The sequence below is a fragment of the Pseudophryne corroboree genome, chromosome 1 (genome assembly GCF_028390025.1).
Source record: "Pseudophryne corroboree isolate aPseCor3 chromosome 1, aPseCor3.hap2, whole genome shotgun sequence".
Taxonomy (NCBI): Eukaryota; Metazoa; Chordata; class Amphibia; order Anura; family Myobatrachidae; genus Pseudophryne; species Pseudophryne corroboree.
The window spans coordinates 59,016,527-59,160,705 of NC_086444.1; the positions used below are offsets into that span (position 1 = coordinate 59,016,527).

General features: G+C 47.6%; 1 protein-coding gene across 4 annotated transcripts; it reads right to left on the reverse strand.

The window, feature by feature from the left end:
- Positions 1 to 36,122: 36,122 nt before the first annotated feature.
- C1H18orf54 (chromosome 1 C18orf54 homolog) lies at positions 36,123 to 96,191 on the reverse strand. 4 transcript variants are annotated; one of them, XM_063959944.1, is made up of 8 exons: positions 96,011 to 96,190; positions 82,151 to 82,441; positions 66,390 to 67,184; positions 65,322 to 65,472; positions 49,283 to 49,382; positions 48,102 to 48,227; positions 37,782 to 37,855; positions 36,123 to 36,413 (listed from the first exon to the last, which is right to left on the reverse strand). In XM_063959944.1, the coding sequence occupies exons 2-8, from the start codon at positions 82,401 to 82,403 to the stop codon at positions 36,323 to 36,325; spliced, it is 1,590 nt and encodes a 529-aa protein (XP_063816014.1). In that variant the 5' UTR covers positions 82,404 to 82,441; positions 96,011 to 96,190; the 3' UTR covers positions 36,123 to 36,322. The 4 variants fall into 4 exon arrangements, with proteins under 4 accessions (XP_063816014.1, XP_063816023.1, XP_063816033.1 ...); XM_063959953.1 differs by lacking the exon at positions 96,011 to 96,190 and adding an exon at positions 95,002 to 95,253; XM_063959963.1 differs by lacking the exon at positions 37,782 to 37,855 and having other exon boundaries at positions 96,011 to 96,191.
- Positions 96,192 to 144,179: the final 47,988 nt, after the last annotated feature.

Here is a 144,179-nt window from a genome sequence, read left to right on the forward strand (position 1 = left end):
ATTTGGCATTCAACCGCCATGCCGTCAAACGCAGCCGCGGTAAGTCTTGATACACGCACGGTCCTTGCTGTAACAGGTCCTCTCGTAGAGGAAGAGGCCAGGGATCTTCTATGAGTAATTCTTGAAGATCTGGATACCAAGCCCTCCTTGGCCACTCCGGAACAATGAGGATCGCCTGAACCTTTGTTCTTCTTATGATCTTTATCACCTTCGGAATGAGTGGAAGTGGAGGGAACACATAGACCGACTGAAACACCCACGGTGTCACCAGGGCGTCCACCGCTATTACTTGAGGGTCCCTCGACCTGGAACAATATCTCTGAAGTTTCTTGTTGAGGCGAGACGCCATCATGTCTATTTGAGGAATTCCTCAACGACTTGTCACTTCTGCAAAGACGTCCTGATGAAGACCCCACTCTCCTGGATGGAGATCGTGTCTGCTGAGGAAGTCTGCTTCCCAGTTGTCTACTCCCGGAATGAAGACTGCTGACAGAGCGCTTGCATGTTTTTCCGCCCAGCGTAGAACTTTTGTGGCCTCCGCCATCACCGCTCTGTTCTTTGTTCCGCCCTGGCGGTTTATGTACGCCACTGCTGTTACGTTGTCTGACTGAATCAAGACGGGCAGACCGCGAAGAAGATGTTCCGCTTACCGAAGGCCGTTGTCAATGGCCCTTAATTCCAGAATGTTTATGTGCAGACAAGCTTCCTGGCTTGACCATTTTCCCTGGAAATTTTCCCCCTGTGTGACTGCTCCCCAGCCTCGGAGACTTGCATCCGTGGTCACCAGGATCCAATCCTGGATCCCGAATCTGCATCCCTCTAGGAGGTGAGAACTGTGCAGCCACCACAGGAGAGAGATTCTGGTCCTGGAAGACAGGATTATTTTCTGGTGCATGTGGAGGTGAGACCCGGACCACTTGTCCAACAGTTCCCACTGAAACACCCTGGCATGGAACCTGCCAAACTGAATGGCCTCGTAGGCCACCGCCACCATCTTCCCCAGCAACCGATTGAAGAATCGACACTCTTGCCGGTTTCAGTATCTGTTTTATCATGTTCTGTATTTCCAGAGCCTTTTCCACTGGAAGAAAAATAAGAATTTACTCACCGGTAATTCTATTTCTCGTAGTCCATAGTGGATGCTGGGAACTCCGTAAGGACCATGGGGAATAGACGGGCTCCGCAGGAGACTGGGCACTCTAAAGAAAATATTAGGTACTATCTGGTGTGCACTGGCTCCTCCCTCTATGCCCCTCCTCCAGACCTCAGTTAGGGAAACTGTGCCCGGAAGAGCTGACATTACAAGGAAAGGATTTTTGGAATCCAGGTTAAGACTCATACCAGCACATACAACTTGTACACACCGTACAACTTGTGATAACCTTACCCAGTTAACAGTACGAACAACAACTGAGCCTCACTCAACGGATGGCTCATAACAATAACCCTTATTTAAGCAATAACTATATACACGTATTGCAGAAAGTCCGCACTTGGGACGGGCGCCCAGCATCCACTACGGACTACGAGAAATAGAATTACCGGTGAGTAAATTCTTATTTTCTCTGACGTCCTAGTGGATGCTGGGAACTCCGTAAGGACCATGGGGATTATACCAAAGCTCCCAAACGGGCGGGAGAGTGCGGATGACTCTGCAGCACCGAATGAGCAAACACAAGGTCCTCCTCAGCCAGGGTATCAAACTTGTAGAACTTTGCAAAGGTGTTTGAACCCGACCAAGTAGCCGCTCGGCAAAGCTGTAAAGCCGAGACCCCTCGGGCAGCCGCCCAAGAAGAGCCCACCTTCCTTGTGGAATGGGCTTTTACTGATTTTGGATGCGGCAATCCAGCCGCAGAATGATCCAGCTGAATCGTGCTACAGATCCAGCGAGCAATAGTTTGCTTTGAAGCAGGAGCACCCAACTTGTTGGGTGCATGCAGGATAAACAGCGAGTCAGTCTTCCTGACTCCAGCCGTTCTGGAAACATATATTTTCAAAGCCCTGACTACGTCCAGCAACTTGGAGTCCTCCAAGTCCCGAGTAGCCGCAGGCACCACAATAGGTTGGTTCAAATGAAACGATGATACCATCTTTGGGAGAAATTGAGGACGAGTCCTCAATTCTGCCCTGTCCATATGGAAGATCAGATATGGGCTTTTGCATGACAAAGCCGCCAATTCCGACACACGCCTAGCCGATGCTAAGGCCAACAGCATGACCACTTTCCACGTGAGATACTTAAGTTCCACGGTCTTAAGTGGCTCAAACTAGTGGGATTTCAGGAAATCCAACACAACGTTAAGATCTCAGGGTGCCACTGATGGCACAAAAGGGGGCTGAATATGCAGCACTCCCTTAACAAACGTCTGAACCTCAGGCAGTGAAGCCAGTTCTTTTTGAAAGAAAATGGATAGGGCCGAAATCTGGACCTTTATGGACCCCAATTTTAGGCCCATAGTCACCCCTGACTGTAGGAAGTGCAGGAATCGACCCAGCTGGAATTCCTCTGTAGGGGCCGTCCTGGCCTCACACCAAGCAACATATTTTCGCCATATACGGTGATAATGCTTTGCTGTCACGTCCTTCCTAGCCTTTATCAGCGTAGGAATAACTTCATCCGGAATGCCTTTTTCCGCTAGGATCCGGCGTTCAACCGCCATGCCGTCAAACGCAGCCGCGGTAAGTCTTGGAACAGACAGGGCCCTTGTTGCAGCAGGTCCTGTCTGAGAGGCAGAGGCCATGGGTCCTCTGTGCGCATTTCTTGCAGTTCCGGGTACCAAGTCCTTCTTGGCCAATCCGGAACAATGAGTATTGTTCTTATTCCTCTCTTTCTTACTATTCTCAGTACCTTGGGTATGAGCGGAAGAGGAGGAAACACATATACCGACTGGTACACCCACGGTGTCACTAGGGCGTCCACAGCTATCGCCTGAGGGTCCCTTGACCTGGCGCAATATCTTTTTAGCTTTTTGTTGAGGCGGGACGCCATCATGTCCACCTGTGGCAGTTCCCATCGCTTTGCAATCTGTGTGAAGACTTCTTGATGAAGTCCCCACTCTCCCGGGTGGAGGTCGTGTCTGCTGAGGAAGTCTGCTTCCCAGTTGTCCACTCCCGGAATGAACACTGCTGACAGTGCTTGCACATGATTCTCTGCCCACCGAAGAATCTTTGTGGCTTCCGCCATTGCCATCCTGCTTCTTGTGCCGCCCTGGCGGTTTACATGGGCGACCGCCGTGATGTTGTCTGACTGAATCAGCACTGGCCGGTTTCGAAGCAGGGGCTCTGCTTGACTCAGGGCGTTGTAAATGGCCCTTAGTTCCAGTATATTTATGTGTAGAGAAGTCTCCAGACTTGACCACAGCCCTTGGAAGTTTCTTCCCTGAGTGACTGCCCCCCATCCTCGGAGGCTTGCATCCGTGGTCACCAGGACCCAGTCCTGTATGCCGAACCTGCGGCCCTCGAGAAGGTGAGCACTCTGCAGCCACCACAGAAGAGACACCCTGGCCCTTGGGGACAGGGTGATCAGCCGATGCATCTGAAGATGTGATCCGGACCACTTGTCCAACAGATCCCACTGAAAGATCCTTGCATGGAACCTGCCGAAGGGAATGGCTTCGTATGAAGCCACCATCTTTCCCAGGACTCGCGTGCAGTGATACACCGATACCTGTTTTGGTTTCAGGAGGTCCCTGACCAGAGATGCTAATTCCTGGGCCTTCTCCACCGGGAGAAACACCTTCTTCTGTTCTGTGTCCAGAATCATGCCCAGGAAAAGCAGACGCGTCGTAGGAATCAGTTGCGACTTTGGAACATTCAGAATCCAGCCGTGCTGTTGCAACACTTCCTGAGAGAGTGCTACGCTGATCAACAACTGCTCTCTGGACCTCGCCTTTATGAGGAGATCGTCCAAGTACGGGATAACTATAACTCCCTTCTTCCGAAGGAGTATCATCATTTCGGCCATTACTTTGGTAAATATCCTCGGTGCCGTGGACAGGCCAAACGGCAACGTCTGGAACTGGTAATGACAGTCCTGTACCACAAACCTGAGGTACTCCTGGTGAAGTGGGTAAATGGGGACATGCAAGTAAGCATCCTTGATGTCCAGCGACACCATAAAATCCCCCTCTTCCAGGCTTGCAATAACCGCTCTGAGCGATTCCATTTTGAACTTGAATTTCTTTATATAAGTGTTCAAGGATTTTAAATTCAGAATGGGTCTCACCGAACCGTCCGGTTTCGGTACCACAAACATTGTGGAATAGTAACCCCTTCCCTGTTGAAGGAGGGGGACCCTGATAATCACTTGCTGGAGGTACAGCTTGTGAATTGCCGCCAGTACTACCTCCCTTTCCATAGGGGAAGTTGGCAAGGCTGATTTGATGTAACGGCGGGGGGGAGTCTCTTCGAATTCCAGCTTGTATCCCTGAGATACAATTTGTACAGCCCAGAGATCCACCTGTGAGCGAACCCACTGGTTGCTGAAGTTTCGGAGAAGCGCCCCCACCGCACCTGGCTCCGCCTGTGGAGCCCCAACGTCATGCGGTGGACTTAGTGGAAGCAGGGGAGGACTTTTGTTCCTGGGAACTGGCTGCATGGTGCAGCTTCTTACCTCTACCCCTGCCTCTGGCAAGAAAGGATGCGCCCCTGACCCTCTTGCCTTTCTGAGAACGAAAGGACTGCATTTGATAATACGGTGCTTTCTTAGGCTGTGAGGAAACCTGAGGCAAGAAAGTCGACTTTCCAGCTGTCGCTGTGGACACTAGGTCCGATAGACCGTCCCCAAACAATTCCTCACCCTTATAAGGCAAAACCTCCATGTGTTTTTTAGAATCAGCATCTCCTGTCCATTGCCGAGTCCATAAGACCCTCCTGGCAGAAATGGACATAGCATTAATTCTAGAGCCCAGCAGGCAAATGTCCCTCTGAGCATCCCGCATATATAAGACGACGTCTTTTATATGGCCCAGGGTTAGCAAAACAGTATCCCTGTCGAGGGAATCTATGTCGTCTGACAGAGTATCTGTCCATGCTGATACAGCACTACACATCCAGGCTGAAGCAATAGCAGGTCTCAGTAGAGTACCAGAGTGTGTATACACTGACTTCAGGATAGCTTCCTGCTTTCTATCCGCAGGCTCCTTTAGGGCGGCCGTATCCTGAGACGGCAGGGCCACCTTTTTAGATAAGCGTGTCAGTGCCTTGTCCTCCCTAGGGGATGTTTCCCAACGTAACCTGTCCGTTGGCGGGAAAGGGTACGCCATCAGTAACCTCTTAGAAATCACTAGTTTCTTATCAGGGGAACTCCACGCTTCTTCACATAATTCATTTAATTCATCAGATGGGGGAAAAGTCACTGGCTGCTTTTTCTCCCCAAACATATAAACCCTCTTGGTATTAACAAGGTTAATCTCAGAAATGTGTAATACATCTTTCATTGCAATAATCATGTATCGGATGGCCCTGGTCATTTTAGACTGTAAATGTGCCTCATCATCGTCGACACTTGAGTCGGACTCCGTGTCGACATCTGTGTCAACCATCTGAGATAGAGGGCGTTTATGAGCCCCTGACGGTTTCTGAGTCGCCTGGGCAGGCGCGGGCTGAGACCCCGGCTGTCCCAAGGCTGCAGCGTCATCAAACCTTTTATGTAAGGAGCTTACATTGTCGTTTAAGACCTTCCACATATCCAATTAGGTGTCGGCCCCGACGGGAGCGACACCACACTTATCTGCCCTTGCTCCGCCTCCACGTAACCCTCCTCATCAGACATGTCGACACAGCCGTACCGACACACCGCACACACACAGGGAATGCTCAGACTGAGGACAGGACCCCACAAAGTCCTTTGGGGAGACAGAGAGAGAGTATGTCAGCACACACTACAGCGCTATATAACACAGGGATTTTCACTTATAATAAGTGATTACCCAATAGCTGCCTTATATGTTTTATTTGCGCCTAAATTTATGTGCCCCCCCTCTCTTTTTTACCCTTCTTGTACCTGGATACTGCAGGGGAGAGCCTGGGGAGCTGCTTCCAGCGGAGCTGTGAAGAGAAAATGGCGCTGGTGTGCTGAGGAAGAAGGCCCCGCCCCCTCAGTGGTGGGCTTCTGTCCCGCTTTCTGTGTAAAAAAATGGCGGAGGTTTTTACATATATACAGTGCCAGACTGTATATATGTATTTTTATTGCCAAAAGGTACTTAAATTGCTGCCCAGGGCGCCCCCCCCCCCCCCCAGCGCCCTGCACCCTGCAGTGACCGGAGTGTGTAAGTGTGCTGGGAGCAATGGCGCACAGCTGCGGTGCTGTGCGCTACCTTAAATGAAGACAGGAGTCTTCTGCCGCCGATTTCGTCGTCTTCAAGCTTCTGTTCTTCTGGCTCTGCGAGGGGGATGGCGGCGCGGCTCTGGGAACGGACGATCGAGGACAGGTGCCTGTGTTCGAACCCTCTGGAGCTAATGGTGTCCAGTAGCCTACGAAGCACAAGCTAGCTGCAAGCAGGTAGGTTTGCTTCTCTCCCCTTAGTCCCACGTAGCAGTGAGTCTGTTGCCAGCAGAAGCTCACTGAAAATAAAAAACCTAATAAATACTTTCTTTACTAGTAAGCTCAGGAGAGCCCACTAGGAGCACCCAGCTCTGGCCGGGCACAGATTATAACTGAGGTCTGGAGGAGGGGCATAGAGGGAGGAGCCAGTGCACACCAGATAGTACCTAATCTTTTCTTTAGAGTGCCAAGTCTCCTGCGGAGCCCGTCTATTCCCCATGGTCCTTACGGAGTTCCCAGCATCCACTAGGACGTCAGAGAAAACTCTCTGTAATTCTGTATCCAGAATCATACCCAAGAACGACAGCCGTGTTGTCGGAACCAACTGTGATTTTGGCAAGTTTAGGAGCTAACCATGTTGTTGCAGAATTGTCAGGGAGAGCGTAACGTTGTTCAGTAATTGCTCCTTGGATCTCGCCTTTATCAGAAGATCGTCCAAGTACGGGATAATTGTGATTCCCTGCTTGCGCAGGAGAACCATCATTTCCGCCATAACCTTTGTGAAAATCCTCAGAGCCGTGGACAGACCAAACGGCAACGTCTGAAATTGGTAATGACAATCCAGAACAGCAAACCTCAGATAAGCCTGATGTGGAGGATATATGGGGACGTGCAAGTATGCATCCTTTATGTCGACCGACACCATAAAATCCCCCTCCTCCAGACTGGAGATCACTGCTCGGAGAGATTCCATCTTGAATTTTAATTTTTTTTTAGATAGAAGTTGAGGGATTTTAGGTTCAGAATCGGTCTGACTGAGCCATCCGGCTTCGGAACCACGAACAGGCTCGAATAAAAACCTTCCCCCTGTTGTGACGGGGGTACCGTGACAACGACTTGATTTTGACACAGCTTTAGTATTGCAGCGCATACTACCTCCCTTTCGGGAAGAGAAGCTGGCAAGGCCGATTTGAAAAATCAGTGAGGGGGCACGTCTTGAAACTCCAATTTGTACCCTTGGGCTACTATTTCTAATACCCAAGGATCCAGGGCCGAGCGAACCCAGACCTGACTGAAGAGTTGAAGACGTGCCCCCACCGGTGCAGACTCCCGCAGAGATCCCCAGCGTCATGCGGTGGATTTGGTAGAAGCCGGGGAGGACTTCTGCTCTTGGGAACTTGCCACAGCCTGTAACCTTTTTCCCCTTCCTCTCGTAGCAAGGAAGGAAGACCCTCGTCCTTTTTTGTATTTATTAGGCCGAAAGGACTGCATCTGATAGTGGGGCGTTTTCTTTTGTTGTGCAGGAACATAAGGTAGGAACAATGACTTACCCGCGGTAGCCGTAGATATCAGGTCAGTGAGGCCGTCACCAAACAAGACACTACCGTTAAACGGCAGAGACTCCATAGTCTTCTTAGAGTCAGCATCAGCATTACATTGAAGAATCCACAATGCCCTCCTAGCCGAGACTGCCATGGCATTGGCCCTTGATCCCAAAAGGCCAATATCCCTCGCAGCTTCCTTTAGATAGGCTGCAGCATCCCTGATATGATCCAGTGTCAAAAGCACGCTATCCCTGTCCAGGGAATCCATATCAGATGACAAGTTATCTGCCCACTTTTCAATGGCGCTACTCACCCATGCCAATGCCACGGCAGGCCTGAGCAGCGTACCTGTAGTGACATAAATGGATTTTAGTCTATTTTCCTGCTTACGATCCGCAGGATCTTTTAGGGCTGCCGTGTCAGGAGACGGGATCTCCACCTTTTTGGACAGACGCGATAGAGCTTTGTCCACCCTGGGGGTTGACTCCCACCTTTCCCTGTCCCCAGAAGGGAATGGATATGCCACCGGAATTCTCTTGGGAACCTGTAACTTCTTGTCAGGATTTTCCCAAGCTTTTTCAAAAAGAGCGTTCAGTTCATGAGAGGGAGGAAACGTCCCCTCAGGTTTCTTTCCTTTAAACATGCAGACCCTAGTATCAGGAACAGCGGGGTCTTCCGTGATATGTAAAACGTCTTTTATCGCCACACTCATGTACTGAATGCTCTTAGCCAGTTTAGGATTCAATCTGGCATCACTATAGTCGACACTGGAATCAGAGTCTGTGTCGGTATCTGTATCCGTTATTTGGGTACATGAACGCTTCTGTGACCCCAAAGGGGTCTGAACTTGTGACAGTGCATCCTTCATGGACTTTCTTCATGTCTGGTTCTGAGACTCAGATTTATTTAATCTCTTATTCAACCGAGCCACAATTTGCATTCAAAACACTCAACATATTTACCCAATCAGCCGTCGGCGGTGCCGACACAGTCACTCTCACAGTCTTTTCTGTGCCCACTCCAGCCTCTTCCTGGGAAGAGCACTCAGCCTCAGACATGTCGACACACGTGTACCAAGTACCAACACCCACGACGGGCTATAGGGGACAGACACCAAAATACTGGAGGCCACACACACACTACTGAACCTCATTTTGACTTGTTTTAAGGACATTACATCAAAGTTGGATCAGCCTGTAGTGTGTTTTTCCACTTTAATTTTGAGGGTGACTTCAAATCCAGACCTCCATGGGTTAATAAATTTGATTTCCATTGATCATTTTTGTGTGATTTTGTTGTCAGCACATTCAACTATGTAAAGAACAAAGTATTTAAATAAGATTTTACTCACCGGTAAATCTATTTCTCGTAGTCCGTAGTGGATGCTGGGACTCCGTAAGGACCATGGGGATTAGCGGCTCCGCAGGAGACTGGGCACAACTAAAGAAAGCTTTAGGACTACCTAGTGTGCACTGGCTCCTCCCACTAAGACCCGCCTCCAGACCTCAGTTAGAATACTGTGCCCGGAAGAGCTGACACAACTAGGAAGGATTTTGAATCCCGGGTAAGACTCATACCAGCCACACCTATCACACCGTATAACTCGTGATACTATACCCAGTTAACAGTATGAAATATAACTGAGCCTCTCAACAGATGGCTCAACAATAACCCTTTAGTTAGGCAATAACTATAAACAAGTATTGCAGATAATCCGCACTTGGGATGGGCGCCCAGCATCCACTACGGACTACGAGAAATAGATTTACCGGTGAGTAAAATCTTATTTTCTCTGACGTCCTAAGTGGATGCTGGGACTCCGTAAGGACCATGGGGATTATACCAAAGCTCCCAAACGGGCGGGAGAGTGCGGATGACTCTGCAGCACCGAATGAGCAAACTCTAGGTCCTCCTCAGCCAGGGTATCAAACTTGTAGACTGTTGCAAAAATGTTTGAACCCGACCAAGTAACAGCTCGGCAAAGTTGTAAAGCCGAGACCCCTTGGGCAGCCGCCCAAGAAGAGCCCACTTTCCTCGTGGAATGGGCTTTTACAGATTTAGGGTGCGGCAGTCCAGCCGCAGCATGTGCAAGTTTAATCGTGCTACAGATCCAGCGAGCAATAGTCTGCTTAGAAGCAGGAGCACCCAGCTTGTTGGGTGCATACAGGATAAATAGCGAGTCAGTTTTCCTGACTCCAGCCATCCTGGAAACATATACTTTTCAGGGCCCTGACTACGTCCAGTAACTTGGAATCCTCCAAGTCCCAAGTAGCCGCAGGCACCACAATAGTTTGGTTCACATGAAAAACTGATACCACCTTAGGAAGGAATTGGGAACGAGTCCTCAATTCCGCCTTATCCATATAAAATACAGATAAGGGCTTATGTATGACAAAGCCGCCAAATCTGATACACGCCTGGCAGACGCCACGGCCCACAGCATGACCACTTTCCACGTGAGGTATTGTAGCTCCACGGATTTAAGTGGCTCAACCCAATGCGACTTCAGGAAATCCAACACCACGTTGAGATCCCACGGTGCCACTTGAGGCACAAACGGGGGCTGAGTATGCAGCACTCCCTTAACAAAAGTCCGAACTTCAGGCAGTGAAGCCAGTTCTATTTTGGAAGAAAATCGATAGAGCCGAAATCTGGACCTTCATGGAACCCAATATTAGGCCCATAGTCACCTCTGACTGTAGGATGTGCAGAAATCGACCTAGCTGAAATTTCTCCTTTGGGGCCTTCCTGGCCTCACAGCACGCAACATATTTCCACCATATGCGGTGATAATGGTTTGCGTTCACTTCTTTCCTAGCTTTAAATAGCGTAGGGATAACTTCCTCCGGAATGCCCTTTTCCTTCAGAATCCGGCTTTCAACCGCCATGCCGTCAAACGCAGCCGCGGTACGTCTCGGAACAGACAGGCCCCCTGCTGCAGCAGGTCCTGTCTGAGCGGCAGAGGCCATGGGTCCTCTGAGATCATGTCTTGGAGTTCTGGTTACCAAGCTCTTCTTGGCCAACCCGGAACAATGAGTATAGTTCTTACTCCTCTCCTTCTTATTATTCTCATTACCCTGGGTGAGAGGCAGAGAAGGGAACACATACACCGACTGGTACACCCACGGTGTTACCAGAGCGTCCACAGCTATCGCCTGAGGGTCCCTTGACCTGGCGCAATATCTTTGTAGCTTTTTGTTGAGGCGGGACGCCATCATGTCCACCTGTGGCCTTTCCCAACGGTGTACAATCATTTGGAAAACTTCTGGATGAAGTCCCCATTCTCCCGGGTGGAGGTCGTGTCTTCTGAGAAAGTCTGCTTCTCAGTTGTCCACTCCGGGAATGAACACTGCTGACAGTGCTAACCCATGATTTTCCACCCATCGGAGAATCCTTGTGGCTTCTGCCATCGCCATCCTGCTTCTTGTGCCGCCCTGTCGGTTTACATGAGCGACCGCCGTGATGTTGTCTGACTGGATCAGCACCGGCCGGTGTTGAAGCAGGGGGCTAGCCTGACTTAGGGCATTGTAAATGGCCCTTAGTTCCAGAATATTTATGTGTAGGGAAGTCTCCTGACTTTTCCATAGCCTTGGAAGTTTCTTCCCTGTGTGACTGCCCCCCAGCCTCGAAGGCTGGCATCCGTGGTCACCAGGACCCAGTCCTGTATGCCGAATCTGCGGCCCCCTAGAAGATGAGCACTCTGCAGCCACCACAACAGCGACACCCTGGCCCTTGGAGACAGGGTTATCCGCCGATGCATCTGGAGATGCGACCCGGACCACTTGTCCAACAGATCCCACTGGAAAATCCTTGCATGGGACCTGGCAAATGGAATTTCTTCGTAAGAAGCTACCATCCTTCCCAGGGCTCGCGTGCACTGATGCACCGACACCTGTATACGTATTAGGAGGTCTCTGTCTAGAGACGACAACTCCTTGGACTTCTCCTCCGGGAGAAACCCCTTTTATCCTGTTCTGTGTCCAGAACCATACCCAGGAACAGTAGACGCGTCGTAGGAACCAGCTGCGACTTTGGAATATTCAGAATCCAGCCGTGCTGTTGTAGCACTTCCCGAGATAGTGCTACTCCGCCGAACAACTGCTCCCTGGACCTCGCCTTTATAAGGAGATCGTCCAAGTACGGGATAATTATTTCGGCCATTACCTTGGTAAATACCTCGGTGCCGGGGACAGACCAACGGCAACGTCTGGAATTGGTAATGACAATCCTGTACCACAATTTTGAGGTACTCCTGGTGAAGAGGGTAAATAGGGACATGCAGGTAAGCATCCTTGATGTCCAGTGAAACCATGAAATTCTCCAGGCTTACAATAATCGCCCTGAGCGATTCCATTTTGAACTTGAACCTTCGTATATAAGTGTTCAAGGCTTTCAATTTTAGAATGGGTCTCACCGAACCGTCTGGTTTCGGTACCACAACATTTTGGAATAGTAACCCCGGCCTTGTTGAAGGAGGGGTACCTTGATTTCACCTGCTGGAAGTACAGCTTGTGAATTGCCGCCAGTACTACCTTTCTCCGAGGGCAGCAGGCAAGGCTGATGTGAGGTAACGGCGAGGGGGAGTCGCCTCGAACTCCAGCCTGTATCCCTGTGATACTATTTGCAGAACCTAGGGATCCACCTGTGGGCAAGCCCACTGGTCCCTGAAGTTCCCGAGACGCGCCCCTACCGCACCTGTCTCCACCTGTGGAGCCCCAACGTCATGCGGTGGACTCAGAGGAAGCGGGGGAAGATTTTTGATCCTGGGAACTGGCTGCTGGTGCAGCTTTTTCCTTCTTCCCTTGTCTCTGTGCAGAAAGGAAGCGCCTTTGACCTGCTTGCTTTTCTGAAGCCGAAAGGACTGTACCTGAAAATACAGTGCTTTCTTTGGCTGTGAGGAAACCAGAGGTAAAAATTTTTCTTCCCAGCTGTTGCTGTGGATACGAGGTCCCAGAGACCATCCCCAAACAATTCCTCACCCTTATAAGGCAGAATCTCCATGTGCCTTTTATAGGCAGCATCACCTGTCCACTGCCGGGTTTCTAATACCCTCCTGGCAGAATGGACATTGCATTAATTCTGGATGCCAGCCGGCAAATATCCCTCTGTGCATCCTTTATATCTAAGACGACGTCTTTAATATGCTCTATGTTAGCAAACTATTATCCCTGTCTTAGAGTATTATTATTATCTGACTGGGTATCAGACCACGCTGCAGCAGCACTATTTATGCTGAGACAATTGCAGGTCTCAGTATATAACCTGAGTGTGTATATACAGACTTCAGGATAGCCTCCTGCTTTTTATCAGCAGGCTCCTTCAAGGTGGCCGTATCCTAAGACGGCAGTGCCACCTTTTTTGACAAACGTGTGAGCGCCTTATCCACCCTAAGGGATATCTCCCAACGTGACCTATCCTCTGGCGGGAAAGGGGGAACCCACGCTACTTTACACACTTCATTCATTCATCTGATGGGGGAACAAAACACTGGCTGCTTTTTCTCCCCAAAAATAAAACCCCTTTTATGTGGTACTTGGGTTCATGTCAGAAATGCGTAACACATTGTTCCTAGTGGATTGTGTATATGTCTCAACCTCGTCGACACTGGAGTCAGACTCCGTGTCGACATCTGTGTCTGCCATCTGAGGTAACGGGCGCTTTTTTGAGCCCCTGATGGCCTTTGAGACGCCTGGGCAGGCGCGGGCTGAGAAGCTGGCTGTCCCACAGCTGTTTTACGTCATCCAGCCTTCTATGTAAGGAAAAGTAAAAAGATGTGTAAGTGCGCAGCCAGCAGCAGCTGGTATGGGGATGGTCAAATCCCAGAATATATTGGAATAAAAAGCACAAGGTACCAGCGCTGGCTGTAAGAATTATATAAGGACGGTTTGCTGAATAAAATGTCAATTTATTAAACCATTTAAAAAGACAGGTGTAAAATCCCGTTATTAATCTAAATAACACTTAAAATATATAGTATAATAATTCCCCCTGGGTATAATCACTTTTACATCCACTCTCCTCTGGGACAAGTATAGATTTTGTACGGCTAGGACAGTCTCCAGGTAGCATTCACTGTAGCAGTAGATAATTACCGGTTTCCACAGAAGAGATGTTTGATGGCATCAGCTTTAGGAAGAGTCCATTGCTAGCTGTTTATGTGGATCCGGTTCTTTATCCTTGTGGAATGGATTCCCAGTGATAGGAGCAAAGTCCAAATAAGTGCCGAGAGTGTCAGAGTCCCAATGTGTCGTGGAGTGGTGCCCAGGTGGGGTAAAAGGCTCAACGCGTTTCGCTGGCAACAAGGTGATCCAGCTTCCTGGATATACAGCTACACTGTATATTGGGTCTCTATTTATACCCTGCTTCATGAGTTGATCAACAACACCTGTCTGGTGCTTAATTAGAAAATGCAGCAAACCGTCACAAAATATAACTTTAATAATATCCTTATTTACACAAAGATCTGCTCTTATATACAGAGCAAATCCCACCTCAAAACGAGTATTTATACTTAACTTATACATGAAATTAGATTTGAATGAAACCGGTCACGTGACATGAGAGAACACGTGATCGGGAATCTAAACAATCCCATTGGTCCAGTATAACATGTGATCTTAGTCACATGATCGGAGACTCAGTCATCCCCTTCTCAGAAGGTACTGTTCATAGTTTCTATGCTCAGAAGGATCTTTTTGGTGCACGTGACCCCGAGTCTCCGATCACGTGACTGTCTAATCATTGGTTCACAGTAGTCACATGATTTCAGTGACGTCATAGGAGGAAAATCCCCTTCATAGAGGGTACTAGCTGGTCTTTTCGATACCTGTGATTTAGTTACATATCTCACAAATAGCATGACTATAGTTAACAAAGGAGATACATTGTATACAAGTCAGATAGGGAGAGATATAAGTATATATAGAGAGGAAAAACGTATTGGGCCTATTATATAATATATTTGTCAGGTTTTTCTCGCAATTCACTCGGTCCAGGACGTTTCTTATTTACAACTAACCACTATAGCTATTAGTACATATAAACAGGATTTCTTTATATATTTCTCAATACATTATGTGTTACAGATAAAGAAAACAAATAGAACACAGAGATATGAAAATAAAAAAAATGAAAAAATGAATAATGAATGTGAAGCACATTTTAAAATGTGATTATAATTCTATAAGATTTGATTTCTACTAATATACACATATATATGTATATATACACACATGACTGCATGTACATACACACCTGCACATTGAGACATAATATACACACCTAAATAGGTGTACCCACAGATAATTTAAATAATTTAAACCACTGGTTACATGTGAAGGTACTCGGTTGTTAATTGAACCTTTATAGTACACGTTTTCGTAAGGGATTTATTATTTAGTATTAAATAAACGTATACACATGTGTATATAATCTCCAAAACAGGAGTTGATATCACCAATCGGGCAATTAGATAGATAAATAAAATAAAAATATATAAATAAATAAAAAACATCATTTGTACTGACAGTCATCTCAAAAATGGGATTTTAACCCATTTTATTTCATCAAACGGCTGTATGTAAATTTAAGTTTTTAGATTTAAGTTTTTAGATTCTCCCAAGAAAACCTATAGAGCCTATAAATTCTGATGGTGTGCATAAAGAGAGGAGATGGAAGGTGTTGGAACAAGAGTTCTAGAACAGGGGTAAGCATAAACCTCCAACTAGAGGACCGAATTTAATTCAATTGCTTCATTCAGTCCATCTGGATGTAAAGAGTTAAACTTTAACATCCAGAAGACTTCCCTCCGACAGAGTTTATTAAATCGGTCTCCTCCCCTATCCGTAGGGGCAATATGTTCAAGACATATTACCGAGAGACAAGCAGGATTGTTATTATGTTCATTGTAATAATGTCGTGATACACTGTGAGCCATGTATTTGCGTATTATATTCCGTCGGTGTTCCATAAATCGCGTGTGTAATGGTCTTGTGGTTCGTCCCACATAATTTAAACCGCATCCACATGTCAACAAGTATATCACGAATTTTGAATTACAATTTAAAAAGGATCTCAACTGGTATTTTTCATTAGAAGATGGAATGAGAATAAAGGTAGTTTTACGTTCCATATGTTGACACATTGTGCATCCACTTTTGCCGCACCTATGGAAACCCGAAGGTTTCTTGGTCAACCAATTTGAGTCGTTTTTATTTTTCTCTACTATTGGGATTTTGAAAAAACTAGGAGCCAGTATAGTATTTAAAGCCCTATTTTTCCTATAAATCACTTGTGGTTTATTTGGCAGAAGGTTCCCAAGAATGTTGTCATGTTTCAATACTCTATAATTTCTTTCAATTATTGTTTTGATCTCTTTCGCACAGTTATTATATTTGCAGATAAAGGCCATCTCTCTCTCTTTTCTGTCATATTTTTCCATCTTATTTGAGGAGGAGGGACGTAACAGGTCTTGTCTGTTCATGTCTAGGACCTCTTCTAAAGCCTTTTTCAAAAGATTTGGTGGGGTAGTCTCTATTTCTAAAAGATTCCAGAAGTTCATCAGCTTGTATTTTGAACGTCTCTATATCGGAACAATTGCGTCTCAGACGCATTAGTTGTCCCTTGGGTATGTTATCTTTCCAAGGTGTGTGGTGGGCACTTCTATAATGTAGGTATGAGTTTGTGTTAACTGGTTTGACAAAATTAGATGTGGTTATTTGATTGTCTTTGATCTGGAGGGTCACATCCAGGAAATTCATACGGCTCCTATCATAGGAGTGAGTGAAAGTGAGATTATGTGAATTGGATTGGAGACTGGTGACAAAAGAGGAGGCAGAAATGGAATCCCCATCCCAAATGATAAATAGGTCGTCTATATACCGACCATAGAAAACCAGGTTCGCTACCCAGTCAGTGCACCACACATGGGTGTCCTCAAGGTCACCCATGTATAAATTAGCATAACTGGGAGCGAACCTGGTCCCCATGGCGGTGCCGGTGAGCTGTAAATAATATTTGTGATTGAAGATAAAATAGTTATGTGACAAAATAAAGGTGATACATTGTGTAAGGAAATCCTGGTGTTGTTTATCAAGTGTAGAAGTCCTATTGAGTAATTTAGAGATGACTTTGACGCCCAGATTGTGAGGGATATTGGTGTATAGTGCTTGTACATCCAGTGTCAGGAACGCATATGTATCCTTCCACTGGATGTTCTGTACTTTGTTTAGAAAATCTTTTGTGTCTGATAGGTGTGATTTTAATGACGTGACATGTGGTTGAAGAAAAGAATCGATGTAAAAGGAAAAATTGGAAGTGAGGGAATTGATCCCAGAGATGATGGGACGGCCAGGAGGTGCAGTGAAAGACTTGTGTATCTTGGGAAGAAAATAAAAAGTGGGAGTGGTGGGGAAGTGTGGGAATAGGAATCGTAATTCTTCTCTGGATATGACCCCCAGACCAAGACCATGATCTAATAAGATCTTAAGCTCCTGTGTAAATTTTAAAGTGGGATCTTGAGTGAGAGTGGTATAAAATTGTTTGTTTTCTAGCTGACTCAAGGATTCCTGCAAATAATAAGACGTATTCATAATAACTAGGCCTCCACCTTTATCTGCCTCTTTAATTGTTATAGATGTGTCTTGTGTTAATTCTTTAATAGCTCGTTTCTCCTGTCTGGTAAGGTTTGATGCAGATTTAGATGAGAATCTGGAATCATTTTGTCCCACTAGTTCTTTGAAGTCTTCCAGTGTGATCTTATAAAATGATTCTATACAACTACTCTTAGCCGAAATGGGAAAAAATTCCGACTTTACTTTAAATTTTGACTCCTCTTTTTTTATATCATAAAGTTTTTATCTCATTCCCTCCTGAATCAGTGGGTACATGGTTCTCCTCCCATAGTTCTTCTAATGTTGTGAGTAGAGGATAATCAGAACTATCCAAGATAATGGGTATCGATTCATCTTTCTTAAGTGTTAAACTTATTTGGCAAAATACCTTTTTCTGCAAAGGGTACGAATAATAAGAATTTACTTACCGATAATTCTATTTCTCGTAGTCCGTAGTGGATGCTGGGGACTCCGTCAGGACCATGGGGAATAGCGGCTCCGCAGGAGACAGGGCACAAAAATAAAGCTTTAGGATTAGGTGGTGTGTACTGGCTCCTCCCCCTATGACCCTCCTCCAAGCCTCAGTTAGGATACTGTGCCCGGACGAGCGTACACAATAAGGAAGGATATTGAATCCCGGGTAAGACTCATACCAGCCACACCAATCACACCGTATAACTTGTGATCTGAACCCAGTTAACAGTATGACAAACGTAGGAGCCTCTGAACAGACGGCTCACAACAATAACAACCCGAATTTGTTTGTAACAATAACTATGTACAAGTATTGCAGACAATCCGCACTTGGGATGGGCGCCCAGCATCCACTACGGACTACGAGAAATAGAATTATCGGTAAGTAAATTCTTATTTTCTCTAACGTCCTAAGTGGATGCTGGGGACTCCGTCAGGACCATGGGGATTATACCAAAGCTCCCAAACGGGCGGGAGAGTGCGGATGACTCTGCAGCACCGAATGAGAGAACTCAAGGTCCTCCTCAGCCAGGGTATCAAATTTGTAGAATTTTGCAAATGTGTTTGCCCCTGACCAAGTAGCAGCTCGGCAGAGTTGTAATGCCGAGACCCCCCGGGCAGCCGCCCAGGATGAGCCCACTTTCCTTGTGGAATGGGCCTTGACAGATTTAGGTTGTGGCAAGCCTGCCACAGAATGTGCAAGTTGAATTGTGCTACAAATCCAACGAGCAATCGTCTGCTTAGAAGCAGGAGCACCCATCTTGTTGGGTGCATACAATATAAACAGTGAGTCAGACTTTCTGACTCCCGCCGTTCTTGAAATATGTATTTTCAATGCCCGGACCACGTCCAACAACTTGGAATCCTCCAAATCGTTAGTAGCCGCAGGCACCACAATAGGCTGGTTCAGGTGAAACGCTGACACCACCTTAGGCAGAAAATGAGGACGTGTCCGCAGTTCTGCCCTGTCCGTATGGAAAATCAGATATGGGCTCTTATATGATAAAACCGCCAATTCTGATACTCTCCTGGCTGAAGCCAGGGCCAGTAGCATGGTTACTTTCCATGTAAGATACTTCAACTCCACCGATTTGAGCGGCTCAAACCAATGGGATTTGAGAAAATCCAAGACTACATTTAGATCCCACGGTGCCACTGGGGGCACAACCGGGGGCTGTATATGTAGTACTCCTTTTACAAAAGTCTGGACTTCAGGAACTGAAGCCAATTCTTTCTGGAAGAAAATCGACAGGGCCGAAATTTGAACCTTAATGGACCCCAATTTGAGGCCCATAGACAATCCTGTTTGCAGGAAATGTAGGAATCGACCCAGTTGAAATTCCTCCGTGGGGGCCTTCCTGGCCTCACACCACGCAACATATTTTCTCCAAATGCGGTGATAATGTTGTGCAGTCACCTCCTTCCTGGCTTTTACCAGTGTAGGAATGACCTCTTCCGGAATGCCTTTTTCCCTTAGAATTCGGCGTTCAACCGCCATGCCGTCAAACGCAGCCGCGGTAAGTCTTGGAATAGACACGGTCCCTGCTGAAGCAGGTCCGGTCTTAGAGGTAGAGGCCACGGATCCTCCGTGAGCATCTCTTGAAGTTCCGGGTACCAAGTTCTTCTTGGCCAATCCGGAGCCACTAGTATCGTTCTTACTCCCTTTTGCCGTATAATTCTCAGTACCTTTGGTATGAGAGGCAGAGGAGGGAACACATACACTGACTGGAACACCCACGGTGTTACCAGAGCGTCCACAGCTATTGCCTGAGGGTCTCTTGACCTGGCGCAATACCTGTCCAGTTTTTTGTTGAGGCGGGACGCCATCATATCCACCATTGGTTTTTCCCAACGGTTCACAATCATGTGGAAGACTTCTGGATGAAGTCCCCACTCTCCCGGGTGTAGATCGTGTCTGCTGAGGAAGTCTGCTTCCCAGTTGTCCACTCCCGGAATGAATACTGCTGACAGTGCTATCACATGATCTTCCGCCCAGCGAAGAATCCTTGCAGCTTCTGCCATTGCTGTCCTGCTTCTTGTGCCGCCCTGTCTGTTTACGTGGGCGACTGCCGTGATGTTGTCCGACTGGATCAACACCGGCTGACCCTGAAGCAGGGGTTTTGCCAGACTTAGAGCATTGTAAATCGCTCTTAGCTCCAGTATATTTATGTGAAGAGACATCTCCAGGCTTGACCATACTCCCTGGATGTTTCTTCCCTGTGTGACCGCTCCCCAGCCTCTCAGACTGGCATCCGTGGTCACCAGGACCCAGTCCTGTATGCCGAATCTGCGGCCCTCTAACAGATGAGCACTCTGCAACCACCACAGAAGAGACACCCTTGTCCGTGGCGATAAGGTTATCCGCTGATGCATCTGCAGATGCGATCCGGACCATTTGTCCAGCAGATCCCACTGAAAAGTTCGTGCGTGGAATCTGCCGAATGGAATCGCTTCGTAAGAAGCCACCATCTTTCCCAGGACTCTTGTGCATTGATGCACAGACACTTTCCCTGGTTTTAGGAGGTTCCTGACAAGTTCGGATAACTCCCTGGCTTTCTCCTCCGGAAGAAACACCTTTTTCTGAACCGTGTCCAGAATCATTCCCAGGAACAGCAGACGTGTCGTCGGGGTCAACTGAGATTTTGGAAAATTCAGAATCCACCCGTGTTGTTGCAGCACTAGTTGGGTTAGTGCTACTCCGTCCTCCAGCTGTTCTCTGGACCTTGCCCTTATCAGGAGATCGTCCAAGTAAGGGATAATTAATACGCCTCTTCTTCGCAGAAGAATCATCATTTCGGCCATTACCTTGGTAAAGACCCGAGGTGCCGTGGACAATCCAAACGGCAGCGTCTGAAACTGATAATGACAGTTTTGCACCACGAACCTGAGGTACCCTTGATGTGAAGGGCAAATTGGGACATGTAGGTAAGCATCCTTTATGTCCAGGGACACCATAAAGTCCCCTTCTTCCAGATTCGCTATCACTGCTCTGAGTGACTCCATCTTGAACTTGAATTTTTGTATGTACAGGTTCAAAGATTTCAGATTTAGAATAGGTCTTACCGAGCCGTCCGGCTTCGGTACCACAAATAGCGTGGAGTAATACCCCTTTCCCTGTTGTAGGAGGGGTACCTTGACTATCACCTGCTGAGAAAACAGCTTGTGAATGGCTTCCAATACCGTCGCCCTGTCTGAGGGAGATGTTGGCAAAGCAGACTTTAGGAACCGGCGAGGGGGAGACTTCTCGAATTCCAACCTGTAACCCTGAGATACTACCTGCAGAATCCAGGGGTCCACCTGTGAGCAAGCCCACTGTGCGCTGAAATTCTTGAGTCGACCCCCCACCGCTCCTGAGTCCGCTTGTAAGGCCCCAGCGTCATGCTGAGGGCTTTGCAGAACCCTGGGAGGGCTTCTGTTCCTGGGCAGGGGCTGCTTGCTGCCCTCTCTTACCCCTTCCTCTGCCCCGAGGCAGATATGACTGTCCTTTTGTCCGCTTGTTCTTATAGGACCGAAAGGACTGCAGCTGAAAAGACGGTGTCTTTTTCTGTTGGGAGGGGGTCTGAGGTAAAAAGGTGGATTTTCCGGCAGTTGCCGTGGCCACCAGATCCGATAGACCGACGCCAAATAATTCCTCCCCTTTATACGGCAATACTTCCATATGTCGTTTGGAATCCGCATCACCTGACCACTGTCGCGTCCATAAACTCCTTCTGGCAGATATGGACATCGCATTTACTCTCGATGCCAGAGTGCAAATATCTCTCTGAGCATCTCGCATATAAAGGAAAGCATCCTTTAATTGCTCTATAGTCAATAAAATACTGTCCCTATCCAGGGTATCAATATTTTCAGTCAGGGAATCCAACCAGACGACCCCAGCACTGCACATCCAGGCTGAGGCGATGGCTGGTCGCAGTATAACACCAGTATGTGTGTATATACTTTTTAGGGTAGTTTCCAGTCTCCTATCAGCTGGATCCCTGAGGGCGGCCGTATCAGGAGACGGTAACGCCACTTGTTTTGATAAGCGTGTGAGCGCCTTATCCACCCTAGGGGGTGTTTCCCAGCGCGCCCTAACCTCTGGCGGGAAAGGGTATAATGCTAATAACTTTTTTGAAATTAGCATTTTTCTATCTGGGTTAACCCACGCTTCATCACATACATCATTTAATTCCTCTGATTCAGGAAAAACTACAGGTAGTTTTTTCACCCCCCACATAATACCCCTTTTTGTGGTACTTGCAGTATCAGAGATATGCAAAGCCTCCTTCATTGCCGTGATCATATAACGTGTGGCCCTACTTGAAAATACGTTTGTTTCATCACCGTCGACACTAGATTCAGTGTCTGTGTCGACCGACTGAGGTAAAGGGCGCTTTACAGCCCCTGACGGTGTCTGAGACGCCTGGGCAGGTACTAACTGGTTTGCCGGCCGTCTCATGTCGTCAACTGATTTTTGTAATGTGCTGACATTATCACGTAATTCCATAAACAAAGCCATCCATTCCGGTGTCGACTCCCTGGGGGGTGACATCACCATTATCGGCAATTGCTCTGCCTCCACACCAACATCGTCCTCATACATGTCGACACACACGTACCGACACACAGCAGACACACAGGGAATGCTCTTATCGAAGACAGGACCCCACTAGCCCTTTGGGGAGACAGAGGGAGAGTTTGCCAGCACACACCCAAGCGCTATAATATATATGGGAACAACCTTATATAAGTGTTGTTCTTTATAGCAGCTTAAATATATCAAAATATCGCCAAAAAAGTGCCCCCCCTCTCTGTTTTACCCTGTTTCTGTAGTGCAGTGCAGGGGAGAGTCCTGGGAGCCTTCCTCACAGCGGAGCTGAGCAGGAAAATGGCGCTGTGTGCTGAGGAGAATAAGCCCCGCCCCCTATTTCGGCGGGCTTTTCTCCCGTAGTTTTAGATAACTGGCATGGGTTAAATACATACATATAGCCTCAATGGCTATATGTGATGTATTCTTTTGCCATAAAGGTATTCAATATTGCTGCCCAGGGCGCCCCCAGCAGCGCCCTGCACCCTCCGTGACCGCTTGGTGTGAAGTGTGTGACAACAATGGCGCACAGCTGCAGTGCTGTGCGCTACCTTCATGAAGACTGAAGAGCCTTCTGCCGCCTGTTTCCGGACCTTCAATCTTCAGCATCTGTAAGGGGGGTCGGCGGCGCGGCTCCGGGACGAACCCCAGGGTGAGACCTGTGTTCCGACTCCCTCTGGAGCTAATGGGGTCCAGTAGCCTAAGAATCCAATCCATCCTGCACGCAGGTGAGTTGAAATTCTCTCCCCTAAGTCCCTCGATGCAGTGAGCCTGTTGCCAGCAGGACTCACTGAAAATAAAAAACCTAAAAACTTTTTCTAAGCAGCTCTTTAGGAGAGCCACCTAGATTGCACCCTGCTCGGACGGGCACAAAAACCTAACTGAGGCTTGGAGGAGGGTCATAGGGGGAGGAGCCAGTACACACCACCTAATCCTAAAGCTTTATTTTTGTGCCCTGTCTCCTGCGGAGCCGCTATTCCCCATGGTCCTGACGGAGTCCCCAGCATCCACTTAGGACGTTAGAGAAATACCTATTAAGGTCCACATAAAGGTCAAAAATATTGGGACCGCTTGTTGGTGAAAATTTGAGTCCCTTTTCTAATAAGGAAAGTTCTGATTTCGACAATACTTTATCTGATAAATTAAAAACGGTGGGTTTGGATCTAGATATTGGATTGATTAGAACCTCCTTGGATTTTTGCGACCTCCCTCCTCCTCCTCTGCATCCTCTGTGCTTAGATCTCTGTTTCTTTTGGGAGTGCCTCGTTGTTCGGTGTCTGTTATCCACCTGACATAGGTTTTTGGTCGTGCTCCTAAAAAAGCACCCTTTTGTTCATAGTTCTCAGTGGTTCTAGGGGTTTGTCTTTCACTACCTTTCCCCATCTCTGATCTAGGATTCCTATATCTATTCACATTTGATCTTAATGGTGAATCTATATCACTATCTTGTATATCCATTAATGGCTGGAATCTATTGTGATTTATAAAATCTCGTTGTCTAGAAGTATATTGATCTCGTCTTTGTGTTCTATAAGTACCCCAGTAAGTATTTTGTTTATATTGAGTGGGATTTTCTGTGGATTTTTGTTTCTGTCTATACGTACGTACTGAATCATTCTCGTAATCATACAGATCACGTTTGAACTTTTTCTGTTTTGTCTCCATGAGACTCTGCTCAAATTTTATGACTCTCTCATTTACAGCTCTATCTTTCCTTTCAAACTGTTCATCATTTTTATATTTATCCATAGTTCTATTAAGTTCTTCAATCTCCTTTTCAATCAAAGATACCTTATCATTCCTGTACCTGATAATCAGTTTCATTAGTTCCAGGGAACAATTATCTAATAATTGGTCCCATTCTTTCTGATAATTAGGATTATCATGAAAAATAGATGATTTGAAAAGTCGAAGACCTCTGGGGATCATTTTCTTATTTACATACTGTTGTAAGTTAACACTGTCCAACCAATTTTTGGATTCAGTTTTAAGAAGATTTTCTAATCTATTGAAATCTCTGATCAAATCTGGTTTATCAGGTACAGCTGATTTAACATTAGAGTTCCCTAAATCGGACCAATAGGATTGTCTTCTATCATTACGTTCTTTAACATTAGAGAAACAGCTCATGGCTGCAGCACTTACGGACCAAACAATATAGAAAAGTAAAAAGATGTGTAAGTGCGCAGCCAGCAGCAGCTGGTATGGGGATGGTCAAATCCCAGAATATATTGGAATAAAAAGCACAAGGTACCAGCGCTGGCTGTAAGAATTATATAAGGACGGTTTGCTGAATAAAATGTCAATTTATTAAACCATTTAAAAAGACAGGTGTAAAATCCCGTTATTAATCTAAATAACACTTAAAATATATAGTATAATAATTCCCCCTGGGTATAATCACTTTTACATCCACTCTCCTCTGGGACAAGTATAGATTTTGTACGGCTAGGACAGTCTCCAGGTAGCATTCACTGTAGCAGCAGATAATTACCGGTTTCCACAGAAGAGATGTTTGATGGCATCAGCTTTAGGAAGAGTCCATTGCTAGCTGTTTATGTGGATCCGGTTCTTTATCCTTGTGGAATGGATTCCCAGTGATAGGAGCAAAGTCCAAATAAGTGCCGAGAGTGTCAGAGTCCCAATGTGTCGTGGAGTGGTGCCCAGGTGGGGTAAAAGGCTCAACGCGTTTCGCTGGCAACAAGGTGATCCAGCTTCCTCAGGAGCATAAATACACTGTATATTGGGTCTCTATTTATACCCTGCTTCATGAGTTGATCAACAACACCTGTCTGGTGCTTAATTAGAAAATGCAGCAAACCGTCACAAAATATAACTTTAATAATATCCTTATTTACACAAAGATCTGCTCTTATATACAGAGCAAATCCCACCTCAAAACGAGTATTTATACTTAACTTATACATGAAATTAGATTTGAATGAAACCGGTCACGTGACATGAGAGAACACGTGATCGGGAATCTAAACAATCCCATTGGTCCAGTATAACATGTGATCTTAGTCACATGATCAGAGACTCAGTCATCCCCTTCTCAGAAGGTACTGTTCATAGTTTCTATGCTCAGAAGGATCTTTTTGGTGCACGTGACCCCGAGTCTCCGATCACGTGACTGTCTAATCATTGGTTCACAGTAGTCACATGATTTCAGTGACGTCATAGGAGGAAAATCCCCTTCATAGAGGGTACTAGCTGGTCTTTTCGATACCTGTGATTTAGTTACATATCTCACAAATAGCATGACTATAGTTAACAAAGGAGATACATTGTATACAAGTCAGATAGGGAGAGATATAAGTATATATAGAGAGGAAAAACGTATTGGGCCTATTATATAATATATTTGTCAGGTTTTTCTCGCAATTCACTCGGTCCAGGACGTTTCTTATTTACAACTAACCACTATAGCTATTAGTACATATAAACAAGATTTCTTTATATATTTCTCAATACATTATGTGTTACAGATAAAGAAAACAAATAGAACACAGAGATATGAAAATAAAAAAAATGAAAAAATGAATAATGAATGTGAAGCACATTTTAAAATGTGATTATAATTCTATAAGATTTGATTTCTACTAATATACACATATATATGTATATATACACACATGACTGCATGTACATACACACCTGCACATTGAGACATAATATACACACCTAAATAGGTGTACCCACAGATAATTTAAATAATTTAAACCACTGGTTACATGTGAAGGTACTCGGTTGTTAATTGAACCTTTATAGTACACGTTTTCGTAAGGGATTTATTATTTAGTATTAAATAAACGTATACACGTGTATATAATCTCCAAAACAGGAGTTGATATCACCAATCGGGCAATTAGATAGATAAATAAAATAAAAATATATAAATAAATAAAAAACATCATTTGTACTGACAGTCATCTCAAAAATGGGATTTTAACCCATTTTATTTCATCAAACGGCTGTATGTAAATTTAAGTTTTTAGATTTAAGTTTTTAGATTCTCCCAAGAAAACCTATAGAGCCTATAGAACCTATAAATTCTGATGGTGTGCATAAAGAGAGGAGATGGAAGGTGTTGGAACAAGAGTTCTAGAACAGGGGTAAGCATAAACCTCCAACTAGAGGACCGAATTTAATTCAATTGCTTCATTCAGTCCATCTGGATGTAAAGAGTTAAACTTTAACATCCAGAAGACTTCCCTCCGACAGAGTTTATTAAATCGGTCTCCTCCCATATCTCTGTGTTCTATTTGTTTTCTTTATCTGTAACACATAATGTATTGAGAAATATATAAAGAAATCCTGTTTATATGTACTAATAGCTATAGTGGTTAGTTGTAAATAAGAAACGTCCTGGACCGAGTGAATTGCGAGAAAAACCTGACAAATATATTATATAATAGGCCCAATACGTTTTTCCTCTCTATATATACTTATATCTCTCCCTATCTGACTTGTATACAATGTATCTCCTTTGTTAACTATAGTCATGCTATTTGTGAGATATGTAACTAAATCACAGGTATCGAAAAGACCAGCTAGTACCTTCTATGAAGGGGATTTTCCTCCTATGACGTCACTGAAATCATGTGACTACTGTGAACCAATGATTAGACAGTCACGTGATCGGAGACTCGGGGTCACGTGCACCAAAAAGATCCTTCTGAGCATAGAAACTATGAACAGTACCTTCTGAGAAGGGGATGACTGAGTCTCTGATCATGTGACTAAGATCACATGTTATACTGGACCAATGGGATTGTTTAGATTCCCGATCACGTGTTCTCTCATGTCACGTGACCGGTTTCATTCAAATCTAATTTCATGTATAAGTTAAGTATAAATACTCGTTTTGAGGTGGGATTTGCTCTGTATATAAGAGCAGATCTTTGTGTAAATAAGGATATTATTAAAGTTATATTTTGTGACGGTTTGCTGCATTTTCTAATTAAGCACCAGACAGGTGTTGTTGATCAACTCATGAAGCAGGGTATAAATAGAGACCCAATATACAGTGTATTTATGCTCCTGAGGAAGCTGGATCACCTTGTTGCCAGCGAAACGCGTTGAGCCTTTTACCCCACCTGGGCACCACTCCACGACACATTGGGACTCTGACACTCTCGGCACTTATTTGGACTTTGCTCCTATCACTGGGAATCCATTCCACAAGGATAAAGAACCGGATCCACATAAACAGCTAGCAATGGACTCTTCCTAAAGCTGATGCCATCAAACATCTCTTCTGTGGAAACCGGTAATTATCTGCTGCTACAGTGAATGCTACCTGGAGACTGTCCTAGCCGTACAAAATCTATACTTGTCCCAGAGGAGAGTGGATGTAAAAGTGATTATACCCAGGGGGAATTATTATACTATATATTTTAAGTGTTATTTAGATTAATAACGGGATTTTACACCTGTCTTTTTAAATGGTTTAATAAACTGACATTTTATTCAGCAAACCGTCCTTATATAATTCTTACAGCCAGCGCTGGTACCTTGTGCTTTTTATTCCTTCTATGTAAGGAGTTGACATTGTCGGTTAATACCTTCCACCTATCCATCCACTCTGGTGTCGGCCCCACAGGGGGCGACATCCCATTTATCGGCCTCTGCTCCACCTCCACGTAACCTTCCTCATCCCACATGTCGACACAGCCGTACCGACACACAGCACACACACAGGGAATGCTCTGACTGAGGACAGGACCCCACAAAGTCCTTTGGGGAGACAGAGAGAGAGAGTATGCCAGCACACACCAGAGCGCTATATAATGCAGGGATTAACACTATAACTGAGTGATTTTTCCCCCAATAGCTGCTTATATAAACAATATTGCGCCTAAATTTAGTGCCCCCCCTCTCTTTTTAACCCTTTGAGCCTGAAAACTACAGGGGAGAGCCTGGGGAGCTGTCTTCCAGCTGCACTGTGAAGAGAAAATGGCGCCAGTGTGCTGAGGGAGATAGCTCCGCCCCTTTTTCACTGACTTTTCTCCCGCTTTTTTATGGATTCTGGCAGGGGTATTTATCACATATATAGCCTCTGGGGCTATATATTGTGATTATTTTGCCAGGCAAGGTGTTTATATTGCTGCTCAGGGCGCCCCCCCCAGCGCCTTGCACCCATCAGTGACCGGAGTGTGAGGTGTGCATGAGGAGCAATGGCGCACAGCTGCAGTGCTGTGCACTACCTTGGTGAAGACTGAAGTCTTCTGCCGCCGATTTTCCGGAACACTTCTTGCTTCTGGCTCTGTAAGGGGGCCGGCGGCGCAGCTCCGGGACCGAACATCAATGGCCGGTTCCATGCGGTCGATCCCTCTGGAGCTAATGGTGTCCAGTAGCCTAAGAAGCCCAAGCTACCACCAGTTAGGTAGGTTCGCTTCTTCTCCCCTTAGTCCCTCGCTGCAGTGAGTCTGTTGCCAGCAGATCTCACTGTAAAATAAAAAACCTAAAATATACTTTCTTTCTAGGAGCTCAGGAGAGCCCCTAGTGTGCATCCAGCTCAGCCGGGCACAAGAATCTAACTGAGGTCTGGAGGAGGGTCTTAGTGGGAGGAGCCAGTGCACACCAGGTAGTCCTAAAGCTTTCTTTAGTTGTGCCCAGTCTCCTGCGGAGCCGCTAATCCCCATGGTCCTTACGGAGTCCCAGCATCCACTTAGGACGTCAGAGAAATAAGAATATTTCATTCATTCAGATCTAGGATGTGTTATTTAAGTGTTCCCTTTATTTTTTTGAGCAGTGTATTTCTGCGCCCTGTAGTGCCACTGTGTGTGTGGGAGCATGGCGCGCTGCGGGGTACATCAAAGACACTGAAGTCTTCTGATCTTCTTTTACTCACCCGTCTTCTGACTTCTGGCTCTGCAAGGGGGTGACGGCGCGGCTCCGGGAACGAGCATCTAGGCGTACCTAGCGATCAGACCCTCTGGAGCTAATGGTGTCCAGTAGCCTAAGAAGCAGAGCATTGAAACTCACAGAAGTAGGTCTGCTTCTCTCCCCGGAGTCCCATGATGCAGGGAGCCTGTTGCCAGCAGTTCTCCCTGAAAATAATAAACCTAACAAAGTATTTTTCTGAGAAACTCTGAAGAGCTCCTCAGTGTGCATCCAGTCTCACTGGGCACAGAATCTAACTGGAGTCTGGAGGAGGGGCATAGAGGGAGGAGCCAGTTCACACCCATTTAAAGTCTTAAAGTGCCCATGTCTCCTGCAGATCCCGTCTATACCCCATGGTTCTTGAAGCATCCCCAGCATCCCCTAGGACATATGAGAAAAATTAGTGTTAGGCTGAGATATGAAGTTTTTTTAGATGCTTTTATAATGCTCTCTCTAGTTATTACACTTATACTGTGTGCATCTGTGTAGTTTGTAATATAACTGCATACACAGTAATTTACAGAACTTGATCGTAATAGCTTTCCATATTCCAACATACTCCATACACTGTAATGGGTTTACTGTATATTTGACAGTGCAGAAACCAGGCTTAGAGGTCCCCTATTCTATATTGGAAGGGTACGGATTTTCCCTTTATGGTTCTTTTTAATGACAGACATGACGAGCCTGAAAAACGAGTTTTATGGTAAGAACTTACCATTGTTAAAACTCTTTCTGCGAGGTACACTGGGCTCCACAAGGATGGACAATGGGGTGTAGAGTAGGATCTTGAGCCGAGGCACCAACAGGCTCAAAGCTTTGACTGTTCCCAGAATGCACTGCGCCGCCTCCTCTATAACACCCCGCCTCCCTGCACAGGAGCTCAGTTTTTAGTTAACCAGCTCAATGCAGTAGCAGTAAAAGAGACGACAACGGTTAGTAGCCACATACACCACATTCTCACGACAAGAGAAGTGTCAGCAGCTAATGCCATACCAACCCGAAGAAGCTACGTGCGTCAGGGTGGGCGCCTTGTGGAGCCCAGTGTACCTTGCAAAAAGAGTTTTAACAACGGTAAGTTCTTACCATAAAACTCGTTTTCTGCTGCGGGGTACACTGGGCTCCACAAGGATGGACAATGGGGATGTTCTAAAGCAGTTCCTTATGGGAGGGGACGCACTGTAGCGGGCACAAGAACCCAGCATCCTGGGAAGCGGCAGTATCGAAGGCATAGAACCTAATGAACGTGTTCCCGGAGGACCACGTAGCCGCTTTGCACAATTGGTCAAGGGTCGCAGCACGTTGGGCCGCCCAAGAAGGTCCAACTGACCGAATAGAATGGGCCGCAATGTGAGCAGGAGCAGACAGACCAGCCTTCACATAAGCATGTGCAATCACCATTCTAATACACCTGGCCAGGGTCTGCTTGTGAGCAGGCCAGCCACGTTTGTGAAATGCAAACAAAACAAAGAGAATCAGACTTTTGAATAGAAGCAGTTCTCTTCACATAGATACGGAGAGCCCGTACCACATCCAAATTCCGCTCTTTGGGAGACAAATCAGGAGAGACAAAGGCCGGAGCCACAATCTCCTGATTAAGGTGGACTGAGGACACCACCTTCGGTAAATAACCGGGACGAGTCCGAAGTACCGCCCGGTCACGGTGAAAAATCAGATATGGGGATCTACAGGAAAGGGCACCCTAATCAGACACTCTTCTAGCAGAGGCAATAGCCAGCAAGAACACCACCTTAAGAGAAAGCCACTTAAGATCAGCTGAACCAAGGGGTTCAAACGGAGGCTCCTGCAACGCCTCCAAAACCACCGACAAGTCCCAAGGAACCACAGGCGGGACATAGGGAGGTTGGATACGCAACACACCCTGAGTGAAAGTATGAACATCAGGAAAATTCGCAATTTTTCTCTGAAATCACACCGACAAGGCAGAAATATGAACCTTGAGGGTGGCCAGACGCAGGCCTAAATCCAGGCCCTGTTGCAGAATAGCCAAAAGTTTGGCTGTACAAAACTTGGAAGCGTCATAATTGTTAGATGCGCACCAAACAAAGTAGGAATACCAGACCCTATGGTAAATCCGGGCAGAAGCAGATTTCCGAGACCGCAACATAGTTTTAATGACCTCTTCAGAAAAACCCTTAGCCCTCAACACAGAAGCTTCAAGAGCCACGCCGTCAAAGACAGCCGGGCTACGTCCAGGTAGACACGGGCCCTGAATGAGGAGATCTGGGCGTTGTGGAAGTAGAATTGGACGCTCTGACGATAGGCTCTGCAGGTCTGAGAACCAGTGCCGTCTGGGCCACGCTGGAGCTATGAGAAGCAGATTTCCTTTTTCTTGCTTGAACTTCTGAATTACCCTGGGCAGAAGTGACACCGGAGGGAAAACATACGGCACCCGAAACCTCCACGGCACCGCCAGCGCATCCACAAATGCTGCTTGAGGATCCCTTGTCCTTGCTCCGAAGACCGGAACCTTGTGATTGTGTCGAGACGCCATCAGATCTACATCTGGAAGACCCCACTTTTCCACTAGGAGTTGAAACACTTCTGGATGGAGGCCCCACTCACCGGCATGCATGTCCTGACGACTGAGAAAGTCTGCTTCCCAATTCAGGACTCCCGGAATGAATATTGCCGATATGGCCGGTAGATGGCGTTCCGCCCAATGTAGAATCCGTGAGACTTCCTTCATTGACAAACGGCTTCGAGTGCCGCCTTGATTTATGTAAGCCACTGTGGTGGCGTTGTCCGACTGTACTTGAACAGGACGGTTCTGAATTAAATGCTGGGCCAGGTTCAATGCATTGAAGACCGCCCGCAATTCCAGAATTGTGATCGAGAGGAGAGATTCCTCCTTAGTCCACCAACCCTGAAGGGAGTGTTACTCCAGCACCGCGCCCCAACCTCTTAGACTGGCATCTGTCGTTAACAGGACCTAGTTGGATATCCAGAAGGGACGGCCCCTGCACAATTCTTGGTCCTGGAGCCACCAGAGCAGCGACAGACGGACATCCGGAGTCAATGAGATCATTTGAGACCTGATCCGGTGAGGCAGGCCGTCCCACTTGGCTAGAATCAGCCTCTGGAGGGGGCGAGAATGGAATTGAGCATACTCCACCATGTCGAATGCTGACACAAGAGGCCCAGCACCTGCATAGCCGAATGTATCGACACTTGCGGACGAGAAAGGAAGCAACGAATCCTGTCCTGAAGTCCTGTCCTGTCCTGGACCTTCTCCTGACACAAGAACAACCTCTGGTTGTGAGTGTCCAATAGCGCTCCCAGATGCACCATACTCTGAGCAGGGACCAGGGAGGATTTCTTCCAGTTGATGAGCCACCCGTGGGCGTGTAGAAACCGGACCGTCATATCCAGATGACGTAGGGGAAGTTCTGGGGAATTTGCCAGGATTAACAAGTCGTCCAGATACGGCAGTATCCTGACCCCTTGACGGCGGAGTACCACCGTCATCACCGCCATTACTTTGGTGAAGACTCGCGGAGCCGTTGTTAAACCAAAAGGTAACACCCGAAACAGGTAGTGGAGGTTGCCAATAGCAAACCTCCTGTACTGCTGATGTGACACTGCTATAGGAATATGCAGGTAAGCATCCTGTATGTCCAAGGAGACCATGTAGTCCCCAGGTTCCAAGGCTAGAACTATAGAGCGAAGGGTTTCCATGTGGAACTTGGAAACCTTCACAAACATGTTCAATGCATTGAGGTTAAGAATGGGCCGGGAGGAACCATTCGGTTTCGGGACTAGAAACAGCAGAGAATAGTACCCCCGGCCCCTTTGCGCAAGAGGCACCTGTACTACGACTCCTGTATTCAGGAGGGTCTGTACCACTGAATGCAGAGTGTTTGCCTTTGTCTGGTCTGACGGGACGTCAGTCTGGCAAAATCGATGAGGGGGCCGTGTTTTGAAGGCTACGGCGTAACCTCGAGTGACGACTTTCCGTACCCAGGCATCTGAAGTTTTCAACCATTCCTGGGTATACCCTAGAAGCCAACCCCCCACCCTGGGATCCCCCAGGGGGAGGCCCGCCCCGTCATGCAGCAGGCTTATTGGCCTTGGAAGCTGGCTGACGGGCCGTCCAGGCTCTTTTTGGCTTCAGCTTACCCGGTGTGGAAGTGCGGGCCTGCTTGTTGTACGCCTGACCTTTTGCTTTACCTGAAGGACGAAAGGCGCGAAAGGACGTACCTTTAGCCATCGACACAGAAGGAGCGGTACTTGGCAGACAGGCAGTTTTGGCAGTAGCCAAGTCAGCCACTATCTTATTTAAGTCCTCCCCAAACAGAATATCTCCCTTGAAAGGGAGTACCTCCAGGGTTTTTCTAGAGTCCAGATCCACAGACAAGGATCTCAGCCACAATATCCGGCGAGCCAGGACTGATGTAGTAGAGGCCTTGGCTGCTAGGATACTGGCATCAGAAGCCGCCTCTTTAATGTAGCGAGAAGCTGTGACAATATATGACAAGCATTGTCTAGCATGGTCAGAGGAGATTTCAGCTTCTAACTCCAAGGCCCATGCTTCAATAGCCTCTGCAGCCGATGTTGCTGCAATAGTGGGCCTTTGTGCAGCACCCGTGAGGGTGTAAATCGCTTTAAGACAACCCTCCACACGTTTATCCGTAGGCTCTTTTAGAGACATGACAGTAGTGACAGGCAGAGCTGAGGAAACCACCATCCTAGCCACATGCGAATCCACTGGAGGAGGCGTTTCCCAATTCTTAGACCGCTCTGGCGCAAGGGGATAGCGAGCCAGAATCTTCTTTTGAGGCACAAACTTCGTACCCGGGTTTTCCCAGGGTTCCTGACATATATCCACTAGGTGATCAGAGTGAGGTAAAACTTGTTTAACCACCTTCTGACGCTTGAACCTATCAGGTTTCTTAGGAGGGACGGATGGCTCGGGATCATCCGTAATCTGTAGAATGAACTTAATAGCCTCCAATAGATCAGGAACATCCACATGTGAACTACCCTCCCCATGAGCCGTATCCGAGTCAGAACCTGTGGAGTCAGTGTAAGTGCCGTCTTCATCAGACGAGGTGTCAGTGACAGCAGTGGATTGTGAGGAGACAAGCGCTCGCTTAGAGGACCCCTTGGACTTAGGCGAGCGATGGCCAGACTTTTTAGTAGTCAGGGACTTGTTCAACTTCTTCAATTGAGCAGATAAATCGTCCGTCCACTGCGGGTTAGCTGCAGGGACCACATACGGTTGTACCGGCATTGGGGGTCCCATAGGGGGTGTTAGTTTATGAACTAGCGTATGCAGAAGCATGGAAAAAGCGGCCCACGGTGGGTCATTATGTGCCTCCGTTGCCACAGTCCCACTGGGGGGCAAGGAGCCCCCAGAACCAGAGCCCACAGCTACTTTATTCCCCTCATAGGAATCTGTGGCTTCAGCAACACCGGCAGTGTGTTCCGCCCCAGAACCGTTACCCTCAGACGCAGACATGATATAACTTGCAGTATCAGGTAACAGTACAATTGGCAGCAGCACAATACCTCTAGCCCAAACCCCTGCGCAGTGTAGTCAGCACTAGCAGAGAAAGGAGAGATATGGTGACTAAATCACAGAGAAAAATACGTAATAAAGTATATCTTTGTGAAAATCCTATATCAGATAAAACCTGACGCACCAAGCCCCCTCAGGTTATAGAATATAGGGATAGCAGGTTGAGTGAAAGACACGAAATGGACACCACTCAGCTATCAATGCACACACAAATAGTCACAGTTTGTACAATGCAGAGGTTATTACTAACAATAATACTGCACTGGACTAGCTTATATAGCTATATAGTCAATAGATATAACACTACTAAATGCACTCTTTCTTAACTAGCACTGTCTAAAAAGGCAGGTAGAATACTTAAGTGTCATGTAAAGTCACAGCACTGACAACCAGGCGGCTTTACACAGGAGGATTTGCCGAAGCAGTCCCAGGAACAGTAAAGCTGAGGGATAATGGCGCCCAGACACTGACAGGGAGTGAGGGAGAGACAGATATGCAGCTCAAGGGCGGGAACATTTGCGGGAAATGGCGCCCTGGGGCTTCAGGTCTAAGCCTTATCCCCCTGCTGGCAAAACCACCGGGTACTGTGGGCTCTTATTAAACTGGTTTAGAGAGAAAACCTGACCTGCGCCCATGCCCTGGTGATCTAGTGGGATCGCCTGTACTGCCACAGTGTCCACCGCCAGCACGAGCGGCCCGCCTCCCACTGACCGCGCCGGATCACGATAAAGACCTTGTCCCGCAAGCGGAACCCACTCACCACCTCCCGAAGCACGGCCACGCGATCCCGGAGAGCCCCCTTCGTGTGTGCCTGACGTGAAGAAAACCAGAGCCTCCTGCTGTAGTTACCCGGCAACCAGGGCTCGGGAGTGTACAGCGCCGCTGGGGAAAGCTGGAGCTGCAGCAGTGAATGTCTTCTGACATTTACCACCGCTGCTGCCCTTGAAGTCTTCCCTTTTTTTTTCTTCATAAAAAATCTGTTAGGGCTGCCTGGAGCAGCCTCTCTGTTAAATGCCTGCTTACTGCAGCACCAACTACAAAACTGAGGCGCTGTGCATTCTGGAAACAGTCAAAGCTTTGAGACTGTTGGTGCCTCGGATCAAGATCCTATTCTACACCCCATTGTCCATCCTTGTGGAGCCCAGTGTACCCCACAGCAGAAATGAATACTGTGGGCTAATCCAAGAGTAACTGGACATAACCGGAGTATAAACAATACAAACATTGATTGTCCGTTTTATCCGGGCTGGTAAAACACTGTTTAATATGGCACTTGACATAATATATATACATTTATGAATATAAAGATTAATACATACATTTCATTAATATTAAAGCTCAGGACTTTTGCACAAACACTGTGAAAATATTTAAAACCTCTGTAACAAATATAAAAATGTGATTAAAAAAAAATTTTCATCATTAAAACTAAACTTCTATCTCTTGATTATTTTCCTGATTTGGCTTCACGTTTTGGTCTCCTACCAGCTCTTTGAGTCTTGACAAATGGTGGAGAGCTCTGCAATAAAGAACACAAATATAGATAAGTAGATGACATTTTACAGCTGGCAGCAATTTGACAGTAGAACCAGTAAGATAAAAATGTAGCATTTATAGGACGTAAATATCTTCAGAAACAGGACAACCAATCAAAACAAATCCCAAAAACTGACGAAAACAAGACTATTTTCTACTTTAGATAGGACAATATTATGAGTATTAATTTAATGTAAATTTGTATCAATTTAAACTATGGTGGCCAATTACAGGATCGGGATCAGCGGGATCCCAGGATTCGGGCCTAAAGTTGTGGACTGGGCGGGGCTATCCCGGGATTGATAATTTTTCAATCCCGATCCCCGGGATTGGAAAAATGGCCCAGGATTTGCCACCCTAATTTAAACAATGAACAACGGCCTGTAAGAGTGTTACATTTTACACAACAATGCTAGATTTAAACAAATGACATTTCTGGTTACAATGGACCTATCAGCTGGCCAGGTTGTAACTAGACCTTTCAGGAGGACAGTAATGGGGACTATCCAATTAGCTGTGAGATTTTGCTGCATGAAAAATGAACTCGCCTATTGCGTCCAGTTTCTAATTAACGCAGCCACAGCTACCAAACAGGCATGGATTAAGTTATACGCAATGACTTAAACAAATGCTCCAAACAACCAAGTGTGTGTACAATGGGATGTAATAAAAAAAAGCAGATTTCATAATGTTGACGAGAGAATGTTGACAGAACTACTTAAAGCATGTTACTTATGCTTTATGATCGTGTTTAAAGTTCTAATGCTGACGCTTAGTATGCGTCAGCATCTTCTGCTGACATTTCACTGCTAACAGCATAAGTGTTGGGCAAGTGTATGTACCCCGTTAAATATAGCACAAATTCGGAACCTCCATTGATTCATTGGTCTGGCTGAATGAATGATTGACAAAAGACCAAATTACATCTTTGGACAATGACCACACAATATACAGTTTGTTGTCTGCGGCCGATAATTCTTCCAGGAAGGAAGGGTAAAAATCTTGATGAGACTAAGGAGGAGATGCATCAAACCTCCGATAAAGTGGAGATATAAAAGTATCAACCAATCAGCTTCTAACTGTAATTTTAAAGGCTGTGTTTGAAAAAATGAATCTGATTGGTTAATACTTACTCTCTTTCAAAAGGTATGATACATCTCTATACATCAATCTGGATGGAGCCAAAATGTGTAGTGATATAAAGACAATTTGGTATAAATCTGCACATTAGCCCAGCGGACGCTCATCTCGGGAAATCAGATAGCTTTTGAAATTTGCACGACTGGTTTCCGATAACGTTAAATGCTCACTTACCAGGATAAGCTGCGACTGCCAACAGTCACATACTTACTTTTTTAAAGACTTATTCACTGGAAATGTCTCTTGGTCAACCAACTGTATTTCAGTTTTGACTTCAGTAGAAACCTTGAAAAACAAATGATGTAAAATAAAATAGATTGATGCTATATAAATGAGGATTTTTTTCATATTCACTATTCAGGGCTGTCTTAACAGCAGTGTAGGCCCCTGGGCACAGCAATGCGCTGGGGCCCCTACCCATGCTCCAGTGGAAAGGGTGGGGGGAGCTATCAGCGACAGCTTTGATGTCCCGCAGGTGGTAGGGGGTGTTCTATCTTCTGCTCAGCATGAAGGACCTGGAGCAGTAATTTCTGCTAAATACTCCTTTACTGCACAGATGGGGCTTGACCACAGATATCTCAAGCTCCTGGATATAAATTTCTTAGCTTTGAATTGGATAAAAAAAAAAAAAACTAGAGAGTCTCACCTTTCAAAAGGTACTGGGGACTTGGGGATCAGAGTTCAGGAGCCAAAGCAATCCACCGACGAAAATATAAAACTGCATATTAGGCATGTGGAGCTGGAGCAAGGATCAGCTGCTTGAAGGCGGATATCTCTGGTTCTGGCAATAGTAGAGCTTTTGGAGTATACCCCCAGAAAAACTCTATGTCAGACAGAACCCGAGATATCTGGCTGGGAAAAGCAATGAACAGGCTTAAATGGGGACCACTGCTTTGATGTCCGATATCTCTGGTTCCCCAGGGCCTATTTTCAAAAATCTGGTACCCCTGGAAAGAGGGGACCCTCAGCTATCAGTCTAGGGCCCTTATACTCCTGGGGCCCTTGGGCAAGTGCCCATTGAGCCCATACGAAAAGACAGCCCTGTCACTATTAGAACCATTTCCAAGTGTCTGTCTGGTGGAAGAACTACCATGGGGCTGTTTTGAAGGCCAGAAACTGGGCACATAGGGGAAGATATGTTAAAGCTTTTGAGATAAAAGTGGAGAGAGATAAAGTACCCGTCAATCCTCTCCTAACTGCCGTGTTACAGGCAAGGTTTAAAAAAAAAAGTCAGGAGCTGGGTGGTTGGTAGTTTCTCTCTCTCCAACCTTTGATAAATCTCACCCTTAAAAAGTTACATTTACTTTGATGGCTGAAGTCTTTCCATTCTACAAACTCGGAATTTACACCGCAAATATCATTGGCACAAAGCGCTCTGCACGTGTCGGAACCTGGAAGGACGCACTTATTGCTAGGGAATTTCTCACCATCCTTAATCATTTATAAATTTCAAACTCAGGACAGTGCTTAGCTGCAGAACACTGATGGGAAACTTTACGACAGTGATCGCCAACCCGTCGCTCGCAAGCTACCGGTAGCTCGCCATAGTATTTTCAGTAGCTTGCAGAGCACACAGGCTTGGCCAGTCACTGGTACTCCTCTCATCATTTCTAATATGGTGCCAGCCATCAGCCAATCAGAGCTGGCGGACCGGCAGCGGCAGCACCTGATTGGCTGCTGGACCGCTTTGATTGGCTCACTTACTGGCGCCATATTTCAAATGCACGAAGGAGACTGCGTCACCCTCACCGGCACCGCTCTCTGGACTCCACAGAAGAGGTGCGCGCTGCGCTCTCCTCACATTCCGTCTCTCATACAAGAGGAGCAGCACCGGCAGCGGTAGTAGAAGTGGTAAGCACTGTGTGGGGCACTGCATCTGACTCTGCGAGAGGCACCGCATCTGACTCTGCGAGAGGCACCGCATCTGACTCTGCGAGAGGCACCGCATCTGACTCTGCGAGAGGCACCGCATCCGACTCTGCGAGAGGCACCGCATCAGGCACTGCGTGGGGCATTTTACTGTGTCCGGCACTGCCTGGAGCACTGCTGTGGGAATTACGTGTATCTGGCACTGTACTGGGGGCATTACTTGTACGGAGCACTATTGTGGGCATTACGTGTAACTAATATATAGCTGCGAGGCCACACTCAGTTTCACAGGAGTGCACATTGGGGAGGTAAGGGGGGGCACTTCAAGAAATCTCAATCAGGGTACAAGTAGACTTGGGGTTGGCCCTGGGCATTATGTGTGGCACTACTGTGGGCATTATGTACTACTGTAGCCGTTCTATAAACACATTCCACACATAGGGATTACCTGGAATCCGGTCTGAAGATCGACACTGTCTAGGTCGACAATGTTTAGGTTGACAGTCACTAGGTCGACAGGGTTTCTAGGTCGACATGTGCTAGGTCGACAGGTCAAAAGGTCGACATGAGTTTTTCAAACATTTTTCCTTTTTTTGAACTTTTTCATACTTAACGATCCACGTGGACTACGATTGGAACGGTAATCTGTGCCGAACGCAGCGCTAGCTGAGCGAGGCACCTTGCCCGAAGCCGCGAGCCATGAGAGGGGACACGGTGCAGTAATTCGGCTTCCCGGTCACTGTACGCAGAAAACAACACAAAAAACCCCCAAACATGTCGACCTTTTGACCTAGCACATGTCGACTTAGAAACCCTGTCGACCTAGTGACTGTTGACTTAAACATTGTCGACCTAGACACTGTCGATCTAATGATCCACACCCGGATTATCTACCCTATGCAACAAGCAAGCAGCAGAAATTTTTATTTTTCAAAATTGTTAGCACAGGTCGAGTATCCCATATCCAAATATTCCGAAATACAGAATATTCCGAAATACGGAATGTTTTGAGTGAGATAGTGAAACCTTTGTTTTCTGATGGCTTAATGTACACAATATAAAAAATATTGTATTAAATGACCTTCAGGCTGTTTGAACAAGGCGTATATGAAACATACAGTAAATGCATTCTGTGCTTAGACTTAGGTCCCATCGCCATGATATCTCATTATGGTATTCAATTATTCCAAAATACGGAAAAATCAGATATCCCAAATACTTCTGGTCCCAAGCATTTTGGATAAGGCATACTCAACCTGTAGCCCTTTCAGAGGTTTCATTTTTCTCAAGTAGCTCACACCCCAATTAAGGTAGGAGACCACTGCTTTGCGATGTCCCTGGACCAAAGACCCTGAAGGGTGAAGTTGTAAACTGCCTCTTTAGTAACAATGATATAGTGAAAGATGGAAAATCTGCAGCCTTTGGTCAAGTTGCCCTTCCTTAAACCACAAAATGAGACAGAGAAGCGTATCCGAGGTCAGAGTGATGAGTTTAGAAGCCGAACAATGACTGGACCATGACCATTTTATCTAGATGTCTAACTAGTACCTACAACAGCGACACCTTGTGTAATGAATCCATTCAAAAGAGAAAGATGCATCTTCCCATCAACTTCATACAGATGAGAAGTGATGGACTCTGGAAATCCAGAACCCTTATTAGCCAACACCTGGATGATCTAGAGCAGTGGTTCCCAACCTCGGTCCTCAAGTACCCCCAACAGTTTGTGTTTTCCAGGTCACTAAGCAGTTGAACAGGTGTATTCATTACTCGCGGACACATTATAAAAGATCCACAGGTGGAGCCAATTATTTCACTTGCAATCCTGTGAGGAGACCTGGAAAATAAGAACTGTTGGGGGTACTTGAGGACTGCGGTGGGGAACCACTGATCTAGAGTCACGTCTGGAAGGAAGACACACTGTATCCTGGAAACAAAAACTCGGCCAAGAAGGAGCATACTCTGAGTGGGAACCAAGTTGAATTTTAGAAAACGTAGAATCCACACACTCACTTTGCGCACACAGTCCTCAAGGCACCCTAAAAGTCCAGGTTTTAATCCATGCTTAGGCACAGGTGTCTTAATTCGTACCTCTGTCAGTCTGTGAACAAGCAGGGATATCCCTAAAACATGGACTGTTGGGGTGCTCTGAGCACCGCGCTTGGGAAGAATACAGGCAGTCACGAGAAGGGCTGGCTGACCACAGCACAATACCCTAAGTGCACCCTTTTCCATAGGTTGGTCCCTGCTATCCACTTGTTCATAATGACATCAAAGCCTTGAGAGGGGTACCACCTTGCAATAATAAAAGTCCGGACATGCCACCTCAAACAGCACCCATTGAAGGAGCAGGGGCGTGAGTAGTAATACAGTTCCATACGTGGCACTGGCTGCCATCTTGGAATACTGACTGAAACTGGTCCTGCCACTGCAAAAACGATTTTAGCAGTAAAGAATTCCCATGCTGAAACACAGTCCCACCAGTGTGGGACCAATGAGGGAGCTGGCCGCCGGAACGGCACTACCTCCTCTTCTGCACCGCACACTCCGGCAGAAGACGGCTGAAGCAGCAGTCTGTCTAAATAAAACAATAAAATAAAGAAAAAAAAAAATCCTGAAAAATAGGATTTTGGTACCTAACGGTAAATCCTTTTCTCTTAGTCCGTAGAGGATGCTGGAGACTCCAAAAGGACCATGGGTATAGACGGATCCGCAGAGCCTGGGCACACTATAAATACTGAAACTGGGTGTGAACTGGCTCTTCCCTCTATGCCCCTCCTCCAGACCTCAGTTAGAAAACTGTGCCCAGGAGAGATGAACAATTTCGAGGAAAGCATTTATTGTTATAACACAGCGAGTGTCATACCAGCTCACACCGAAAACACACCGTAGAACGTGGCATTCAGTAGAATACCAGCCAACGGCATGCACAAAACACAGCCACATGCTGAGAGAATATGCAACACAACCATTGTATCCACATAAGCAAAAATACAACCCCGCATGCCATGTCTTGAACGACGGTATCAACCACCAGACAGAGAAGACGCACCACCAGTGTGTAACCAAAAGCAATAACTGCAGCCACAGTACGCACTGTACGGACTAAGAGAAAAGGATTTACCGGTAGGTACCAAAATCCTATTTTCTCCTATGTCCTAGAGGATGCTGGGGACTCCAAAAGGACCATGGGGTTTATACCAAAGCTCCAACACGGGCGGGAGAGTGCGGACGACTCTGCAGCACCGAATGAGCAACATAAGGTCCCCAAAAATCAGGGTATCAAACTTGTAGAGCCTTACAAAGGCGTTTGACAACGACCAAGAATCCGTTCGGCAAAGTTGAACTGCCGAGACTCCTCAGGCATCCGCCCAAGCGAAACCCATCTTCCCAAAAGAATGGAGTCCACCTACTTCGGCGACTGCAATTCAGCCATAGAATAAACATGCCAAACCGCATCACAGATTGATTGTGTAACAGACTGGATAGCGCAGTCTCCCAAACCATGCTGGGAACCTCCCAGACAAACAAAACCTCTGTTTCTCCAAACTGGGCCAAATTTGAATACCTACATACTCAAAAACCCTTGGCCAGAACTAGGGAATTTAAATTAGCTAAAGCCTAAGTAACCACTGGGATCAAAATAAACCGATTTCAGCTAATCCCAGAAACCACTCTTGGTAGAAATACCAACCGAGTACTCAATTCCTCTCTATCCACCTGAAAGTTCAACAAGTCTCTTGTGAGACAAAACCACCACTTTCGACACCCGCCTCGCGGACGTCAAAGTCAATAGCCTGACCACATTTCAAGAGAGAAATTTTGTAAAGAAACTTATTAGGCTTGCCTCCACACCGGCTTGTAACGTATGGATAAGCACAACCTAGCTGAAAGTCCTCCATAGAAGTCTTCCTGGATACACACCGAGACACATAATTACTCGAACTACGGTAGTAACGCTTTGCCATTAGTTCTTTCCTAGCCCGAAGAATCGAGGAAACGACTTCCCTGGGAACACCCGTTCGGCTTAGGATATGGCATTCAACCACCCCGCCGTCAGACGCAGCCGCTGTAAGTCCCGATACACGCCCTGATCTTATTTCAACATTACCTCACGTAGAGGAAGATGGCCGTAATCTTCTTATGAGTAAGCCATGAAAACTGGATAGCCAACCCTCGCTGGCTAGACCGGATTCAAGAGGATCACCGTAACCTTTGATCATCTTGCGCTTACCACTGTCAGAAAAGTGAAAGCGGAGAGGCCACAAAGACCAACTAAAAACAAGTGTTACGAGGATATCCACTGCTATATCTTGAATGTCCCTTGACCTGGACCAATCTCCTTGAGGACCTTCGTTGAGGAGAGACGCCAACATGTCCAATCGTGACACTCCTCAAAACTTGTCATGTCTGGGAAAACTTCTCGATGATGACTGAATTTTTCCTGGCTGGATATCGTGTCAGCAGAGGAAATCTATTTCTCCGTCGTTTACCTCCGGAACGAAGACTGCTAATATAGTGTTTACCAGACTTTCCACTCAACTGCAAGCTGTGCATCTTCTGCCATTGCCGCTTTGCTCCTTGTTCCACCATAGCGGCATACATACGCCCCTGTTGACAAGTCGTCTGGCAGAACTAACACAGGCAGAACACGAAGAATACGTTCACCTAAAATAGCTCTTAATTCAAGAAGCTGACAGCCGACAAGGTACCCAACTTGACCTTATCCTCTGGAAATACGTCCCTTGCAACGGACTGCTCCCCAGTTCGGATATCTGCATGCACGGACACCAGGATCTAAACCTGGATCCCTAACCTTCATTCCTCTAGACGAAATGAACCGAGCAGACCCCCTGGCCGTTTGGATTATATTCCGGTTCATGCGCAGGTGAAAACCAGACCTCATTTCCAACCGGTCTCATGAAAACCACTCTGGTATTAGACCCGCTCACAGAAGAAGTCCTCTTAGGCCGCACCCATCTGTCCTATTAACGTAACATATTAATGAGGTGTCACCTCAAATCCGATCCAATTCTGGATCCTCATACATCCTTCCACAGGAAAAACGCTGAACCTTAACCGATCAGCGTCTACTCTGAAACTCACTTTTGACGTCTACGTCGATGGGAACAGCCAATACCTGTGCCGAAGAACAATCAGAGAAAACCAACGATTTGCACCTTCATACAGGGACAACCAGAAAAAATCCTGACCTGACGCACCTCTGTATGGCGTCACGCACTACCTCCCCTTCCAGAGGGGAAAAGCGAGACCTATTAGAAATGTAAAGGGAAACCACCGTAGCACAGAATGTTCCCCTTTGGCTTCTATAAATTACTCACAGGTCCTAGTCTATCCCTGGACTAATCGAAAATTAGTAGACAAGTGGTCACCACACCAGCCAGGTATACTCAGCGACGTGAGGTGGATGTAGTGGAAACCGAAGCCGACCTCCACTTCTGCGAACCTAACAAGGCTTCAGAACACTTACCTTTCCACCTTCCACCGTCTGCACAGAGAAGAGATAAAGACCGGTATCGAACCGGTTAAAACAACTGCATCCCACAAATGAATGCGTTAACAACCGTTGTGAAGGAGGCTAACTCACGAAGTTAGACTTACCAGTGGAAACCGAGAATGACTTAAGAGAGGCCACACCAAACAGCTGTGTACCTGCCACCAGCATCTCCCGGAGACCTCCTCCGCATTTTTTTCCCGGTCACACCACCTGACATCACGCGGCAGCCTACTGTAATGTTATAAGGAGAAAAAACATAGGCAAGACAACCCACTCTGGGTAGGATAATTCTATCGGATGCTTACCCGACTACAACACTGCCTCAAGTGCCTATATTGCAAATAAGGTCAAAGTATAGAAAGAAAATTCCACTTAGCTGCCTGTGTATGATCCTTTGTCATCGACCAGGGGTTTATTATCACAATTTTCTCTCCGCGTCATGAAGAGACAAAAATTCGGACTCTTTGCGAGGATCGAAACCAACTCGTCCCGGCCAATCTAGAGCTTAATCAACAGAGCGGTCAGCACATGAGAAGAATACAATTATTTCAGCATTCATGGATATACATAATGTAATATACAAAAACAACACCCATATCGTAATCATGCATATATAAAGTCATATCTACACCTATATACATATAGACATAACCTATACGCAAGCGGATTGTCCAGACCCGTCAGGTCCGTAGTGACCGTAGTGTTGTTGTGAATGTGCATGACCATGTACTGACGTGCCCCCGATGTGAATCTACCAGAAACCTTATGGGCAACAGAAACTGAGTAAATGTCGACAGCACGTAATAGTAAGCGGGCAATAATAATAATAATAATATTAGTCTTGTAACCCCAAGGGGTCTGAGGGAAGCATACCTCTACAATTGCAATAACACTCACCCTACTTATATATATTTTAAATAAATATATATATACCCATACAGGTACAATGCAACAGCCTGTGAATTCTTTTGCCCAGGAATTACCGTTGATGCCGACAGGGCATCGACCGACCGCCATGTCTTCCCTAAGGTGTTTACTTGTTTTTAAGCACACAAAAACAACCTAATACTTAGTTGTTTGAATCAAGTACCGGCAAGTGTCGGTGAAACCGACAGTTATCTCCACAGGAGCTTTTGACAAAGCCCTCACACCGTCGACACATGTCGACTAACCAATAGTGGGAAAATGAAAAGGGAAACCATGGCCTTATGTTAACACCACCAGGAATATGCGCCCATTAAGTAACGTAATGTTATATTAACCCCATATAGCATTTACACTGTGTCCTCCCTCCTTTAGTAAATTTTGGCGGGGACCTGATGGAAAATGGCGCGGACTCCTGTGCAGGGCTAAGTTCCGCCCCCTCCCGGCGCGCTCAAGCCCACTCCCTATCTCTGAAATTGTACTAGGGATTTATATACTGGGATTAAACCCTTCTGTATATCCCTATATACCAACCCCGCAGCCCAGGGCGACCCCCCCGCCCCGCACCCACTGATACCGTTGGTGTGTGTGTGTGAGCGATGGAGCGGAGTGCCCACGCTGCTATGCCCCTGGCGGGGTGAAGACACCCGGAGACCGGGTATGCTCCCCCGCCCGGGATGTTTACCTGCCCAGGACGCTCCTCATGTGGCCAGTGGCGGGGAATAGGAGGCGCACCGCGCTCCAGCACGCTGGCGGGGTCCGAGAGACGGAGCCCCGGCCCCGCCAGCTTACACGTGTAAGATGCACTATACCGCGCTGGCGGGGTCCGAGACAAGGATGCCCCGGCCCCGCCAGCTTACCTGTGGAAAAAGCGCTATACCGCGCTGGCGGGGTCTGAGACACAGAGCCCCGCCAACTTCCTCCTGCGCCCTGCACCCCTGGCTGCCCCGGGAAACCACTGTACTTGCGCTGCCGGGGGCTCCATATACAGACCCCCGCAGGCACGTTGTAAGAAAACCAGTAACCGACTTGCTGCCCAGGGCGCTCCCCCCCCCCCTCCGCGCCCTGCACCCGTATAAGCAGTGGCGGGGAAAACTTCAACGTATGCTGGCGGGGGATAACTAGGGTGCCGAAATACTTTCTTGCCAGATCTTTTTTACCTAAAGAAGACTAGTAACATGCTGCCCAGGGCGCTCCCCCCCCCAGCTCCCTGCACCCTGTGAGTGCCGTTGGTGTGTGGGAGCACGGAGCGCAGCACTCTCACTGTACCTCCGTTACTGAAGTCTTCTGCCGTCACTGAAGTCTTCTTTTCTTCCAATACTCACCCGACTTCTTTCTTCTGTCTTCTGTGAGGGGGGTGACGGCGCGGCTCCGGGAACAAGCAGCTAGGCGCACCAAGTGATCGAACCCTCTGCAGCTAATGGTGTCCAGTAGCCGAGAAGCAGAGCCTTGAAACTCACAGAAGTAGGTCCTGCTTCTCCCCCCTCACTCCCACGCTGCAGGGAGCCTGTAGCCAGCAGGTCTCCCTGAAAATAAAAAACCTAACAAAAGTCTTTCAGAGAAACTCAGTAGAGCTCCCCTAGTGTGTGACCCATCACTCCTGGGCACAAAGTCTAACTGAGGTCTGGAGGAGGGGCATAGAGGGAGGAGCCAGTTCACACCCAGTTTAAGTCTTTATAGTGTGCCCAGGCTCTGCGGATCCGTCTATACCCCATGGTCCTTTTGGAGTCCCCAGCATCCTCTAGGACGTAGGAGAAACAAAGCTGTCAAAAGCAGCCCCCATAGGAAAACCCACCCAACTTTTTAGACACTTAAACTACACTGGACAGAGAGAAGCTTCCACTCTCAAAGAAAACATTTTTTGTGCACAGCATCCTCAAAGTAGACCCACGGTAGCAGATTGGATGAAGTAGAATAAAAGTTTTATCATTACTCATCATAAAACAATGACAAACTGTAGCTCATCTGCTTGTAATTTAGTCAATGAATGTTGGCGTAACATGCATCCGATTTACTAGCTGGTACCACAAGCACATCTCATGGAGCAATTGGGAAGTGTCACTTAAATCCTCACTCACTTTTCTCATCACCTATGTACGAAGTACTTTGAGAATGAGCAACAAGAATTTCTTCACGCACTGGCGAGGTGTCTGGATTTCCAGGAATACACGCTGTCACCGCTGTGTGTAGACGGCTGGCGCACGTTAAACATTAACTTACTTTCTCGTCCATCTTCTCTGGGGTTTTCTCCTGGTTGAAGTTTTGGTGGAAGGCTTGCAGATTGAATAGCATGTGTTTCAGCGCCTCTACTGGTCCGTGATGATTTCCTCCAGAGAAAGTAGTTGCCTGGAAAAATAAAAGTGAAAAAGTAGAGCGGCATCCAAGTTTAATCAGGCAAACAATACAATTTAGCAAAAAAAAGAAAAAAAAACTTCAGCTGCTCTTATCACCAGTTTTGTTGAATTACTGGGAGAACAACAACTAATGGGGGTCATTCCGAGTTGGTCGCTCACTGGCTAGGTTTTAGCAGCCGTGCAAACGCTCTGCCGCCGCCCACTGGGGAGTGTATTTTAGCTTAGCAGAAGTGCGAACGCATGTGCAGCCGAGCTCTGCAAAAACAGTTTGTGCAGTTTCTGAGTAGCTCTGAACCTACTCAGCGCTTGTGATCACTTCAGCCTATTCCTGTCCGGATTTGACGTCATACACCCGCCCAGCGAACGCCCAGCCACGCCTGCGTTTTTTTCAGACACGCCTGCGTTTTTGCAAACACTCCCTGAAAACGGTCAGTTGACACCCAGAAACGCCCACTTCCTGTCAATCTTCTTGCGGCCGCCAGTGCGAAGGAAACCTTTGCTAGAACCTGAGCACAACCACAAAGAGCTTTGTACCGGTTCGTTGCGCTTGCGTACTGCGGGGCATACGCATTTGCAGAAATTCTATTTTTTCACCTGATCGCTGCGCAAATTGGCAGCGAGCGATCAACTCGGAATGACCCCCAATAAGTAGTGCCCTCCTTCCCCGTCAATGGCTCTCACTCAAGAGATGAAGAGGGGTCAAACCAGCAAAGGAGAACCCTACACCTGCCCTGTAGGCAAGTACAGTATTGCAGGGGCGTCTGGGTGGAGCAGGGGAGGGCTGTGCTGACCCGGCATAGGGCAGTCCATGTTACTAGTTATAGAAAAGATAATTTAAGAAAAGACCCTCTCCTAAAACCCTGATCAGTCATTGCGGTTCTGTATAGAGGAAACCGAGGCTCAGATCAGTGCAAATATTCTGCACAGTTGATCCAGAAATCACCTTCAGCACAGCAGCGCCACCAAGGGGTGAGAAAGTGACACTTCTCAGCCATACATAAAAAGTAGGTAGGAAATAAAAAAAAAAAAAAAAAAAAAAAAACTTACTTTATTCTCTTTTTTAGCACAATCATTAAGGAAATCTTCCACGAGACTTGATTTTAAGGGTGCTCTATTTTCTTCATCAAGTACAGGAACGGGAGATTTGCTGTTAAAAAAAAAAATAACATTTTCTTTAATTCTTCAGTGCCTGATAACCGGATAAAGCGACAAGACCAACCAGGAAATTCTTATGCTCTTATCTTTCAGTAGCTGTGATGTTAGAAGGATTCTTACTGTATGTATTAAAAGAGACTTAACTGAAACACATGTAGAACAGCATGCAATAATAAAAACGCATTCAGTTAAAATGCAATACCTGGTTAATCTTAAATAAAAGGCTGACGCTGCTCCTCATCTCTATTGGGGGAATGCAAGTGTTTTTGCGCGCCGGCAGCCATCAGATGGCGCTCGACGGAGCAATTCAAGTGTTGGTCCTTTCAGTAGCGCACAGCACTGGTAATGACATTACCGTTATGTTGTTCCGTCATTTTGACGGGTGGTAACTAGTATTACATAAGAGGACAAAGCCATTATAAGTAATAGAAACCTGATGGCCTTAAATAAGCCAAAGTGCATTTTGTAAAAGCCCATGTGTATGTCTGCAACACAGGAATAAGGTATAAAATAAGCAGTTACACTCCGCTAATTCCCCATACCCTTTCACCCGTTTTTCTCCTCACCCCGGCTCGCTCTCCGCTCTTTCTTTCTGTCTTCTCCCCTTCCTTCTTATCTCTACTTCTTCCCCTCCCTTCTCTTACTTCTTTTCCCCTACCCCTCTCTCTGTTCTCCACTTGTTTTCCATATCCTTTTTTCAAGCTCTCTCAGGAGTTCCACTGGTTGGCCCTTAGAGATGTACTTTTTCTATACCCCCTTTGTTTTTTGCTGAATACTTAATGTATATAACTTTTTAGCTTACACAATTCATTGATTCATGTTTGTTTTCGCCTAGATCTCAGATTGTGTTAATATGTACTTTTCTATTCTTATTTTACTCCAATCTGACTGTATCCATGTTCTTTATTTGTCTTAGATGATTTCCTATCAATAAAAACTTATGATTGAAAAAAAAAAAAAAAAAAAAAGGGCTGCTACAGTAACATACGTAAATCACCGGTCCTGTAGCAGTGATTGCAAGATACGCGTTATAGTGCAATTTTACGCGATACAGGCATTTTGATACCCAATTTAAAATAAGAATTTACTTACCGATAATTCTATTTCTCGTAGTCCGTAGTGGATGCTGGGGACTCCGTAAGGACCATGGGGAACAGCGGCTCCGCAGGAGACTGGGCACATCCAAGAGAAAGCCTTAGGACTATCTGGTGTGCACTGGCCCCTCCCCCCACGACCCTCCTCCAAGCCTCAGTTAGGATACTGTGCCCGGACGAGCGTACACAATAAGGAAGGATTTTGAATCCCGGGTAAGACTCATACCAGCCACACCAATCACACCGTACAACTTGTGATCTGAACCCAGTTAACAGCATGATAACAGAGGAGCCTCTAGAAAAGATGGCTCACTACAGCAATAACCCGATTTTTTTGGTAACAATAACTATGTACAAGTATTGCAGACAATCCGCACTTGGGATGGGCGCCCAGCATCCACTACGGACTACAAGAAATAGAATTATCGGTAAGTAAATTCTTATTTTCTCTAACGTCCTAAGTGGATGCTGGGGACTCCGTAAGGACCATGAGGATTATACCAAAGCTCCCAAACGGGCGGGAGAGTGCGGATGACTCTGCAGCACCGAATGAGAGAACTCCAGGTCCTCCTCAGCCAGGGTATCAATTTTGTAGAATTTACAAACGTATTTGCTCCTGACCAAGTAGCTGCTCGGCAAAGTTGTAAAGCCGAGACCCCTCGGGCAGCCGCCCAAGATGAGCCCACCTTCCTTGTGGAGTGGGCATTTACAGATTTTTGGCTGTGGCAGGCCTGCCACAGAATGTGCAAGCTGAATTGTACTACAAATCCAACGAGCAATAGTCTGCTTAGAAGCAGGAGCACCCAGCTTGTTGGGTGCATACAAGATAACAGCGAGTCAGATTTCCTGACTCCAGCCGTCCTGGAAACATATATTTTCAGGGCCCTGACAACGTCTAGCAACTTGGAGTCCTCCAAGTCCCTAGTAGCCGCAGGCACCACAATAGGTTGGTTCAGGTGAAACGCTGAAACCACCTTAGGGAGAAACTGAGGACGAGTCCTCAATTCCGCCCTGTCCGAATGGAAAATCAGAAAAGGACTTTTACAGGATAAAGCCGCCAATTCTGACACGTGCCTGGCCCAGGCCAGGGCCAACAGCATGACCACTTTCCATGTGAGATATTTTAACTCCACAGATTTAAGTGGTTCAAACCAATGTGACTTTTGGAACCCAAAAACTACATTGAGATCCCAAAGTGCCACTGGAGGCACAAAAGGAGGCTGCATATGCAGTACCCCTTTTACAAACGTCTGAACTTCAGGGACTGAAGCTAGTTCTTTTTGGAAGAAAACTGACAGGGCCGAAATGTGAACCTTAATGGACCCCAATTTCAGGCCCATAGACACTCCTGTTTGCAGGAAATGTAGGAATCGACCCAGTTGAATTTCCTCAGTCGGGCCTTACTGGCCTCGCACCACGCAACATATTTTCGCCAAATGCGGTGATAATGTTTTGCGGTTACATCCTTCCTGGCTTTGATCAGGATAGGGATGACTTCATCCGGAATGCCTTTTTTCCTTCAGGATCCGGCGTTCAACCGCCCTGCTGTCAAACGCAGCCGCGGTAAGTCTTGGAACAGACAGGGTCCTTGCTGGAGCAGGTCCCTTCTTAGAGGTAGAGGCCACGGATCCTCCGTGAGCATCTCTTGAAGTTCCGGTTACCAAGTCCTTCTTGGCCAATCCGGAGCCACAAATATAGTGCTTACTCCTCTCCATCTTATCAATCTCAGGCCCTCATTCCGAGTTGATCGCTCGCAAGGCGATTTTAGCAGAGTTACACACGCTAAGCCGCCGCCTACTGGGAGTGAATCTTAGCTTCTTAAAATTGCGACCGATGTATTCGCAATATTGCGATTACTAACTACTTAGGAGTTTCAGAGTAGCTTCAGACTTACTCTGCCTGTGCGATCAGTTCAGTGCTTGTCGTTCCTGTTTTGACGTCACAAACACACCCAGCGTTCGCCCAGACACTCCCCCGTTTCCCCGGCCACTCCTGCGTTTTTTCCGGAAACGGTAGCGTTTTTTCCCGCACGCCCATAAAACGGCCTGTTTCCGCCCAGTAACACCCATTTCCTGTCAATCACATTACGATCGCCGGAGCGATGAAAAAGCCGTGAGTAAAAATACTATCTCCATTGTAAAATTACTTGGCGCAGTCGCAGTGCGAATATTGCGCATGCGTACTAAGCGGAATTTCACTGCGATGCGATGAAAAATACCGAGCGATCAACTCGGAATGAGGGCCTCAGTACCTTGGGTATGAGAGGCAGAGGAGGGAACACATACACTGACTGGTACACCCATGGTGTTACCAGAGCGTCTACAGCTATTGCCTGTTGGTCCCTTGACCTGGCGCAATACCTGTCGAGTTTTTCCCAACGGTTTATAATTATGTGGAAGACTTCTGGGTGAAGTCCCCACTCTCCCGGGTGGAGGTCGTGCTGAGGAAGTCTGCTTCCCAGTTGTCCACTCCCGGAATGAATACTGCTGACAGTGCTATCACATGATTTTCCGCCCCGCGAAGAATCCTTGCAGCTTCTGCCATTGCCCCCCTGCTTCTTGTGCCACCCTGTCTGTTTACGTGGGTGACTGCCGTGATGTTGTCCGACTGGATCAACACCGGCTGACCTTGAAGCAGAGGTCTTGCTAAGCTTAGAGCATTGTAAATGTCCCTTAGCTTCAGGATATTTATGTGAAGTGATGTCTCCAGGCTTGACCATAAGCCCTGGATATTCCTTCCCTGTGTGACTGCTCCCCAGCCTCGCAGGCTGGCATCCGTGGTCACCAGGACCCAGTCCTGAATGCCGAATCTGAGGCCCTCTAGAAGATGAGCACTCTGCAACCACCACAGGAGGGACACCCTTGTCCTTGGTGACAGGGTTATCCGCTGATGCATCTGAAGATGCGACCCGGACCATTTGTCCAGCAGGTCCCACTGGAAAGTTCTTGCGTGGAATCTGCCGAATGGGATTGCTTCGTAGGAAGCCACCATTTTACCCAGAACCCTTGTGCATTGATGCACTGAGACTTGGCTCGGTTTTAGGAGGTTCCTGACTAGCTCGGATAACTCCCTGGCTTTCTCCTCCGGGAGAAACACCTTTTTCTGGACTGTGTCCAGGATCATCCCTAGGAACAGAAGACAAATCGTCGGAACCAGCTGCGATTTTGGAATATTGAGAATCCAATCGTGCTGCCGCAACACTACCTGAGATAGTGCTACACCGACCTCCAACTGTTCCCTGGATCTTACCCTTATCAGGGAATCGTCCAAGTAAGGGATAACTAAAATTCCCTTCCTTCGAAGGAATATCATAATTTCGGCCATTACCTTGGTAAAGACCCGGGGTGCCGTGGACCATCCATACGGCAGCGTCTGAACTGATAGTGACAGTTCTGTACCATAAACCTGATGTACCCTTGGTGAGAAGGGTAAATTTTGACATGAAGGTAAGCATCCTTGATGTCCCGAGACATCATGTAGTCCCCTTCTTCCAGGTTCGCAATCACTGCTCTGAGTGACTCAATCTTGAATTTGAACCTCTGTATGTAAGTGTTCAAAGATTTTAGATTTAGAATCGGTCTCACCGAGCCGTCCGGCTTCGGTACCACAACAGTGTGGAATAATACCCCGTTCCCTGTTGCAGGAGGGGTACCTTGATTATCACCTGCTGGGAATTCAGCTTGTGAATGGCTTCCAAAACTGTCTCCCTGTCAGAAGGAGACATCGGTAAAGCCGACTTTAGGAAACGGCGAGGGGGAGACGTCTCGAATTCTAATTTGTACCCCTGAGATATCACCTGAAGGATCCAGGGGTCTACTTGCGAGTGAGCCCACTGCGCGCTGAAATTCCTTGAGACGGGCCCCCCACCGTGCCTGATTCTGCTTGTAAAGCCCCAGCGTCATACTGAGGGCTTGGCAGAGGCGGGAGAGGGTTTCTGTTCCCGGGAACTGGCTGATTTCTGCAGCCTTTTTCCTCTCCCTCTGTCACGGGGCAGAAATGAGGAATCTTTTGCCCGCTTGTCACGAAAAGACTGCGCCTGATAATACGGCGTCTTCTCATGTTGAGAGGCGACCTGGGGTACAAACGTGGATTTCCCAGCTGTTGCCGTGGCCACCAGGTCTGAAGACCGACCCCAAATAACTCCTCCCTTTAATAAGGCAATACTTCCAAATGCCGTTTGGAATACGCATCACCTGACCACTGACGTGTCCATAACCCTCTACTGGTAGAAATGGACAACGCACTTAGACTTGATGCCAGTCGGCAAATATTCCGCTGTGCATCACGCATATATAGAAATGCATCTTTTAAATGCTCTATAGGCAAAAATATACTGTCCCTATCTAGGGTATCAATATTTTCAGTCAGGGAATCCGACCACGCCAACCCAGCACTGCACATCCAGGCTGAGGCGATTGCTGGTCGCAGTATAACACCAGTATGTGTGTAAATACATTTTAGGATACCCTCCTGCTTTCTATCAGCAGGATCCTTAAGGGCGGCCATCTCAAGAGAGGGTAGAGCCCTTACAAGCGTGTGAGCGCTTTATCCCCCCTAGGGGGTGTTTCCCAACGCACCCTAACCTCTGGCGGGAAAGGATATAATGCCAATAACATTTTAGAAATTATCATTTGTTATCGGGGGAAAACCACGCATCATCACACACCTCATTTAATTTCTCAGATTCAGGAAAACTACAGGTAGTTTTTCCTCACCGAACATAATACCCCTTTTTGGTGGTACTCGTATTATCAGAAATGTGTAATAACATTTTTCATTGCCTCAATCATGTAACGTGTGGCCCTACTGGAAGTCACATTTGTCTCTTCACCGTCGACACTGGAGTCAGTATCCGTGTCGGCGTCTATATCTGCCATCTGAGGTAACGGGCGCTTTAGAGCCCCTGACGGCCTATGAGACGTCTGGACAGGCACAAGCTGAGTAGCCGGCTGTCTCATGTCAACCACTGTCTTTTATATAGAGCTGACACTGTCACGTAATTCCTTCCAACAGTTCATCCACTCAGGTGTCGACCCCCTAGGGGGTGACATCACTATTACAGGCAATCTGCTCCGTCTCCACATCATTTTTCTCCTCATACATGTCGACACAAACGTACCGACATACAGCACACACACAGGGAATGCTCTGATAGAGGACAGGACCCCACTAGCCCTTTGGGGAGACAGAGGGAGAGTTTGCCAGCACACACCAGAGCGCTATATATATACAGGGATAACCTTATATAAAAGTGTTTTTCCCATTATAGCTGCTGTATCTTTAATACTGCGCCTAATTTGTGCCCCCCTCTCTTTTTTAACCCTTTCTGTAGTGTAGTGACTGCAGGGGAGAGACAGGGAGCTTACCTCCAACGGAGCTGTGAGGGAAAATGGCGCCAGTGTGCTGAGGAGATAGGCTCCGCCCCCTTATCGGCGGCCTTATCTCCCGTTTTTCTATGTATTTTGGCAGGGGTTAAATGCATCCATATAGCCCAGGAGCTATATGTGATGCATTCTTTTGCCATTTAAGGTGTTTATTATTGCGTCTCAGGGCGCTCCCCCCCAGCGCCCTGCACCCTCAGTGACCGGAGTGTGAAGTGTGCTGAGAGCAATGGCGCACAGCTGCAGTGCTGTGCGCTACCTTGTTGAAGACAGGACGTCTTCTGCCGCCGATTTTCCGGACCTCTTCTGCCTTCTGGCTCTGTAAGGGGGCCGGCGGCGCGGCTCTGGGACCCATCCAGGCTGGGCCTGTGATCGTCCCTCTGGAGCTAATGTCCAGTAGCCTAAGAAGCCCAATCCACTCTGCACGCAGGTGAGTTCGCTTCTTCTCCCCTTAGTTCCTCGATGCAGTGAGCCTGTTGCCAGCAGGTCTCACTGAAAATAAAAAACCTAAACTAAAACTTTCACTAAGAAGCTCAGGAGAGCCCCTAGTGTGCACCCTTCTCGTTCGGGCACAGAGATCTAACTGAGGCTTGGAGGAGGGTCGTGGGGGGAGGGGCCAGTGCACACCAGATAGTCCTAAGGCTTTCTTTTGGATGTGCCCAGTCTCCTGCGGAGCCGCTGTTCCCCATGGTCCTTACGGAGTCCCCAGCATCCACTTAGGACGTTAGAGAAAAATTGAGCAGGTCCTCCAGGACCCGCCGTGCTACAATTCAAGTCAGCGATTGTGTGACTGGGTGCATCAGGGGAAGTTTGCAGGTGTGCCCCGGACGGCGGCGGCGGCAGCAGAGCTGTGTTAGGTAGGACAGGCACGCAGCCGCATACAGCGCCAAGCCCTAAGGTGGCCGTCATGGTCTGCTTCACCTGCGATAAATTCCGCCACCGCCATGGACTGGAACCCATTGCTGCAGCTGCCTCCCAGACCAAGATGGTCCGGATCTCCTGAGAGCACTGTGACTGCTGCTTTAACAGATATGGGAAGGTTTGTCCCTCTGCATACTGTAGCTGCCAGCACCCCTGCCTGTACAACTGATGTGTGTGTCAGTGTGCCCCTGGGTCCCTGTACAATGTGTGTGTGGGTGTGTGTGTCAGTGTGCCAATGGTCCCCGTGCAGTGTGTGTCAGTGTGCCAGTGGTCCCTGTGCAGTGTGTGTGTGTGAGTGTCAGTGTGCCAATGGTCCCTGTGCAGTGTGTGTGTGTGTGTGTGTGTGTGTCACTGGTCCCTGAAGTGTGTGTGTGTGTGTGTGTGTGTGTGTGTGTGTCACTGGTCCCTGAACAGTGTGTGTGTGTGTGTGTGTGTGTGTGTGTGTGTGTGTGTCACTGGTCCCTGAACAGTGTGTGTGTGTGTGTGTGTGTGTGTGTGTGTGTGTGTGAGTGTGCTTCTGGTCCCTGTACAATGTCCCTTGTCACCCCTGCCTCCCCAGTCACCCACTATCTCCCCATCATCCCTGCCTCTCCAGTCATCCTTTATCTCCTCAGTCACCCGTCTCACCAGTCACACACACTTACCCCAGCCACCCACTATCGCCCCATCACCCCTGCTTCCCCAGTCATCCACTATCTCCCCGTCAGCCCTACCTCCCCAGTCACCCACTGTCTACCCGTCACTCCTGCCACACCAGTCACCCACGGTCTCCCCAGTCACCCACTGTCTACCTGTCCCCCCTGCCTACCCAGTCACCCACTATCTCCCCATCACTCCTGTCTCCTGTACCCAATAGGTGATGTCTTACTGTTTACTCTCCTCACAGCCCTATATATTGCCTCCCTGTGCCCCACACAGCACGTCATCGTTCATACACTCCTGTACCCCATATACTCCCTTCCTATGCCCCACACAGCTGATGGCATATGGGCAGCTCAAAAGCATAAATTGTGATTCGACTCAGAAAAATTGAAGCAGGACCCCAAGTTTCCAAAGTGAGGGGTCCCTGGGACCCACTTTTTTTTTTTTTTTTTTTTTTTTGCTCAGCGCGATCACTGCTGTAAGGTTATACAGCCAGAGGAAAGTCTCTATCACAGACAGCAGACTAGTATGTAAAACAGAAACAGCACTTGTTAAATAGCATAAGCAGCAAATTGTAGGTTAGCTGTAATTAGAGGTAATTGGCAGCGAGGGCACAGCAGCGCAAGATTGTTTGATTCTAAGAAACTGATCAATTAGATAAGGAAAATCTATCATCTACAGGGGGAAATTCTGTGTTATTATAATAAATCTAGTTCTCTCACAGTCAGTACACCCACGGAGGAATCCGTGTGGAGGAAGCGGGAAAGAATAACACACTAGCCATGCACAATCTCCATACTGCGACTAAATACAGATGTGTCTGTTGCAGATGGGCAAAGTGTCCCCTCGTATAGGAGAGATGTTTCATTATCTTATATTATATTATCAGTTATAATTCTACTATTGTTGCTCTTATGTTTCAGTTTATGTTTTGTATTAGGCAGCCATCGTCTGTTGATATGACCTAGAATTTGGTGTCCCAAATATACAATTCATTTGATATTTGAATATTTAAAAGCATCTGAATAACATTAACACTGAAATTGAACCGGCTACCAATATCCGCAGAATATTTTATTTCTAACACTACTCTGTAAGGAAATTTCCACTTTTCTGTTCTTCCCCCACAGACAAGCACCAGCCAGTCCTAACAGAGCACCTTCGCTGAGGCTGCTGGGACAGCGGTGGATGCCACAGTTCCAGCAGTGCCCAGGCTCCCCATATAATCTAGAATCATGGGTCTTCAACCTTCAGCTGCTGCAGCACTTCACATCACAGTATGCCCTGCCTCACTTTTAAGATGCCTTAATAGCAACACTGTGGAAGGGCATGCTGGGATGTGTTGTTGCACAACAGCTGGAGGGCCATAGGTTGAAGACGCATGATCTAGAACACAGGTTCTCAAACTCGGTCCTCAGGACCCCACACGGTGCATGTTCTGCAGGTCTCCTCACAGAATCACAAGTGGCATAATTAGCTCCACCTGTGGACCTTTTAAAATGTGTCAGTGAGTAATGAGTACACCGGTGCACTTGCTGGGTTACCTGCAAAACATGCACTGTGTGGGGTCCTGAGGACCGAGTTTGAGAACCACTGATCTAGAACAAAAGATAACCTTTATTCCCTGCTCTATAGCCCTCCTGCTCCCCCTGAGTTTGTCAGTAATCCAGCAATGAGACTGAAAATAAGATTTTACTCACCGGTAAATCTATTTCTCGTAGTCCGTAGTGGATGCTGCGAACTCCGAAAGGACCATGGGGAATAGCGGCTCCGCAGGAGACTGGGCACAACTAAAGAAAGCTTTAGGTCACCTGGTGTGCACTGGCTCCTCCCACTATGACCCTCCTCCAAGCCTCAGTTAGGATACTGTGCCCGGAAGAGCCGACACAATAAGGAAGGATTTTGAATCCCGGGTAAGACTCATACCAGCCACACCAATCACACCGTATAACTCGTGATACTATACCCAGTTAACAGTATGAAAACACTGAGCCTCTCAATAGATGGCTCAACAATAACCCTTTTGTTAACAATAACTATGTACAAGTATTGCAGACAATCCGCACTTGGGATGGGCGCCCAGCATCCACTACGGACTACGAGAAATAGAATTATCGGTAAGTAAATTCTTATTTTCTCTAACGTCCTAGTGGATGCTGGGGACTCCGAAAGGACCATGGGGATTATACCAAAGCTCCCAAACGGGCGGGAGAGTGCGGATGACTCTGCAGCACCGAATGAGAGAACTCCAGGTCCTCCTCAGCCAGGGTATCAAATTTGTAAGAATTTAGCAAACGTGTTTGCCCCTGACCAAGTAGCTGCTCGGCAAAGTTGTAAAGCCGAGACCCCTCGGGCAGCCGCCCAAGATGAGCCCACTTTCCGTGTGGAATGGGCTTTTACAGATTTTGGCTGTGGCAGGCCTGCCACAGAATGTGCAAGCTGAATTGTACTACAAATCCAACGAGCAATAGTCTGCTTAGAAGCAGGAGCACCCAGCTTGTTGGGTGCATACAGGATAAACAGCGAATCAGATTTTCTGACTCCAGCCGTCCTGGAAACATATTTTCAGGGCCCTGACTACGTCCAGCAACTTGGAATCCTCCAAGTCCCTAGTAGCCGCAGGCACCACAATAGGCTGGTTTAAGTGAAAAGCTGAAACCACCTTAGGGAGAAATTGAGGACGAGTCCTCAATTCTGCCCTGTCCGTATGAAAAATTAGGTAAGGGCTTTTATAGGATAAAGCCGCCAATTCTGAGACACGCCTGGCTGAAGCCAGGGCTAACAGCATTACCACTTTCCATGTGAGATATTTTAAGTCCACAGTGGTGAGTGGTTCAAACCAATGTGATTTTAGGAATCCCAAAACTACATTGAGATCCCAAGGTGCCACTGGAGGCACAAAAGGAGGTTGTATATGCAGTACTCCCTTGACAAACGTCTGAACTTCAGGAACAGAAGCCAGTTCTTTTTGGAAGAATATTGACAGGGCCGAAATTTGAACCTTAATGGACCCTAATTTGAGGCCCATAGACAGTCCTGTTTGCAGGAAATGCAGGAAACGACCCAGTTGAAATTCCTCTGTATTGGCCTTCCCGGCCTCGCACCACGCAACATATTTACGCCAAATACGGTGATAATGTTGTACGGTTACATCCTTCCTGGCTTTGATCAGGGTAGGGATGACTTCATCCGGAATGCCTTTTTCCTTCAGGATCTGGCGTTCAACCGCCATGCCGTCAAACGCAGCCGCGGTAAGTCTTGGAACAGACATGGTCCCTGCTGGAGCAGGTCCTTTCTTAGAGGTAGAGGCCACGGGTCTTCCGTGAGCATCTCTTGAATTTCCGGGTACCAAGTCCTTCTTGGCCAATCCGGAGCCACGTGTATAGTCTTTACTCCTCTCCTTCTTATGATTCTCAGTACTTTTGGTATGAGAGGAAGAGGAGGGAACACATACACTGACTGGTACACCCACGGTGTTACCAGAGCGTCCACAGCTATTGCCTGAGGGTCCCTTGACCTGGCGCAATATCTGTCCAGTTTTTTGTTGAGGCGGGACGCCATCATGTCCACCTTTGGTTTTTCCCAACGGTTCACAATCATGTGGAAGACTTCTGGGTGAAGTCCCCACTCCCCCGGGTGAAGATCGTGTCTGCTGAGGAAGTCCGCTTCCCAGTTGTCCACTCCCGGAATGAACACTGCTGACAGTGCTATCACATGATTCTCCGCCCAGCGAAGAATCCTTGCCACTTCCATCATTGCCCTCCTGCTTCTTGTGCCGCCCTGTCTGTTTACGTGGGCGACTGCCGTGATGTTGTCCGACTGGATCAACACCGGCTGACCCTGAAGCAGAGGTCTTGCCTGACTTAGGGCATTGTAAATGGCCCTTAGTTCCAGGATATTTATGTGAAGTGACGTTTCCATGCTTGACCACAAGCCCTGGAAATTTCTTCCCTGTGTGACTGCTCCCCAGCCTCTCAGGCTGGCATCCGTGGTCACCAGGACCCAATCCTGAATGCCGAATCTGCGGCCCTCTAGGAGATGAGCACCCTGTAACCACCACAGGAGAGACACCCTTGTCCTTGGAGACAGGGTTATCCGCTGATGCATTTGAAGATGCGATCCGGACCATTTGTCCAGCAGATCCCACTGAAAAGTTCTTGCGTGGAATCTGCCGAATGGAATCGCTTCGTAAGAAGCCACCATCTTTCCCAGGACCCTTGTGCATTGATGTACTGACACTTGGCCTGGTCTTAGGAGGTTCCTGACTAGGTCGGATAACTCCTTGGCTTTCTCCTCCGGGAGAAACACCTTTTTCTGTACTGTGTCCAGAATCATCCCTAGGAACAGCAGACGTGTCGTCGGAATCAGCTGCGATTTTGGAATATTTAGAATCCATCCGTGCTGTCGTAGTACTACTTGAGATAGTACTACTCCGACCTCTAACTGTTCTCTGGACCTTGCCCTTATCAGGAGATCGTCCAAGTAAGGGATAATTAAGACGCGTTTTCTTCGAAGAAGAATCATCATTTCGGCCATTACCTTGGTAAAGACCCGGGGTGCCGTGGACAATCCAAACGGCAGCGTCTGAAACTGATAGTGACAGTTCTGTACCACAAACCTGAGGTACCCTTGGTGAGAAGGGCAAATTGGGACATGGAAGTAAGCATTCTTGATGTCCAGAGACACCATATAGTCCCCTTCTTCCAGGTTCGCTATCACTGCTCTGAGTGACTCCATCTTGAACTTGAACCTTTTTATGTAAGTGTTCAAGGATTTCAGATTTAAAATGGGTCTCACCGAGCCGTCCGGCTTCGGTACCACAAACAGCGTGGAATAATACCCCTTTCCCTGTTGTAGGAGGGGTACCTTGATTATCACCTGCTGGGAATACAGCTTGTGAATGGCTTCCAATACCGCCTCCCTGTCGGGGGGAGACGTTGGTAAAGCAGACTTCAGGAACCGGCGAGGGGGAGACGTCTCGAATTCCAATTTGTACCCCTGAGATACTACCTGCAGGATCCAGGGGTCCACTTGCGAGTGAGCCCACTGCGCGCTGAAATTCTTGAGACGGGCCCCCATTGTGCCTGAGTCCGCTTGTAAGGCCCCAGCGTCATGCTGAGGACTTGGCAGAAGCGGGGGAGGGCTTCTGTTCGTGGGAAGAGGCTGTCTGCTGCAGTCTTTTTCCCCTTCCTCTGCCCCGGGGCAGATATGAGTGGCCTTTTGCCCGCTTGCCCTTATGGGGACGAAAGGACTGAGCCTGAAAAGACGGTATCTTTTTCTGCTGCGAGGTGACTTGGGGTAAAAAGGTGGATTTTCCAGCCGTTGCCGTGGCCACCAGGTCCGATAGACCGACCCCAAATAACTCCTCCCCTTTATACGGCAATACTTCCATATGCCGTTTGGAATCCGCATCCCCTGACCACTGTCGCGTCCATAATCCTCTTCTGGCAGAAATGGACATCGCACTTACTCTTGATGCCAGAGTGCAAATATCCCTCTGTGCATCTCGCATATATAGAAATGCATCCTTTAAATGCTCTATAGTCAATAATATATTGTCCCTGTCCAGGGTATCAATATTTTCAGTCAGGGAATCCGACCAAGCCACCCCAGCACTGCACATCCAGGCTGAGGCGATTGCTGGTCGCAGTATAATACCAGTATGTGTGTATATACTTTTAAGGATATTTTCCAGCTTCCTATCAGCTGGTTCCTTGAGGGCGGCCGTATCAGGGGACGGTAACGCCACTTGTTTTGATAAGCGTGTGAGCGCCTTATCTACGCTAGGGGGTGTTTCCCAACGCGCCCTAACCTCTGGCGGGAAAGGGTATAATGCCAATAACTTTTTAGAAATTAGCAGTTTTTTATCGGGGGAAACCCACGCTTCATCACACACCTCATTTAATTCATCTGATTCGGGAAAAACTACGGGTAGTTTTTTCACACCCCACATAATACCCTTTTTTGTGGTACTTGTAGTATCAGAAATGTTCAAAACCTCCTTCATTGCCGTGATCATGTAACGTGTGGCCCTACCGGAAAATACGTTTGTTTCCTCACCGTCGACACTGGAGTCAGTGTCCGTGTCTGTGTCTGTATCGACCTGAGGTAACGGGCGCTTTAGAGCCCCTGACGGTGTTTGAGACGCCTGTACAGGTATTAACTGATTTGCCGGCTGTCTCATGTCGTCAACAGTCTTTTGTAAAGTGCTGACACTATCACGTAATTCTTTCCATAAGACCATCCAGTCAGGTGTCGACTCCCTAGGGGGTGACATCACTAACACAGGCAATTGCTCCGCCTCCACACCATTTTCCTCCTCACACAACGTACCGACACACAGCACACACACAGGGAATGCTCTGATAGAGGACAGGACCCCACTAGCCCTTTGGGGAGACAGAGGGAGAGTTTGCCAGCACACACCAGAGCGCTATATATATATATATATATATATATATATATATATATATATATATATATATATATATATATATATATATATATATATATATATATATATATATATACATACACAGGGATAACCTTATATAAGTGTTTTTCCCTAATATAGCTGCTGTATATATTTATATGCCAATTTAGTGCCCCCCCTCTCTTGTTTTACCCTGTTTCTGTAGTGCAGGACTGCAGGGGAGAGTCAGGGAGCCTTCCTCCAACGGAGCTGTGAGGAAAAAATGGCGCCAGTGTGCTGAGGAGATAGGCTCCGCCCCTTTTTCGGCAGCCTTTCTCCCGCTTTTTTATGTAAAAATAGGCAGGGGTTAAATACATCCATATAGCCCAGGAGCTATATGTGATGTATTTTTTGCCAAAAAAGGTGTTTTTATTGCGTCTCAGGGCGCCCCCCCCCAGCGCCCTGCACCCTCAGTGACCGGAGTGTGAAGTGTGCTGAGAGCAATGGCGCACAGCTGCGGTGCTGTGCGCTACCTTATTGAAGACAGGACGTCTTCTGCCGCCTATTTTCCGGACCTCTTCCGTCTTCTGGCTCTGTAAGGGGGACGGCGGCGCGGCTCTGGGACCCATCCATGGCTGGGCCTGTGATCGTCCCTCTGGAGCTAATGTCCAGTAGCCTAAGAAGCCCAATCCACTCTGCACGCAGGTGAGTTCGCTTCTTCTCCCCTTAGTCCCTCGGTGCAGTGAGCCTGTTGCCAGCAGGTCTCACTGAAAATAAAAAACCTACTTTAAACTTTTACACTAAGCAGCTCAGGAGAGCCCCTTAGCCTGCACCCGTCTCGTTCGGGCACAAAAATCTAACTGAGGCTTGGAGGAGGGTCATAGGGGGAGGAGCCAGTGCACACCAGGTAGTCCTAAAGCGTTTTACTTTTGTGCCCAGTCTCCTGCGGAGCCGCTATTCCCCATGGTCCTTTCGGAGTCCCCAGCATCCACTAGGACGTTAGAGAAAAAATAAAATTATAATTAATAATAATCCCAATTTTTCCTTCTGCAGAACAGCTCTGAGATGACCAAACCCCATTATGACCCAGAAAGAAGAGATGCCTAAGAAGATATAAGCACCTAAAATTATAAATGGTTAGTGTAGGCTCCCAGCTGAAAGCGATCAAAGCATTGCGCTAAATCAGGCCTCGCCAAGCTGTGGCTTTCCAGCTGTTGTGAAACTACAAGTCCCAGCATGCCCTGCCACAGTTTTGCTATTAAGTAATGCTAAAACTGTGGAAGGTAATGCTGGGATGTGTAGTTTTACAACAGCTGGAGAGCCACGGTTTGGCCAAGCCTGCGCTAAATGATCATCATAGTGCGCAGTGCCGCCTTCATTAGTAGTCAAATATCCATGACAGATATTTAAATATTGCTTTAGGGTCTAAAGTGTGCGCCTGCATTTTGGATTGTGTGTGTACTTTTATAGATTTTACGTACAATGAATACGGGATATTTTCCCACGATCGCTCTGCCTCGAGCACGTCTTCAGTCCGGGGACTCCCGTTATTATGAGGAAGTTGTGACGAGTCTTTCTTTGAGACTTCAACTGCTTGTTCTAGATTCTGATCAGGCAAATCATTGGGGTGACCTAAGACGGAGGAGTAGAACATGTTACACTGCACAACAAAACCTGACAGCTAAGAAGTAATACTGGTTTGCAGTCACTGTGTCGGCATGCATAATTTTGATAGTTACTAAGCTGACATGGCTAAAATGTCGATACCTGGAAAATGTTGTCATGAAATGTCGACATAGTGAAAAGGTTGACATCAGCGTTAGTGTTATATGTAGGGATTAGACTTGAATAAAAAAACACTGTCGATATTCTGACCATATCAACATTTCACCAAAGCCGACATGCTGAATTTCAATATGGAGAATTTCGACACGATGCACATCTCGGTCAACATTAGGACCATGTAACAGTTTCCAAGGTTAAAAAAAAAAAAAAAAAAGACAATTTGTCCATCGAGTTCAACAAGTTAGTGGTCTCCTATACTTTAATATTTTTAATACTAATTTCAACTGTTGTGAAAGTTTAACCGTTATGTTTATTTCTTTATTTTTCTTTTTATACTATTGTGCAGGATTTACCCACCATAACCCTGTATATCCTTATCCAGTAGGAATTTATCTAGGCCATTCTTAAAAGCAATGACTGAGTCTGCCAATACTACTCTCTCAGGCAGGGAATTACAAATACGTATTGTCCTTACGGTGAAGAAACCTTTTCGTCTGTGTGTGCGAAATCTCTTCTCCTCTAACCTAAGCGGGTGTCCACATGCCCTTTGTGTTGATCTTACCTAAAACAAATTCCTCGCTAGCTCTGTGTATTGTCCTCATATATTTGTACATGTTAATCATATCCCCTCCTAATCTCCTTTTTTCCAGTGTAAACATGCTCATGTCAAGTATGAATGCTGATATGGTCAATGTCGACACAGTATACTAGGCCTGTAATAATGCCGCCTGTGAAGCCAGGTAGGTGAAAGGGAGAAGGCTTACTTTTCAGCGGTGTATGCCAATGTTTTATAGTCTCAAAACCGGAATGCAGAGAATTCTTTTTTCCATCCATGCATCTTCCTGAATGAACCATATTGTAACCTCTCTCATCAATACACAGGTCATGGAACGGTGTCCGTACAAGGTCCTGCCAACCCAGAGAAGAGGAACCATGCAGATAATTTAATGTCCGTGGTATGGAACTATTCTCAGGGGACATACATTTTCTACTTGGAATCCGGCTATCTGTCCCATCCAGAAGGCCATGGTCTCTTAACCAGACTGGATACTTTACATCTGGAATACTGGTGATCCCTGACACCCCTAGTTCAGACTTCTGGCTGGTTAACCAGCGTGGATAGCTTTTACACAAAGTAGATCGGTTTGGTAAATATGGGGAATTAAGGTTGCTGTAAAGTGCATGATTGTTTTCCGTGTCTGTTTCAGGTAAGATGACCATGGATTTCCTTTTGAGTTTGCCAAAGGCATCATGGACCTTATGACTCTGAAGATCCAGATAGCCAAGACTGTGGTCATGAAGTTCGTAAGGCTGGAAGGTGGCTCCTCTGTTTGAGGAAGCAAATGGCGAGGGTGCAGCGGTGTGACTTGTCAGATGAGAGCCGTAATGTTTTTTTATGGCTTTCCAACGTTTTTCCTCAGACGCCTGAGAAAAGGGCAAAGTCCCATCAGAGGGGAAACACAGAAGATCATCCGTGGTAAGACTCAGCAGGTCGGGGTCACGGGGAACATATCGTCTCCTGGACGAGGAAGGTTGCTTGTGACGAACCTTGGGATATGCTGAAAATGCAAACAAACGGAACTGTACATTTTTTCTTTTTAGAAAAACACTTTCAACAGGAACTATGGGAATAATTATTACACACAATAAGGAAAAAAGCTGACGACAGGAGATTATATTTTTGACTAATTCATGCTACATTCTGTGGTTTTATATGGGGCGGCAGAATTTTATATGTGACCTGGGGGACGGACTACAGGAATATTATAATATAATATAATATAATATAATATAATATAATATAAATATATATATATATATATAAATCCAGCAGCAGCCGGCACTCCTATATATGAAATAATGAGGCTCAGGTGCCAGAACCAATAATAAATAAATGTCCAACAATGAACGGCACTCAGAGGCAAAGATAGTTGCAAAACTTTGTATTCCAAAAAGGTCAACGTTTCGGGGAGCAAAACCCCGTCATCAGGACACACTGTCTGCTGTGTCCTGATGACGGGGTTTTGCTCCCCGAAACGTTGACCTTTTTGGAATACAAAGTTTTGCAACTATCTTTGCCTCTGAGTGCCGTTCATTGTTGGACATATATATATATATATATATAAATAAATAAATAAAAACAGGTGGGGGTCCGGCACAGCCACTTAGAACGAATGTAAGCATGGGTGCCCTCACAAGAGAATGGATACGCAAAGAGTTGGAGTGCCGCACCAACTCTTTGCGTGTATGTATGTATGTATGTATGTATGTATATAAAAAATACAGCTGATTGGAACAGTGTGAACTACAGAGAGGCATTGCCACAGTCATTCATACTGACTCTTTGTAAAAACAATTCTGGCCCAATCCTGGGAATTATTTGTTTTATAAGCTTTTGAATAAGCAAAGTGATAATCCATGAGGTGAATTTTATCCAATACCGTTCTGGTAATGTGTCCACTTATTGAAGATTTATATGCTGATTATCTGTATTGAAGTCTCTTGATTGTAAAGCCCCTGATGTAGTCCGTTGGACGAAACGCGTTGGATGTTTGAGACAACTATTGCGTTCTTCAAGAGTCATCGCTATATGATTAAGAATGGAACATTGCTTTTAATCATCTCGTGTATAAAGTATCATGGAATGTAATTGAACAATTTTATGTATTGTATCTTTAAAGGAAATAAATCCTTTTTTAAGAATAATAAATAAGGATACTATTTATACTGTTATATACCAGAGCACTAGTACAAGCTCCTTTGGGAAATCTTCTTTTTGTATCTCTGTATTGTACCCCACCTAACAGGGGGTAATCCCGAAGTCGCAGCTTATCTATACAGCGCGTTAACCAGGTCTAAACCCGATATATAGATAGATAGATAGATAGATAGATAGGATAGATAGATAGAGATATATATATATATATATATATATATATATATATATATATATATCTCTATCTATATATCTATCTATATATATCTATATATATATCTATATATATCTATATCTATATCTATATCTATATATATATAAAGATTTTATACCTACCGGTAAATCTTCTTTTTCTCCTAGTCCGTAGAGGATGCCGGGGACTCCGTAAGGACCATGGGGTATAGACTGGCTCCGCAGGAGACATGGGCACTATAAAGAACTTTAAAATGGGTGTGCACTGGCTCCTCCCTCTATGCCCCTGCTCCAGACCTCAGTTAGAGAAACTGTGCCCAGAGGAGACTGACAGTACGAGTAAAGGATTTTGTTAATCTAAGGGCAAGATTTATACCAGGCCACACCATATAACATGGAATATACCAACCTGTTAACAGTATGAAACAAAACAGCATCAGCCCGAGACTGATCAAAACTGTAACATAACCCTTATGTAAGCAATAACTATATACAAGTCTTGCAGAATTTAGTCCGCACTGGGACGGGTACCCAGCATCCTCTACGGACTAGGAGAAAAAGATTTACCGGTAGGTATAAAATCTTATTTTCTCTTACGTCCTAGAGGATGCTGGGGACTCCGTAAGGACCATGGGGAGTATACCAAAGCTCCAAACCGGGCGGGAGAGTGCGGATACCTCTGCAGCACCGATTGAGCAAACATGAGGTCCTCATGAGCCAGGGTATCAAACTTGTAGAATTTAGCAAAAGTGTTTGAACCCAACCAAGTCGCCGCTCGGCAAAGCTGTAATGCCGAGACGCCTCGGGCAGCCGCCCAAGAAGAGCCCACCTTCCTAGTGGAATGGGCCTTTACCGAATTCGGTAACGGCAATCCAGCCGTAGAATGAATGAGCCTGCTGAATCGTGTTACAGATCCAGCGAGCAATAGTCTGCTTAGAAGCAGGAGCGCCAATCTTGTTGGCTGCATACAGGACAAACAGAGCCTCTGTTTTCCTAACCCGAGCTGTCCTGGCTATATACATTTTTAAGGCCCTGACTACATCAAGGGACGTGGAATCCTCCAAGTCCCCCGTAGCCACAGGCACCACAATAGGCTGGTTCATAGGAAAAGATGAAACCACCTTTGGCAAAAATTGAGGACGAGTCCTCAATTCTGCTCTATCCACATGGAAAATCAGATAGGGGCTTTTGTGAGACAAAGCCGCCAATTCGGATACCCTCCTTGCAGACGCCAAGGCCAACAACATGACCACCTTCCAAGTGAGAAATGTTAATTCCACTCTTTGAAGAGGTTCAAACCAGTGAAACTTTAGGAACTGTAACACCACGATAAAGGTCCCATGGCGCCACTGGAGGCACAAAAAGGAGGCTGTATGTGCAGCACTCCCTTTACGAAAGTCTGGACTTCTGGGAGATAAGCCAATTCCTTCTGAAAGAAAATGGACAGGGCCGAAATCTGCACCTTAATGGAGCCTAATTTCAGGCCCATATCCACTCCTGTCTGCAGAAAGTGGAGAAGGCGGCCCAGATGGAAACCTTCCGTAGGAGCATTTTTGGCCTCACACCAAGATACATACTTTCTCCAGATACGGTGATAATGCTTCGCCGTCACCTCCTTCCTAGCCCTCATCAGAGTAGGGATGACTTCTTCCGGAATGCCTTTTCCAGCTAGGATTCGGCGTTCAACCGCCATGCCGTCAAACGTAACCGCGGTAAGTCTTGGAACACGCAGGGGCCCTATTGCAACAGGTCCTTTCTGAGAGGAAGAGGCCACGGATCTCCTGTGAGCATTTCCTGAAGATCTGAATACCAGGCCCTTCGAGGCCAATCCGGAACAATGAGTATTGTCCGCACTCTTTTTCGTCTTATGATTCTCAATATCTTTGAGATGAGTGGAAGAGGAGGAAACACATAGACCGACCGAAACACCCACGGTGTCACCAGGGCGTCTACCGCTACTGCCTGAGGGTCCCTTGACCTGGCACAATACCTCCGAAGCTTCTTGTTGAGGCGTGACACCATCATGTCTATTTGAGGAAGTCCCCAACAACTTGTTATCTCTGCAAAAACTTCTTGATGAAGTCCCCACTCTCCTGGATGGAAATCGTGTCTGCTGAGGAAGTCTGCTTCCCAGTTGTCCACTCCCGGAATGAAGACTGCAGTCAAAGCGCTTACATGATTTTCGCCCAGCGAAGAATCCTGGCGGCTTCCGCCATTGCCACTCTGCTCCTTGCTCCGCCCTGTCGGTTTACATGAGCCACGGCTGTGACGTTGTCTGACTGAATCAGAACCGGTAGGTCTTGAAGAAGATTCTCCGCTTGACGCAGGCCGTTGTATATAGCCCTCAATTCCAGTACGTTGATGTGAAGGCACGCCTCCTGGCTTGACCATAGTCCTTGTTTCTTCCTTGTGTGACTGCTCCCCATCCTCGTAGGCTCGCGTCCGTGGTCACCAGAACCCAGTCCTGAATGCCAAACCTGCGACCCTCTAGAAGGTGAGCACTCTGCAGCCACCACAGGAGAGACACCCTGGCCCTGGGGGACAGGCTGATTTTCTGATGAATATGAAGATGGGACCCGGACCACTTGTCCAGAAGATCCTACTGAAAAGTCCTCACATGAAACCTGCCGAAGGGGATGGCTTCGTAGGACGCCACCGTTTTCCCCAGCACTCGAGTGCATTGATGGACTGACACCCTTTTCGGTTTCAACAGGTCTCAGACCAAGTTCTGGAGTTCCTGGGCTTTATCCATTGGGAGAAAAACCCTCTTTTGTTCAGTGTCCAGAATCATGCCTAAGAACGATAGCCGAGTTGTTGGCACCAACTGTGACTTTGGTAGATTCAGAATCCAGCCGTGTTGCTGCAGCACTCTCAGGGAGAGCGCCACGCTTTTCAACAATTGACCTCGCCTTTATCAGGAGATCGTCCAAGTACGGGATAATTGCGACTCCCTGCCTGCGCAGGAGTACCATCATTTCCGCCACTACCTTGGTGAAAATCCTCGGGGCCATGGAAAGCACAAACGGAAACGTCAGAAACAGGTAATGGCAGTCCTGTACAGCGAATCTCAAGTACGCCTGATGAGGGGGATATAAGGGGACATGAAGGTACGCGTCCTTTATGTCCAGTGACACCATAAAATACCCCCCCCCCCTCCAGGCTGGAAATAACTGCCCGGCACGATTCCATCTGGGATGTGAACTTTTTCCAAGTACTGGTTTAGGGATTTTAAATTTAGAATGGGTCTGACCGAGCCATCCGGTTTCGGGACCACAAATAGGCTTGAATAGTACCCCTTCCCCTGTTGACCTAGGGGAACCTAGACCACCACTTGTTGTTGACCTAGTTTTTGAATCGCAGCTAAAACTAACTCCCTCTTGGGGGGAGAAGTCGGTAGAGCCGATTTGAAATACCGGCGAGGAGGCATGTCTTCGAATTCTAGCTTGTAGCCTTGGGATACAATTTCCATTGCCCAAGGATCCACGTCCGACTGAACCCAGACCTGGCTGAAGAGTCTAAGACGTGCCCCTACAGGCGCAGACTCCCTCAGTGGAGCCCCAGCGTCATGCGGTGGATTTGGCAGAAGCCGGGGAGGACTTCTGCTCCTGGAAACTAGCCGTAGCAGGCTGCTTTTTCCCTCTTCCCTTACCTCTGGCGAGGAAGGAAGAGCCTCGTCCTCTTCTGGACTTATGCGACCAAAAGGACTGCATCGGATATTGTGGTGTTTTCTTTCGCGGTGGGGAAACATAAGGTAAAACGGTAGATTTGCCCGCAGTAGCTGTGGAAACCAGGTCCGCGAGACCTTCCCCAAATAAATTCTCACCTTTGTAAAGCAAAACTTCCATATGCTTCTTTGAGTCGGCATCACCCGACCATTGACGGGTCCACAGGGCTCTCCTAGCAGAAATCTCCATGGCGTTGGCTCTCGAACCTAGCAGACCAACGTCTCTCTGAGCGTCTCTTATATATAAAAGACTGCGTCTTTAATGTGACCCAAGGTCAATAAAATGGTATCCCTATCCAGGGTATCAATGTCAGCTGACAAGGTATCCGTCCAAGCCGCAACAGCGCTACAAACCGAAGCAGAGGCTATTGCCGGTCTGAGCAAGGTCCCCGTATGTGTATAAATAGATTTTAAGGTAGTTTCCTGTCTGCGATCAGCAGGATCCTTGATGGTGGCCGTGTCTGGAGATGGTAGCGCCACCTTTTTGGACAAGCGCGTTAACGCCTTGTCCACCCTGGGTGAAGATTCCCACCGTACGCTGTCCTGTGTCGGGAAAGGATACGCCATAAGAATTCTCTTGGGAATCTGCAGTTTCTTGTCTGGAGTTTCCCAAGCCTTTTCAAATAACGCGTTCAGGTTTCTTTTCCTTAAACATGCGTACCCTCTTGTCAGGGACAGAGGGGTCATCAGTGATATGTAAAACATCCCTTATTGCAATAATCATATAATGAATACTTTTGGCCACCCTTGGGTGTAACCTCGCATCATCGTAGTCGACACTGGAATCAGAATCCGTGTCGGTATCAGTGTCTGCTACTTGGGACAGGGGACGTTTGAGACCCTGAAGGGCCCTGTGACACAGCCAAAGCCATGGATTGACTCCCTGTTCTATCCCTGGACTCTGCTTTGTCCAACCTCTGACGTAATAAAGACACATTTGCATTTAAAACATTCAGCATATCCATCCACTCATGTGTCGGCGTCGCCGACGGAGACACCACGATCATCTGCTCCACCTCCTCCTTAGAAGAGCCTTCCGCTTCAGACATGCCGACACACACGTACCGACACCCCCACACACTCAGGGATATATCTATATGGAGACAATTCCCCAATAAGGCCCTTTGGAGAGATAGAGAGAGAGAGTTTGCCAGCACACACCCAGCGCCAACTGACACTGGAAACCAATTCCCAGACAAAAACAGCGCTTTTATATAAATATACACTCAACGCGCCAATAATCATTCCCCCCCCCCCCCCCCCCCTCTCTTTTTTGCCCTCTGTCATTGTGTTCAGCAGGGCAGAGTCCGGGGAGCCAGCTTCTCTACAGTGTGCTGTGGAGAAAATGGCGCTGGTTAGTGCTGGAGGACCAAGCTCCGCCCCCGCAGCGGCAGGCTTCGGCCCGCTCAATTTTTCTATACTGGCGGGGGATTCTACAATATAGTGCCTCCGCAGCCCCTATATTATTAATAGCCAGTCCCAAGAGGTTTAAAATTGCTGCCCAGGGCGCACCCCCCTGCGCCCTGCACTTTTCAGTGTCCGCTGTGTGTGGGAGCAATGGCGCGCAGCGTTACCTCAGAAGATCTGTAGTCTTCAGCCGTCTTTGAAGTCTTCTTTCTTCTTATACTCACCCGGCTTCAATCTTCAGGCTCTGTGAGGAGGACGGCGGCGCGGCTCCAGGACGAACGGCGAGGGTGAAACCTGCATTCCGACCCTCTGGAGCTAATGGTGTCCAGTAGCCAAAGAAGCAGAGCCTATCATTTAAGTAGGTCTGCTTCTCTCTCCTCAGTCCCACAATGCAGGGAGCCTGTTGCCAGCAGTGCTCCCTGAAAATAAAAAAACCTAACAAAATAATTTTTTCAGAGAAACTCAGGAGAGCTCCCATGTAGTGCACTCAGTCTCCACTGGGCACAGGAACTAACTGAGGTCTGGAGGAGGGGCATAGAGGGAGGAGCCAGTGCACACCCATTCTAAAGTTCTTTATAGTGCCCATGTCTCCTGCGGAGCCCGTCTATACCCCATGGTCCTTACGGAGTCCCGAGCATCCTCTAGGACGTAAGAGAAAATAAGATTTTACTCACCGGTAAATCTATTTCTCGTAGTCCGTAGTGGATGCTGGGAACTCCGTAAGGACCATGGGGAATAGACGGGCTCCGCAGGAGACTGGGCACTCTAAAAGAAAGATTAGGTACTATCTGGTGTGCACTGGCTCCTCCCTCTATGCCCCTCCTCCAGACCTCAGTTAGGATACTGTGCCCGGAAGAGCTGACACAATAAGGAAGGATTTTGAATCCCGGGTAAGACTCATACCAGCCACACCAATCACACCGTATAACTCGTGATACTATACCCAGTTAACAGTATGAAATATAACTGAGCCTCTCAACAGATGGCTCAACAATAACCCTTTAGTTAGGCAATAACTATATACAAGTATTGCAGACAATCCGCACTTGGGATGGGCGCCCAGCATCCACTACGGACTACGAGAAATAGATTTACCGGTGAGTAAAATCTTATTTTCTCTGACGTCCTAGTGGATGCTGGGAACTCCGTAAGGACCATGGGGATTATACCAAAGCTCCCAAACGGGCGGGAGAGTGCGGATGACTCTGCAGCACCGAATGAGAGAACTCAAGGTCCTCCTCAGCCAGGGTATCAAATTTGTAGAATTTTGCAAACGTGTTTGCCCCTGACCAAGTTGCAGCTCGGCAAAGTTGTAAAGCAGAGACCCCTCGGGCAGCCGCCCAAGATGAGCCCACATTCCTTGTGGAATGGGCTTTTACTGATTTAGGATGCGGCAATCCAGCCGCAGAATGCGCCAGCTGAATTGTGTTACAAATCCAGGGAGCAATAGTCTGCTCAGAAGCAGGAGCACCTAGTTTGTTGGGTGCATACAGGATAAAAAGCGAGTCAGTTTTCCTGACTCCAGCCGTCCTGGAAACATAAATTTTCAAGGCCCTGACTACGTCCAGCAACTTGGAAACTTCCAAGCCCCTAGTAGCCGCAGGCACTACAATAGGTTGGTTCAAGTGAAAAGCTGATACCACCTTAGGGAGAAACTGGGGACGAGTCCTCAAGTCTGCCCTATCCATATGACAAAGCCACCAATTCTGACACACGCCTGGCCGAAGCCAAGGCCAATAACATGACCACTTTTTTCCACGTGAGATATTTCAGATCCACAGTTTTAAGTGGCTCAAACCAATGTGATTTCAGGAAACTCAACACCACGTTGAGATCCCAAGGTGCCAAAGGAGGCACAAAAGGGGCTGAATATGTAGCACTCCCTTTACGAATGTCTGAACTTCAGGCAGTGAAGCCAGTTCTTTCTGGAAGAAAATCGACAGAGCCGAAATCTGGACCTTAATGGAACCCAATTTTAGGCCCATAGTCACTCCCGACTGTAGGAAGTGCAGAAAACGACCCAGCTGAAATTCCTCTGTAGGGGCCTTCCTGGCCTCACACCACGCAACATATTTTCGCCAAATACGGTGATAATGGTTTGCGGTTACTTCTTTCCTGGCTTTTATCAGCGTAGGAATGACTTCCTCCGGAATGCCCTTTTCCTTTAGGATCCGGAATTCAACCGCCATGCCGTCAAACGCAGCCGCGGGAAGTCTTGGAACAGACAGGGCCCCTGCTGTAGCAGATCCTGTCTGAGCGGTAGAGGCCATGGGTCCTCTGATATCATTTCTTGAAGTTCTGGGTACCAAGCTCTTCTTGGCCAATCCGGAACCACGAGTATCGTTCTTACTCCTCGCCTTCTTATTATTCTCAGTACCTTTGGTATGAGAGGCAGAGGAGGGAACACATAAACCGACTGGTACACCCACGGTGTCACTAGAGCGTCCACAGCTATCGCCTGAGGGTCCCTTGACCTGGCGCAATATCTCTTTAGCTTTTTGTTGAGGCGGGACGCCATCATGTCCACCTGTGGCCTTTCCCAACGGTTTACCAACAGTTTGAAGACTTCTGGATGAAGTCCCCACTCTCCCGGGTGTAGGTCGTGTCTGCTGAGGAAGTCTGCTTCCCAGTTGTCCACTCCCAGAATGAACACTGCTGACAGTGCTAAGACGTGATTTTCCGCCCATCGGAGAATCCTTGTGGCTTCTGCCACGCCATCCTGCTTCTTGTGCCGCCCTGTCGGTTTACATGGGCGACTGCCGTGATGTTGTCTGATTGGATCAGTATCGGCTGGTTTTGAAGCAGGGGTCTTGCCTGACTTAGGGCATTGTAAATGGCCCTCAGTTACAGAATATTTATGTGTAGGGACGACTCCTGACTTGACCAAAGTCCTTGGAAATTTCTTCCCTGTGTGACTGCCCCCCAGCCTCGAAGGCTGGCATCCGTGGTCACCAGGACCCAGTCCTGTATGCCGAATCTGCGGCCCTCTAGAAGATGAGCACTCTGCAGCCACCACAGCAGAGACACCCTGGTCCTTGGAGACAGGGTTATCAGCCGATGCATCTGAAGATGCGATCCCGTCCAAGAGGTCCCACTGAAAAGTTCTTGCATGGAACCTGCCGAATGGAATTGCTTCGTAGGAAGCTACCATTTTTCCCAGGACTCGCGTGCCGTGATGCACCGACACCTGTTTTGGTTTCAGGAGGCCTCTGACTAGAGATGACAGCTCCTTGGTTTACTCCTGCGGGAGAAACACTTTTTTCTGTTCTGTGTCCAGAACCATCCCCAGGAACAGTAGGTGCGTCGTAGGAACCAGCTGCGACTTTGGAATATTCAGAATCCAGCCGTGCTGTTGTAGCACTTCCCGAGATAGTGCTACTCTGACAAACAACTGCTCCCTGGACCTCGCCTTTATAAGGAGATTGTCCAAGAACTGGATAATTCTTTCGGCCATTACCTTGGTAAATACCCTCGGTGTCGGGGACAGACCAACGGCAACGTCTGGAATTGGTAATGACAATCCTGTACCACAATTTTGAGGTACTCCTGGTGAGGAGGGTAAATAGGGACATGCAGGTAAGCATCCTTGATGTCCAGTGATACCCTGAAATTCTCCAGGCTTGCAATAATCGCCCTGAGCGATTCCATTTTGAACTTGAACCTTCGTATATAAGTGTTCAAGGATTTCAATTTTAGAATTGGTCTCACCGAACAGTCTGGTTTCGGTACCACAACATTTTTGGAATAGTAACCCCGGCCTTGTTGAAGGAGGGGTACCTTGATTTCACCTGCTGGAAGTACAGCTTGTGAATTGCCGCCAGTACTAACTCCGAGGGCAGCAGGCAAGGCTGATGTGAGGTAACGGCGAGGGGGAGTCACCTCGAACGCCAGCTTGTATCCCTGTGATACTACTTGCAGAACCCAGCGATTCACCTGTGGGCAAGCCCACTGGTCCCTGAAGTTCCCGAGACGCGCCCCCACCGCACCTGTCTGTGGAGCCCCAGCGTCATGCTGTGGACTTAAAGGAAGCGGGGGAAGATTTTTGATCCTGGGAACTGGCTGTCTGTGCAGCTTTTTCCTTCTTCCCTTGTGCAGAAAGGAAGCGCCTTTGGCCCCCTTGCTTTTCTGAAGCCGAAAGGACTGTACCTGATAATACAGTGCTTTCTTAGGGTGTGAGGAAACCTGAGGTAGAAATTTTTCTTCCCAGCTGTTGCTGTGGATACGAGGTCCCAGAGACCATCCCTAAACAATTCCTCACCCTTATAAGGCAGAATCTCCATGTGACTTTTAAAGTCAGCATCACCTGTCCACTGCCGGGTCTCTAATACCCTCCTGGCAGAATGGACCTTGCATTAATTCTGGACGCCAGCCGGCAAATATCCCTCTGTGCATCCCTCATATATAAGACTACGTCTTTAATATGCTCTATGTTAGCACCATATTCTCCCTGTCCAGGGTATTAATATTATCTGACAGGGTATCAGACCATGCTGCAGCAGCACTATTCATGCTGAGGCAATTGCAGGTCTCAGTATAATACCCGAGTGTGTATATACAGACTTCAGGATAGCCTCCTGCTTTTTATCAGCAGGCTCCTTCAAAGTGGCCGTATCCTAAGACGGCAGTGCCACCTTTTATGACAAACGTGTAAGCGCCTTATCCACCCTAGGGGATATCTCCCAACGTGACCTATCCTCTGGCGGGAAAGGGTACGCCAGCAGTCATTTTTTTAGAAATTACCAGTTTCTTATCGGGGGAACCCACGCTTCTTCACACACTTCATTCACTCATCTGATGGGGGAACAAAACACCGGCTGCTTTTTCTCCCCAAACATAAAACCCCTTTTATGTGGTACCTGGGTTAATGTCAGAAATGTGTAACACAATTTTTATTGCCGAGATCATGCAACGGATGTTCCTAGTGGATTGTGTATATGTCTCAACCTCGTCGTCACTGGAGTCAGACTCCGTGTCGACATCTGTATGGAAACGGGGCCTGGACTGCACACCCTGGCTTATTATAATGGGATGTGCTACCTTGCTGGGACTAAGTACTGTAGTACTACAACTTAGGAACAAAGGGTGCAGGTGCACCATACACCATTAAAATTATTATAACCGTAATATAATCTGCATATATACTGGCCAATATATGCCAAGAACCTCGAATATTATATTACGGTTATAATAATTTTAATGGTGTATGGTGCACCTGCACCCTTTGTTCCGTGTCGACATCTGTGTCTGCCATCTGAGGTAACGGGCGTTTTTTGAGCCCCTGATGGCCTTTGAGACGCCTGGGCAGGCGCGGGCTGAGAGGCCGGCTGTCCCACAGCTGTTACGTCATCCAGCCTTTTATGTAAGGAGTTGACACTGTCGGTTAATACCTTCCACCTATCCATCCACTCTGGTGTCGGCCCCACAGGGGGTGACATGACATTTATCGGCATCTGCTCCGCCTCCACATAAGCCTCCTCATCAAACATGTCGACACAGCCGTACCGACACACCGCACACACACAGGGAATGCTCTGACTGAGGACAGGACCCCACACAGCCCTTTGGGGAGACAGAGAGAGTATGCCAGCACACACCAGAGCGCTATATAATGTAGGGATTAACACTATCACTGAGTGAATTTTCCCCAATAGCTGCTTGTATAAACAATATTGCGCCTAAATTTAGTGCCCCCCCTCTCTTTTTAACCCTTTGAGCCTGAAAACTACAGGGGAGAGCCTGGGGAGCTGTCTTCCAGCTACACTATGAAGAGAAAATGGCGCCAGTGTGCTGAGGGAGATGGCTCCGCCCCTTTTTCACTGACTTTTCTCCCGCTTTTTTATGGATTCTGGCAGGGGTATTTATCACATATATAGCCTCTGGGGCTACATATTGTGATTATTTTGCCAGCCAAGGTGTTTATATTGCTGCTCAGGGCGCCCCCCCCCCCAGCGCCCTGCACCCTCAGTGACCGGAGTGTGAAGTGTGTATGAGGAGCAATAGCGCACAGCTGCAGTGCTGTGCGCTACCTCGGTGAAGACTGAAGTCTTCTGCCGCCGATTTTCCGGACCATCTTCTTGCTTCTGGCTCTGTAAGGGGGCCGGCGGCGCGGCTCCGGGAACGAACATCAATGGCCGGTTCCATGCGGTCGATCCCTCTGGAGCTAATGGTGTCCAGTAGCCTAAGAAGCCCAAGCTACCACCAGTTAGGTAGGTTCGCTTCTTCTCCCCTTAGTCCCTCGCTGCAGTGAGTCTGTTGCCTCCCTGTAAAATAAAAAACCTAAAATATACTTTCTTTCTAGGAGCTCAGGAGAGTCCCTAGTGTGCATCCAGCTCGGCCGGGCACAGAAATCTAACTGAGGTCTGGAGGAGGGTCATAGTGGGAGGAGCCAGTGCACACCAGATAGTACCTAATCTTTCTTTCAGAGTGCCCAGTCTCCTGCGGAGCCCGTCTATACCCCATGGTCCTTACGGAGTTCCCAGCATCCACTAGGACGTCAGAGAAATATATATATCTCCACTAGTGTTCTGGACTAGTCATTTGCCTGGGTCACTAGCTATTGTAAATAATTTGTCATATCTCTGCCCCTATTCCTCCCGTCTCCTACTATTCTTGCACTCTACCCCCCCCCATTAATTGCTCCCATGTCCCCCTATCCTTGCACCTGTTTTCCATCTCCCCCTATTCCTCCTGTCTCTCCCTATTCCCCCAATACTGCCCCTTTTCCTAATGTCTCCCCCTATTCTTGCCTCTCTTCCTTCTGCGCCCCCCCCCCCCCCCCCCACCATTAAGCCCTTATCCCAGAGGTTCCCAAACTGTGTGCCGTGGCTTCCTGGGGTGCCTCGGGACACTTGCAGGGGTGCCCTGGGTTGGTGGTCCAGGACCAATTCAAATTAATCATGGTCAATATAATAGGCAAAACCAGTGCTGGCGGCTGCCAGTCATAAAATATGTGGCCAAACAGACGCAAATCTCATCCCTCACCATATAACTGACCCTAATGATGACATATAAACGCGATCTACTTAATGTAATATTTCTTTGTACATTTCTCAATAAGAAATTTCTGGCCTAGGGGTGCCGTGAATTCTGATATTCTAGGGTGACGCGATTCAAAAAAGCTTGGAAACCACTGCCTTATCCCCATTTCTTACTTTAAGTCACTTTCTATTTTTGACCATATTCCTGCCATATCCCTCTGCTATCCCTGTTTCTCTTGTTTCCCTGTACTCCTCCATCTCCTCCCTTGTTACTACTGCTTCTAGGCTTAGATTACTTAATTATTGGTTTCCATATAGACAGACATAGTGACTAAGCAAATCAGAAGCATTAAAGTCTCTATAAGCAGATGCACTCTAAAGGGTCCTACACACTGGACGATATTTTAAAACGATAAATGAACAATGTATCGTTCAGTGTGGATGCACTGATGATGAACGATGCGCGTTCCCCACGGTCTTTCATTGTTTATCATTGCAAGCCAATTTGGACGATATCTATGTATATAATGTGCCTTATTGCCCAGTGTGGAGGTAATCAATGATGAATCGTTCATATCGGTTATCGTTCAAATTGCTCCAGTGTGAAGGGCCCTTAAGCCTGGGTACACACTTGCCAATGTCAGTGACATCATGCAAGATCCCCCCGCAAACATCGTTCATACACACTGAATATCGTTTGCATCTCGTCAGTGACGGCACGCACCCACATCTAGGGGCATGCCGTCTTCTTCAATATCTTTACATTTCAAGTTAAAAAACTAAAGATACTGTACCTCATTAACGATATAGAGTATACACACTTGACGATGTATACGATATATCGTCCGATCTCCCAGTTTGGACGATATATCGGGTGCACATCAGCAAGTGTGTACCCAGCCTAAGTACAGGGGGCGCTAAAGATCCTCATCTCCTAAACACGGAGGTAAACCGAAAGTAGAAATCATCTGTATTTACTCAACCTACTGGGCCAAAATACAAAAAAAGTTACATGTTGTATAAACAACTATGTTATTACCTGCATTGGCGCACAAGTTTGTTCGCTCTAGTGTAGGTTAGATTGACACTAGTACAAGCGAAAAGAGCTGTAGGGTGCCAAGGCAGGGGAGGCAGTCATCTGACCGCCGGATGGGATCCAGTCGGTTAATATACCGACGCTGGAATCCCGACACCAACTGCAGTACCGGCGGTAGGCTGGTTTCCCCACTTGGGTGGTGGTTCACGCTACCATCCGAGGGGGAATAGTACCCTGACCGAAGCATGACGAGTGCAGCGAGCCCGCAAGATGACACGCTGTGCCCGCCGCCAGGATACCGGCTGTTGAGATCCCGGCGTCGGTCTCCTGACCGCCAGGATCTCATACTGATCCCCAAGGCAGGCATGCTCAGAGAGTCCTAATCTGAAGAATAGGATAGGGAGGGTGATAATCTACTGTAGCCAATGAAATGCTCAGTAATAAGTTTTGAAGTCTGGAATCACACTTCGTACCTCTAGTTTTTGCAGAACTATGGTGGGGAGATGGGCGGATGGTGATCTTTCCAGGGCTGGCAATGGGAGAATGAAGGCTTTCCTCGTGGTCCTCAATATAGGCATCCAAGGCTTTAGAAGCAGAATCATACAGTCTGTCCTTGTACTTAATGGAACCAACTGAGTGGCTGGAGCCACTATGGCTGCTCAGGCTGCAGCTGGCCAGGAGGGAAGAGATGGATATGGAAGAGTCCGGCGAGCTGGATTGCTCCATGTTTCCAAACACACATCAGCTCCCAGGGTGCAATCTGGCTGTTAAGTAAGATACAGTCATATTTATCATAACCGTCAAATTATCAGCGTATCCATCACAAATGTACAAATAAAAATCCCAGTTACGGTCATCTCTACATAGTATAAAATAAGGTTCCCGGTAGGCATCTGTCTGAGTAGCGACAATTTTAGAACAGCAAATCAAAGAGAGAAAAAAATGCAGTCCGAGCGCTCTCTTGGCTTCTGCTGCCTAAACCATTAAAGAAATGTACCTCAACAGTGGACTAGTGTATTTTATACTATGTAGAGATTGATATGAACTATCCAGTTTCTCCTGAAAAAAACACAGATGTAAATCCCTTTTTACCGATACAAAATTCGTTTTTCCTTTTTGTTTTTTTCCTGTCCCTACATTATTTATGTGAAAAACGATACTTTTTCCTCAAAGTAACATTCATTTCAAAGGTTTGTTTGTATACTTTTCAGCTAAAGGCAATAGGAACGGATGTCAAAAATAAGAATTTACTTACCGATAATTCTATTTCTCGGAGTCCGTAGTGGATGCTGGGGTTCCTGAAAGGACCATGGGGAATAGCGGCTCCGCAGGAGACAGGGCACAAAAAGTAAAGCTTTAGGATCAGGTGGTGTGCACTGGCTCCTCCCCCTATGACCCTCCTCCAAGCCTCAGTTAGGTACTGTGCCCGGACGAGCGTACACAATAAGGAAGGATTTATGAATCCCGGGTAAGACTCATACCAGCCACACCAATCACACTGTACAACCTGTGATCTGAACCCAGTTAACAGTATGATAACAGCGGAGCCTCTGAAAGGATGGCTCACAACAATAATAACCCGATTTTTGTAACTATGTACAAGTAATGCAGATAATCCGCACTTGGGATGGGCGCCCAGCATCCACTACGGACTCCGAGAAATAGAATTATCGGTAAGTAAATTCTTATTTTCTCTATCGTCCTAGTGGATGCTGGGGTTCCTGAAAGGACCATGGGGATTATACCAAAGCTCCCAAACGGGCGGGAGAGTGCGGATGACTCTGCAGCACCGAATGAGAGAACTCCAGGTCCTCCTTAGCCAGGGTATCAAATTTGTAGGATTTTACAAACGTGTTTGCCCCTGACTAAATAGCCGCTCGGCAAAGTTGTAAAGCCGAGACCCCTCGGGCAGCCGCCCAAGATGAGCCCACCTTCCTTGTGGAATGGGCATTTACATATTTTGGCTGTGGCAGGCCTGCCACAGAATGTGCAAGCTGAATTGTATTACACATCCAACTAGCAAAAGTCTGCTTAAAAGCAAGAGCACCCAGTTTGTTGGGTGCATACAGGATAACAGCAAGTCAGTTTTCCTGACTCCAGCCGTCCTGGAACCTATATTTTGAGGGCCCTGACCACATCTAGCAACTTGGAGTCCTCCAAGTCCCTAGTAGGCGCAAGACACCCCAATAAGCTGGTTCAGGTGAAACACTGACACCACATTAGGGAGAGAACTGGGGACGAGTCCGCAGCTCTGCCCTGTCCGAATGGACAAACAGATATGGGCTTTTTTGAGAAAAAAACCACCAATTTGACACTCGCCTGGTCCAGGCCAGGTCCAAGAGCATGGTCACTTTTCATGTGAGATGCTTCAAATCCACAGATTTGACTGGTTTTAAACCAATGTGTTTTGAGGAATCCCAGAACTACGTTGAGATCCCACAGTGCCACTGGAGGCACAAAAGGGGGTTGTATATGCAATACTCCCTTGACAAACTTCTGGACTTCAGGAACTGAAGCCAATTCTTTCTGGAAGAAAAATCGACAGGGCCGAAATTTGAACCTTAATGGACCCCAATTTGAGGCCCATAGACACTCCTGTTTGCAAGAAATGCAGGAATCGACCGAGTTGAAATTTCTTCGTGGGGCCTTCCTGGCCTCACACCACGCAACATATTTTCGCCACATGTGGTGATAATGTTGTGCGGTCACCTCCTTTCTGGCTTTGACCAGGGTAGGAATGACCTCTTCCTGAATGCCTTTTCCCTTAGGATCCGGCGTTCCACCGCCATGCCGTCAAACGCAGCTGCGGTAAGTCTTGGAACAGACATGGTACTTGCTGAAACAAGTCCCTTCTTAGCGGCAGAGGCCATAAGTCCTCTGTGAGCATCTCTTGAAGTTCCGGGTACCAAGTCCTTCTTGGCCAATCCGGAGCCATGAGTATAGTTCTTACTCCTCTACGTCTTATAATTCTCAGTACCTTAGGTATGAAAAGCAGAGGATGGAACACATACACCGACTGGTACACCCACGGTGTTACCAGAACGTCCACAGCTATTGCCTGAGGGTCTCTTAACCTGGCGCAATACCGGTCCCGTTTTTTGTTCAGACGGGACGCCATCATGTCCACCTTTGGTAATTCCCAACGGTTTACAATTATGTGGAAAACTTCCCCATGAAGTTCCCACTCTGCCGGGTGGAGGTCGTGCCTACTGAGGAAGTCTGCTTCCCAGTTTCCATTCCCGGAATGAAACACTGCTGACAGTGCTATCACATGATTTTCCGCCCAGCGAAAAGTCCTTGCAGTTTTTGCCACTGCCCTCCTGCTTCTTGTGCCGCCCTGTCTATTTACGTGGGCGACTGCCGTGATGTTTTATCCCACTGGATCAATACCGGCTGACCTTGAAGCAGAGGTCTTGCTAAGCTTAGAGCATTATAATTTTACCCTTAGCTATATTTATGTGGAGAAAAATCTCCAGACTTGATCACACTCCCTGGAAATTTTTTCCTTGTGTGACTGCTCCCCAGCCTCTCGGGCTGGCCTCCGTGGTCACCAACATCCAAAACTGAATGCCGAATCTGCGGCCCTCTAGAAGATGAGCACTCTGTAACCACCACAGGAGAGACACCCTTGTCCTTGGATATAGGGTTATCCGCTGATGCATCTGAAGATGCGATCCGGACCATTTGTCCAGCAGATCCCACTGAAAAGTTCTTGCATGAAATCTGCCGACTGGAATTGCTTCGAAGGAAGTCAGCATTTTTTTACCATGGCCCTTGTGCAATGATGCACTGATTTTAGGAGGTTCCTGACTAGCTCGGATAACTCCCTGGCTTTCTCTTCCGGGAGAAACACCTTTTTCTGGACTGTGTCCAGAATCATCCCTAAGCACAGGAGACTTGTTGTCGGGATCAGCTGCGATTTTGGAATATTTAGAATCCACCCCTGCTGTTGTAACAGTATCCGAGATAGTGCTACTCCGACCTCCAACTGTTCCCTGGACTTTGCCCTTATCAGGAGATCGTCCAAGTAAGGGATAATTAAGACGCCTTTTCTTCGAAGAAGAACCATCATTTCGGCCATTACCTTGGTAAAGACCCGGGGTGCCGTAGACAATCCAAACGGCAGCGTCTGAAACTGATAGTGACAGTTCTGTACCACGAACCTGAGGTACCCTTAGTGATAAGAGCAAATTTGGGACATGGAGGTAAGCATCCCTGATGTCTCGGGACACCAGATAGTCCCCTTCTTCCCAGTTCGTTATCACTGCTCTGAGTGACTCCATCTTGATTTGAACCTTTGTAAGTGTTCAAATTTTTTTAGATTTAGAATAGGTCTCACCTAGCCTTCTGGCTTCAGTACCACAATATAGTGTGGAATAATACCCCTTTTCTTGTTGTAGGAGGGGTAATTTAATTATCACCTGCTGGGAATACAGCTCGTGAATTTTTTCCCATACTGCCTCCTTGTCGGAGGGAGACCTTGGTAAAGCAGACTTCAGGAGCCTGCGCAGGGGAAACGTCTCGACATTCCAAACTGTACCCCTGGGATACTACTTGTAGGATCCAGGGGTCCTGTACGGTCTCAGCGTCATGCTGAGAGCTTGTCAGAAGCGGTGGAAGGCTTCTGTTCCTGGGAATGGGCTGCCTGCTGCAGTCTTCTTCCCTTTCCTCTATCCCTGGGCAAATATGACTCTTATAGGGACGAAAGGACTGAAGCTGAAAAGACGGTGTCTTTTTCTGCAGAGATGTGACTTAGGGTAAAAACGGTGGATTTTCCAGCAGTTGCCGTGGCCACCAGGTCCGATGGACCGACCCCAAATAACTCCTCTTCCTTTATACGGCAATACACCTTTGTGCCGTTTGGAATCTGCATCACCTGACCACTGTCGTGTCCATAAACATCTTCTGGCAGATATGGACATCGCACTTACTCTTGATGCCAGAGTGCAAATATCCCTCTGTGCATCTCGCATATATAGAAATGCATCCTTTAAATGCTCTATAGTCAATAAAATACTGTCCCTGTCAAGGGTATCAATATTTTTAGTCAGGGAATCCGACCAAGCCACCCCAGCTCTGCACATCCAGGCTGAGGCGATCGCTGGTCGCAGTATAACACCAGTATGTGTGTATATACTTTTTATGATATTTTTCCAGCCTCCTGTCAGCTGGCTCCTTGAGGACGGCCCTATCTATAGACGGTACCGCCACTTGTTCTGATAAGCGTGTGAGCGCCTTATCCACCCTAAGGGGTGTTTCCCAACGCGCCCTAACTTCTGGCGGGAAAGGGTATACCGCCCATATTTTCTATCGGGGGGAACCCACGCATCATCACACACTTTATTTAATTTATCTGATTCAGGAAAAACTACGGTAGTTTTTTCACATCCCACATAATACCCTCTTTTGTGGTACTTGTAGTATCAGAAATATGTAACACCTCCTTCATTGCCCTTAACGTGTGGCCCTAATAAGGAATACGTTTGTTTATTCACCGTCGACACTGGATTCAGTGTCCCTGTCTGTGTCTGTGTCGACCGACTAAAGTAAACGGGCGTTTTAAAACCCCTGACGGTGTTTTTGAGACGTCTGGACCGGTACTAATTGTTTGTCGGCCGTCTCATGTCGTCAACCGACCTTGGCGCGTGTTGACATTATCACGTAATTGCCTAAATAAGCCATCCATTCCGGTGTCGACTCCCTAGAGAGTGACATCACCATTACAGGCAATTGCTCCGCCTCCTCACCAACCTCGTCCTCATACATGTCGACACACACGTACCGACACACAGCACACACACAGGGAATGCTCTGATAGAGGACAGGACCTACTAGCCCTTTGGAGAGACAGAGGGAGAGTTTGCCAGCACACACCAAAAACGCTATAATTATATAGGGACAACCTTATATAAGTGTTTTCCCTTATAGCATCTTTTTTATATATTTCTAACGCCAAATTAGTGCCCCCCCTCTCTGTTTTAACCCTGTTTTTGTAGTGCAGTGCAGGGGAGAGCCTGGGAGCCTTCCCTCCAGCCTTTCTGTGAGGGAAAATGGCGCTGTGTGCGGAGGAGATAGGCCCCGCCCCTTTTTCGGCGGCCTCGTCTCCCGCTCTTAACGGATTCTGGCAGGGGTTAAATATCTCCATATAGCCCCCGGAGGCTATATGTGAGGTATTTTTAGCCAAAAAAGGTTTTCATTTGCCTCCCAGGGCGCCCCCCTCCCAGCGCCCTGCACCCTCAGTGACTGCCGTGTGAAGTGTGCTGAGAGGAAAATGGCGCACAGCTGCAGTGCTGTGCGCTACCTTAAGAAGACTGAGGAGTCTTCTGCCGCCGATTCTGGACCTCTTCTCGTTTCAGCATCTGCAAGGGGGCCGGCGGCGAGGCTCCGGTGACCATCCAGGCTGTACCTGTGATCGTCCCTCTGGAGCTAATGTCCAGTAGCCAAGAAGCCAATCCATCCTGCACGCAGGTGAGTTCACTTCTTCTCCCCTCTGTCCCTCGTTGCAGTGATCCTGTTGCCAGCAGGACTCACTGTAAAATAAAAAACCTAAGCTAAACTTTTCTAAGCAGCTCTTTAGGAGAGCCACCTAGATTGCACCCTTCTCGGCCGGGCACAAAAATCTAACTGAGGCTTGGAGGAGGGTCATAGGGGGAGGAGCCAGTGCACACCACCTGATCCTAAAGCTTTACTTTTTGTGCCCTGTCTCCTGCGGAGCCGCTATTCCCCATGGTCCTTTCAGGAACCCCAGCATCCACTAGGACGATAGAGAAAGGTGAACGACAAACCGGCAGAGGATGGGGGAGGGGAAGATCGTAGGCGCATGCTCGGCGAATGTGAGAGTATACGCGGCGCTCACCCGTACTAAATGCGTCTGTTGTTGCATCAGCACGTGTTTCAGGAGGTAATTAAATGAAGCACAGGGACAGACACTTAACGAAGTTGGAGTTGAGAAGGTTTTTCTCATGGACAACTTGACCTGGCACATCAAAACAAAATCTTTTTGTGTCAACGTCAGAAGAAAAATGCCTATTGTTGTCTACAAAGAAGTCTAATAAGATAGGCTGACCATAATAACCCTTTAAACTGGGACACTCATAAATTACACAGGTTCTGTGGCTGGCTGACCTCAAGTCTGGTTTTAATCAGTCCCAGAACCTGTGTAATTTAAGAGTGTCCCAATTTAAAGGGATATTATGGTTAGTCTATATAAGACCTTGGTTGAAAAAATAAGAATTTACTTACCGATAATTCTATTTCTCGTAGTCCGTAGTGGATGCTGGGAACTCCGTAAGGACCATGGGGAATAGCGGCTCCGCAGGAGACTGGGCACAAAAGTAAAGCTTTAGGACTACCTGGTGTGCACTGGCTCCTCCCCCTATGACCCTCCTCCAAGCCTCAGTTAGGATACTGTGCCCGGACGAGCGTACACAATAAGGAAGGATTCATGAATCCCGGGTAAGACTCATACCAGCCACACCAATCACACCGTACAACCTGTGATCTGAACCCAGTTAACAGCATGATAACAGAGGAGCCTCTGGAAAGATGGCTCACAACAACAATAACCCGATTTAGTTAACAATAACTATGTACAAGTATTGCAGACAATCCGCACTTGGGATGGGCGCCCAGCATCCACTACGGACTACGAGAAATAGAATTATCGGTAAGTAAATTCTTATTTTCTCTGACGTCCTAGTGGATGCTGGGAACTCCGTAAGGACCATGGGGATTATACCAAAGCTCCCAAACGGGCGGGAGAGTGCGGATGACTCTGCAGCACCGAATGAGAGAACTCCAGGTCCTCCTCAGCCAGGGTATCAAATTTATAGAATTTAGCAAACGTGTTTGCCCCTGACCAAGTAGCTGCTCGGCAAAAGTTGCAAAGCCGAGACCCCTCGGGCAGCCGCCCAAGATGAGCCCACCTTCCTTGTGGAATGGGCTTTTACAGATTTTGGCTGTGGCAGGCCTGCCACAGAATGTGCAAGCTGAATTGTACTACAAATCCAACGAGCAATAGTCTGCTTAGAAGCAGGAGCACCCAGCTTGTTGGGTGCATACAGGATAAACAGCGAGTCAGATTTTCTGACTCCAGCCGTCCTGGAAACATATTTTCAGGGCCCTGACTACGTCCAGCAACTTGGAGTCCTCCAAATCCCTAGTAGCCGCAGGTACCACAATAGGTTGGTTCAGGTGAAACGCTGAAACCACCTTAGGGAGAAATTGAGGACGAGTCATCAATTCTGCCCTGTCCGTATGAAAAATCAGGTAAGGGCTTTTATAGGATAAAGCCGCCAATTCTGACACAGGCCTGGCCGAAGCCAAGGCCAACAGCATTACCACTTTCCATGTGAGATATTTTAAGTCCACAGTGGTGAGTGGTTCAAACCAATGTGATTTTAGGAACCCCAAAACTACATTGAGATCCCAAGGTGCCGCTGGAGGCACAAAAGGAGGCTGTATATGCAGTACCCCCTTGACAAACGTCTGAACTTCAGGAACTGAAGCCAGTTCTTTCTGGAAGAAAATCGACAGGGCCGAAATTTGAACCTTAATGGACCCCAATTTTAGGCCCATAGACACTCCTGTTTGCAGGAAATGCAGGAATCGACCCAGTTGAAATTCCTCTGTAGGGGCCTTCCTGGCCTCGCACCACGCAACATATTTACGCCAAATGCGGTGATGATGCTTTGCGGTTACATCCTTCCTGGCTTTGATCAGGGTAGGGATGACTTCATCCGGAATGCCTTTTTCCTTCAGGATCCGGCGTTCAACCGCCATGCCGTCAAACGCAGCCGCGGTAAGTCTTGGAACAGACAGGGTCCTTGCTGGAGCAGGTCCCTTCTTAGAGGTAGAAGTTCCGGGTACCGAGTCCTTCTTGGCCAATCCGGAGCCACGAGTATAGTTCTTACTCCTCTCCGTCTTATAATTCTCAGTACCTTGGGTATGAGAGGCAGAGGAGGGAACACATACACTGACTGGTACACCCACGGTGTTACCAGAGCGTCCACAGCTATTGCCTGAGGGTCCCTTGACCTGGCGCATTACCTGTCTAGTTTTTTGTTGAGGCGGGACGCCATCATGTCCACCTTTGGTTTTTCCCAACGGTTCACAATCATGTGGAAGACTTCTGGGTGAAGTCCCCACTCTCCCGGGTGGAGGTCGTGTCTGCTGAGGAAGTCTGCTTCCCAGTTGTCCACTCCCGGAATGAACACTGCTGATAGTGCTATCACATGATTTTCCGCCCAGCGAAGAATCCTTGCAGCTTCTGCCATTGCCCTCCTGCTTCTTGTGCCGCCCTGTCTGTTTACGTGGGCGACTGCCGTGATGTTGTCTGACTGGATCAGCACCGGCTGACCTTGAAGCAGCGGTCTTGCTAGGCTTAGAGCATTGTAAATGGCCCTTAGCTCCAGGATATTTATGTGAAGTGATGTCTCCAGGCTTGACCACAAGCCCTGGAAATTCCTTCCCTGTGTGACTGCTCCCCAGCCTCGCAGGCTGGCATCCGTGGTCACCAGGACCCAGTCCTGAATGCCGAATCTGCGGCCCTCTAGAAGATGAGCACTCTGTAACCACCACAGGAGAGACACCCTTGTCTTTGGTGACAGGGTTATCCGCTGATGCATCTGAAGATGCGATCCGGACCATTTGTCCAGCAGGTCCCACTGGAAAGTTCTTGCGTGGAATCTGCCGAATGGGATTGCTTCGTAGGAAGCCACCATTTTTCCCAGGACCCTTGTGCATTGATGCACTGAGACTTGGCCTGGTTTTAGGAGGTTTCTGACTAGCTCGGATAACTCCCTGGCTTTCTCCTCCGGGAGAAACACCTTTTTCTGGACTGTGTCCAGGATCATCCCTAGGAATAGAAGACGCGTCGTCGGGATCAGCTGCGATTTTGGAATATTGAGAATCCAACCGTGCTGCCGCAACACTACCTGAGATAGTGCTACCCCGACTTCCAACTGTTCCCTGGATCTTGCCCTTATCAGGAGATCGTCCAAGTAAGGGATAACTAAAACTCCCTTCCTTCGAAGGAGTATCATCATTTCGGCCATTACTTTGGTAAAGACCCGGGGTGCCGTGGACAATCCAAACGGCAGCGTCTGAAACTGATAGTGACAGTTCTGTATCACAAACCTGAGGTACCCTTGGTGAGAAGGGTAAATTGGGACATGGAGGTAAGCATCCTTGATGTCCAGGGACACCATATAATCCCCTTCTTCCAGGTTCGCAATCACCGCTCTGAGTGACTCCATCTTGAATTTGAACCTCTGTATGTAAGTGTTCAAGGATTTTAGATTTAAAATAGGTCTTACCGAGCCGTCCGGCTTCGGTACCACAAACAGCGTGGAATAATACCCCTTACCCTGTTGCAGGAGGGGTACCTTGATTATCACCTGCTGGAAATACAGCTTGTGAATGGCTTCCAATACCGCCTCCCTGTCGGAGGGAGATGTCGGTAAAGCAGACTTTAGGAAACGGCGAGGGGGAGACGTCTCGAATTCCAATTTGTACCCCTGAGATACCACCTGAAGGATCCAGGGGTCCACTTGTGAGTGAGCCCACTGCGCGCTGAAATTCTTGAGACGGGCCCCCACCGTGCCTGAGTCCGCTTGTAAAGCCCCAGCGTCATGCTGAGGACTTGGCAGAGGCGGGAGAGGGCTTCTGTTCCTGGGAACTGGCTGTTTGCTGCAGCCTTTTCCCTCTCCCTCTGCCACGGGGCAGAAATGAGGAGCCTTTTGCTCGCTTGCCCTTATGGGGCCGAAAGGATTGCGCCTGATAATACGGCGTCTTCTTATGTTGAGAGGCTACCTGGGGTAAAAATGTGGATTTCCCAGCAGTTGCCGTGGCTACCAGGTCTGATAGACCTACCCCAAATAACTCCTCCCCTTTATAAGGCAATACTTCCATATGCCTTTTGGAATCCGCATCACCTGACCACTGCCGCGTCCATAACCCTCTTCTGGCAGAAATGGACAGCGCACTTACTCTGGATGCCAGTCGGCAGATATACCTCTGTGCATCACGCATATATAGAAATGCATCTTTTAAATGCTCTATAGTCAGTAATATACTGTCCCTGTCTAGGGTATCAATATTGTCCGTCAGGGAATCCGACCAAGCCACCCCAGCACAGCACATCCAGGCTGAGGCGATTGCTGGTCGCAGTATAACTCCCGAGTGAGTGTATATACATTTTAGGATATTCTCCTGCTTTCTGTCAGCAGGTTCCTTAAGGGCGGCCGTCTCCGGAGAGGGTAGTGCCACCTGTTTAGACAAGCGTGTGAGCGCTTTATCCACCCTAGGGGGTGTTTCCCAACGTGCCCTATCCTCTGGCGGGAAAGGGTATGATGCCAATAACCTTTTAGGAATTATCAGTTTTTTATCGGGGGAAACCCACGCTTCATCACACACTTAATTTAATTCCTCAGATGCAGGAAAAACTACAGGCAGTTTTTTCTCACCAAACATAATACCCTTTTTAGTGGTACTTGTATTATCAGAAATATGTAAAACATTTTTCATTGCCTCAATCATGTAACGTGTGGCCCTACTGGAAGTCACATTCGTCTCTTCATCGTCGACACTGGAGTCAGCATCCGTGTCGGCGTCTGTGTCTGCCATCTGAGGTAACGGGCGTTTTAGAGCCCCTGATGGCCTTTGAGACGCCTGGACAGGCACAAGCTGAGTAGCCGGCTGCCTCATGTCATCAACCGTCTTTTGTAAAGAGCTGACACTGTCACGTAATTCCTTCCATAAGCCCATCCACTCAGGTGTCGACTCCCTAGGGGGTGACATCTCTATTACAGGCAATTGCTCGGCCTCCACATCATTTTCCTCCTCAAACATGTCGACACAATCGTACCGACACACAGCACACACACAGGGAATGCTCTGATAGAGGACAGGACCCCACTAGCCCTTTGGGGAGACAGAGGGAGAGTATGCCAGCACACACCAGAGCGCTATATATATATATATATATATATATATATATATATATATATATATATATATATATATATATAGGGATACCACTATATAATGTGTTTTCCCCTTATAGCTGCTGATATTATCAAACTGCGCCAAATTAGTGCCCCCCCTCTCTTTGTTACCCTTTTCTGTAGTGCAGGACTGCAGGGGAGAGTCAGGGAGACGTCCTTCCAGCGGAGCTGTGAGGGAAAATGGCGCCCGTGTGCTGAGGAGATAGACTCCGCCCCCTTCTCGGCGGACTTTTCTCCCGCGTTTTGCTGTATTCTGGCAGGGGTTAAAATACATCCATATAGCCCTGGGGGTTATATGTGATGTATTTTCACCAGCCAAGGTGTTTTTATTGCTGCTCAGGGCGCCCCCCCCTAGCGCCCTGCACCCTCAGTGACCGGAGTGTGAAGTGTGCCTGAGGAGCAATGGCGCACAGCTGCAGTGCTGTGCGCTACCTTGTTGAAGACTGATGTCTTCTGCCGCCGATTTTCCGGACCTCTTCTTGCTTCTGGCTCTGTAAGGGGGCCGGCGGCGCGGCTCTGGGACCGGACTCCGAGGCTGGGCCTGTGTTCGGTCCCTCTGGAGCTAATGGTGTCCAGTAGCCTAAGAAGCCCAAGCTGGCTGCAAGCAGGCAGGTTCGCTTCTTCTCCCCTTAGTCCCTCGATGCAGTGAGCCTGTTGCCAGCAGGTCTCACTGAAAATAAGAAACCTAAAACTAACTTTTTCTAAGAAGCTCAGGAGAGCCCCCTAGATTGCACCCTGCTCGGTCGGGCACAAAAATCTAACTGAGGCTTGGAGGAGGGTCATAGGGGGAGGAGCCACTGCACACCAGGTAGTCCTAAAGCTTTACTTTTGTGCCCAGTCTCCTGCGGAGCCGCTATTCCCCATGGTCCTTACAGAGTTCCCAGCATCCACTAGGACGTCAGAGAAAAAGTCTATAGGCAGAAATTCAAAATTGCTGCCGTGCGGGGCCGGAGCGGGTCGCTAGTATTCAGTATTTTCTTTGCAGCCCAATTACAGATGTGTGGGAAACCGACCGCTGCGCAAAAATACAGATCTTTCTCCTACGGCCTCCACATACCTCCCAACATGACCCTCTCCAGGAGGGACAGAATGCTCTGCTCCTGGACTTCCCTCTTAAAGGGCGGGATGTACTAAGGGAAAAATTAAGTAAAACCCCCATTATCAGGGGTTTTACCGCATTTTCAAATGTACTAAGATCGGGCCGCTGGTTTTTTGCCGCCCGGGATATCGTCATTTCTGGATGGCGATACCCTATAGAAGCCTATGGGCTTCTTATCGCCGGCCGCCGCAGATGCCGACCCCCCTCCTTCCCGTCATACCTTCCTCCATGCAGCCTGGACCCGAAAGGTAAACTCCTCCTCCACTAGCAACGTAGCCAGAGGTCCTTCCGGGTGCAGGGGGGGAGTAGGCGGCGCCGGGGAGAGCCTGCTGCCTTGTTCCCGGCAGCTGAGGAGAAGGAGAGCCCAGGGAGGTGACGGAGACCCCCCGCACACCACCTTACATACAGGTATCGCGGGGGGCCTCAGTCACCGCATTGCGCTGTTGATCGCATATGTTAGTACATATGCATGCGATCAACATCGCTGCGAGGGGCGGAGATGTATGTTAATACATCCCGCCCAATGTATGCTTGCCATCACCTGTGCTCAAACAGCTTTCTTAGTCATTAACCTGTTCAACACAGGTGCCAGCAATCATACATTAAGAGAAAAGTCCAGAAGCAGAGCATTGTGTTCCTCCTGGAGAGGGTCATATTGGGAGGTATGCTTCCATATAGATCCTGAATAACTTCTCTACACTACATCATAAAATGCTGCAAAATAGTGTCTGCAAAGAATAACATACCTCCTGCTTACTAAAACATATGCTAGGAATTTATTTTACCTCCCATGTAAAAGTAATCAACAAAATAAAGAATAATCAGATCAAAGAAATAAATGAAAAAAATAACAAAAAAAACAAAACAATTCTATAAGGTCCTGTACTGTATGGAACCCTGAGATACTATGCACAGTAATCCAGAGACACTAGTTTCAGTCCCCAAACATGGATACTATGTAACACTCTCAGCTGGAGAGAAGTGACCAATCACAGCGTACCAGGAAAGACAAACTAGCCAGTCACAGCGCTGCGTAACGCGGCCCTACACAACCGGCCAATCAGAAAGAAGCATCGCTAACGGACTCAACGTCATCCAATCAAGGACGGCGACAGCCAGCCAATTAAGATAGAGCCCTCAAGTAACCCGCTTCAAAGTTTATATACCGTGCTGCGAGAGCGCAGACGTTTCCACACTAGGTTATGCCGACCCCGCATACGCTCGGTTACCTGCGGTGGTGGACATCGCTTTCCCCCTCAACAGCCTCTCTGCTCACCCGTCCCATCCGCCTCGCACTAGAGTGCTAGCCTCACCAACTGACACATCCCGGAGGCAGGAGCGCCCTCTAGCGACCGTAGAGATTTCGAATATTAGTCCCGGCTGCCGACGTGACTGGCGGAGGGATACAGTACATAATCAGATCTACGTACGTGCGGAGGGATATAGGACATATATGGCGGTGACCATACTCCGCGTTTGACCGTTAGCCTTGTCAGCAGTGGCACTGGCATATCTGTACTGTATCCCTCCGCCAGTGCCACCGAATGATTAAGTTGGCCACGGCGGGACACCAGCAGCCAAATATGGTTCCATTACAATGTATCCTCCAATTGCATAATCCTGGATACCCTGTCTCAGACACAAGTTTGTCTGTTCATCCTTCTCAGTACCGCAGTTGTAAATAAGTGGGAAAAGCAGAAGCCAATGTGATGAGGGGTCAAATAGACAGGGTACCAACCACTTTGCTACAGACGAGGCTGAAGTTAGCTTCTTATTCGGCCAGCTTCTTATTCACTTCTTATTCGGCTCCAGCTTCTTATTCACTTCTTATTCGGCTCCAGCTTCTTATTCAGAAATTATTATATTAAAATAAATAAAATAAGGATAGATCACTAAGTTAACATTGCATAAACTTCAAATAGTGTCCCTTACACCAATTTACATGACATTTTGCATTAAACAAAAATGATTTGGGCATGAAAATGGTGGTAAAGCGGGCACAGACACCAGATTTCATCATTTTGAATAAGAAGCTGTAGTTGTGCAAGGGTTAAACAGCGTTGGTCAAAAGATTTGACACTTGAACCTCACACAGGGTGGTCACTTACATATCACCCACTTGCAGTTTGTCTTGACCAACAAGCATTTGGGCATGAAAATGGTGGTAAAGCGGGCACATACACTAGATTTCATCATTTTGAATAAGAAGCTGTAGCTGTGCAAGGGTTAAACAGCGTTGGTCAAAAGATTTGACACTTGAACCTCACACAGGGTGGTCACTTACATATCACCCACTTGCAGTTTGTCTTGACCAACAAGCATTTGGGCATGAAAATGGTGGTAAAGCGGGCACAGACACCAGATTTCATCATTTTGAATAAGAAGCTGTAGCTGTGCAAGGGTTAAACAGCGTTGGTCATAAGATTTGATACTTGAACCTCACACAGGGTGGTCACTTGCATATCACCCACTTGCAGTTTGTCTTGACCAACAAGCATTTGGGCATGAAAATGGTGGTAAAGCGGGCACAGACACCAGATTTCATCATTTTGAATAAGAAGCTGTAGTTGTGCAAGGGTTAAACAGCGTTGGTCAAAAGATTTGATACTTGAAACTCACACAGGGTGGTCACTTACATATCACCCACATGCAATTTGCCTTGACCAACAAGCATTTGGGCATGGAAATGGTGGTAAAGCGGGCACAGACACCAGATTTCATCATTTTGAATAAGAAGCTGTAGTTCTGCAAGGGTTAAACAGCGTTGGTCAAAAGATTTGACACTTGAAACTCACACAGGGTGGTCACTTACATATCAACCACTTGCAGTTTGTCTTGACCAACAAGCATTTGGGCATGAAAATGGTGGTAAAGCGGGCACAGACACCAGATTTCATCATTTTGAATAAGAAGCTGTAGCTGTGCAAGGGTTAAACAGCGTTGGTCAAAAGATTTGTCACTTGAACCTCACACAGGGTGTTCACTTACATATCACCCTCTTGCAGTTTGTCTTGACCAACAAGCATTTGGGCATGAAAATGGTGGTAAAGCGGGCACAGACACCAGATTTCATCATTTTGAATAAGAAGCTGTAGTTGTGCAAGGGTTAAACAGTGTTGGTCAAAAGATTTGATACTTGAAACTCACACAGGGTGGTCACTTACATATCACACACTTGCAATTTGCCTTGACCAACAAGCATTTGGGCATGAAAATGGTGGCAAGGCGGGCACAGACACCAGATTTCATCATTTTGAATAAGAAGCTGTAGTTGTGCAAGGGTTAAACAGCATTGGTCAACAGATTTGACACTTGAAACTCACACAGGGTGGTCACTTACATATCACCCACTTGCAGTTTGTCTTGACCAACAAGCATTTGGGCATGAAAATGGTGGTAAAGCGGGCACAGACACCAGATTTCATCATTTTGAATAAGAAGCTGTAGCTGTGCAAGGGTTAAACAGCGTTGGTCAAAAGATTTGACACTTGAAACTCACACAGGGTGGTCACTTACATATCACCCACTTGCAATTTGCCTTGACCAACAAGCATTTGGGCATGAAAATGGTGGCAAGGCGGGCACAGACACCAGATTTCATCATTTTGAATAAGAAGCTGTAGCTGTGCAAGGGTTAAACAGCATTGGTCAAAAGATTTGACACTTGAAACTCACACAGGGTGGTCACTTACATATCACCCACTTGCAATTTGCCTTGACCAACAAGCATTTGGGCATGAAAATAGTGGTAAAGCGGGCACAGATACCAGATTTCATCATTTTGAATAAGAAGCTGTAGCTGTGCAAGGGTTAAACAGCGTTGGTCATAAGATTTGATACTTGAACCTCACACAGGGTGGTCACTTGCATATCACCCACTTGCAGTTTGTCTTGACCAACAAGCATTTGGGCATGAAAATGGTGGTACAGCGGGCACAGACACCAGATTTCATAATTTTGAATAAGAAGCTGTAGCTGTGCAAGGGTTAAACAGCGTTGATCAAAAGATTTGACACTTGAAACTCACACAGGGTGGTCACTTACATATCACCCACTTGCAAGTTGCCTTGACCAACAAGCATTTGGGCATGGAAATGGTGGTAAAGCGGGCACAGACACCAGATTTCATCATTTTGAATAAGAAGCTGTACTTCTGCAAGGGTTAAACAGCGTTGGTCAAAAGATTTGACACTTGAAACTCACACAGGGTGGTCACTTACATATCAACCACTTGCAGTTTGTCTTGACCAACAAGCATTTGGGCATGAAAATGGTGGTAAAGCGGGCACAGACACCAGATTTCATCATTTTGAATAAGAAGCTGTAGCTGTGCAAGGGTTAAACAGCATTGGTCAAAAGATTTGACACTTGAAACTCACACAGGGTGGTCACTTACATATCACCCACTTGCAATTTGCCTTGACCAACAAGCATTTGGGCATGAAAATAGTGGTAAAGCGGGCACAGATACCAGATTTCATCATTTTGAATAAGAAGCTGTAGCTGTGCAAGGGTTAAACAGCGTTGGTCAACAGATTTGACACTTGAAACTCACACAGGGTGGTCACTTACATATCACCCACTTGCAATTTGCCTTGACCAACAAGCATTTGGGCATGAAAATGGTGGTAAAGCGGGCACAGGCACCAGATTTCATCATTTTGAATAAGAAGCTGTAGTTGTGCAAGGGTTAAACAGCATTGGTCAACAGATTTGACACTTGAAACCCACACAGGGTGGTCACTTACATATCACCCACTTGCAAGTTGCCTTGACCAACAAGCATTTGGGCATGGAAATGGTGGTAAAGCGGGCACAGACACCAGATTTCATCATTTTGAATAAGAAGCTGTAGCTCTGCAAGGGTTAAACAGCGTTGGTCAAAAGATTTGACACTTGAAACTCACACAGGGTGGTCACTTACATATCAACCACTTGCAGTTTGTCTTGACCAACAAGCATTTGGGCATGAAAATGGTGGTAAAGCGGGCACAGACACCAGATTTCATCATTTTGAATAAGAAGCTGTAGTTGTGCAAGGGTTAAATAGCGTTGATCAAAAGATTTGAACTTGAAACTCACACAGGGTGGTCACTTACATATCACCCACTTGCAAGTTGCCTTGACCAACAAGCATTTGGGCATGGAAATGGTGGTAAAGCGGGCACAGACACCAGATTTCATCATTTTGAATAAGAAGCTGTAGCTCTGCAAGGGTTAAACAGCGTTGGTCAAAAGATTTGACACTTGAAACTCACACAGGGTGGTCACTTACATATCAACCACTTGCAGTTTGTCTTGACCAACAAGCATTTGGGCATGAAAATGGTGGTAAAGCGGGCACAGACACCAGATTTCATCATTTTGAATAAGAAGCTGTAGCTGTGCAAGGGTTAAACAGCATTGGTCAAAAGATTTGACACTTGAAACTCACACAGGGTGGTCACTTACATATCACCCACTTGCAATTTGCCTTGACCAACAAGCATTTGGGCATGAAAATAGTGGTAAAGCGGGCACAGATACCAGATTTCATCATTTTGAATAAGAAGCTGTAGCTGTGCAAGGGTTAAACAGCGTTGGTCAACAGATTTGACACTTGAAACTCACACAGGGTGGTCACTTACATATCACCCACTTGCAGTTTGTCTTGACCAACAAGCATTTGGGCATGAAAATGGTGGTAAAGCGGGCACAGGCACCATATTTCATTTTTTTGAATAAGAAGCTGTAGTTGTGCAAGGGTTAAACAGCATTGGTCAACAGATTTGACACTTGAAACCCACACAGGGTGGTCACTTACATATCACCCACTTGCAATTTGTCTTGACCAACAAGCATTTGGGCATGAAAATGGTGGTAAAGCGGGCACAGACACCAGATTTCATCATTTTGAATAAGAAGCTGTAGTTGTGCAAGGGTTAAATAGCGTTGATCAAAAGATTTGAACTTGAAACTCACACAGGGTGGTCACTTACATATCACCCACTTGCAAGTTGCCTTGACCAACAAGCATTTGGGCATGGAAATGGTGGTAAAGCGGGCACAGACACCAGATTTCATCATTTTGAATAAGAAGCTGTAGCTCTGCAAGGGTTAAACAGCGTTGGTCAAAAGATTTGACACTTGAAACTCACACAGGGTGGTCACTTACATATCAACCACTTGCAGTTTGTCTTGACCAACAAGCATTTGGGCATGAAAATGGTGGTAAAGCGGGCACAGACACCAGATTTCATCATTTTGAATAAGAAGCTGTAGCTGTGCAAGGGTTAAACAGCATTGGTCAAAAGATTTGACACTTGAAACTCACACAGGGTGGTCACTTACATATCACCCACTTGCAATTTGCCTTGACCAACAAGCATTTGGGCATGAAAATAGTGGTAAAGCGGGCACAGATACCAGATTTCATCATTTTGAATAAGAAGCTGTAGCTGTGCAAGGGTTAAACAGCGTTGGTCAACAGATTTGACACTTGAAACTCACACAGGGTGGTCACTTACATATCACCCACTTGCAGTTTGTCTTGACCAACAAGCATTTGGGCATGAAAATGGTGGTAAAGCGGGCACAGGCACCATATTTCATTTTTTTGAATAAGAAGCTGTAGTTGTGCAAGGGTTAAACAGCATTGGTCAACAGATTTGACACTTGAAACCCACACAGGGTGGTCACTTACATATCACCCACTTGCAATTTGTCTTGACCAACAAGCATTTGGGCATGGAAATTGTGGTAAAGCGGGCACAGACACCAGATTTCATCATTTTGAATAAGAAGCTGTAGTTGTGCAAGGGTTAAACAGCGTTGGTCAAAAGATTTGATACTTGAAACTTACACAGGGTGGTCACTTACATATCACCCACTTGCAATTTGCCTTGACCAACAAGCATTTGGGCATGAAAATGGTGGTACAGCGGGCACAGACACCAGATTTCATTATTTTGAATAAGAAGCTGTAGTTGTGCAAGGGTTAAACAGCATTGGTCAACAGATTTGACACTTGAAACTCACACAGGGTGGTCACTTACATATCACCCACTTGCAATTTGCCTTGACCAACAGGCATTTGGGCATGTAAATGGTGGTAAAGCGGGCACAGACACCAGATTTCATCATTTTGAATAAGAAGCTGTAGCTGTGCAAGGGTTAAACAGCGTTGGTCAAAACATTTGACACTTGAAACTCACACAGGGTGGTCACTTACATATCACCCACTTGCAAGTTGCTACAGCTTCTTATTCAAAATGATGAAATCTGGTGTCTGTGCCCGCTTTACCACCATTTTCATGCCCAAATGCTTGTTAGTCAAGGCAACTTGCAAGTGGGTGATATGTAAGTGACCACCCTGTGTGAGGTTCAAGTGTCAAATCTTTTGACCAACGCTGTTTAACCCATGCACAGCTACAGCTTCTTATTCAAAATTATGAAATCTGGTGTCTGTGCCCGCTTTACTACCATTTTTATGCCCAAATGCTTGTTGGTCAAGACAAACTGCAAGTGGGTGATATGTAAGTGACCATCCTGTGTGAGGTTCAAGTGTCAAATCTTTTGACCAACGCTGTTTAAACCTTGCACAGCTACAGCTTCTTATTCAAAATGATGAAATCTGGTGTCTGTGCCCGCTTTACCACCATTTTCATGCCCAAATGCTTGTTGGTCAAGACAAACTGCAAGTGAGTGATATGTAAGTGACCACCCTGTGTGAGGTTCAAGTGTCAAATCTTTTGACCAACGCTGTTTAACCCTTGCACAGCTACAGCTTCTTATTCAAAATGATGAAATCTGGTGTCTGTGCCCGCTTTACCACCATTTTCATGCCCAAATGCTTGTTGGTCAAGACAAACTGCAAGTGGGTGATATGTAAGTGACCACCCTGTGTGAGTTTCAAGTGTCAAATCTGTTGATCAACGCTGTTTAACCCTTGCACAACTACAGCTTCTTATTCAAAATGATGAAATCTGGTGTCTGTGCCCGCCTTGCAACCATTTTCATGCCCAAATGCTTGTTGGTCAAGACAAACTGCAAGTGGGTGATATGTAAGTGACCACCCTGTGTGAGGTTCAAGTGTCAAATCTTTTGACCAACGCTGTTTAACCCTTGCAGAACTACAGCTTCTTATTCAAAATGATGAAATCTGGTGTCTGTGCCCGCTTTACCACCATTTCCATGCCCAAATGCTTGTTGGTCAAGGCAAATTGCATGTGGGTGATATGTAAGTGACCACCCTGTGTGGGTTTCAAGTGTCAAATCTTTTGACCAACGCTGTTTAACCCTTGCACAGCTACAGCTTCTTATTCAAAATGATGAAATCTGGTGTCTGTGTCCGCTTTACCACCATTTTCATGCCCAAATGCTTGTTGGTCAAGACAAACTGCAAGTGGGTGATATGTAAGTGACCACCCTGTGTGAGGTTCAAGTGTCAAATCTTTTGACCAACGCTGTTTAACCCTTGCACAGCTACAGCTTCTTATTCAAAATGATGAAATCTGGTGTCTGTGCCCGCTTTACCACCATTTTCATGCCCAAATGCTTGTTGGTCAAGACAAACTGCAAGTGGGTGAAATGTAAGTGACCACCCTGTGTGAGTTTCAAGTGTCAAATCTGTTGATCAACGCTGTTTAACCCTTGCACAACTACAGCTTCTTATTCAAAATGATGAAATCTGGTGTCTGTGCCCGCCTTGCCACCATTTTCATGCCCAAATGCTTGTTGGTCAAGGCAAATTGCAAGTGGGTGATATGTAAGTGACCACCCTGTGTGAGTTTCAAGTATCAAATCTTTTGACCAACGCTGTTTAACCCTTGCACAGCTACAGCTTCTTATTCAAAATGATGAAATCTGGTGTCTGTGCCCGCTTTACCACCATTTTCATGCCCAAATGCTTGTTGGTCAAGACAAACTGCAAGTGGGTGATATGCAAGTGACCACCATGTGTGAGGTTCAAGTGTCAAATCTTTTGACCAACGCTTTTTAACCCTTGCACAGCTACAGCTTCTTATTCAAAATGATGAAATCTGGTGTCTGTGCACGCTTTACCACCATTTTCATGCCCAAATGCTCGTTGGTCAAGGCAAATTGCAAGTGGGTGATATGTAAGTGACCACCCTGTGTGGGTATCAAGTGTCAAATCTGTTGACCAATGCTGTTTAACCCTTGCACAACTACAGCTTCTTATTCAAAATGATGGAATCTGGTATCTGTGCCCGCTTTACCACTATTTTCATGCCCAAATGCTTGTTGGTCAAGGCAACTTGCAAGTGGGTGATATGTAAGTGACCACCCTGTGTGAGGTTCAAGTGTCAAATCTATTGACCAACGCTGTTTAACCCTTGCACAGCTACAGCTTCTTATTCAAAATGATGAAATCTGGTGTCTGTGCCCGCTTTACCACTATTTTCATGCCCAAATGCTTGTTGGTCAAGACAAACTGCAAGTGGGTGATATGTAAGTGACCACCCTGTGTGAGTTTCAAGTGTCAAATCTTTTGACCAACGCTGTTTAACCCTTGCACAGCTACAGCTTCTTATTCAAAATGATGAAATCTGGTGTCTGTGCCCGCTTTACCACCATTTCCATGCCCAAATGCTTGTTAGTCAAGGCAAACTGCAAGTGGGTGATATGTAAGTGACCATCCTGTGTGAGGTTCAAGTGTCAAATCTTTTGACCAACGCTGTTTAACCCTTGCACAGCTACAGCTTCTTATTCAAAATGATGAAATCTGGTGTCTGTGCCCGCTTTACCACCATTTTCATGCCCAAATGCTTGTTGGTCAAGACAAACTGCAAGTGAGTGATATGTAAGTGACCACCCTGTGTGAGGTTCAAGTGTCAAATCTTTTGACCAACGCTGTTTAACCCTTGCACAGCTACAGCTTCTTATTCAAAATGATGAAATCTGGTGTCTGTGCCTGCTTTACCACCATTTTCATGCCCAAATGCTTGTTAGTCAAGGCAACTTGCAAGCGGGTAATATGTAAGTGACCACCCTGTGTGAGGTTCAAGTGTCAAATCTTTTGACCAACGCTGTTTAACCCATGCACAGCTACAGCTTCATATTCAAAATTATGAAATCTGGTGTCTGTGCCCGCTTTACTACCATTTTCATGCCCAAATGCTTGTTGGTCAAGACAAACTGCAAGTGAATGATATGTAAGTGACCACCCTGTGTGAGGTTCATGTGTCAAATCTTTTGACCAACGCTGTTTAACCCTTGCACAGCTACAGCTTCTTATTCAAAATGATGAAATCTGGTGTCTGTGCCCGCTTTACCACCATTTTCATGCCCAAATGCTTGTTGGTCAAGACAAACTGCAAGTGGGTGATATGTAAGTGACCACCCTGTGTGAGTTTCAAGTGTCAAATCTGTTGATCAACGCTGTTTAACCCTTGCACAACTACAGCTTCTTATTCAAAATGATGAAATCTGGTGTCTGTGCCCGCCTTGCAACCATTTTCATGCCCAAATGCTTGTTGGTCAAGACAAACTGCAAGTGGGTGATATGTAAGTGACCACCCTGTGTGAGGTTCAAGTGTCAAATCTTTTGACCAACGCTGTTTAACCCTTGCAGAACTACAGCTTCTTATTCAAAATGATGAAATCTGGTGTCTGTGCCCGCTTTACCACCATTTCCATGCCCAAATGCTTGTTGGTCAAGGCAAATTGTATGTGGGTGATATGTAAGTGACCACCCTGTGTGGGTTTCAAGTGTCAAATCTTTTGACCAACGCTGTTTAACCCATGCACAGCTACAGCTTCTTATTCAAAATTATGAAATCTGGTGTCTGTGCCCGCTTTACCACCATTTTCATGCCCAAATGCTTGTTGGTCAAGACAAACTGCAAGTGGGTGATATGTAAGTGACCACCCTGTGTGAGTTTCAAGTGTCAAATCTGTTGATCAACGCTGTTTAACCCTTGCACAACTACAGCTTCTTATTCAAAATGATGAAATCTGGTGTCTGTGCCCGCTTTACCACTATTTTCATGCCCAAATGCTTGTTGGTCAAGACAAACTGCAAGTGGGTGATATGTAAGTGACCACCCTGTGTGAGTTTCAAGTGTCAAATCTTTTGACCAACGCTGTTTAACCCTTGCACAGCTACAGCTTCTTATTCAAAATGATGAAATCTGGTGTCTGTGCCCGCTTTACCACCATTTCCATGCCCAAATGCTTGTTAGTCAAGGCAAATTGCATGTGGGTGATATGTAAGTGACCACCCTGTGTGGGTTTCAAGTTTCAAATCTTTTGACCAACGCTGTTTAACCCTTGCACAGCTACAGCTTCTTATTCAAAATGATGAAATCTGGTGTCTGTGCCCGCTTTACTACCATTTTCATGCCCAAATGCTTGTTGGTCAAGACAAACTGCAAGTGGGTGATATGTAAGTGACCATCCTGTGTGAGGTTCAAGTGTCAAATCTTTTGACCAACGCTGTTTAACCCTTGCACAGCTACAGCTTCTTATTCAAAATGATGAAATCTGGTGTCTGTGCCCGCTTTACCACCATTTTCATGCCCAAATGCTTGTTGGTCAAGACAAACTGCAAGTGAGTGATATGTAAGTGACCACCCTGTGTGAGGTTCAAGTGTCAAATCTTTTGACCAACGCTGTTTAACCCTTGCACAGCTACAGCTTCTTATTCAAAATGATGAAATCTGGTGTCTGTGCCTGCTTTACCACCATTTTCATGCCCAAATGCTTGTTAGTCAAGGCAACTTGCAAGCGGGTAATATGTAAGTGACCACCCTGTGTGAGGTTCAAGTGTCAAATCTTTTGACCAACGCTGTTTAACCCATGCACAGCTACAGCTTCATATTCAAAATTATGAAATCTGGTGTCTGTGCCCGCTTTACTACCATTTTCATGCCCAAATGCTTGTTGGTCAAGACAAACTGCAAGTGAATGATATGTAAGTGACCACCCTGTGTGAGGTTCAAGTGTCAAATCTTTTGACCAACGCTGTTTAACCCTTGCACAGCTACAGCTTCTTATTCAAAATGATGAAATCTGGTGTCTGTGCCCGCTTTACCACCATTTTCATGCCCAAATGCTTGTTGGTCAAGACAAACTGCAAGTGGGTGATATGTAAGTGACCACCCTGTGTGAGTTTCAAGTGTCAAATCTGTTGATCAACGCTGTTTAACCCTTGCACAACTACAGCTTCTTATTCAAAATGATGAAATCTGGTGTCTGTGCCCGCCTTGCAACCATTTTCATGCCCAAATGCTTGTTGGTCAAGACAAACTGCAAGTGGGTGATATGTAAGTGACCACCCTGTGTGAGGTTCAAGTGTCAAATCTTTTGACCAACGCTGTTTAACCCTTGCAGAACTACAGCTTCTTATTCAAAATGATGAAATCTGGTGTCTGTGCCCGCTTTATCACCATTTCCATGCCCAAATGCTTGTTGGTCAAGGCAAATTGTATGTGGGTGATATGTAAGTGACCACCCTGTGTGGGTTTCAAGTGTCAAATCTTTTGACCAACGCTGTTTAACCCTTGCACAGCTACAGCTTCTTATTCAAAATTATGAAATCTGGTGTCTGTGCCCGCTTTACTACCATTTTCATGCCCAAATGCTTGTTGGTCAAGACAAACTGCATGTGGGTGATATGTAAGTGACCATCCTGTGTGAGGTTCAAGTGTCAAATCTTTTGACCAACGCTGTTTAACCCATGCACAGCTACAGCTTCTTATTCAAAATTATGAAATCTGGTGTCTGTGCCCGCTTTACCACCATTTTCATGCCCAAATGCTTGTTGGTCAAGACAAACTGCAAGTGGGTGATATGTAAGTGACCACCCTGTGTGAGTTTCAAGTGTCAAATCTGTTGATCAACGCTGTTTAACCCTTGCACAACTACAGCTTCTTATTCAAAATGATGAAATCTGGTGTCTGTGCCCGCCTTGCCACCATTTTCATGCCCAAATGCTTGTTGGTCAAGGCAAATTGCAAGTGGGTGATATGTAAGTGACCACCCTGTGTGAGTTTCAAGTATCAAATCTTTTGACCAACGCTGTTTAACCCTTGCACAGCTACAGCTTCTTATTCAAAATGATGAAATCTGGTGTCTGTGCCCGCTTTACCACCATTTTCATGCCCAAATGCTTGTTGGTCAAGACAAACTGCAAGTGGGTGATATGCAAGTGACCACCATGTGTGAGGTTCAAGTGTCAAATCTTTTGACCAACGCTTTTTAACCCTTGCACAGCTACAGCTTCTTATTCATAATGATGAAATCTGGTGTCTGTGCACGCTTTACCACCATTTTCATGCCCAAATGCTTGTTGGTCAAGGCAAATTGCAAGTGGGTGATATGTAAGTGACCACCCTGTGTGGGTATCAAGTGTCAAATCTGTTGACCAATGCTGTTTAACCCTTGCACAACTACAGCTTCTTATTCAAAATGATGAAATCTGGTGACTGTGCCCGCTTTACCACCATTTCCATGCCCAAATGCTTGTTGGTCATGGCAAATTGCAAGTGGGTGATATGTAAGTGACCACCCTGTGTGAGTTTCAAGTGTCAAATCTGTTGACCAACGCTGTTTAACCCTTGCACAGCTATAGCTTCTTATTCAAAATGATAGAATCTGGTATCTGTGCCCGCTTTACCACTATTTTCATGCCCAAATGCTTGTTGGTCAAGGCAAATTGCAAGTGGGTGATATGTAAGTGACCACCCTGTGTGATTTTCAAGTGTCAAATCTGTTGACCAATGCTGTTTAACCCTTGCACAGCTACAGCTTCTTATTCAAAATGATGAAATCTGGTGTCTGTGCCCGCCTTGCCACCATTTTCATGCCCAAATGCTTGTTGGTCAAGACAAACTGCAAGTGGGTGATATGTAAGTGACCACCCTGTGTGAGGTTCAAGTGTCAAATCTTTTGACCAACGCTGTTTAACCCTTGCACAGCTACAGCTTCTTATTCAAAATGATGAAATCTGGTGTCTGTGCCCGCTTTACCACTATTTTCATGCCCAAATGCTTGTTGGTCAAGACAAACTGCAAGTGGGTGATATGTAAGTGACCACCCTGTGTGAGTTTCAAGTGTCAAATCTTTTGACCAACGCTGTTTAACCCTTGCACAGCTACAGCTTCTTATTCAAAATGATGAAATCTGGTGTCTGTGCCCGCTTTACCACCATTTCCATGCCCAAATGCTTGTTAGTCAAGGCAAATTGCATGTGGGTGATATGTAAGTGACCACCCTGTGTGGGTTTCAAGTTTCAAATCTTTTGACCAACGCTGTTTAACCCTTGCACAGCTACAGCTTCTTATTCAAAATGATGAAATCTGGTGTCTGTGCCCGCTTTACCACTATTTTCATGCCCAAATGCTTGTTGGTCAAGACAAACTGCAAGTGGGTGATATGTAAGTGACCACCCTGTGTGAGTTTCAAGTGTCAAATCTTTTGACCAACGCTGTTTAACCCTTGCACAGCTACAGCTTCTTATTCAAAATGATGAAATCTGGTGTCTGTGCCCGCTTTACCACCATTTCCATGCCCAAATGCTTGTTAGTCAAGGCAAATTGCATGTGGGTGATATGTAAGTGACCACCCTGTGTGGGTTTCAAGTTTCAAATCTTTTGACCAACGCTGTTTAACCCTTGCACAGCTACAGCTTCTTATTCAAAATGATGAAATCTGGTGTCTGTGCCCGCTTTACTACCATTTTCATGCCCAAATGCTTGTTGGTCAAGACAAACTGCAAGTGGGTGATATGTAAGTGACCATCCTGTGTGAGGTTCAAGTGTCAAATCTTTTGACCAACGCTGTTTAACCCTTGCACAGCTACAGCTTCTTATTCAAAATGATGAAATCTGGTGTCTGTGCCCGCTTTACCACCATTTTCATGCCCAAATGCTTGTTGGTCAAGACAAACTGCAAGTGAGTGATATGTAAGTGACCACCCTGTGTGAGGTTCAAGTGTCAAATCTTTTGACCAACGCTGTTTAACCCTTGCACAGCTACAGCTTCTTATTCAAAATGATGAAATCTGGTGTCTGTGCCCGCTTTACCACCATTTCCATGCCCAAATGCTTGTTAGTCAAGGCAAATTGCATGTGGGTGATATGTAAGTGACCACCCTGTGTGGGTTTCAAGTTTCAAATCTTTTGACCAACGCTGTTTAACCCTTGCACAGCTACAGCTTCTTATTCAAAATGATGAAATCTGGTGTCTGTGCCCGCTTTACCACTATTTTCATGCCCAAATGCTTGTTGGTCAAGACAAACTGCAAGTGGGTGATATGTAAGTGACCACCCTGTGTGAGTTTCAAGTGTCAAATCTTTTGACCAACGCTGTTTAACCCTTGCACAGCTACAGCTTCTTATTCAAAATGATGAAATCTGGTGTCTGTGCCCGCTTTACCACCATTTCCATGCCCAAATGCTTGTTAGTCAAGGCAAATTGCATGTGGGTGATATGTAAGTGACCACCCTGTGTGGGTTTCAAGTTTCAAATCTTTTGACCAACGCTGTTTAACCCTTGCACAGCTACAGCTTCTTATTCAAAATGATGAAATCTGGTGTCTGTGCCCGCTTTACTACCATTTTCATGCCCAAATGCTTGTTGGTCAAGACAAACTGCAAGTGGGTGATATGTAAGTGACCATCCTGTGTGAGGTTCAAGTGTCAAATCTTTTGACCAACGCTGTTTAACCCTTGCACAGCTACAGCTTCTTATTCAAAATGATGAAATCTGGTGTCTGTGCCCGCTTTACCACCATTTTCATGCCCAAATGCTTGTTGGTCAAGACAAACTGCAAGTGAGTGATATGTAAGTGACCACCCTGTGTGAGGTTCAAGTGTCAAATCTTTTGACCAACGCTGTTTAACCCTTGCACAGCTACAGCTTCTTATTCAAAATGATGAAATCTGGTGTCTGTGCCTGCTTTACCACCATTTTCATGCCCAAATGCTTGTTAGTCAAGGCAACTTGCAAGCGGGTAATATGTAAGTGACCACCCTGTGTGAGGTTCAAGTGTCAAATCTTTTGACCAACGCTGTTTAACCCATGCACAGCTACAGCTTCATATTCAAAATTATGAAATCTGGTGTCTGTGCCCGCTTTACTACCATTTTCATGCCCAAATGCTTGTTGGTCAAGACAAACTGCAAGTGAATGATATGTAAGTGACCACCCTGTGTGAGGTTCATGTGTCAAATCTTTTGACCAACGCTGTTTAACCCTTGCACAGCTACAGCTTCTTATTCAAAATGATGAAATCTGGTGTCTGTGCCCGCTTTACCACCATTTTCATGCCCAAATGCTTGTTGGTCAAGACAAACTGCAAGTGGGTGATATGTAAGTGACCACCCTGTGTGAGTTTCAAGTGTCAAATCTGTTGATCAACGCTGTTTAACCCTTGCACAACTACAGCTTCTTATTCAAAATGATGAAATCTGGTGTCTGTGCCCGCCTTGCAACCATTTTCATGCCCAAATGCTTGTTGGTCAAGACAAACTGCAAGTGGGTGATATGTAAGTGACCACCCTGTGTGAGGTTCAAGTGTCAAATCTTTTGACCAACGCTGTTTAACCCTTGCAGAACTACAGCTTCTTATTCAAAATGATGAAATCTGGTGTCTGTGCCCGCTTTACCACCATTTCCATGCCCAAATGCTTGTTGGTCAAGGCAAATTGTATGTGGGTGATATGTAAGTGACCACCCTGTGTGGGTTTCAAGTGTCAAATCTTTTGACCAACGCTGTTTAACCCATGCACAGCTACAGCTTCTTATTCAAAATTATGAAATCTGGTGTCTGTGCCCGCTTTACCACCATTTTCATGCCCAAATGCTTGTTGGTCAAGACAAACTGCAAGTGGGTGATATGTAAGTGACCACCCTGTGTGAGTTTCAAGTGTCAAATCTGTTGATCAACGCTGTTTAACCCTTGCACAACTACAGCTTCTTATTCAAAATGATGAAATCTGGTGTCTGTGCCCGCCTTGCCACCATTTTCATGCCCAAATGCTTGTTGGTCAAGGCAAATTGCAAGTGGGTGATATGTAAGTGACCACCCTGTGTGAGTTTCAAGTATCAAATCTTTTGACCAACGCTGTTTAACCCTTGCACAGCTACAGCTTCTTATTCAAAATGATGAAATCTGGTGTCTGTGCCCGCTTTACCACCATTTTCATGCCCAAATGCTTGTTGGTCAAGACAAACTGCAAGTGGGTGATATGCAAGTGACCACCATGTGTGAGGTTCAAGTGTCAAATCTTTTGACCAACGCTTTTTAACCCTTGCACAGCTACAGCTTCTTATTCATAATGATGAAATCTGGTGTCTGTGCACGCTTTACCACCATTTTCATGCCCAAATGCTTGTTGGTCAAGGCAAATTGCAAGTGGGTGATATGTAAGTGACCACCCTGTGTGGGTATCAAGTGTCAAATCTGTTGACCAATGCTGTTTAACCCTTGCACAACTACAGCTTCTTATTCAAAATGATGAAATCTGGTGACTGTGCCCGCTTTACCACCATTTCCATGCCCAAATGCTTGTTGGTCATGGCAAATTGCAAGTGGGTGATATGTAAGTGACCACCCTGTGTGAGTTTCAAGTGTCAAATCTGTTGACCAACGCTGTTTAACCCTTGCACAGCTATAGCTTCTTATTCAAAATGATAGAATCTGGTATCTGTGCCCGCTTTACCACTATTTTCATGCCCAAATGCTTGTTGGTCAAGGCAAATTGCAAGTGGGTGATATGTAAGTGACCACCCTGTGTGATTTTCAAGTGTCAAATCTGTTGACCAATGCTGTTTAACCCTTGCACAGCTACAGCTTCTTATTCAAAATGATGAAATCTGGTGTCTGTGCCCGCCTTGCCACCATTTTCATGCCCAAATGCTTGTTGGTCAAGACAAACTGCAAGTGGGTGATATGTAAGTGACCACCCTGTGTGAGGTTCAAGTGTCAAATCTTTTGACCAACGCTGTTTAACCCTTGCACAGCTACAGCTTCTTATTCAAAATGATGAAATCTGGTGTCTGTGCCCGCTTTACCACTATTTTCATGCCCAAATGCTTGTTGGTCAAGACAAACTGCAAGTGGGTGATATGTAAGTGACCACCCTGTGTGAGTTTCAAGTGTCAAATCTTTTGACCAACGCTGTTTAACCCTTGCACAGCTACAGCTTCTTATTCAAAATGATGAAATCTGGTGTCTGTGCCCGCTTTACCACCATTTCCATGCCCAAATGCTTGTTAGTCAAGGCAAATTGCATGTGGGTGATATGTAAGTGACCACCCTGTGTGGGTTTCAAGTGTCAAATCTTTTGACCAACGCTGTTTAACCCTTGCACTGCTACAGCTTCTTATTCAAAATGATGAAATCTGGTGTCTGTGCCCGCTTTACTACCATTTTCATGCCCAAATGCTTGTTGGTCAAGACAAACTGCAAGTGGGTGATATGTAAGTGACCATCCTGTGTGAGGTTCAAGTGTCAAATCTTTTGACCAACGCTGTTTAACCCTTGCACAGCTACAGCTTCTTATTCAAAATGATGAAATCTGGTGTCTGTGCCCGCTTTACCACCATTTTCATGCCCAAATGCTTGTTGGTCAAGACAAACTGCAAGTGGGTGATATGTAAGTGACCACCCTGTGTGAGGTTCAAGTGTCAAATCTTTTGACCAACGCTGTTTAACCCTTGCACAGCTACAGCTTCTTATTCAAAATGATGAAATCTGGTGTCTGTGCACGCTTTACCACCATTTTCATGCCCAAATGCTTGTTGGTCAAGACAAACTGCAAGTGGGTGATATGTAAGTGACCACCCTGTGTGGGTTTCAAGTGTCAAATCTGTTGATCAATGCTGTTTAACCCTTGCACAACTACAGCTTCTTATTCAAAATGATGAAATCTGGTGCCTGTGCCCGCTTTACCACCATTTTCATGCCCAAATGCTTGTTGGTCAAGGCAAATTGCAAGTGGGTGATATGTAAGTGACCACCCTGTGTGAGTTTCAAGTGTGAAATCTGTTGACCAACGCTGTTATGTTTAACCCTTGCACAGCTACAGCTTCTTATTCAAAATGATGAAATCTGGTGTCTGTGCCCGCTTTACCACTATTTTCATGCCCAAATGCTTGTTGGTCAAGGCAAATTGCAAGTGGGTGATATGCAAGTGACCACCCTGTGTCAGTTTCAAGTGTCAAATCTGTTGACCAATGCTGTTTAACCCTTGCACAGCTACAGCTTCTTATTCAAAATGATGAAATCTGGTGTCTGTGCCCGCCTTGCCACCATTTTCATGCCCAAATGCTTGTTGGTCAAGGCAAATTGCAAGTGGGTGATATGTAAGTGACCACCCTGTGTGAGTTTCAAGTGTCAAATCTTTTGACCAATGCTGTTTAACCCTTGCACAGCTACAGCTTCTTATTCAAAATGATGAAATCTGGTGTCTGTGCCCGCTTTACCACCATTTCCATGCCCAAATGCTTGTTGGTCAAGGCAAATTGCATGTGGGTGATATGTAAGTGACCACCCTGTGTGGGTTTCAAGTGTCAAATCTTTTGAACAAAGGCTGTTTAACCCTTGCAAAGCTACAGCTTCTTATTCAAAATTATGAAATCTGGTGTCTGTGCCCGCTTTACCACCATTTTCATGCCCAAATGCTTGTTGGTCAAGACAAACTGTAAGTGGGTGATATGCAAGTGACCACCCTGTGTGAGGTTCAAGTGTCAAATCTTTTGACCAACGCTGTTTAACCCTTGCACAGCTACAGCTTCTTATTCAAAATGATGAAATCTGGTGTCTGTGCCCGCTTTACCACCATTTTCATGCCCAAATGCTTGTTGGTCAAGACAAACTGCAAGTGGGTGATATGTAAGTGACCACCCTGTGTGAGTTTCAAGTGTCAAATCTTTTGACCAACGCTGTTTAACCCATACACAGCTACAGCTTCTTATTCAAAATGATGAAATCTGGTGTCTGTGCCCGCTTTACCACCATTTTCATGCCCAAATGCTTGTTGGTCAAAACAAACTGCAAGTGGGTGATATGTAAGTGACCACCCTGTCTGAGTTTCAAGTATCAAATCTTTTGACCAACGCTGTTTAACCCTTGCACAGCTACAGCTTCTTATTCAAAATGATGAAATCTGGTGTCTGTGCCCGCTTTACCACCATTTTCATGCCCAAATGCTTGTTGGTCAAGACAAACTGCAAGTGGGTGATATGTAAGTGTCCACCCTGTGTGAGGTTCAAGTGTCAAATCTTTTGACCAACGCTGTTTAACCCTTGCACAACTACAGCTTCTTATTCAAAATGATGAAATCTGGTGTCTGTGCCCGCTTTACCACCATTTTCATGCCCAAATCATTTTTGTTTAATGCAAAATGTCATGTAAATTGGTGTAAGGGACACTATTTGAAGTTTATGCAATGTTAACTTAGTGATCTATCCCTATTTAATTTATTTTAATATAATTATTTCTGAATAAGAAGCTGGAGCCGAATAAGAAGTGAATAAGAAGCTGGAGCCGAATAAGAAGTGAATAAGAAGCTGGCCGAATAAGAAGCTAACTTCAGCCTCGTTTGCTACAGTGCGTTCTCTGTGCATCATCAGTGTGCTCCTACATGGCATGGTTTGCATGTAACTCCTGCCCCAGCACTTCTCCAGCAAAGTTTCTTAAAGGGGCACACAACACACAGTTCTGGGGTGCCACATACCGTATATGCTGCCCCACACTCATGCCATGGCCCTCTATGCTTCATCTGGGTTTAAACTTTCACCAAGATCTACTGCCACTTAAAATGCATTTCTGCAGCAGTTACATTGGTTTCCAAAGGGGCACCAACAGGCTAAAAGCATTAGCTGTCCCAGGATGCATTGGGACCTCCTCCATAACCCGCCTCTGAGGCACTGAGAGAGCTCAGTTTCGAGTTGGTGCCTGCAGCAGCAGGTCACCTAACAGGAGGGCTGCGCTCGGCAGCCCTAAAAAAGTATCTCTAAGAATATTTTGTCTCTGGGCTGTCAGGGTGACACTTCAGCGCTGCAGCTCCATCACCTCCCAAGCGGCGTTGCACTGCGGGCTTAGTTCCCGGGTACTTGCGTCGGAGACGCCCCGGCTTAGGCACAGAGTCGCAGACGCTATTCTGGTTCGCGTGGCTGCTACGGGGAGGAGGTAAAAGGGTCCCCCAGGTGGGACCCGCCATTAAATAGCGCTCCTATCGCAACCTAGGGAGACTTGTTGCAGCGCTGGCGTGGACACTTTCACCGAGCAGGGACCCCACTAGACCATCAGGGCGTCTGAGTACAGGTCGGTGTACTAACACCCCATTTTCTCTAACGTCCTAGTGGATGCTGGGGACTCCGTAAGGACCATGGGGAATAGACGGGCTCCGCAGGAGACAGGGCACTCTAAGAAAAAATTAGGACTACTGGTGTGCACTGGCTCCTCCCTCTATGCCACTCCTCCAGACCTCAGTTAGAATCTGTGCCCGGACGGAGCTGGGTGCATTTTAGTGAGCTCTCCTGAGCTTGCTAATAAGAAAGTATTTTGTTAGGTTTTTTATTTTCAGAGAGCTTCTGCTGGCATCAGACTCACTGCTACGTGGGACTGAGGGGAGAGAAGCAAACCTACTAACTGCGGCTAGGTTGCGCTTCTTAGGCTACTGGACACCATTAGCTCCAGAGGGATCGAACACAGGAACTTAACCTTGGTCGTCCGTTCCCGGAGCCGCGCCGCCGTCCCCCTCGCAGAGCCAGAAGACAGAAGCCGGCGGGTGAAGCAAGAAGACGTCAAAATCGCTGCAGAAGACTCCTGTCTTCATATGAGGTAGCGCACAGCACTGCAGCTGTGCGCCATTGCTCCCACACTAACCCACACACTCCGGTCACTGTAGGGTGCAGGGCGCAGGGGGGCGCGCCCTGGGCAGCAATTGAGTACCTCCTGGCAGAATAGGGCATATATACAACTGGGCACTGTAATATGCATGAGCCCCTGCCATTATTTTTACACAAAATCGCGGGACAGAAGCCCGCCGCTGAGGGGGCGGAGCTTCTTCCTCAGCACTCACCAGCGCCATTTTCTCTCCACAGCTCCGCTGAGAGGAAGCTCCCCAGGCTCTCCCCTGCAGAATCACGATAGAAGAGGGTGAAAAAGAGAGGGGGGGGCACATAAATTTGGCGTAAAAACAATATATACAGCAGCTACTGGGTTAACACTACGTTACTGTGTGATTCCTGGGCAGACTTGCCTACTCTCCCGGAATGGCCGGGAGGCTACCGAAAATCGGGTGATCCTCCCGGCCCCCCGGAAGAGCAGGCAAGTCTCCCGATTACAGGGGTCCCCCCAAGCCCGGCCGCCCACTTAGCGAGTAAAGTGGGCGGTCCGGGAGAGCGATGACGCGATTATTGTTGAATCGCGTCATCGTAGCCACGCCCCCTGCTGTATAATGCCATAATAGCGGCATTACACCGCGGGGGGTGGGGCTTACACAACACGATCCCCATAGTCACGCCTCTGCCCCACCCCCGGTCCGCCTCCACCCCGCCCCCTCTGCACACACATCGCAGCCCGCCCCCCTGCCGAACCGACCTGGCTGCTCTCTCCCGGAGAGAGCAGCAAAAAAGTCGGTAAGTATGTTCCTGGGTCATATAGCGCTGGGGTGTGTGCTGGCATACTCTCTCTCTGTCTCTCCAAAGGGCCTTGTGGGGGAACTGTCTCCAAATAGAGCATCCCCTGTGTGTGTGGTGTGTCGGTACGTGTGTGTCGACATGTCTGAGGTAAAAGGCTCCCCTAAGGAGGAGATGGAGCTAATATGTGTGTGAGAGGGTGTCTCCGTCGACAACGCCGACACCTGTTTGGATATGTGTAAGTGCTAAGGTGAATTTATTGCACAAAAGATTAGAGAACAGACAGGAAATCTACCCATGTCTGTCCCTATGGCGCAGAGACCTTCAGAGTCTCACAATGCTCACTATCCAAAATAATAGACACTGATATCGACACGGAGTTTGACTCCAGTGTCGACTACCATAATGCAAAGTTACAGCCAAAATGGCAGAAAAGTATTCAATATATGATTATTGTAATAAAAGATGATTTGCATATCACTGATGACTCATCTGTCCCTGACACAAGGGTACACATGTTTAAGGGGAAGAAAGCTGAGGTAAATTTCCCTCCTCTCATGAAGAAAAAGAGCGGGAATCTCCAGACAAGAGACTGCAGCTTCCCACAAAGAATTCTCAGGCAGTATCCTTTCCCCACTAGGGCCAGGATGTGATGGGAATCTTCCCCTAGGGTGTCACGTTTGCCCAAAAGGTAGCCCTAGCTTTTCTCAGGGATCCTGCAGATAGCGTGCACATTTGGGTACACAACTCAGACCGGCGATTGTGTCGGCATGGGTTTATAGCGCTGTGGCGGCGTGGACAGGTACCTTATCAGCAAAAATTGAGACCCTAGTATGTATATATATATATATTTCTCTGACGTCCTAAGTGGATGCTGGGGACTCCGTAAGGACCATGGGAATAGCGGCTCCGCAGGAGACAGGGCACAAAAGTAAAAGCTTTAGGATCAGGTGGTGTGCACTGGCTCCTCCCCCTATGACCCTCCTCCAAGCCTCAGTTAGGTTTTTGTGCCCGGCCGAGAAGGGTGCAATCTAGGTGGCTCTCCTAAAGAGCTGCTTAGAGTAAAAGTTTTGTTAGGTTTTTTATTTTCAGTGAGTCCTGCTGGCAACAGGCTCACTGCAACGAGGGACTTAGGGGAGAAGAAGTGAACTCACCTGCGTGCAGGATGGATTGGCTTCTTAGGCTACTGGACACTAGCTCCAGAGGGACGATCACAGGTACAGCCTGGATGGGTCACCGGAGCCGCGCCGCCGACCCCCTTGCAGATGCTGAAGAGAGAAGAGGTCCAGAAATCGGCGGCTGAAGACTTCCCAGTCTTCTTAAGGTAGCGCACAGCACGGCAGCTGTGCACCATTGCTCTCAGCACACTTCACACCAACGGTCACTGAGGGTGCAGGGCGCTGGGGGGGGCGCCCTGGGCAGCAATGAAAGTACCTATGCTGGCTAAAAATACATCACATATAGCCTCTGGGGCTATATGGATGTATTTAACCCCTGCCAGGTTGTCAGAAAAACGGGAGAAGAAGCCCGCCGAAAAGGGGGCGGGGCCTATTCTCCTCAGCACACAGCGCCATTTTCCTACACAGCTCCGCTGCTAGGAAGGCTCCCAGGCTCTCCCCTGCACTGCACTACAGAAACAGGGTTAAAACAGAGAGGGGGGGCATTTTGGTGGCGATATTATAATATATTAAGATGCTATAAGGGAAAACACTTATATAAGGTTGTCCCTGTATAATTATAGCGTTTTGGTGTGTGCTGGCAAACTCTCCCTCTGTCTCCCCAAAGGGCTAGTGGGGTCCTGTCCTCTATCAGAGCATTCCGTGTGCTGTGTGTCGGTACGTGTGTGTCGACATGTATGAGGACGAGGTTGGTGAGGAGGCGGAGCAATTGCCTGTAATGGTGATGTCACTCTCTAGGGAGTCGACACCGGAATGGATGGCTTATTTAGGGAACTACGTGATAATGTCAACACGCTGCAAGGTCGGTTGACGACATGAGACGGCCGGCAAACCAATTAGTACCTGTCCAGGCGTCTCAAACACCGTCAGGGGCTTTAAAACGCCCATTACCTCAGTCGGTCGACACAGACACGGACACTGACTCCAGTGTCGACGGTGAAGAAAACGTATTTTCCATTAGGGCCACACGTTACATGTTAAGGGCAATGAAGGAGGTGTTACATATTTCTGATACTACAAGTACCACAAAAAAGGGTATTATGTGGGGTGTGAAAAAACTACCTGTAGTTTTTCCTGAATCAGATAAATTAAATGAAGTGTGTGATGATGCGTGGGTTTTCCCCGATAGAAAATTATTGGCGTTATACCCTTTCCCGCCAGAAGTTAGGGCGCGTTGGGAAACACCCCCTAGGGTGGATAAGGCGCTCACACGCTTATCAAAACAAGTGGCGTTACCGTCTCCAGATACGGCCGCCCTCAAGGAGCCAGCTGATAGGAGGCTGGAAAATATCCTAAAAAGTATATACACACATACTGGTGTTATACTGCGACCAGCGATCGCCTCAGCCTGGATGTGCAGCGCTGGGGTGGCTTGGTCGGATTCCCTGACTGAAAATATTGATACCCTTGACAGGGACAGTATTTTATTGACTATAGAGCATTTAAAGGATGCATTTCTATATATGCGAGATGCACAGAGGGATATTTGCACTCTGGCATCAAGAGTAAGTGCGATGTCCATGTCTGCCAGAAGATGTTTATGGACACGACAGTGGTCAGGTGATGCGGATTCCAAACGGCACATGGAAGTATTGCCGTATAAAGGGGAGGAGTTATTTGGGGTCGGTCCATCGGACCTGGTGGCCACGGCAACAGCTGGAAAATCCACCTTTTTTACCCCAAGTCACATCTCAGCAGAAAAAGACACCGTCTTTTCAGCCTCAGTCCTTTCGTCCCCATAAGGGCAAGCGGGCAAAAGGCCAGTCATATCTGCCCAGGGGTAGAGGAAAGGGAAGAAGACTGCAGCAGGCAGCCCCTTCCCAGGAACAGAAGCCCTCCACCGCTTCTGCCAAGTCCTCAGCATGACGCTGGGGCCGTACAAGCGGACTCAGGTCGTCTCAAGAGTTTCAGCGCGCAGTGGGCTCACTCGCAAGTGGACCCCTGGATCCTACAAGTAGTATCCCAGGGGTACAGATTGGAAATTCGAGACGTCTCCCCCTCGCAGGTTCCTGAAATCTGCTTTACCAACGTCTCCCTCCGACAGGGAGGCAGTATTGGAAACAATTCACAAGCTGTATTCCCAGCAGGTGATAATCAAAGTACCCCTCCTACAACAAGGAAAGGGGTATTATTCCACACTAATTGTGGTACTGAAGCCAGACGGCTCAGTGAGACCTATTCTAAATCTGAAATCTTTGAACACTTACATACAAAGGTTCAAATCAAGATGGAGTCACTCAGAGCAGTGATAGCGAACCAGGAAGAAGGGGACTATATGGTGTCCCTGGACATCAAGGATGCTTACCTCCATGTCCCAATTTGCCCTTCTCACCAAGGGTACCTCAGGTTCGTGGTACAGAACTGTCACTATCAGTTTCAGACGCTGCCGTTTGGATTGTCCACGGCACCCCGGGTCTTTACCAAGGTAATGGCCGAAATGATGATTCTTCTTCAAAGAAAAGGCGTCTTAATTATCCCTTACTTGGACGATCTCCTGATAAGGGCAAGGTCCAGAGAACAGTTGGAGGTTGGAGTAGCACTATCTCAAGTAGTTCTACGACAGCACGGGGGGATTCTAAATATTCCAAAATCGCAGCTGATTCCGACGACACGTCTGCTGTTCCTAGGGATGATTCTGGACACAGTCCAGAAAAAGGTGTTTCTCCCGGAGGAGAAAGCCAGGGAGTTATCCGAGCTAGTTAGGAACCTCCTAGAACCAGGCCAAGTGTCAGTGCATCAATGCACAAGAGTCCTGGGAAAAATGGTGGCTTCTTACGAAGCGATTCCATTCGGCAGATTTCACGCAAGAATTTTTCAGTGGGATCTGCTGGACGAATGGTCCGGATCGCATCTTCAGATGCATCAGCGGATAATCCTGTCTCCAAGGACAAGGGTGTCTCTTCTGTGGTGGCTGCAGAGTGCTCATCTACTAGAGGGCAGCAGATTTGGCATTCAGGACTGGGTCCTGGTGACCACGGATGCCAGCCTGAGAGGCTGGGGAGCAGTCACACAGGGAAGAAATTTCCAAGGAGTGTGGTCAAGTCTGGAGACTTCTCTCCACATAAATATACTGGAGCTAAGGGCAATTTACAATGCTCTGAGCCTAGGAAGACCTCTGCTTCAAAGTCAACCGGTGCTGATCCAGTCGGACAACATCACGGCAGTCGCCCACGTAAACAGACAGGAAGCAGGAGGGCAATGGCAGCAAGGATTCTTCGCTGGGCGAAAAATCATGTGATAACACTGTCAGCGGTGTTCATTCCGGGAGTGGACAACTGGGAAGCAGACTTCCTAAGCAGGCACGACCTCCACCCGGGAGAGTGGGGACTTCATCTGGAAGTCTTCCACATGATTGTGAACCGTTGGGAAAGACCAAAGGTGGACATGATGGCGTCCCGTCTGAACAAAAAAACTGGACAGGTATTGCGCCAGGTCAAGAGACCCTCAGGCAATAGCTGGGACGCTCTGGTAACACCGTGGGTGTACCAGTCGGTGTATGTGTTTCCTCCTCTGCCTCTCATACCCAAGGTACTGAGAATTATAAGACGGAGAGGAGTAAGAACTATACTCGTGGCTCCGGATTGGCCAAGAAGGACTTGGTACCCGGAACTTCAAGAGATACTAAAAAGGGACTTGCTTCAGCAAGGATCATGTCTGTTCCAAGACTTACCGCGGCTGCGTTTGACGGCATGGCGGTTGAACGCCGGATCCTAAGGGAAAAAGGCATTCCGGAAGAGGTCATCCCTACCCTGGTCAGAGCCAGGAAGGAGGTGACCGCACAACATTATCACCGCATTTGGCGAAAATATGTTGCATGGTGTGAGGCCAGGAAGGCCCCCACGGAGGAATTTCAACTCGGTCGATTCCTGCATTTCCTGCAAACAGGAGTGTCTATGGGCCTCAAATTTGGGTCCATTAAGGTTCAAATTTCGGCCCTGTCGATTTTCTTCCAGAAAGAATTGGCTTCAGTTCCTGAAGTCCAGAAGTTTGTCAAGGGAGTACTGCATATACAACCCCTTTTGTGCCTCCAGTGGCACTGTGGGATCTCAACGTAGTTCTGGGATTCCTCAAATCACATTGGTTTAAACCGCTCAAATCTGTGGATTTGAAATATCTCACATGGAAAGTGACCATGCTGTTGGCCCTGGCCTCGGCCAGGCGAGTGTCAGAATTGGCGGCTTTGTCTCACAAAAGCCCATATCTGATTGTCCATTCGGACAGGGCAGAGCTGCGGACTCGTCCCCAGTTTCTCCCTAAGGTGGTGTCAGCGTTTCACCTGAACCAGCTTATTGTGGTACCTGCGGCTACTAAGGACTTGGAGGACTCCAAGTTGCTAGATGTTGTCAGGGCCCTGAAAATATATATTTCCAGGACGGCTGGAGTCAGGAAAACTGACTTGCTGTTATCCTGTATGCACTCAACAAACTGGGTGCTCTTGCTTCTAAGCAGACGATTGCCCATTCCACAAGGAAGGTGGGCTCATCTTGGGCGGCTGCCCGAGGGGTCTCGGCTTTGCAACTTTGCCGAGCTGCTACTTGGTCAGGGGCAAACACGTTTGCAAAATTTTACAAATTTGATACCCTGGCTGAGGAGGACCTGGAGTTCTCTCATTCGGTGCTGCAGAGTCATCCGCACTCTCCCGCCCGTTTGGGAGCTTTGGTATAATCCCCATGGTCCTTACGGAGTCCCCAGCATCCACTTAGGACGTCAGAGAAAATAAGAATTTACTTACCGATAATTCTATTTCTCGTAGTCCGTAGTGGATGCTGGGCGCCCATCCCAAGTGCGGATTGTCTGCAATACTTGTACATAGTTATTGTTACAAAAATCGGGTTATTATTGTTGTGAGCCATCTTTTCAGAGGCTCCGCTGTTATCATGCTGTTAACTGGGTTCAGATCACAGGTTGTACAGTGTGATTGGTGTGGCTGGTATGAGTCTTACCCGGGATTCAAAATCCTTCCTTATTGTGTACGCTCGTCCGGGCACAGTATCCTAACTGAGGCTTGGAGGAGGGTCATAGGGGGAGGAGCCAGTGCACACCACCTGATCCTAAAGCTTTTACTTTTGTGCCCTGTCTCCTGCGGAGCCGCTATTCCCATGGTCCTTACGGAGTCCCCAGCATCCACTACGGACTACGAGAAATAGAATTATCGGTAAGTAAATTCTTATTATATTAAAGATGCTGTCTTAAGAGATCTATATCATAAAACATGCCCAAAGAGACATGAGTATACTGGGTCCTAGAGGCAAAGCTATGTCGATTTCTGCTTGACGTATCCTGTAGTATATGCAATGGACAGATGATGCCAACTTAAGCGGCATATGGAAGGCTGAGGATTGTGTGAAGAAGGGTTCTCGGACCTGGTCTCCACAGCTATAGCTGGTAATTCTGATATTTTGCCTTATATTCCTGCACAGCCTAGGAAAGCACGTCATTATCAAATGCAGCCGTTCGAACAAAGAAACAAGAAAGTCCGAGGTGCGTCCTTTCTTGCCAGAGGCGGGGGCAGAGGAAACCAGCTGCACAACACAGCTAGTTCCCAGGAACAGAAGTCCTCCCCGGCCTCTACGAAAATCCACCGCATGTCGCTGGGGCTCCACAGGTGGAGCTAGGCCCGGTAGGGGCACGCTTTCGTAAGTTCAGCCACAAGTGGGTTCACTCCCGTTAGATCCCTGGGCAATAGATATTGTGTCTCAGGGATACAAGCTGGACTTTGAGAAGATGCCTCCTCACTGACGGCCCTGCTAGGAAGGACGTGACGGCTAAACATTATCACCGTATACGGCGAAAATATGTTGCTTGATGTGAGGCCAGGAATGCCCCTACAGAGGAATTCCAGCTGGGCTTGTTCCTTCACTTCCTACAGTCGGGAGTGACTTTGGGCCTAAAATTGGGGTCCATTAAGGTCCAGATTTTGGCCCTATCCATTTTCTTTCAAAAAGATCTAGCTTCTCTTCCTGAAGTTTAGACGTCTGTAAAGGGAGTGCTGCATATTCAGCCCCCGTTTGTGCCCCCAGTGGCACCTTGGGATCTTTACGTGGTGTTGAGTTTCCTGAAATCACACTGGTTTGAGCCACTTAAAACCGTGGAGTTAAAATATCTCACGTGGAAGGTGATCATGCTATTAGCCTTGGCTTCGGCTAGGCGTGTGTCAGAATTGGCGGCTTTGTCACATAAATGCCCCTATTTGGTTTTCCATATGGACAGGGAAGAATTGCGGACTCGTCCGCAATTTCTGCCAAATGTGGGGTCATCTTTTCATATGAACCAACCTATTGTGGTGCCTGTGGCTACTCGTGACTTGGAGGATTCCGAGTTACTGGATGTAGTCAGGGCTTTGAAGGTTTATGTAGCCAGAACGGCTAGAGTCAGGAAAACTGAGTCGCTGTTTATCCTGTAGGCGTCCAACAAGCTGGGTGCTCCTGCTTCAAAGCAAACTATTGCTCGCTGGATCTGTAACACGATCCAGCAGGCTCATTCTGCGTCTGGATTGCCGCTTCCAAAATCAGTAAAAGCCTACTCCACAAGGCAGGTGGGCTCTTCTTGGGCGGCTGCCCGAGGGGTCTCGGCATTACAGCTTTGCCGAGCGGCTACTTGGTCAGGTTCAAACACCTTTGCAAAGTTCTACAAGTTTGATACCATGGCTGAGGAGGACCTTGTGTTTGCTCATTCGGTGCTGCAGAGTCATCCGCACTCTCCCGCCCGTTTGGGAGCTTTGGTATAATCCCCATGGTCCTTACGGAGTCCCCAGCATCTACTAGGACGTTAGAGAAAATAAGAGTTTACTTACCGGTAAATCTATTTCTCGTAGTCCGTAGTGGATGCTGGGCGCCCGTCCCAAGTGCGGACTTCTTCTGCAATACTTGTATATAGTTATTGCTTAAATAAGGGTTATGTTATGGTTGCATCAGGTTTATCTGATGCTCTGTTGTTGTTCATACTGTTAACTGGGTAAGTTTATCACGAGTTATACGGTGTGATTGGTGTGGCTGGTATGAGTCTTACCCTGGATTCCAAAATCCTTTCCTTGTACTGTCAGCTCTTCGGGGCACAGTTTCCTTAACTGAGGTCTGGAGGAGGGGCATAGAGGGAGGAGCCAGTGCACACCAGTATTCCTAATTCTTTCTTAAAGTGCCCTGTCTCCTGCGGAGCCCGTCTATTCCCCATGGTCCTTGCGGAGTCCCCAGCATCCACTACGGACTACGAGAAATAGATTTACCGGTAAGTAAAATCTTATTTTTTCCATCTTACTGGCCACTCCTCCCCGGTTCTTAATCTGGGCTCCAAAAATTTCAGCTGGAGTGCTGAGATGTTGGCACACGCACACCCACATTCAGTGAAGCAGGCAGAGGTATATCTTCCCCTCAGATAGACACTAGAGGTCAATTATAACCCCTAGCGTCTGTGTCAGTCCCACAATGCTGTGCGGTGCGCGATGACGTCATCGCGCACCGCACAGCAAAGGTCCTCTCCACGAAGGGAAACTAGATGGGGAGCGTCTAGTTCCCTTCACAGCGGGGGCACAGTAGCGGATCTTGCCATGGTGTGGCGCCCTCCGCATGGCGCCGGCGCCCCGGGCAAAAGTCCTGCTTGCCCGTGGCAAGATCCGCTACTGGGCATCGATGGTGGATTTAAACCGACAGTCAAAACAGATGCTTAGTGCAGTAAATGTTGTTACTTTTAAATACATATATTTGTCCAGAATCTTGCACTCTACCATGAAGTGGGCGGGGCATGGGGCAATTATCTATCACCAGGGGGAATGCAATTTGTAGCTCCCCGCCTATCCTTCCTTAGCCTCAGTTTATCAAAGCTGGAGAAAGATAAAGCAGTAACCCATCCACTTATAATACACCTTTCACACTGAAGCCTCAGCTCTGACCCAGGATACTGTACAGCTTCAGCTATACTTACCCCTTTCACACTGCCGCCGGGACCCGGGTCATTGCCACTCACACAGGACTCTTGGAGATGATGTCATCTCCAAGCGCTGCTGAGCCAGCCAATCAGCAGCCTTTTGGGTATGACCCGGGTAATCAGTGACCCAGGTCTGCCTTTCACACTGTAGCTGACCCAGGTCGACCCTTTCACACAGAGGGGTACATTTTCTAAGGTGGGAGATTTTTAGAACTGGTGATGTTGCCAATGGCAACCAATCAGATTCTACTTACCATTTATCTAGCTGCTTCTAGCAGATAATAGATATAATCTGATTGGTTGCTATGGGCAACATCACTAGTTCTAAAAATCTCCCACCTTAGTAAATTTCCCCCAGAGTTGGGAACCTGGGTCACTTGTGCCGGCAAATACCCAGGTTCTCAAGCTCCACGTAAAATAAGAATTTACTCACCGGTAATTCTATTTCTCGTAGTCCGTAGTGGATGCTGGGGACTCCGTAAGGACCATGGGGAATAGACGGGCTATGCAGGAGACTGGGCACTCTAAAGAAAGATTAGGTACTATCTGGTGTGCACTGGCTCTTCCCTCTATGCCCCTCCTCCAGACCTCAGTTAGGGAAACTGTGCCCGGAAGAGCTGACATTACAAGGAAAGGATTTTGGAATCCAGGGTAAGACCCATACCGCCCACACCAATCACACCGTACAACTTGTGATAACCTTACCCAGTTAACAGTATGAACAACAACTGAGCATCACTCAACGGATGGCTCATAACAATAACCCTTTATTAAGCAATAACTATATACACGTATTGCAGAAAGTCCACACTTGGGACGGGCGCCCAGCATCCACTACGGACTACGAGAAATAGAATTACCGGTGAGTAAATTCTTATTTTCTCTGACGTCCTAGTGGATGCTGGGAACTCCGTAAGGACCATGGGGAATAGCGGCTCCGCAGGAGACTGGGCACATCTAAAGAAAGCTTTAGGACTAGCTGGTGTGCACTGGCTCCTCCCCCTATGACCCTCCTCCAAGCCTCAGTTAGATTTCTGTGCCCGACGAGAAGGGTGCACACTAGGGGCTCTCCTGAGCTCTTTGTGAAAGTTTTAGTTTAGGTTTATTATTTTCAGTGAGACCTGCTGGCAACAGGCTCACTGCATCGTGGGACTAAGGGGAGAAGAAACGGACTCACCTGAGTGCAGAGTGGATCGGGTTTCTTAGGCTACTGGACATTAGCTCCAGAGGGACGATCACAGGTTCAGCCTGGATGGGTCCCGGAGCCGCGCCGCCGGCCCCCTTACAGAGCCAGAAGAGCGAAGAGGTCCGGTGAAATCGGCGGCAGAAGACGATCCTGTCTTCAGATAAACGCACAGCACCGCAGCTGTGCGCCATTGCTCTCAGCACACTTCACACTCCGGTCACTGAGGGTGCAGGGCGCTGGGGGGGCAGCGCCCTGAGACGCAATAAATCGATAAAACCTTATATGGCTAAAATAAATGCATCACATATAACTCCTGGGCTATATGGATGCATTTAACCCCTGCCAAAACATATAGAAAAACGGATGATAAGGACGCCGAGAAAGGGGCGGAGCCTATCTCCTCAGCACACTGGCGCCATTTTCCCTCACAGCTCAGTTGGAGGGAAGCTCCCTGGCTCTCCCCTGCAGTCACTACACTACAGAAAGGGGTTAAAAAAGAGAGGGGGGCACAAATTAGGCGCAGTATAAACAATACAACAGCTATAAAGGGAAAAACACTTATATAAGGTTATCCCTGTATATATATAGCGCTCTGGTGTGTGCTGGCAAACTCTCCCTCTGTCTCCCCAAAGGGCTAGTGGGTCCTGTCCTCTATCAGAGCATTCCCTGTGTGTGTGCTGTGTGTCGGTACTTTTGTGTCGACATGTATGAGGAGAAAAATGATGTGGAGACGGAGTAGAGTGTCTGTAATAGTGTTGTCACCCCCTAGGGGGTCGACACCTGAGTGGATGTACTGTTGAAATTGCGTGAAAGTGTCAGCTTTGTATAAAAGACAGTGGTTGACATGAGACAGCCGGCTACTCAGCTTGTGCATGTCCAGATGTCTCATACAGGGGCTCTAAAGCGCCCGTTACCTCAGATACAGACGCCGACACGGATACTGGCTCCTGTGTCGACGTGAAGAGACAACCGTGATTTCCAATAGGGCCACACATTGCATGATTGAGGCAATGGAAAATGTTTACACTTTTCTGATAATATGAATACCACCAAAAAAGGGGTATTATGTTTGGTGAGGAAAAACTTCCTATAGTTTTCCTGAATCTGAAAAATAAAATTAAGTGTGTGATGATGCGTGGGTTTTCCTCCGATAACAATTGATAATTCTAAAAAGTTATTGGCAGTATACCTTTTCCCGCCAGTGGTTAGGGTGCGTTGGGAAACACCCCCTACAGGGGATAAGGCGCTCACACGATTGTAAGAACAAGGGCTCTACCCTCTCTTGAGATGGCCGCCCTTAAGGATCCTGCTGATAAAAAGCAGGAGGGTATCCTAAAATGTATTTACACACATACTGGTGTTATACTGCGACCAGCAATCGCCTCAGCCTGGATGTGCAGTGCTGGGTGGCGTGGTCGGATTCCCTGACTGGAAATATTGATATCCTAGATAAGGACAGTATATTATTGCCTATAGAGCAATTAAAAGATGCTTTTCTATATATGCATGATGCACAGCGGAATATTTGCCGACTGGCATCAAGTATAAGTGCTTTGTATCTACCAGTAAAGTGGTCAGGGATTCCAAACGGCATTTGGAATTGCCTTAAAAAAGGGGATGTACCCTAGGTCGCCTCTCAAAATAAGACGCCGTATTATCAGGCGCAGTCCTGGTTGGCAAGCGGACAAAAGGGTTCCTCTTTTCTGCTCGTGACAGAGGGAGAGGAAAATGGCTGCAGAGATCAGCCAGTTCCCAGGAACAGAAACCCTTTTCCGCCGCTGCCAAGCCCTCAGTATGACGCTAGGGCTTTACAAGTTCAGGCACGGTGGGGGCCCGTTCTCAGTGAATTTCAGTGCGCAGTGGGCTCACTCGCAAGTAGACCCCTGGATCCTTCAGGTAATATTTCAGGGGTACAAATTGGAATTCGAGACGTATTCCCCTCGCCGTTTCCAAAAAGTCTGTTTTACCGACGTCTCCCGCTGTCAGGGAGGCAGTTTTGGAAGCCATTCACAAGCTGTATTCCCAGCAGGTGATAATTAAGGTACCCCTCCTGCAACAGGGAACGGGGTATTATTCCACACTATTGTGGTACCGAAGCCAGACGGCTCGGTGAGACCGATTTTAAAATCTAAAATCTTTGAACACTTACATACAGAGGTTCAAATTCAAAATTGAGTCACTCAGAGCAGTGATTGCAAACCTGGAAGAAGGGGACTACATGATGTCTCGGGACATCAAGGATGCTTACCTTCATGTCAAAATTTACCCTTCTCACCAAAGGTATCTCAGGTTATGGTACAGAACTGTCACTATCAGTTCAGACGCTGCCGTAGGGATGGTCCACGGCACCCCGGGTCTTTACTGAAGTAATGACCGAAATTATGATATTCCTTCGAAGGAAGGGAATTTTAGTTATCCTTTACTTGGATGATTCCCTGATAAGGGTAAGATCCAGAGAACAGTTGGAGGTCGGTGTAGCACTATCTCAGGTAGTGTTGCGGCAGCACGAGTGGATTCTCAATATTCCAAAATCGCAGCTGGTTCCGACGACTTGTCTTCTGTTCCTAGGGATGATCCTGGACACAGTCCAGAAAGAGGGTGTTTCTCCCGGAGGAGAAAGCCAGGGAGTTATCCGAGCTAGTCAGCAACCTCCTAAAACCGAACCAAGTTTCAGTGCATCAATGCACAAGGGTTCTGGGTAAAAATGGTGGCTTCCTACGAAGCAATCCCATTCGGCAGATTCCACACAAGAACTTTCCAGTGGAACCTACTGGACAAAGGTCCGGGTCGCATCTTCAGATGCATCAGCGGATAACCCTGTCATCAAGGACAAGGGTGTCCCTCCTGTGGTGGTTGCAGAGTGCTCATCTTCTAGAGGGCCGCAGATTCGGCATTCAGGACTGGGTCCTGGTGACCACGGATGCCAGCCTGCGAGGCTGGGGAGCAGTCACACAGGGAAGAAATATCCAGGGCTTATGGTCAAGCCTGGAGACAAAAATATCCTGGAACTAAGGGCCATTTACAATGCCCTAAGTCAAGCAAAGCCTCTGCTTCAGGGTCAACCGGTATTGATCCAGTCGGACAACATCACGGCTGTCGCCCACGTAAACAGACAGGGCGGCACAAGAAGCAGGAGGGCAATGGCAGAAGCTGCAAGGATTCTCTGCTGGGTGGAAAATCATGTGATAGCACTGTCAGCAGTGTTCATTCCGGGAGTGGACAACTGGGAAGCAGACTTCCTCAGCAGACACGACCTCCACCCGGGGGAGTGGGGACTTCACCCAGAAGTCTTCCAACTGATTGTAAACCGTTGGGAAAAACCAAAGGTGGACATGATGGCGTCCCGTCTTAACAAGAAACTGGACAGATATTGCGCAAGGTCAAGGGACCCTCAGGCAATAGCGGGGGACGCTCTGGTGACACCGTGGGTGTACCAGTCAGTGTATGTGTTCCCTCCTCTGCCTCTCATACCAAAAGTACTGAGAATCATAAGAAGGAGAGGAGTAAGAACGATACTCGTGGTTCCGGATTGGCCAAGAAGGACTTGGTACCCGGAACTTCAAGAGATGCTCACGGAAGACCCGTGGCCTCTACCTCCAAGAAAGGACCTGCTCCAGCACGGGCCTTGTCTGTTCCAAGACTTACCGCGGCTGCGTTTGACGGCATGGCGGTTGAACGCCGGATCCTGAAGGAAAAAGGCATTCCAGATGAAGTCATCCCTACCCTGGTCAAAGCCAGGAAGGATGTAAGCGCAAAACATTATCACCGCATTTGGCGAAAATATGTTGCGTGATGTGAGGCCAAGAAGGCCCCTACAGAGGAATTTCAACTAGGTCGTTTCCTCCATTTCCTGCAGACAGGACTGTCTATGGGCCTAAAATTAGGGTCCATTAAGGTTCAAATTTCGGCCCTGTCGATTTTCTTCCAGAAAGAACTGGCTTCAGTACCTGAAGTTCAGACATTTGTATAAGGGGTACTGCATATACAACCTCCTTTTGTGCCTCCAGTGGCACCTTGGGATCTCAATGTTGTTTTGAGGTTCCTTAAGTCACATTGGTTGAACCACTCACCACTGTGGACTTAAAATATCATCTCACATGGAAGGTGACGATGCTGTTAGCCCTGGCTTCAACCAGGCGTGTGTCAGAATTGGCGGCTTTTATCATATAAAAGCCCTTACTTAATTTTTCATTCTGACAGGGCAGAATTGAGGACTCGTCCTCAATTTCTCCCTAAGGTGGTTTCTGCTTTTCACATGAACCAACCTATTGTGGTGCCTGCGGCTACTAGGGACTTGGAGGACTCCAAGTTACTTGACGTTGTCAGGGCCCTGAAAATATATGTTTCCAGGACGGCTGGAGTCAGAAAATCTGACTCGCTGTTTATCCTGTATGCACCCAACAAGCTGGGTGCTCCTGCTTCTAAGCAGACTATTGCTCGTTGGATTTGTAGTACAATTCAGCTTGCACATTCTGTGGCAGGCCTGCCACAGCCAAAATCTGTAAAAGCCCATTCCACAAGGAAAGTGGGCTCATCTTGGGCGGCTGCCGAGGGGTCTCGGCTTTACAACTTTGCCGAGCAGCTACTTGGTCAGGGGCAAACACGTTTGCTAAATTCTACAAATTTGATACCCTGGCTGAGGAGGACCTGGAGTTCTCTCATTCGGTGCTGCAGAGTCATCCGCACTCTCCCGCCCGTTTGGGAGCTTTGGTATAATCCCCATGGTCCTTACGGAGTTCCCAGCATCCACTAGGACGTCAGAGAAAATAAGATTTTACTTACCGATAAATCTATTTCTCGTAGTCCGTAGTGGATGCTGGGCGCCCATCCCAAGTGCGGATTGTCTGCAATACTTGTACATAGTTATTGTTAACTAAATCGGGTTATTGTTGTTGTGAGCCATCTTTTCAGAGGCTCCTTCGTTGTTATCATACTGTTAACTGGGTTCAGATCACAAGTTGTACGGTGTGATTGGTGTGGCTGGTATGAGTCTTACCCGGGATTCAATATCCTTCCTTATTATGTACGCTCGTCCGGGCACAGTATCCTAACTGAGGCTTGGAGGAGGGTCATAGGGGGAGGAGCCAGTGCACACCAGCTAGTCCTAAAGCTTTCTTTAGATGTGCCCAGTCTCCTGCGGAGCCGCTATTCCCCATGGTCCTTACGGAGTTCCCAGCATCCACTACGGACTACGAGAAATAGATTTATCGGTAAGTAAAATCTTATTTTCTCTAACGTCCTAGAGGATGCTGGGTACTCCGTAAGGACCATGGGGATTATACCAAAGCTCCCAAACGGGCGGGACAGTGCGGATGACTCTGCGGCACTGAATGAGCAAACACAAGGTCCTCCTCAGCCAGGGTATCAAACTTGTAGAACTTTGCAAAAGTGTTTGAACCCGACCAAGTAGCCGCTCGGCAAAGCTGTAAAGCCAAGACCCCTCGGGCAGCCGCCCAAGAAGAGCCCACCTTCCTTGTGGAATGGGCTTTCACTGATTTTGGATGCGGCAATCCTGCCGCAGAATGAGCCAGCTGAATCGTGCTACAGATCCAGCGAGCAATAGTTTGCTTTGAAGCAGGAGCACCCAGCTTATTGGGTGCATACAGAATAAACAGCGAGTCAGTCTTCCTGACTCCAGCCGTTCTGGAAACATATATTTTCAAAGCCCGGACTACGTCCAGCAACTTGGAGCCCTCCAAGTCCCGAGTAGCCGCAGGCACCACAATAGGTTGGTTCAAATGAAACGATGATACCACCTTTGGCAGAAATTGGGGACGAGTCCTCAATTCTGCCCTGTCCATATGGAAGATCAGATAAGGGCTTTTACATGACAAAGCCGCCAATTCTGACACACGCCTCGCCGATGCTAAGGCCAACAGCATGACCACTTTCCACGTGTGATACTTTAGTACCATGGTCTTAAGTGGTTCAAACCAGTGGAATTTCAAGAAATCCAACACAACGTTAAGATCCCAAGGTGCCACTGGTGGCACAAAAGGGGGCTGAATATGCAGCACTCCCTTTACAAACGTCTGAACCTCAGGCAGTGAAGCCAGTTCTTTTTGAAAGAAAATGGATAGGGCCAAAATCTGGACCTTTATGGACCCTAATTTTAGGACCATAGTCACACCTGACTGTAGGAAGTGCAGAAATCGACCCAGCTGGAATTCCTCTGTAGGGGCCATCCTGGCCTCATACCAAGCAACATATCTTCGCCATATACGGTGATAATTCTTAGCTGTTACATCCTTCCTAGCTTTTATCAGCGTAGGAATCACTTCATCTGGGATGCCCTTTTCCGTTAGGATTCGGCGTTCAACCGCCATGCCGTCAAACGCAGCCGCGGTAAGTCTTGGAACAGACAGGGCCCCTGTTGCACAGGTCCTGTCTGAGAGGCAGAGGCCATGGGTCCTCTGTGATCATCTCTTGTAGTTCTGGGTACCAAGTCCTTCTTGGCCAATCCGGAACGATGAGTATTGTTATCACTCCTCTTTTTCTTACTATTCTCAGTACCTTGGGTATGAGAGGAAGAGGAGGGAACACATATACCGACTGGAACACCCAGGGTGTCACTAGCGCGTCCACAGCTATCGCCTGAGGGTCCCTTGACCTGGCGCAATATCTTTTTAGCTTTTTGTTGAGGCGGGACGCCATCATGTCCACCTGTGGCAGTTCCCATCGATTTGCAATCTGTGTGAAGACTTCTTGATGAAGTCCCCACTCTCCCGGGTGGAGGTCGTGTCTGCTGAGGAAGTCTGCTTCCCAGTTGTCCACTCCCGGAATGAACACTGCTGCCAGTGCTTGCACGTGATTCTCCGCCCAACAAAGAATCTTTGTGGCTTCCGCCATTGCCACCCTGCTTCTTGTGCCACCCTGGCGGTTTACATGGGCGACCGCCGTGATGTTGTCTGACTGAATCAGCACTGGTTGGTCTCGAAGCAGGGGCTCCGCTTGACTCAGGGCGTTGTATATGGCCCTTAGTTCCAGTATATTTATGTGCAGACAAGTCTCCTGACTTGACCACAGCCCTTGGAAGTTTCTTCCCTGAGTGACTGCCCCCCATCCGCGGAGGCTTGCATCCGTGGTCACCAGGACCCAGTCCTGTATGCCGAACCTGCGGCCCTCGAGAAGATGAGCACTCTGCAGCCACCACAGAAGAGACACCCTGGCCCTCGGAGACAGGGTGATCAGCCGATGCATCTGAAGATGCGATTCGGACCACTTGTCCAACAGATCCCACTGAAAGATCCTCGCATGGAACCTGCCAAAGGGAATGGCTTCGTATGAGGCCACCATCTTTCCCAGGACTCGCGTGCAGTGATGCACCGACACCTGTTTTGGTTTTAGGAGGTCCCTGACCAGAGTCACTAACTCCTGGGCCTTCTCCTCCGGGAGAAACACCTTCTTCTGTTCTGTGTCCAGAATCATACCCAGGAAGGGCAGACGCTTCGTAGGAATCAGCTGCGACTTTGGAATATTCAGAATCCAGCCGTACTGTTGCAACACTTCCTGAGAGTGTGCTACGCTGATCAACAACTGCTCCCTGGACCTCGCCTTTATGAGGAGATCGTCCAAGTACGGGATAACTGTAACTCCTTGCTTCCGAAGGAGTACCATCATTTCCGCCATTACCTTGGTAAATACTCTCGGTGCCATGGACAGACCAAACGGCAACGTCTGGAATTGGTAATGACAGTCCTGTACCACAAACCTGAGGTACTCCTGGTGAGGTGGATAAATGGGGACATGCAAGTAAGCATCCTTGATGTCCAGAGATACCATAAAATCCCCCTCTTCCAGGCTTGCAATGACCGCTCTGAGCGATTCCATTTTGAACTTGAATTTTTTCATATAAATGTTCAAGGATTTTAAATTCAGAATGGGTCTTACCGAACCATCCGGTTTCGGTACCACAAACAGTGTGGAATAGTAACCCCTTCCCTGTTGAAGGAGGGGGACCATTATTATCACTTGCTGGAGGTACAGCTTGTGAATTGCCGCCAGGACTACCTCCCTTTCTGTGGGGGAAGCTGGCAAGGCTGATTTTAGGTAACGGTGAGGGGGAGTCACTTCGAACTCCAGCTTGTATCCCTGAGATACAATTTGTATAGCCCAAGGATCCACCTGTGAGCGAACCCACTGGTTGCTGAATTTTCTGAGACGTGCCCCCACCGCTCCTGGCTCCGCCTGTGGAGCCCCAGCGTCATGCGGTGGACTTAGTGGAAGCCGGGGAGGACTTTTGTTCCTGGGAACTAGCTGCATGGTGCAGCTTCTTTCCTCTACCCCTGCCTCTGGCAAGAAAGGATGCACCTCTGACCTTCTTGCTTCTCTGAGAACGAAAGGACTGCATTTGATAATACGGTGCTTTCTTCGGCTGTGAGGAAACCTGAGGCAAGAAAGTCGACTTTCCAGCTGTCGCTGTGGACACGAGGTCCGAGAGACCGTCCCCAAACAATTCCTCACCCTTATAAGGCAAAACCTCCATGTGTTTTTTAGAATCGGCATCCCCTGTCCATTGCCGAGTCCATAAGACCCTCCTGGCAGAAATGGACATTGCATTAATTCTAGAGCCCAGCAGGCAAATGTCCCTCTGGGCATCCAGCATATATAAGACGGCGTCTTTTATATGACCCAGGGTTAGCAAGACAGTATCCCTGTCCAGGACATCTATGTCCTCTGACAGAGTATCTGTCCATGCTGCTACAGCGCTACACATCCAGGCTGAAGCAATAGCTGGTCTCAGTAGAGTACCAGAGTGTGTATACACTTACTTCAAGGTAGCTTCCTGCTTTCTATCCGCAGGATCCTTTAGGGCGGCCGTATCCTGAGACGGCAGGGCCACCTTCTTAGATAAGCGTGTCAGCGCCTTGTCTACCCTAGGGGAGGATTCCCAACGTAACCTATCCGTTGGCGGAAAGGGTACGCCAGCAGTAATCTTTTGGAAATCACTACTTTCTTATCAGGGGAGCTCCACGCTTCTTCACATAACTCATTTAATTCATGTGACGGGGGAAAAGTCACTGCCTGCTTTTTCTCCCCAAACATATACACCCTCTTGTCAGGGACAGGGTTAACCTCTGAAATGTGCAATACATCTTTCATTGCAATAATCATGTAGCGGATGGCCTTGGTCATCTTAGGCTGTAATTGTGCCTCATCATCATCGACACTGGAGTCGGACTCCGTGTCGGCATCTGTGTCAACCATCTGAGATAGTGGGCGTTTATGAGACCCTGACGGCCTCTGAGTCGCTTGGGCAGGCCCGGGTTGAGACCCCGGCTGTCCCACGGCTGCAGCGTCATCAAACCTTTTATGTGGAAGCTTACATTATCATTTAAGACCTTCCACATATCCATCCAATAAGGTGTCGGCCCCGACAGCGGCGACACCACATTTATCTGCACTTGCTCCGCCTCCACGTAACCCTCCTCATCAAATATGTCGACACAGCCGTACCGACACACAGCACACACACAGGGAATGCTCCGACTGAGGACAGGACCGCACAAAGGCCTTTGGGGAGACAGAGAGAGAGTATGCCAGCACACACCACAGCGCTATATAACCCAGGGATATTCACTATAATCAGTGATTACCCAATAGCTGCCGATTTTATGTCTTTTGCGCCTAAATTTATGTGCCCCCCTCTCTTTTTTACCCTTCTTGTATCTGGATACTGCAGGGGAGAGCCTGGGGAGCGTCCTTCCAGCAGAGCTGTGAAGAGAAAATGGCGCTGGTGTGCTGAGGAAGAAGGCCCCGCCCCCTCAGCGGCGGGCTTCTGTCCCGCTTCTATGTGAAAAAAATGGCGGGGGTTTTTACATATATGTATGTTATGCCACAAATGTACTTCAATTGCTGCCCAGGGCGCGCCCCCCCCAGCGCCCTGCACCCTACAGTGACCGGAGTGTGAAAGTGTGCTGGGAGCAATGGCGCACAGCTGCGGTGCTGTGCGCCACCTTAAATGAAGACAGGAGTCTGCAGCCGCCGATTTCGCCGTCTTCAAGCTTCTGTTCTTCTGGCTCTGCGAGGGGGACGGCGGCGCGGCTCCGGGAACGGACGATCGAGGACAGATGCCTGTGTTCGAGCCCTCTGGAGCTAATGGTGTCCAGTAGCCTAAGAAGCGCAACCTAGCTGTAGACAGGTAGGTTTGCTTCTCTCCCCTCAGTCCCTCGTAGCAGTGAGTCTGTTGCCAGCAGAAACTCACTGAAAATAAAAAACCTAACAAATACTTTCTTTTACTAGCAGGATCAGGAGAGCCCACTAGGAGCACCCAGCTCTGGCCGGGCACAGATTCTAACTGAGGTCTGGAGGAGGGGCATAGAGGGAGGAGCCAGTGCACACCAGATAGTACCTAATCTTTCTTTAGAGTACCCAGTCTCCTGCGGAGCCCGTCTATTCCCCATGGTCCTTACGGAGTCCCCAGCATCCACTAGGACGTTAGAGAAAAGGGGTATCACTGTCATGTTACAGCATGTGTCTGAAAAATGATAATAGCTGATTGGTTGGTACTGTATCTCTCTCCAAGCTTTGATACATCTCCTCCTATGTAGAACCATGTAAAGTTCTGCGCAGAAAACGGAAGCGTGCAAAGACCCAATACATTTCTCTAACGTCCTAGTGGATGCTGGGGACTCCGTAAGGACCATGGGGAATAGACGGGCTCCGCAGGAGACTGGGCACTCTAAAGAAAGATTTAGTACTACCTGGTGTGCACTGGCTCCTCCCTCTATGCCCCTCCTCCAGACCTCAGTTAGAATCTGTGCCCGGCCAGAGCTGGGTGCTTTTAGTGGGCTCTCCTGAGCTTGCTAAGAAGAAAGTATTTTAGTTTAGGTTTTTTATTTTCAGAGAGCTTCTGTTGGCAACAGACTCTCTGCTACGTGGGACTGAGGGGAGAGAAGCAAACCTACTAACTGCAGCTAGGTTGCGCTTCTTAGGCTACTGGACACCATTAGCTCCAGAGGGATCGAACACAGGTACCTAACCTTGATCGTCCGGAGCCGCGCCGCCGTCCCCCTCGCAGAGTCAGAAGTACAGAAGCATGAAGACATCGAAATCGGCGGCAGAAGACTCCTGTCTTCACTTAAGGTAGCGCACAGCACTGCAGCTGTGCGCCATTGCTCCCGCAGCACACCCGCACACTCCGGTCACTGTAGGGTGCAGGGCGCAGGGGGGGGGGCGCCCTGGGCAGCAATTAAGGTACCTTTTGGCAAAATAATACATATATCCAGTCAGGCACTGGATATATGTTCGAGCCCCCGCCATTTTTTACACATAGAAGCGGGACAGAAGCCCACCGCTGAGGGGGCGGGGCCTTCTTCCTCAGCACACCAGCGCCATTTTCTCTTCACAGCTCCGCTGGAAAGACGCTCCCCAGGCTCACCCCTGCAGTATCCAGGTGCAAAAAGGGTAAAAAAGAGAGGGGGGCACATAAATTTAGGCGCAAACGTTCACAAACAGCAGCTACTGGGTAATTACTAAGTTACAGTGTAATCCCTGGGTTATATAGCGCTGGGGTGTGTGCTGGCATACTCTCTCTCTGTCTCCCCAAAAGCCATTGTGGGGTCCTGTCCTCAGTCAGAGCATTCCCTGTGTGTGTGCGGTGTGTCGGTACGTCAGTGTCGACATGGTTGATGAGGAAGGATATGTGGAGGCAGAACAAGTGCAGGTGAATGAGGTGTCGCCGCCGACGGTGCCGACACCTGATTGGATGGATATGTGGAAGGTGTTAAATGATAATGTAAGCTCCTTGCATAACAGGTTGGATAAAGCTGTAGCCTTGGGACAGTCAGGGTCTCAACCCATGCCTGATCCTACAATGCAGAGGCCGTCAGGGTCTCACAAGCGCCCACTATCCCAGATGGTTGACACAGATGCCGACACGGAGTCTGACTCCAGTGTCGATGACGATGATGCAAAGTTGCAGCCTAAAATTACTAAAGCCATCCGCTACATGATTATAGCAATGAAGGATATATTGCACATATCAGAGGAAAACCCTGTCCCTGACAAGAGGGTTTATATGTATGGGGAGAAAAAGCAAGAAGTGACTTTTCCCCATTCACATGAATTAAATGAATTATGTGAAAAAGCGTGGGATTCCCCTGATAGGAAAGTAGTGATTTCCAAGAGATTACTGATGGCGTATCCTTTCCCGCCAACGGACAGGTTACGCTGGGAATCCTCCCCTAGGGTAGACAAGGCGTTGACACGCTTATCTAAGAGGGTGGCCCTGCCGTCTCAGGATACGGCCGCCCTAAAGGATCCTGCGGATAGAAAGCAGGGTGCTATCCTGAAGTCTGTTTATACACATTCTGGTACTCTACTGAGGCCAGCAATTGCTTCGGCCTGGATGTGTAGTGCTGTAGCAGCATGGACTGATAATCTCTCGGAGGAGATAGATACCCTGGACAGGGAAACTGTTCTACTGACCCTGGGACATATCAAGGACGCTGTCCTATATATGCGCGATGCCCAGAGCCTGCTGGGCTCTAGAATAAACGCAATGTCCATTTCTGCCAGAAGGGTCTTATGGACTCGGCAATGGACAGGGGATGCCGACTCTAAAAAACACATGGAGGTTTTGCCTTATAAGGGTGAGGAATTATTTGGGGACGGTCTCTCGGACCTTGTTTCCACTGCTACGGCAGGGAAGTCAAATTTCTTGCCTTATGTTCCCTCACAGCCGAAGAAAGCACCGTATTACCAAATGCAGTCCTTTCGTTCGCAAAAGAGCAAGAAAGTCAGAGGGGCATCCTTTCTTGCCAGAGGCAGGGGTAGAGGAAAAAAGCTGCACCATGCAGCTAGTTCCCAGGAACAAAAGTCCTCCCCGGCATCCACTAAATCCACCGCATGACGCTGGGGCTCCACAGGCGGAGCCAGGAGCAGTGGGGGCGCGTCTCCGAAGTTTCAGCCACCAGTGGGTTCGCTCACAGGTGGATCCTTGGGCTATACAAATTGTGTCTCAGGGATACAAGCTGGAGTTCGAAGTGACGCCCCCTCACCGTTACCTAAAATCGGCCTTGCCAGCTTCCCCCATGGAAAGGGAGGTAGTGCTGGCGGCAATTCACAAGCTATACCTCCAGCAGGTGGTAGTAAAGGTTCCCCTCCTTCAACAGGGAAGGGGTTACTATTCCACTATGTTTGTGGTACCGAAACCGGACGGTTCGGTCAGACCCATCTTGAATTTAAAATCCCTGAATATTTATCTGAGGAAATTCAAGTTCAAAATGGAATCGCTCAGAGCGGTCATTGCAAGCCTGGAAGAGGGGGATTTCATGGTGTCTCTGGACATCAAGGATGCTTACTTGCATGTCCCCATTTATCCGCCTCACCAAGAGTACCTCAGGTTTGTGGTACAGGACTGTCATTACCAATTCCAGACGCTGCCGTTTGGCCTGTCCACGGCACCGAGAATATTTACCAAGGTGATGGCGGAGATGATGGTGCTCCTTCGGAAGCAAGGATTTACAATTATCCCATACATGGACGATCTCCTCATAAAGACGAGGTCCAGGGAGCAGTTACTGATCAGCGTAGCACACTCTCAGGAAGTGTTGCGGCAGCACGGCTGGATTCTGAATATTCCAAAGTCGCAGCTGATCCCTACGAAGTGTCTGCCCTTCCTGGGCATGATTCTGGATACAGGCCAGAAGAAGGTTTTTCTCCCGGAGGAGAAGGCTCAGGAGCTCGTGACTCTGGTCAGGGACCTCCTGAAACCAAAACAGGTGTCGGTGCATCACTGCACGCGAGTCCTGGGAAAGATGGTAGCGTCATACGAAGCCATTCCCTTCGGCAGGTTCCATGCCAGGATCTTTCAGTGGGATCTGTTGGACAAGTGGTCCGGATCGCATCTTCAGATGCATCGGCTGATCACCCTGGCCCCCAGGGCCAGGGTGTCTCTTCTGTGGTGGCTGCAGAGTGCTCACCTCCTCGAGGGCCGCAGGTTCGGCATACAGGACTGGGTCCTGGTGACCACGGATGCAAGCCTCCGAGGATGGGGGGCAGTCACTCAGGGAAGAAACTTCCAAGGGCTGTGGTCAAGTCAGGAGACTTGTCTGCACATAAATATCCTAGAACTAAGGGCCATATACAACGCCCTAAGCCAAGCGGAGCCTCTGCTTCGAGACCAACCAGTGCTGATTCAGTCAGACAACATCACTGCAGTGGCCCATGTCAACCGACAGGGCGGCACAAGAAGCAGGGGGGCGATGGCAGAAGCCACCAGGATTCTTCGTTGGGCGGAGAATCACGTGCAAGCACTGTCAGCAGTGTTCATTCCGGGGGTCTACAACTGGGAAGCAGACTTCCTCAGCAGACACGACCTCCACCCGGGAGAGTGGGGACTTCATCAAGAAGTCTTCACGCTGATTGCAAATCGATGGGAACTCCCACAGGTGGACATGATGGCGTCACGCCTCAACAAAAAGCTAAACAGGTATTGCGCCAGGTCAAGGGACCCTCAGGCGATAGCTGTGGACGCACTAGTAACACCATGGGTGTTCCAGTCGGTCTATGTGTTTCCTCCTCTTCCTCTCATACCCAAGGTGGACAAGAAGGACTTGGTACCCGGAACTGCAAGAAATGCTCACAGAGGACCCATGGCCTCTGCCTCTCAGACAGGACCTGTTACAACAAGGGCTCCGTCTGTTCCAAGACTTACCGCGGCTGCGTTTGACGGCATGGCGGTTGAACGCCGGATCCTAGCGGAAAAGGGCATTCCGGATGAAGTTATTCCTACGCTGATAAAGGCTAGGAAAGACGTGACAGCAAAACATTATCACCGTATATGGCGAAAGTATGTTGCTTGGTGTGAGGCCAGGAAGGCCCCTACAGAGGAATTCCAGCTGGGTCGATTCCTGCACTTCCTACAGTCAGGAGTGACTATGGGCCTAAAATTAGGATCCATAAAGGTCCAGATTTCGGCCCTATCCATTTTCTTTCAAAAGGAACTGGCTTCACTGCCTGAGGTTCAGACGTTTGTGAAGGGAGTGCTGCATATTCAGCCCCCTTTTGTGCCACCAGAAGCACCTTGGGATCTTAACGTGGTCTTGGGTTTCCTGAAATCCCACTGGTTTGAGCCACTTAAGACCGTGGAGCTAAAGTATCTCACATGGAAAGTGGTCATACTGTTGGCCTTAGCGTCGGCTAGGCGTGTGTCAGAATTGGCGGCTTTGTCATGTAAAAGCCCCTATCTGGTTTTTCATATGGACAGGGCAGAATTGCGGACTCGTCCGCAATTTCTACCAAAGGTTGTGTCTTCGTTTCATTTGAACCAACCTATTGTGGTGCCTGCGGCTACTCGTGACTTGGAGGATTCCAAGTTGCTGGACGTGGTCCGGGCTTTGAAGATTTATGTTAACAGAACGGCTGGAGTCCGGAAGACTGACTCGCTGTTTATCCTGTATGCATCCAACAAGCTGGGTGCTCCTGCTTCAAAGCAAACTATTGCGCGCTGGATCTGTAACACGATTCAGCAGGCTCATTCTGCGGCAGGATTGCCGCATCCAAAATCAGTGAAAGCCCACTCCACAAGGAAGGTGGGCTCTTCTTGGGCGGCTGCCCGAGGGGTCTCGGCATTACAGCTTTGCCGAGCTGCTACTTGGTCGGGTTCAAACACTTTTGCAAAATTCTACAAGTTTGATACCCTGGCTGAGGAGGACCTTGTGTTTGCCCATTCGGTGCTGCAGAGTCATCCGCACTATCCCGCCCGTTTGGAGGCTTTGGTATAATCCCCATGGTCCTTACGGAGTCCCCAGCATCCACTAGGACGTTAGAGAAAATAAGATTTTACTCACCGGTAAATCTATTTCTCATAGTCCGTAGTGGATGCTGGGCGCCCGTCCCAAGTGTGGACTTTCTGCAATACTTGTATATAGTTATTGCTTAACTAGGTGCTTCATCGTGCCCTACGGGCGCTCTTCACACCGTCGCAAGGAACTACGCCCCCTTAACCCTTGCATGCCTTTCTGGGGTTCAATATTTGTGTTATATGGAGTATCACCTGCATTCCTTTGTTAGTGGTTAAATATTGCACAATGAAAGGGTGTGCGATGGTGAAGGAGGCGCAGCCCCTTGCGACGGCGTGAACAGCACCTGCAGGCCACAATGTACAGAATGTAGCGAGTGCGGGGGGTACTGCAGATGGTGTCTGTAGATGCTGCGGATGGAGGGGGGGCGGAGGTGGGGGTGGGGCCCGGATGGGGAAGGGTTGGGAGGTGCTGCGGGTGGGGGAGGGGCAGAGGAGTGGGGGATGCAGATGGGGGAGGGGTCCGGAGGCACTGCAGGTGGGGGAGGGGCAGGGGTGCCAAGGGTGGGGGAGGGGCAGGTGTGGGGATGTTGCAGATGGGTGAAGGGTTCCGGAGGTGCTGTGGGATGGGAAGGGGCGGGAGTGCTGCTGGTGGGGTAGGGGTCCGCAGGCGCCATGGGTAGGGGAGGGGCAGGTACGGGTGTTGCGGCGGATGGGGAAGGAGGTCCGGAGGTGCTGCAGGTGGTGGAGGGGCAGGTGCGGGGGTGCCATTGGTG

Excerpts from the sequence above, each read along its gene's own strand:
- C1H18orf54 (XM_063959944.1), bottom strand. The coding sequence starts at position 82,403 with ATGGAGCAATCCAGCTCGCCGGACTCTTCCATATCCATCTCTTCCCTC. Across the intron at positions 37,856-48,101 it reads CAGAGAAGATGGACGAGAAA|GTTTCTACTGAAGTCAAAAC; the intron begins GTAAGTTAATGT and ends TTGTTTTTCAAG. Across the intron at positions 36,414-37,781 it reads GTGAATAAGTCTTTAAAAAA|AGCTCTCCACCATTTGTCAA; the intron begins GTAAGTATGTGA and ends TCTTTATTGCAG.